The sequence below is a fragment of the Marmota flaviventris genome, chromosome 3 (genome assembly GCF_047511675.1).
Source record: "Marmota flaviventris isolate mMarFla1 chromosome 3, mMarFla1.hap1, whole genome shotgun sequence".
In the NCBI taxonomy this organism is placed as follows: Eukaryota; Metazoa; Chordata; class Mammalia; order Rodentia; family Sciuridae; genus Marmota; species Marmota flaviventris.
In genome coordinates this window covers 42,902,529-43,031,794 of record NC_092500.1, presented here as the reverse complement: position 1 = coordinate 43,031,794, position 129,266 = coordinate 42,902,529, and the positions used below count along the sequence as shown (strand labels likewise).

Genomic DNA, 129,266 nt, shown 5'->3' with positions numbered 1-129,266 from the left:
CATGGCCAGAAGGACTTTTTAGATTTGATTAAGAATTTTGAGATGGAGAGATTTTCTTCTACTATCTGGTGAGCTCAATGTGACCCCCTTCATGTCCTTATAAGGGTGGGGGGAGATTACAGTGAACAGAAATGTAAGGATGGAAGCATAGGTCAGAGAGGAGCCACAATGCTCTGTGGCTGGCTCTAGAACTAGCTCTAGGATGGAGGGAGAGGTCACAGACAGCTTCCAGAAGGCAGAAGAGACTAAGAATGGTTTGTCCCCTGAAGCCTCCAAAAGGAAACAGCTCTGTTGACCACAGTGGTTTTAGATCCTTTAGGCTCATTTTGTACTCTGACCTCAAGATGTGTAAAAGAATACATTTATGTTGCTTTGAGCGACTAGTCTGTGATATTTTTTTTTACAGTAGTAATAGCATACTGCTATATCTCTCTTATCCACACAATGAGACATATGTTTATTCAGTCATTTACCCATTTCCCAAAGCTTGGTGGATTTTCCTTGTGTCAGAGTAGGCTGATGAAAATATTTTTAGCAAACAGTATTCTTTACTTAATACAAAGAATCAAATAGAATGAATGATCCAATTAGTAACTATGTGGTAACTATGTTTTCAAAAGACCATTGAAAATAATCAACTTTCAAATACATACAAAATAAAATCAGATTAATATATCTGTCAACAAAATTGGGTGTATTTTAGTTTATAATTCATCTTTATATTACCAATTTAATTTAAGAATTCATTCATATTTCTTCTATCATTAGACTTGGATTTATTTTTATAGCAAACTATTTTTAGTTGGTTTTTTTAAAAGAAAGGTAGTATGGCATAGTGCCAGCTTGAGTTAGATAAATTGTATTAAAATCCTGAGTTTTGCTACTTTCACATAATTTAAGCTTGGATAAGAACTTAATTTCTAAGCCAACGTTCCTAATGTATAAAATAAATTTACAACTTACTCATTTGCATCTTTCTCATTTTGATGGAATAAAGTAACATTCAATAGATGAAAACTATGGTTATTATTAAAATTGTGCTTTTATTTCAGGCCCACTACATTCTTCTTACCTGAAATCTCAGTTCCTTTCTAACTCATCTGTGTGGTTTCCTTTCACCCCTAAAAAACTGTTGCCTTAAGCTTGAAATTCTACTCCTTTTTTTTCCTTTTTTTTTTTAGTTGTAGTTGGACACAATACCTTTATTTATTTATTTTTATTAGGTGCTGAGGATCAAACCCAGCGCCTTGAACATGCTAGGTGAGCACACTACCACAGAGCCACAACCCCCCTGTAATTCTACTCTTAAGAGTACAATAGATGAATGGATAAAGAAAATGTGGTATATATATATTCAATGGAATATTACTCAGCTTTAAAGAAGAATGAAATTATGGCATTTACCAGTAAATGGATGGAGTTGGAGAATATCATGCTAAGCAAAATAAGCCAATCCCAAAACAACAAAGGCCAAATATTTTCTCTAATATGAAGATGCTAATTCACAATAAGGGGGTGGGGAACACTAGAGAATAGAGTTACCTTAGATTAGGTAGAGGGAAGTGAAGGGAGGGGAGAGGAGGGGGTGTGAGGATAGGAAGGATAGTAGAACAAAACAGACATTATTACTTTATGTATATATAAGACTCCATGACCAATGTGATTCTACAACATGTGCACTCAGAAAAATGAGAAATTATATCCCATCTATATATGATATATCAAAGTACATAAATGCATTCTACTGTCATGTATAACTAGTTAAAACAAATAAATTTTTTTAAAAAAAAAAGTAAATTCAAGCTGGGCATCTTGGCTCAAGCCTGCAATCCCAGTGGCTCAGAAGACAGAAGCAGGAGGATCATAAGTTCAAGGTTAGCTTCAGCAACTTAGAGAATTCCTAAGCAACTTAGTGAGACATGCTCTCAAAATTAAAAGAAAATTAAAAAAGAAATGGGAGGGGGGTACTAGGGATGTAACTGAGTGGTAAAACACCCATGGGTTAAATTCCCAGAGGCCCCCCCCCCAAAAAAGAGTAAATTCAAAATTGATCAACCAAGAGTACACATATTCTAAAAATATCACAAATCATCTGATTATAGGAGTATTTTCTCCTATAATACTGCAAATGGCTTTCTTTTCAGAGTTATCTTTCAAAAAGAATCAACTTTTTAAAGTTGTTATTTGTTTGTGTTGTGTGGGTGCTCCCCACCCCCATGGGTAGTTTGTTTAATAGCATCACAAAAGTTATCCTATTTGCTACGATGATTACCAGCTAACAAATCCAAGTTGAGACTACACTGAGCAGTCAGCTAAGTGATTTTCTCCACTCTTTTTCTTATTTTTCTCCCAGCCTCTCAACTTTGTACCTTAATAATTATCACAGCCAGTTCAAATCACTATTGGTCATCTTAAATCGCTACAATTCATTTGCATAGTAATAAAACTGGAAAATTTAAACCTTCAAATATCCTGTTTCTCCTAGTCCCTGTGCTTCCCCAGGAACCACAGTCATCACTCTTCATTGTAATTAGCTTATTTCATTTCTCTAATAAACTGTCACGACCACAAAGTTTGATATCTCTTGCCCTTAGTATAACATAGGCACCTAACAAATATCTACTTAGTTAATAAATAAGTTAGTGCACCACCAAATACCTGTACATATTTTAAAGATATTCTTAGGTTAGTTGCACTTCTCTGAATCTAGTTATGACAATCATAATGCCAACATATAAATCCTGTCTTCAAGCAACTGGATAAGGTGTTTGAATGGAAGCAATTATTCATAGCAATTATTACTCAATATCGAACTGTAAGCCTCATAAAGGCAAGGACTACTACTGGTTTTATTTAACCTTATCTCAGGACCTAGCAGAAAGCCTAGAAAATAGTAAGAACTTGGTATTTGTTGAATAAGTTAATCCAGTCAATTCAGATACAAGTTAATTCAGAATTACATAACTTAAAAATAATTAATTCAGATACAGTTAAGAGTGTTCAAAAGGCAGTGCCATCACACATGGAACACTGGCATCTACAAAATTAGTGCGGTCAGGTCACCAACACCCTGGAGACTCTTAAGATTTGACCAGGGCTTCAAAGGTAAAACAGCCCAGCCTTCTGATTTTCAAAATGAGCAAACTGATACCTGGAAAAGTGAATCTTACTTTGCCAAATTGTTTGCCAGTTATCGCAGAGCCTGAATTCGTAAGAAGGTTTCAGACTTCTTCACAGTACTAAACTATGCTGGTACATACAGATACTAGTTGCATCAGAGAGGAATTTTGCTGCTGGGACTACAGAACACCAAAAACCTAAACTTGGGGACCCAAGAATCAGCATTTCAAACAAATGGCTGGGAATCCATCTTTGGAATGCATACTGAGGCAGATGGGTGGGGATTGAATAGGAGTTGGCAGGAAGAGGGAAGAGTACTTTTGAATGGCTTTGGTCCCCACTCAAATTGCTACAAGTTATAAGATGTTTTTGCTAGCATGTAATAAGTGTTGTTGACTAGTGTCTTTGATGCAGCCCAAAAGAATTGAACTCATCTCCCACTTCCCTCACTTTTAACAAGGATTATTTCCAATTCCAATTATCATCATTTCTCTCTTGGTTGCTGGTGGCTATTAAGTTGCATATGCAAAATCAGAACACAATATAAAGCAAAGAATAAACTGATCTACTCCAGGAGAGAAGGAAGAGATTCGTCAATACAATTCAGTATTTCAGCTCCAGGAGGGTAGAACTAAGTCTTTCTTGGATCCCAGGTGATAACTGACGCTGGTATCTGAAATTGAACCTGAGGTCATTGTTAATGTGAAACAAAGCACAGCAATCTTCCTTTCCCAAACATCACTGCCCTCTCCCCACAGTTAAATTATACTTCAGAGCACCTGCAGTGTACCATAAGAAATTCCTCATCCAGTTCCATCTGGGAATCATGAAGAGGCTAGGGCCACAGGGAACAGCCAGCCTGACTTGACCTAACAAGTTCAGTAATGCCCAGGTCCGGACCAGGAGGGCTGGAAAACGCATAAACTAGGGAGATTCCCCCAGAACCCATTCAGGCGGCGGTGTCGAACAGCACTGGCTGGAAGGGGCAGGTCCCTGGAGAGGCGACACAGCAGGCCAGCGTCTGCAGGTTGCCCGGCAACAGGCGCCTCCACTGGGGCCTCTTACTGTCGTCTTTCGCTTCCAAGCGGAAAGACGGTCAGCAGCCCGCCTCTTTAGCTCCTTGCATGCCAACTGTCACCCCCCAAATATGTCTGCGGTACCTTCGCCCCGCGGGCCTGCGCCCCGAAATTCCGCTGGGCAACCTTACCCCGCAGTACGAAGTGCACTGGCTGGAAATCTTCTTAGGCCCCGCCAGCGCCACACCAGGGACCGGCTCCGGGAGCCCTTAAACCCAGGCGGGGAGCTGGAACGGACTCACTCCCAGCGCTTCTCCCGCGCAGGGAGAGCGCCATAGCCCGGCATGGATCCGCCGCAGTTGTGCGATTAATTGAATAGAATTATATTTAATATATTTCTTAGGTAACTACATTTTATGCTTAGCGCCCAGATCTGCTGTCAAGGAGCTTGCAATTATTCAAAAAGACAATATTTCAGAATAACATTATAGAGAAATATAGATATTAAACAGATTTGGATATTAATTTAAATAAGTATGCACGTATGTACATTTACATTATCACATATATGTTGCATGTGTGTGTGTATATATATACATATATTCTATATAATATGTAAAATTGCATTTTAAAATGTTGGTGTAACCGAAAGGGTACAGGCCTAGAAATCAGGAAACCTCGTTTTATTTTTTACCGTACTAAAATTTTAGCCTCACTCTGTACACAATGTCTTTGAGCATCAACTCCTTACTCATAAGGTGAAAAACTGGTTTCATATATTATTAAGGTTCCACTCCAATATAATGTACGACAGCTTTCCTAAATTATACAGCCAAATGTCAGATACCCAAATTAGAATTAAGATGTTATGAAGCCTAATCTAATTCCCTTCGCACAAAATCATGTTGTTGTTGTTGTTTTGTAATCTTTAGTATCTTTTCAAAATTAGCACCCCTCAAAATATGTATCCAAATTTACAAATTGAAGGCATTTTTAGAGTAAAAATATACATATATTTTTAAAACATTAAAATAGTAAAATTGATGGATATAACATAATCACTCCATTTCTTCTCTACACTCCATAAAATTCATCCACCCATTATCCCGAAAGAAAGAAAAGCAAAAATCAACTGTTAAAAAATTAAACAGAAACAAAAAGCTAAACTTTTAAAAAATGACTGAAAAACTATAGTTGTCAAGTAATCTTAGTCATTCCACAAACCGATCAAGAAAACATCTTTAAGACACAACCTTGTCTATTCTTGGCACTTAGGCTTAGTACACCTCAATTGTTTCAGTATTTCTAAATATAATTCCCTAAACCACTAGAAACATGGTCTAAAATACCACACCTATAAAATTCAGACATTTTGTTAAGACATTTCTTTTTCTTTTTTTTTTTTTAATTGACTCAAAAATTTGTACATATTTATGGGGAAATTTGTTATGTTTTGATGCACATATACATTGTGTAGCATTCAAATCAGGATAAACAAATCTATGTCATGAAACACTTATCATTTCCCCACAATGAGAATATTACCAATCCCCTTTTCCATCTTCTCTATCACAATCTCTCGTCACCCTGCAATAGAACACCAGAACTTATTTCTATAACTAGAAGTCTCTAGGCAGTCTCTTTGGTAGGAAAAAAAAAAAAAGAAAGAGGAAAGAAGAAGAAGAAGAAGAAAGGGGGTAGGGCGGAAAGAGGAGGAGGAGGAAGAGGAAGAGGAGAAGACAGCAGCAAATCAAATGTTTAAATGTTTAGCAAGGTAATAACTTTGGATCACAGTATGACAGCGAGTTTACAAATCGCCTACTTTAATCCCGAGTCTCTGAGGAAGGGGGCAAAGTTCTGCAGTAGTTTATTTAAAACAATACGAATGCTATACACAGAAGCTGAGTCTGTAAAACTAATGCATAGGGTTTTCCACAGGGCATCCAATTGTCAGCATCCAATACACCTTGTTCTTTGTATAATGTGGTGCCGCCTCCATGTTGCAACTGTATTACAATCCAGGCAATGACTCAAGATGATCAGAGCCTCAGAAAGCACTTAGGATCCTGAGTCAAAACTCTGCAGTGCCGCGCTGCGCTGGGCAGACTTGGTGGGGGCGGATCCTGCCTCGAGCCCGCCCTGCCCCGAGGGCTTTGCCCAATGAGCGGGGCTTCCCCGCGCCGGCTCGAGCTCGTGCAGAGGATGGAGTCCGGCGAGAGCGTGGTTCCTGGGGCGGCAGAAATCCAGCTTCCCCAGCCGTTACTGGTTGGTGCTGTTGGGACACGGTGCTTGTCCCTCCATGGCTCTTAAAAATCTTATTAGTTTGTGGACCTTAAGTCTATGTGTAGCGGCCAGCAAACTTCCTCCAGTCCCGTCCATCACAGACCCACAATTTATAGACCAGTGCGTCCAAGCCCACAACGAATGGAGGGGCAACGTCAACCCCCCGGCGGCCGACATGAAACACATGGTGAGAAAAGAACCAGAACTGGTCTCCTATTCTTCTTGTTCATCCCAAGGTATCCGGGCCATACGTTTCGTGGACTTATCTCAATACAGCCAGGACTCCACTTGTGGTTTATAGAAAACTCACACCTTGGCTAGGCTGTCTCCTCTAGGGTTGTGATGGAGTGGAGGAGATGGGAGCTGTTCTTTCTGTTCCTTTTGCCTAGACATAAGCTCCCTGGGGGCAGTGGTAGGGGGGGAGCAGATGGTGTTTGGAAGTTGCATGGTCTTCACCTCTAAGGTTCGTCTGTATTTTGCAAGGGTGTTTTTGTTTGGTTCTTTTGTTTTTCTCTTCTATTGGATAGTGCCTCCCATCCTGCACATTCAAGATTCTACATATAAAAGATACATACAGTAGAGTGATGGGAATTCTCTCATAATTTTATATTTTAAAAACCCAAGTTTAAAACAACACAGTGGTGTAGTATTCATTTGAAAAATAAAATGTTCTACAAGGATGTGAAAATCAGCTCTTGAACAGTATCAGATGGTGATTTTCATGAAAAAAATAAATAAATTTGTGAAATTTAATCCCCCAAACATTGCACTGGTTGTATCTTTCTTAGACCTCCACAGTAGGGCCAACAAAGGGGAAAAGAGTTCTGTATGGAAGAAAAAGCAAAGAGAACATTATGTTATTAAAATAATCATAGATTTTACCCATTTTAAACAAATTCTTGACCATGTATTACTTGGAATTTCCTTTGCATTGTAACTTTTTCTTGCTTAATACCACCACAATGAACATAAATGTATAAATGTTGTTAGTATTAATCTCTCTTACCATGCTATGTAAATTGTAACTCAAATTTATTCCAGGGGTTTTGCTTTGTTGTTTTTTGGTACCAAGGACTGAACCCAGTGGTGTTCAACAAGTGAGCCACATACCCTGCCCTTCTGCCTCAATCTCCTCCTCAGCCACTAGGATTATGAGCATCCACCAAAATGTGCAGCCAGTTTTCTTTTTTTTCTATCTGGAAGAAAATAAAATTAAAATTTTTTCAAAAAAGAAAATACAATGGATGCTATTATAAAATCATAGCTCAAGCACTAAAGTTCAGAACTATAATGTTATACTATATAGGAGAGTGAGAGTTTTTTTTTTTTTTTTTTGAGTGAAGGAAATTTTAAATAGATTTTTGAAAGTCAGACAAAAACAAACTGACCACTTTAAGAATGCAAAATTTTTAAAGTATTTTCATGTATAATGTTTAATCTCCAACTGATTGGGGTAGTCAGGAGTATGTTATTTGCTTGTAGTATTTCCTCTATGTTTATTTAGACAACCCTCACTAAAAGACTATTTTTTTGCTATAAAAATGCTATGTGATTTATATTTGTGTAGGCAGAAGAGAGGAAAAGAAGGAATAAGGTGAAGAGACATGAATAAAACTTGAGTCTTCTTTAAATGTATCTTGTTTTATAATTTGACTCAGTAAACATGTAAAATTATTATGTCCTTTTTGTATTTTAAACAAAAGGAAAAGTATCCCTTAGACACAAACTTAAAAAAACTAATATATAAAATTGGCCTCCAATCTACACTTTTAAAAATTTTATAAGCATTTCTGCAATATATTATTTCAACTGTACATTTCTAGTACAATGAACTTTGAGGAAAAAAATAGCAACAAAAAAACCTGAATTCAGAAATGTTAATGCTTGTGTGATTTTTGTGAAGTCTTTTGAAAGAATTCTATTGCATATTGTATGATGAAGCAAAATTTTATAATTTATAGGAATTAAGACTTTCTGCATAAAAAAGTAGATACAAGAATATAGTCAAAGACATTAAAACACTGTAATCTTTAGAGTGAAAATCACAGCATGAATTCATGATTTCTTACTTAAATAGTTATACCTTAACCTTATCATCGAAGAAGTATACAAGCAATGATATCCATTAGCAATGAGAATTCATAGCAAAATATTTTCATAATAACGGATGATTTCCTTGGAAAAAATGGCTGAATGTAAGTGTGAGGCAGAAAACATGCAAGAAGAATCCGGAACACTAATAACTTATCAGAAAGAAAGGAAGACCCAAAGATTAATTGATTCATAGTAAAAAGACAAAGGACTCTTATTAGGATGAAGTTTACTAAGTACCATTAGTCTTACTATAACAATGAGGGAATACTACAGAAAGTAAAAGGGGAAAAATAAAAGTTATTATCTTTAACTGCATTGAAGAACTACGGATGCAAAATGATTCAATGAATTACCTTTAAGAGAAAGGTGGCCCTTACTAGAATACAGCACGTATCTTTGTTTTTGTCACTGGGAAAGTTATGGAGGCATGAGGCATTGGTAGGTAGAAAAACCAAACCTGCCATAAGCCAAGCAAGGTGGTGAAGTTAATGGAAAACTGGACATCTTGTAATGGCTGTGTGGCTATTATGGAGGACTGAAACCTAGAAGACACCCAACCACAATAATTCTTCAATTCTTTATGCCTTTTTTTTTGAGAGAGTGAGAAATAAGTGCCAGTATTAGAAAGCTGGATTTAGGCATCCAAAGCAGAGTGCTTTAACAAAGCCCTGCTACACTTAAAGCCCAAAAGGATGCATCTTACTGCACCTTCAAAATTCTTGAAATAAGAGCTTAACTAAAAGTAATGTTCAGTGCCAACTGAGAACAATCACACGTTAGACTAAGCAAATAAACTCCTAACCATAGCTACTCTTAACATGGGCAGACTAAAGGACAAAACTTTGAAAGGAAAATTATTAGTTTCTGGCATACAATCAAAATACAGAAAAAAATATTTAAAAGCCAGTAGATATAAATCATGCTAAACTACCAATTGAACTAGAACAAAAAATTACCCAGAATTTTTAATTAGTAGACAGAGTATGTTAAAGAACGTGTGTGTGTGTGTGTGTGTATATATATATATACACACACACAATTAAATAAATACACACACACACACACACACACAGTCCCTGAAAGGAAGTATTCATTGGGTGGGTTTACAAGAAGACTGGACATAGCATAAGAAATTATTGGTAAACTCAAAGATAAATTATTAGAAATTACCCACACTGAAACACAGAGGAAAAAAACAACCCAATAGCAACGGTAGAAATAACAGAATGCTGGAGACCTCTGGAACAAATTCAGATGATTTAACATACACATATTTGAAAGGGACAGAAGAAGTATTTGAAGAAATAATCAGCAACAATTTTCCAAAATTTATGGGAAGACATCAAGTCACAGATCCAGTGTCTCAAAACTCAATCATCTAAGCACAACAGCTAGTCACACGAGAGTCAAACTGGTGAAAATAAAAGACAGGAAATCTTGAAAGCAACCAGAATGGGATAAAATAAATATTTCATTTTGTAAAATTTAAATATAAGGCTGAATTCTCTTCCTGCAAAATTGAACTCAAAAGACAATAGAATTTTAGCCTATAAAGGTCAGAAGGGACTGAAAAAAAAAATAGAAGGCTAAAAACACTTTCAACATATGATTACTTGCCCACTGAAAGTATTCTTCAAAAACAAAAGCAGGTAACAGTGGCGCATACCTGTAATCCCAGTGGCTCCAGAGGCTGAGGTGGAAGGACTGCAAGTTCAAAGCCAGCCTCAGCAACTTAGGGAGGCACTAAACAACTCAGCTAGGCACTAAGCAACTCTAGCTGAGTTGTCAGCTAGACCCTGTCTCTAGATAAAAAAGGGGGGCTGGGGATGTGGTTCAGTGATTAATCCCCAGTACCAAAAAAAAAAAAAGTAAAATAAAGCTATTTACAGGCAAATAAAATACTGAATATGAAAATTCAATTCAAAAGCAGAACAGCACTGTAAGAAGTACTAGAGAAAGATTTTAAGCTTTTAGGAAAACAATCCCAAAAGGAAACCCAGACCTAACAGAAGAGTCCCAAACAGACTAGATGTGGGGTTAAATATTTTAAGTTTTCTTTATATTGCCTTCATATTGTTGACTACTTAAAGCCAATGTAAGAATTTCAAGATGCCTTAATAGAGGTACCCAGAACTCACTCATTCTTTCACAAAGAAAAACTGAAGCAAGAGGTATGTAGCTCCATTTTATGGTGCATGACCATGGGAGAATGCTGGAAATGAGTGAGAGAGAAACTTGAGCCTTATTAAGAGTCAGAGACCCACTAAAACAGCATAATAGGGGAAACAAAATACCCTGGCTCCAGAGCCTGCATGGAATGGGTCTTCATTCAGCAGGAGTGAGGGTGAAAGTCTCAGCCAGCCCAATCAGTATGTACGGTTGCTGGCAATCCTAGCTATTGGAAAGCTTCACAATCCCCACAGGCTTTCAGCCTCCTTAAGTAAATAACTTGAAATCTGCACAGAAGTCTGGCTTTGTAAAAAGATCTCCCATCATCTCCAGTAAATCCCCAAGATGCTGAAGCCAGGACCCATCTTGAGAAGGGACCTATTGTCTGAATTTGGACTGGACTAGGAGTCAGAAACCTCTGGTCATAGTTCCAGGACCCTAGAGATATTCCACTGCACTCTGTAGCTGCCTTCCAAACCAAATTTGGCCCACTCACAAGAAGGGCTCTGACCTAACCTGCCATGTGGCCTGCACAGTATGGAATCAACACATTGATTTGGAGGAGAAGGGAGCCACCCACAAGAACCAGGAGCTTCTGGAGCTTGCCCTCTGAGACTAGGGGCATGGCAGGTTACATTCAGATTCATACTGATGCCACAACTGAGTCACCTACCTGCTTCCTGCCACCCCTGCACAAGTACCAAACACAGGTACCTGTAATGAACAGGGTCGGGAAAGAGCTCTGTGGATTCACTGCTAGCATGCCAAGTTAAGGCAGCCTTGAGCAAAACCACAGCTTTAGTTATTACCCTGGTCCAGGACATATGACCAAAGGGGATCTGAAGAGAAACTTTGCCTGGCTCTGGCCATGTTCCACCCTAATTCACTCCTGTGAGCACTGCACCTGAAGGAATTGGAAGGAGAAAACTTATGGCCTACACAGCACCCAGAGGCAGGTGCCTCCTCACCAGAATACTAGCAAATCAAGTACAATAGCACGTAAAAAGATCATATACCAAGATGAAGTTTGTTTCAATCTAGGGATGCAAAGATGGTTTGCATCTTTTGCAACATACACAAGTCAGAATTTGAAATTCAGTAAATGTAAATCACATCAACAAATGAATGATAAAAAGTGTATGCTCACTCAATAGATGCAGAAATGAGCATATGATAAAATTCAACATCCCTTCATAAGAGTCCTCAAAATTAGTTATAGAAGGATCATACCTCAACATAATAAAGGCTGTACATGACAAATCCACAGCCAACATCATACTGAATTGTAATAAAATGAAAGCATTTCCTCTAAGCCTAGGTATAAGACAATGTTATCTACTTTCACTACTCTAATTCAATATAGTACTAGAAGCTTTAGCTAGAGCATTTAGGCAAGAGAAAGAAATGCAAGGTATATAGATAGTAAAAAGAAGGAAATCAAATTACTCCTGTTTGCAGATGATACTATTCTATACATAAAAAAAAAAAACACCTAAGGACTCCGCTGAAAAGCTATTAGAACTAATAATTAAACAAATGCATTAAAGTAGCAGGATTCAAGTCAACACAAAAAAAATCAGTAGATTTTTCTATACACCAATAACAAATTTGCTCAGTAATAAATTATGAAGGCGGTCCCATTTATAATAGCCACACATCCAAAAATTACTTAGCAAGAAACTTAACCAAGGAAGTAAAAGACCCCTACAATGAAAATTCTAAAATATTGGTGAAAGAAATTGAAGAACACACACACACACACACACACTAAAAAGAAAAGATCTTCCATGTTCATGGATTGGAAGAATTAATATTGTTAAAATGTCCGTCTACCCAAAGTGATCTACAGATTCAATGCAATCCCCACCAAAATAATGATAGCCAGGCGCAGTGGCACATGCCTGTAATCCCAGCAGCTCAGGAGGCTGAGGTAGGAGGATCACAAGTTCAAAACCAGCCTCAGCAATTTAGCAAGGCCCTAAGCAGCTTAGCAAGATCCTGTCTCAAAAATAAAATTTAAAAAGGGCTGGGGATGTGGCTAAGTGCCCCTGGGTTCAACCCTGGTACAACAAACAAACAAAAACCCATGACATTCCTCACAGAACTAGAAAAGCAATCATAAAATATATATGGAAGGACAAAAGACCCAACATAACCAAAGCAGTCTGAACTAAAAGGGCAAAGCTGGAGGCATCCCAATATTTGATTTTGATTTTAAAACATTCTACAGAGCCAAATCAGCATGGCATTGGCATAAAAAAAAAAAATAGATACAAAGGCCAATTGGGCAAAAATACAGAATCCAGAAATAAACCCACACATCTATTGCCAACTGTTTGTCAACAAAGGTACCAAAATCATACTTTGGAGGAAAGACACCTTTAATAAATGGTGCTGGGGAAAGTGGTTATTCACACGTAGAAGACTGAAGCTTGACCACTGTCTTCACTCTGCAAAATCAACTCAAAATGGACCACACATCTAAAATATAAGATCTTAAATTCTGAGCCTATTAGAAGACAATAGGGAAACATTTCAAGACTTTGGTACAGGCAGGAATTTTCTGATAGACCTCCAAATGCATAGGTACAACAACAAAAATGAATAGATAGGTTAAATTAAAATGTTCGTATCCATCTAAAGAAATCATCAACAAAGTCAAGAGACATTCTACAATATATGAGAAAATATTTACCAAGTAGAGGGTTAATAACCACAATATATAAAGAACTCAAAAAAAAAATAACTTAACAAAAATAGTCCAATTTAAAAATGGGCTAATGGTCTGAATAGACACTTCTCCAAAAAAAAAAAGAAGAAGAAAAAGAAAGAAATACAAATGGTCAGCAAACAAATGGGAAAAAAAAATCTCATTATCATTAGCCACCAGGAAAATGCAAATCAAAACTATAATGAGACACCATCTCACCCCAGTTAGAATTAGCATTATTTTTTTAAAAAAGGAGGACAAGAATGTGGAGAAAAGGAACACTTATACACTGATACACTGTTGGTAGAAATGTAAATCAGTCCAGTCATTATGGAGAACAATATGAAGTTTTCTCAGAAAACTAAAAGCAGATGTACTATATTATCCAGCTATCCCACTTCTGGGTATATATCCAAAGGAAATTAAATCAGCATATAAAAAAAACTGCATACCTGAGTTTATTGTGCTACTAGTCACAATAGCTAAGAAATAGAATCAGCCTAGGTACCCATCAACATATGAACAGATAAAGACAATGTGGGAGGTATACACAATGGAGTATTATTCAGTCATAAAGAAGAACAAAAGTTTGAAATACTCTGCAAAATGAATGGAACTGGAGATGTTAAGTGACAAGTGTTTGAAATACTCTGCAAAACGAATGGAACTGGAGATGTTCAGATAGACAAGTACCTCATATTCTGTATCATGTGGAAGATTGCAAAAAGCTGAATTTACAGTAGAATGTTATTTTTTTATTGGTTGCTCATGACAATACAATGATCTTGACATATCATACATTTGATTCAAATGGGGTATGAATTCTTATTTTTCCATGTGTACAGATTGCAGGATCACATTGGTTATACAGCCACGTAAATGCATACAGCAATACTAGTGTCTATTGTATTCTGCTGCAGAATATGTTACTAATTATTAGAAATTGAGAAATTGGGGGCAAGGGTAATAAAAGGGTGTTGGATTGTATCCATACTTGCTGTATACATGTATAGAAATATATTGAACCCCATTATCAAGTATAATTATTGTGTGTTAATAAAATAAAATGCAAATTCAAAAGAAGTTTGCAGGGTAGGGAAGAAAGACAAACCATATGCTAACTCTAAGAAGGACTTAGCAGGTATGGAAGGTGCTATGGAAGCAAGGTTTGGTAACTAGGGCCCTACACACTTCCACAGCTAACACTGAGGAAGGAAATCCCACCTAACATGTACAATTAATATGTGCGAATTTAAAAAATCATTAAGAAATTTATCCTTTACTCATAATAAATTTGCATAACCTTCTGAATTACTAAATTTTGAACTACAACTTATTTTAATCACATTCAGAATATTGGTTGAGTGTGTCTAAGTACCAGGCCATCCACTAGGTACCAGAAATACAAAGATAAACTGCCAGAGTGAGTATTAAGTGTGTATTTCTGAAGTAGATCTAAAAAGACGTGACCAACTTTAAACATAATAAGTACCAAAGAAAAACTATAGTTGTATTAAAGTAAACAAAATGTAATTGATTGCAAACAAAACAATTACGTAAAAGGTATGCAGAATTCAACTTACACCATTTTTGTTTTTCAGTTTTGGGATGAAAGCTTGGCAAAGCTGGCTAAAGAGTGGACAACCAAGTGCAAATTTGAACATAGAAGTTGTTTATCAAAACCATATGAATGCAATGAAGACTTTGAATTTGTTGGAGAAAACATTTGGTTAGGCGAATTTAGATACTTTTCACCAAAAGCTGCTATCACTGCTTGGTATAATGAAACTGCATTTTATGACTTTGATACTTTAGCATGTTCTAAAGTTTGTGGCCATTATACACAGGTAATATTTGGCAGCACTGACTAGTTCTTATTTATGTGTGTTACAATTGTCATAAAAAAATATTTTTTGTTTCAAGAAAATTCACCTTCATTTGGGACATATTTTAATTGGGTACAGACCTCTGTGTAGTAAGGTGTGTTTTTTTCCTAAACTTAAAAAAAAAAATCATACTTCACTGTCATTTTATTTGTATTGTTTCCAACAAAAAATCTACTATAATCCTCTTCTTCTGCATGTAAATGTCTGGCTGTCTGCTTTAAAATTTTTTGCTTTTATTATAAGTCTTGAGCAGCCAATAATAATGTACATAATTTTCTTTGTGTTTCCTCTGTTGTAGTTCAATGACCTTGGAGCGAGCTCTTGTCTATAGTTTGAACATATTTCTTGAAGACATTTCTCTGATTAATTTCAGATAGTTTTACTGCTGTCTTTAAATTTGCTAACCTTTTCTTCAACACTATTTATTCTCCAGTTAATTCCATTTAGCTTTTTTTTCAATCTTAGACATTTAAGTTTTTATCTCTAGAAGTGTGACTGTGGGTTTCTCATGAGTTCAATAAATATACCTACTGAATTTTATCTTTCAACTAGCTTTTTTAGCATATGAAGTATAGTTATAATTGTCATTTGATTGTTTCTCCTGATTCTTCTAGTATATACATATTAGCTGTATGTTAATATCCATGGATTGACTTTTTCCATTCATGATGGATCGATTTTCCTTTTGCTTATCACATTGTGTAGATACTATTATATTTAGAAAATTGCAAATTTCCCTTGTTGGTTATTGAATTTATTTGTATACCTGTACATACTCTTTTGGTATCTCCAGGGATACAGTGAAGTTACCTGAAATTTATTTGAAGCTGTTGGTTCCTACTTTTAAAATATACTAGGTAGAATGAAAGCAGTGTTTAGTCTAGGGCTGATATAATCTCAGTACTGCAGTATTCTTCTGAATACTCTACATAACACCCTGAGAATTATGACATTTTTCCAGTCTGGATAGTGAGGTGGATCCTGTTCCTGGCCCAGGGTAAACCTTGGTATTGTGTTTTTCTAGTTCTTACAGGTATTTATATATATATATATATATATATATATTTTTTTTTTTTTTTTTTTTTTTTTTTGCCAGGCTTAGAGCAACTTCCTGACATGCATGCTGTTTAGTATTCTGCTGAATAGATGATGAGGACCCTTCACAATCCACAACAGTGTGTCAATGTATAAATTCTCGTCTCTCCAATACTATATTCCCTAATCTCCTGCCTATTTGGTCTCGTTGGATTCTCACTTCAGACCTCCTCAAGAATCCTTCAAGCTTTTTCTGAGTCATGGTCTAGAAGCTCTCTCAAGGCAATAAGCTGGGACAACTGTATGGGTCACATTTTCTCCTGCAGACTCTCAGTGTATTACTTTTGTTGCCTAATGTCCAATGTCTTGAAAACCAATATTTAATATTTTCAATTACTTTGGAGGTTTGAGGTAGGTGTGCAAATCTTTTCCCTGTTACTTCTTTTTGATCAGAAGTGGGAAGCATTTTTGAGCCAAGCTTAATTTCTAGGTATAGTACTGACCTCCCGGGAAGACCTGTTCAAGCAATAGATAGAGCTAACTTTCATCTCTAAACTTACCTATCTGTATAGGTTGAATTAATATGTAGGGTTTTCAAGAAAATAATTTATCAGAGGTTCAGTGTACAAGGAAATTAGCAGTTTCCATGTTCCCCTTCTGTTTACTCTTTGTTCAACAACAGGATGTTCCTCTAAGTCTGGAAACCCTCCAGGACATCAGAACAGATGTTGCTGGTAAAGAATATGGTTTGGCTACTACTGGGAAAACTGAGAGAATGGTCAGGTTTCCTTATAACAAGTAAGATGTAATATCCCGAATATGGTATCAAAGATGGGTCATGATACATGATATATGGCCTGTATCAGTTCTTTGCCTTTTGTTGTAAGGAAAAGGGGAGCTGTTTTCAAACATTGCTTCTTCCTTAGCATTATTACATAAAAAATAGAAGCTAATTCTTCATTGGATGATTTACATATAGTTTAAATAATTAGGAATATATACATCCTTCTACTTGATTGAACCACTATATCTTGAGCAGTGTTCTAAACAAAATGTTTTGTATTTACCACTCACTAATATTCATATTGATGTTACATCTAATATATATATTAATGTTATATCTAGTCTATTTCATGAAAGCCATACATTTTTAAACTGAACAAAGCCAATATTTATTTTCACCCTTGCCAAAGCTAAAAAACAAAAAAAAAAAAATCACCATTTAAATCACAATTTAAATATATTAAGCCAATAAAATTTTATGGTGCAGTTTTCTGTGAAGCAAAATTGTAAACATGATTTCTTAAAAATTATGTACACTTTCAGTTGTATAGTTTATTAGCTTTTCATAATATTCAAAAGCATTTTTTGAATAATCTGCTCAATCTTATTAAGTAAGGCAATCTCAGATCAGTCACCTCCAGCTACACAATGAGAAGCATAATTCATCTCTTAATCCTCAGAGCACCTGACATTTTATGCCACTGTGATGTCCCAAAAATATAGAACCACTAAAATGTACTTTTCAAATTAAATTTTGATTATATGGCAGTCATAAAAAAGGTTGCTGATATATCATTTTATGAAATAGTAGTATTTTCTTAATGGAATTGTCAAAGTTGGAAAACTCACTTGTGTTGTCAAAAATTTTCCTGGAATTATTTTGCTTTGCAAGTGGAGTAAATTAAGCATTTCCTCCTTTTTCTCCACTTATAAAATGGAGACAATTCTACTCTCCCATTGTTAGAAACGATAATGATGTTCTTCACATTTTTTATTACTCTTCCATGGTTTGTTTTCCATAGATATCTTCTTATTTAGAAATGTTTGCTATTCCTTACAACTATATAAAAATGATTCACCACACATATGGCAAACTTTTTTAAAAAATAAGATCATGGCCGGGAGCAATGGTGCACACCTGTAATCCCAGCAGCTCGGGAGGCTGAGCCAGGGGGATCACAAGTTCAAAGCCAACCTCAGCAATGGCGAGGCACTAAGCCACTCAGTGGACCCTGTCTCTAAATAAAATACAAAATAGGGCTGGGGATATGGCTCAGTGGTCAAGTGCCCCTGAGTTCAATCCCTGGCACCAAAATAATTAATTATTAATTAAATGTTTTTAATCCATATAAAGAATATGCTTAAAACTGCAAAATTCTAAATGTACTAATAAGTACATTTTTCCTCAGAAAAGCAAAATAATCACTTAAAATATTAGAAAAAATATAGTCAAAATATATGCATGTATGTCTTTTCAGTAGCATAATAAAGATATGTCTACTCCCATAATACATTGTTTGAATAGAATTATTTTGAATATGTTACTTTATAATTCTTTTCCTTTCCTTATAGATAGTTTGGGCTAAATCACATAAAGTTGGTTGTGCAGTTTCAATATGTCCTAATCTTGGCGGACCTACAACTTCAATATTTGTGTGTAACTATGGACCTGCGTAAGTTATTTTTCTATATAAAATGTTTATATTGAAATAAATGTTAATAAGTGTTTACAAAAAGAGAATCTTATATTAGAAACAAGTATTTTTTATAAGTAAAGTCTCCCTCTAAAATACTAAGAAAACAAGGTAGGTGAAAATAAAAAGTAGTAGTAGAACATTCTCTTGTATAAAGTAGAACTGTGTTTGTTATGGAATGTTTAAGCTTGAGAGTGAATAATGGCAATTGTTTCTTAAGTAATATGAAATAAATTGCCCAGTAATATCTAAATGCTGGAATGCAAAATGGTTGGCAGATGATTCTCTAATATAATATTAACATAATTGGAATGAGAAAATGATTGAGAATAATGGCAAAAGCACATTTTTCTGAGAAAAGAGCAACATACTTTTTAATACCCTCCTGATAATAACTTACCTAAGAGGCACTATAACATAAACATAATGGGAAGCTCCAAAAATGAAATTAGACTTTAATCCCTATGGATCTGTATAAGGAATATAAAAAGTTAATAACAAAGTTCTTCAACAAACAAAACCTTTAAAGCAAAATGTACAAAAGGTAAAAGTGTAGACAAAGAATAAACATACAGGATTGGCAAAAAGGGAGTAGGATATGCCAAAAATACTATGGAAAGATTATGTTTCTCTCTTTTTGTATTTTCTTCTACTGCCTCCCACTTAGAAATAAAAGCAAGAATGATAAGTACATTGAGTTAAATTTGGGGGCAGAGAACAATTTTGTAGATATCAAAGAAATTAGAATTTTATAGATATCAAAGAAATTACAATTATCAATATTTTCTCTTAAGGAGACTAATCACTGAATTTGAAAGAAAAATATAAAAATAATAGGAGATTAATGCTCAGTATTTGATTTAAAAAAATAAAAAGCTAAGTAGCATAATGTTGCTTTGAACAAATTAAGTTTTGGGATCCAAACAAATATGTTCATAACAGATTTCTTATTGGTCTTGTGGTAATATTCGGAGGATGTTGTTACATTACTCCTGGCCAAGTAATAGAAACAACTATACTCTAACCCTGAAACAACAACAGACAAAATACATGAAGCGACAATTTTGAAGTCATTGCCTATCATACAACAAAAGATTGGCACATGGAGTGGGGGAAAGAGACAGAGGTTGTTAGATTCCAGTTGAAAAAACAGCTAAGAGTGCAGGGAAACTAATACTGCTAGAGTTCATGTATAAACATATTAGAGAAAAGAGAACACACACACTGAACACTCAACATATACTGATTAGCATATGTTTGTGAAGAAACTGATGAAGAACCCAGTAAAGAATTAGAGGGAACCATTCTGGCACTCATACAGGGAGCAAAGCAGACTGCTCCAATCTCCCTATCAATTCACAATAAAACCTGAAAAAATCCAAAAGTTCCCAATTAAGTGCACCCCAGAATAAAAAGATTGATGATTTATAGAAAACATGATATACAGGAACTAACACTTAACAGTGTGGGGCATCCAATTAAATATCACCAGGCATGCAAAGAAGCAGGAAAATTAGACTTAGTACAAGGAGGATAATCAGTGGAAATTGAAATTAACGCAGAACTAACAGAGATTTAGAGTAGAAAGAAGACAAAATTGTTATGATTGTATCCCTTATTTTCAAAAACTAAGCAGATAAGATACTAAAAACAGAAAACTACCATGTCTGAGTTGAAAAGACAAGGTTCTTTTCTACCCTAAAGTTCTAAAGTTAAATGGAATAATTTAACTTGACTATGAAAAGTAAAAGACATATACTATAAACCCTAAAGTCACCACAAAAACTAAAAAAAAAGAAAAAGAAAAGAAAAACAAAACAAAGAATAATAGCAGATAAGCCAACAAAGCAGTTAAAATGAAGTCTTACAAATATTTTGATTAAGGGCTGGGGCTGTAGCTCAGGGGCAGAGCGCTTGCCTAGCATGCATGAGGCAACGGGTTTGATCCTCAGCATCACATCTGTCCATCTACAACTACAAAAAAAAAAAAAAAAAATTTTTTTAAGTGTTTGATTAACACAAAGGAAGGCAGAAAAAGAGAATGGGAGAACAGAGAACATATGAGACAATAAAATAAGCAAGAAGGTAATAGACTTAAACCTAACTACCTCAACAATCACCTCAAATGTTAATGGTATAACTGCCCTAGTTAAAAAGCAGAAATTATACAATTGGTTAAATTTGTTTAAAATATTTGCTATTCAGAGACATTTGTTAAAAGAATGAAATGACAACCAACAGACTAACAGAAAGCTCATAAAACATGTGTCAAATAAGGACTTATATTTATAGCATAAAAAGCACTCCAATATTAAGAAAATTCAATTTTGAAAAATGAGCAAAAGACATGCAGGTGGTATATAAGTCACCTGCAAAATGCTCAACACTATTAATCGTTATGGAAAAGTAAAATCACAACGAATACTACGGTACAACTATTAGAATGGCTAGAGATGGGACATTCCAAGTACTGAGGAGGATATGAAGGACCCAGAATTCTCACACCTTTTTTATGGGTATTATATTTAAGGATTTGTGCATGAATGATTGAAATGTTCAAAGCAACTTTATTTGAAATAGCCACAAATTTGAACAACCCAAATGTCCATCAGTGGTTGAAAGGATAAATTGTGGCATATTCCTTAATGGAAAGTACTTATATTACTGTGTTTTTCTTTGTGTATTCTGGGTAAATAATACTTTTCAAAGTCTCCAAAGTACTCGAAGATTTTTTTAAAAAGACATTTGTTAAAATGCATTGGCTTATATTATCAAAAATCAGGCATAAAAGCTGTGAAGTCTTCTTGATAACATTAACAAGTAGAACTAGATGACTATGGTATTGTTTTACATATATATATGTATTTTAGTCATAGGTAAACAAAATGTCTTTATTTTACTTTACATGGTGCTGAGGATCAAACCCAGTGCCTCATGCACGCCAGATGAGTGCTCTACTTTTGAGCCACAACCCCAGCCCCCCACCATTGTACTTTTAAGTAAAGCCATATAGTGTGTTCTCATTTGCAATTTAAATTTATTCCATTTACAAAGGAAGAAGTAATCATGGTGACTATTAAAAAAATTGTGACTATAACATGCTGATAATTGGGTTCAATCCAATTTGTGTTTTATGTTAGGAATAACCTGTAAAGAACAGTTTTAATAGTTTCCTTTTATAAAAGAAATTAGCATAAAGTTGGGACAAAAGTTGGTTGCTATTTTTCCCTTTTCAACATTTATGATTTAGTGAGTGACCAGAACAACTTTTTCAAATGCACAAAATTTGAAAAATAATTGCCATTAGGGTAACAATTTTTTTTTCTCTTTTTCAGAGGAAATTTTGTAAATGTGGCCCCTTACACCAAAGGAGCACCCTGCTCCATGTGTGCTGAAGGAGAGAAATGCGTCAATAAGCTGTGCCGTAAGCATTAATAATAAAAATCATAATGTAACGTGGACCTGGGCAATTGGATGGGTCCTTTGCCTCATGAATTCAAGGAATGAGATCCAGGGATAAGCAAAGGGTAGAATAATAAGATTTATTTAAAACAGAAAAAGAGAAGGGCTCCCAAAGCATGGGAGAGGTTCCTAGGAAGCGTTCCACTGTCTTCTGTCTAGGGGTTTTTGTGGGCTTGATTTTTCCTCATAGTTGATTGGTAGGACAATACCTACAAATACAATTTAGAAAGGGGCCAATCAGCCAGGTGCTGTGCTGCAGGCTTATAGTCACAGTGGCTTGGGAGGCTGAGACAGGAGGATTGAAAGTTTAAAGCCAGCCTCTCCAATTTAGCAAGGCCCTAAGTAGCTTAGCCAGACTGTGTCTGAACTTTTTTTTTAAATTAAAAGGTAGCTCGGTGGTTAAACGACCCTGAGTTCAAAGAAAGAAAGGAAGAAGGAAGGGAGGAAGAAAGAGAGTAAAGAAGAAGTCAATAAACTCTCCCCTACCCTCTCCTCCCCTTCTCTTCCCTTCTCTTTTTTTCATCCTTAGCAAATCTGGAGAAGCTTTTCTAAGCATAATCAGCACAAGAAGAGGGGGAGGTCTTGTAAGAGGAAGTACTTTTTAGGGAATATTTTGTTGTTAGTTGTGGTTAGGGGTTATTAAGGGACCATCCTTGTGGATAGGACCATCTGGGGCCAGGTGCTTGATTTTTCAATCTTCTCTTTCTCCTTTTCTTTACCAAGACCCATTTCCTGGCTGCCTGGTGTGGTCTGTCGTCCTGTCTCAATCATATTCTATTTGAACACTAATGTTTCCAAAAATTCATTACATTTAAAAATGTCATCCTTACAATTTGTAATTTATGGATGAGATTTGATTGTTTCTATAAGGTAATAGAAATCAATCATCATAAAAAATTATATTTAAATTCTGATGATCCCTCCCTTCTTCACTGATTATTCTTCCTTTCAAGCTAATGGACAGAAAGAAATGAGTTACTACTGTGATCTGGTTTTCTACTGCACTCAAGTATTGGCTAAAACGTTTATTTGCATTTGCTTTCATACCCCTTCTCTAACTTATCAGAATAGTGACTCATTCAGAAGTAAACACTAATCAATGTCCTTAATTTTGACTTAAAAATCATGTGTTTCTCTTCCATTGTGAAGTTTTTGGTTCTCAAAACAAATATCCTTTTAAGGGTATATATGTAAGTTCTTGGTGGAGAAAGAGATAAATATAAAGATATATATATATTTAACATATATAAAGAGATTATATATAATATATAAAGACTATATATATTTAGAATATGTAAATATTCTACATATAAAACATAGATATGTAATATATAGATATTATATATAGTATCTTCTATATTTATATTTTATATATGTAATATATATTATGTGTATATATATATATATGAAAGAAGACAAACACAAGGAATGCATATTGTTCCATATGAAATCTAAAATCAGGCAAAATTAATCTATTTTAAAGTTGGTATAGTGGGTACATACACATTTGGAGAGGAAAGAATTAGTGATTAGAAGAGGACATCAAAAAGATTCCCTTGGACCTATGCTGTGGTTACCTAGGAAAGTGCACTTTTAATGATACATCAATCTTTCCTATCATAAGATATGAGGTTTTTTTACATTCAAATCATACTTCAATTAAAGAATGTACTAGAAGTGAGTTCCTTCTAATTTCAGATTTAATTGGAAGCCATTTTTAAAATAAATTGACTGTTTACTTCCTGTTTGCAAACTAATGCTTCCTAGTCGATGGAATATGGACTAGATACATGCATTTATTCACTCCCATTTCCTGCCCAGTATTCAAGTCACTGTTGTTTCTTGCTAAAACTAACGTAGTCACCCACTTCTTCCTTTACTACAAACTGTTTTATACAAAGAAAATCAAATCAAATTAGTTCTTGTCTTAAATCCCTCATTACAATGAAAGAAAAATCTAATTCTGTACCACATGACCAACAAGTCCAAGCATGATCTGGCCCGTGCCTCTTCTCTGCTCTTATATATTTTTTTTTATCTTCTCCTTGAAACAGACACTAAGCTCCATTATCACCACCCTCAAATATTCCAACTTGCTGGGAGCCACCCTGAACAGGATCTATGCACATACCTTTAAGTCTTGAGCAAGGAGGTACTGGAGTGGCATTCCATCTATTGCAATGCATGTGGACTTATCTCTGCTCAGAAAGGTGCCCTTCTGGAGTGGGCGTTACACACTGGAAGTGGGCTGCCTCCTTGTTCCTTTGTAATACTACCCTTCCGCCTAATTTGGACAGAATGTTCCATTGAATAGTTCCCCCCATAAAAGCCAAGCTTCAGGGCTTACTCCCTCTCTGGCACCAGCCTCCTGGGGAGGGGGGTTCTCTTGCCCCCCTCCCCTTGTGGGAGCTTGCGGCTGGGGGCAGGGAAGCCGTCCTGAACACCCACTGAAAGGTATTTTGTGTGTCTGCGTGGTCATTTCGTGTCACACCAAATTCACTGGAGTGACCCCGGTTCAGTAGCCAGTGCTGGACAGGGGGCTACACCAACTTCTATATAAAACTCCATTATCCAGATCACTGTAGATCTGTTTCTTATGGCCGGATTGTATGGTTTTCTCCTGGTGGCAAACTGTCTTTAGAGATGATTATCAATAATCCTTTACCTCCAAAGCAGAAACTTTTTTTTCTCCTCTGGAATAAGGACCTGTATCAGCTCTGAGCCTAGCCTTTAAGAGATCTGACAGATCTGGCTGTTCCTGCAATAGAAGCCCACCCCTTACTCTGTTTTATATAAAGAAAATCAAATCAAATTAGTTCTTGCATTAAATCACTCATTACAATGAAAGAAAAATCTACTTCTGTACCACATGATCTCCCCCACCCCACTCCCAAACATGTAAAGAAATGCGTGTTCTCTTGCTTGGAAAGGCAATTTTGAGAAAGGTCTTAGAGGAGGAGGGGCTATATTGCTGTTTCAACCCCAGCTGTGCTATATGTAAACACAGCCCCAATGTTGGCCCCTGATCATGCACAGCATAGCAAAAGAAATACCTAGCAGAGTGAACCAACCAATCCAAATGACTGTGAGAAACGATAATAAATTGTTCTGGTTCTAAGACATTAAGTTTTGGAGACATCTGTTTGACAAAAGTCGATAACAAACATTGTCCACACCTTGTGATTTGTTTTCATTAAGCATATAACACATGACAAAAATATAGAAGTTTCTACGTTTTTCTTTGCTGAGTAGACAAGATTCAGGGTTGTCTTGGTCCAAATGAAATTTAGTTACTGCCCAGTTAGAATTTATGGAAGGCTTGATTTAGACTGCCTCTGCTGTCCCTGCTCCAGGAGTGTAAACTTCCACTCATTTCTGACAACCAGCTGGTGGGTTTCACCCATGCTCCCTCTCCAGTGGGTTCTGGACTCTAATCCTATTGAAGGATTATAAGATTGCTGAAAACTCTGCTTTGCTTTCCAGACTCTTTCAGCCTCTTGCTCCTCACACCCTCCAAATTAAACAAATAAGTACAAATGGGTATCCCTTTGGCTCATTTCCCTCATCTCCTCTTCCCATCTGGCCCTTGACCCTTCAGTTCTCTGAGCTTTTATCTGTTTAGGCCTTCAAGCAGAAACCCAAAATACTGCTAGTTTCTCTGTTTCCAAAAATTGGCCTCCACCCACACAAAGTAAAGATTTTCAGCCTTAAACCTAGGCCCAGAATCAAGAGGGTCCCAAGGAGAAAGTTGCTTTCATCATACCATCTCATCTCTGTATAGATCTCCTACTCTGAAATTTCAGGCCTGTTGCTACAACAAATTTCTGATGCTCTTAAACCGTGTTTTGTGCTGAGGATCGAACCCGGTGCCTCATACTTGGGAGGCAAGTGCTCTGCCACTGAGCCAGGATCCCAGCCCCTGTATTTTCTTTTCCATTTTCTAGTTGCATTTGATGAGTACTTTTTATTAGTGCTTTATAGTTATACATAATAATGTGGTTCATTCTGACATAATCATGCCTGCAGGGAATATAATTTGCTCCATTTCAGGCCCTAGTAACTTTCTTTTTCCTTCTTCTCTTCCCTCTCCTGTTCCCCGTCCTCTACTCTGCTAGTCTTACTTCTATTTATTCATTGTTGCTGTTTTTTTTTTTTTAATTGATGCTCTATAGATATACGTACAGGAGAAATTCTCTGTGATATATTCATATATGTAGATAGCACAATTTGGTCAATTTCATTCTAAAGAACTTCCTTTTTCTGTCTTTCCTCCTTCCCCATTTCCTTTCTCTACTCCCCTGATCTACCTTCTATTTTCATGGGATCCATACACACCCCACCCCCACTTTTTTTGTCCCTTATTTTGCTTTAGCTTCTGTTTATGACAGAAAACTTTCAACCTTTGACTTAAGTCTGGCTTGATGAGAGCTTTTGTATCACAAAGTACTTTATCCGGGAGATGTCAGCCACCACTGATAACAGGCTCCAAGACATCACTTATAGTCTGCAAAGGCCAAGATAAGCTTTTTGATAACTGGTTGGGGGTGCTTTCACGGCATGTCTTTTTTCCAAATTATTCAGAAATCATTTGACTATACTTGACCCTTTGATGGTGCAAATTAATTTTAGGGAAAGCTATCAATTCTGAAGAACTGATTTTGATTAGAATTGCCTTAAACTTGTAGAAAAATTGGGGAGAAGTTATAGATAAATTTGAAAGAATAAACATCTTTACAACACTGATTATTTCCATTAAGAAAACTGGCTTATTTAGATTTTTTAAAATGTCTTTCAGTTAAGTTAGAAATTTTCTCAGATTTGCTATTAAAAATATTTTAAATTCCCTAATTTATTTTGAAATTTATAGAAACATAAATGTTTTTACATATTAGTCTACTCTCCAGGAATCTTACCAAACTCTCTTATTATTTCTAATAGCTTATTGATTCATTTGGATTAGCTATGACAGTCATACTATATGAAGGGAAAAAAGCAAGTTTTGTTCTTTCTTCTAATCTTTACATTCATTATTTATTTTACTACTAGTAATAGACATTGTCTTCTCCAGTGCAATGTTGAACATAAGCTATAATATTTTCTTGTTACTGGTCTTAAAAACAATGTTTGAACATTATGCAAATTTATTTTAGATTGCTTTTAATTTGGCTTCGTAGTTAGGTTATGGAAGTATTCTTTTTTTCCTAATTTTGCTAATGTATTTAAACTTATTTAAATTTAAATAAATGTTGAATTTTAACAATTTTAACAAGTTACCTGCATCCCTCAAAATGACCCTAATTTTTTCCCTTTAATGTCTTAATATTAAAACTGTATCAAATGATTTCTAACATAACACAGCAACACTAAAATCTTTAAAGATAGTAGGAGTACGGCAGTGGCCCACAAATCCAACTTTAAACCATTTTTTCCTTCCTGTTATAAATCCAATTTGAGCATGAGATTTCCTTTATAGATAGTTAGAATTTTGTAAAAATTCATTTAGAATTTTTGCATTTAATTTTAGAATTAAAATTGGCCTATAATTTCCCTTCTTTGTTTCTCCTTGTGTGATTTTCAACTTCATGGTCGTAGCAGCTGCAAAGGAAGTTGGAAGCTAGGAACATTATTTCTTTTAATAATTTGGTTATAGTTATACAACATTCTGATTATTTCACTTTTGGAAGTTTGGGAGACTTTCTCTGGAAAGCTACTTTATTTTGGAGTATGTGTGTGTGTTTATAAATTTTAATTACTCATTTAATGATTATATGATATCCAGGTATGGGGAAAAAACAAGCAAATTCTCTTATATTTTCATCTCTGCTATATCTATAGTTATGTTCCATTTAAGTCCTGTGTCTTTTGATTTGTGCTCTTTCTCTTTTTGTTGAACAGTGTTTATTTAAAAAAAAAAAAAATTAGCTTGATTGACTTCATTTTTTGAGAAACAAGAGTTATGGCAGAATGCTTAAATATAAAGGTCTTGGAGTCAGATGAAAGGTGATTAAAAGGATTAAATGTGATAAATCATACAAAGCAATTTGAGTCCCAAACAAGTTAAAATCTCCATATATTTAGCTATTGCCAGAGTGTGGTGGGGCACCATGTAATCCCTGCAACTGGGAGATTGAGGCAATAGGATCTCAAGTTTGAGGTCAGCTTTGGGAACCTAGCAAGACCAGGTCTCAAAATAAAGTAAAATTAAAAATGAGAAGGGCTAAGTATGTATCTCAGTGGTTAGAGTACCCTTAGTTTAATCTCTAGTAGCATAAAAGGAAAAAAATATTATAGTGATTATTATAATTAAATTCTTCATTATTTTCTATCATTTGACCCAGTTTATATTTTTCTTGCCACTTATTGTTACCGCTGTTTACCAGTGACAAGTCCTTGCTTCCCCAATGCTGAAGTATAACAAAAGAGAAACACTCCAAGGCATGTTTGGAGTGAGAAGGTAGAAGCTTTATTAAAGGACAGTAGAAAAGACTTCTCCAGGAAGGAAGAAGGGGACCCAAGAGGTGGAATCCATGGAAGGGGGAGGTCTTCTCTCTTTTATAGCTAAGGTCTACTTTCTGCTTTCCTGCATTCCTGTCACATTCCTATCCTTTGTTCTGTTATCTTACTGTGAAGGAATGTAGGTGGAAAGGCCCAAAGGGTGGGAGACAGGGGAGGCCAAAGGAGTAATCTGTGCAGGAAGGGCTTTTGGATTAGCATCTCCATGTTTGCTGGGAGCTGCTTCATTAACATATCCTTGGGATGGGCTCCATCTTCATCTTACTTGATATTAGACCCTATGTACCTAACTACACTAACTACCTATCTTTAAATCTGACTTCATTCCCCCCTGTAATTTTGGGAACTCCTTACTGCTGTAAGGAAAGGGGGCAATGACCATTCTGGCTTCTTCGAGCTGAAAGGGGTGGTGTTGAGAAAGCAGTTTTGGAGTCCCCCTTTTAAAAATCAGGTCTATCCAGTGGTCCATGATAGAAGTCCGATTGAGAAGTAACAGGTTGGAGGGCCATTTGAGTGATGGGCGGTCTATAAAAGAAACAAGAAGTTATTAGTACTGGAACTAGATTAACGCAACAATAAATGTCACAGCATAGGAATATCTTAACGAGTATGATGACAATGACAGAAACTAACAATGTTTTCCACCAGGAAGAACCAGGAGCTAAAATATTGTTCCCATGACAAGGTTGGCGAGGACATGGCTTCTATCTGTAAATCTTTAAGGATATTTGTCACATTGCCAGAATTGTCAGGGATGTAAACACAACATTCAATTTTAATAATGCCATAAGTAATGCCTTGAGCTGCAGTGAGGACATATAAAGCCATCCGGTTTTGTAAGATGGCCTTCCTCATAAGTGTTATTTCAGTGTTAAGGAGAGAGATAACTTTCCTCAACATCATGGAGGGCAGTTTGAGTATGATTTTTTAAAGTCTCGACATGCCACATTACATCTTTTAAACCAATTTGTGGGATAAATAGTGAAGCTAGATGATCATACCAACAAAACACAGATTGTCTCCATCTATGTTTGAGATTGGGGAGGTTTGCTGGCTGTTGAGCTGGTCCCTTCTTTTGTGTGACCACTCCTAGGGATGTTCCTCCTCTCTCAGTGACAAATAGGTTGAACTTTTGTTCAGTAGGCAAGCTAAGGGCAGGGGCTTGGAGTAAGGCCCCTATCGATGCCTTAAAGGCTTTAATCTGTTCTGGTTCCCATATCAGGGAAGTTGTTCCTTGGCATAGTGTCTCTTTGAGGAGGCTATAGAGAGGCTTAGTTAATTCCCCATATCCAGGGATCCAAAGCCTACAATATCCAGTTATCCCTAGGAAGCCTCTAAGTTGTCTTATGGTTTGAGGTAGAGGATACTGTCCTATAGGAGTTATTCTTTCTGGTCCTAGTTTGAGGGTTCCTTGAGACAGCTGTAATCCTAAATATTGAACTTGTTTTTGGCACAATTGAGCTTTTTTCTTTGATACTTAATAACCCTTATCAGCTAAGAAGTTTAAAAGTTCTTTAGTGGCTTCCTGACATTTCTTTTGAATGGAGGCACATAAAAGTATGTCATCTATATATTGTATGACAGTCAGAGATGTTTTATCTCTGATCTCTGTTAAATCCTTAGCTAGGGTTTGGCCAAACAAATGAGGGCTATCTCTGAACCCTTGGGGCAATACCGTCCAACTTAGTTGAGATCCGCTATCTGGTTCCTCAAAGGCAAACAGATATTGTGATTAGGAGTCTAAGTCCATACAGAAAAAGGCATCCTTTAAGTCTTACACAGTAAACCATGCAGCAGCTGCTGGAATCTCAGATAACAGAGTGTATAGATTAGGAACCATAGGGTGGAGAGGAACAACTGCTTTTATTCTCAGGTCCTGAACTAGTCGCCATTCCCCATTGGGTTTCTGAATTCCTAAAATGGGTGTGTTACATGGGCTGTTGCAGGGCACTAAAAGTTTCTGTCTTTTGAGGTTCTGAATGATCTTCAATAAGCCCTTTTTTGCCTCTGGGCGTAGGGGATATTGTCTCTGATGTGGAAAGACAGAAGAATCTTTTAAGACTATTTTGATTAGAACTGCACTTTTTGCCCGTCCAATTTTGCCTTCAGTAGCCCACACTTCAGGGTTTATATTACATTCTAATAAAGGCAAACATAATGGCCCTCACGGTCCCAAATTCATTGTAATGGATGTCTGAAGTTTTGAAAGTAAGTCTCTTCCTAATAAAGGAGTAGGACATTCCAGGACTATCAGAAATGCATGAGAAAACATCATCCAGTCCCACTCACAACTCAGTGGGGGAGTAAACTTTCTGGTAATAGGCCGTCCAGACTCTCCTTGTACTGTTATAGTATTAGAGGAAAGAGGTCCGGGGTAAGAGGTGAGCACAGAATAACTGGCACCAGTATCTAAGAGGAAGTTGACCTCTTTGCTCCCTACAGAAAAGCATACGTGATAGGAGTTACGTGAGGGAGCCAGAATTGAGCCTGGGCCCATCAGGCTTGTGTGGAGGAGTCTGGCCTCTAGGACCTTCACCCCTCAGGACAGTTGCTCTTCCAGTGATTGCCTTGACATTTAGGGCAGGGCCTTTGCAGTGGTCACTTGGCTACCGGGCAATCCCATTTGAAATGTCCTTCCTCTCCGCAATGGAAACAAGTCCCTTTTGTGGATTGAGGAGCATTTTGTCTTCCTTCTTTTTCACCCTGGGAGCTTACTCCTCTAAGAGCAAATACCAGTGTTTCAGTCCTTTTTCTGTCTCTGAGCTCTTTCTCCTTCTTTTCCTCTTGATCTCTATTATAAAAAACAGAAGTGGCAAGCTGGAGGATGTTATCTAAAGATTGATCAGGGCCATATGCCAATTTTTGTAACTTCCTCTGAATGTCTGACTGAGTGATAAATTTGTCCTTTAAAAGTAATTGGCCCTCTGTGGATTCAGGATCCACGGTGGTGTGTTTTCTTATTGCCTGAGTTTCTCCATGAAAATAGCAGGGCTTTCCTGGGGTCCCTGAATAATTTCTGAAACCTTAGAATAGTTAATGGGCTTTTGCTTGATTCTCCTGAGGGCCTCAAGGACCAACATTTGGAAACGTCTAATTTTCCAAGCATCCTGCTCATCATTTGAGTTCCACTCAGGATCATTTCTGGGAACTTCCTGTGCTCCAGATGGATGATTTGGTTTGCTCCTAGTCTGTTCTGCTGGGGCAAAAGCAAGGTGTAGGTCCATCTCCAAATTCCTCAGCTGCTCTTAGGGCTGCTTCCTTCTCATTGAAAGTCAAAGTCTGGTTGAGTAATAGCATAATATCTTTCCAGGTGAGGTCAAACACCTGGCATATGTTTTGAAATACCTCAATATATTTATCTGGGTGCTCCGAAAATCTCCCCAAGTCTGTTTTTATCTGCCTTAGGTCTTGAAGGGAGAAGGGAGTATGTACTTTGATTGGTCCAAATTCTCCTCCTGGCATCTCCTGGAGAGGTAATATATTTGATCTGTCTATTGGGGCAGATGCAGAGAGGCCAGGAAAAGGAGGACAGGATGTCTGCTGTTGCACAACAACAGCAGATGGAGATTTTGTGGGTCCTCATGATTCTTTCTCCTCAGTAGGTGAGTCCCCAAGATTTTCTCTCTTCATGGCAGATATCATAGCTAAGTCTACTTTACATTGTTGGCATAATTTGGGGTTTTCCCTTAGGGCAAAGAAAACCTGGACATATGGCACCTCGCAACATTTCCCTTCCCTTTTGCAAAATTTATCAAGCTGTAAAATTGCATTAAAATTGATACTTCCCTCTGGTGGCCAGGTTTCTCCATCAGGGAGTTTGTATTGAGGCCAGGCATGGCAGCAGAAGAAAATGAGGCACTTTTTCTTGAGCATCTGTGGGTCAAATTTATCCCAATTTTTCAATATGCAGGTAAGTGGTGTACCTAGCATATTGGAGAGAGAAGCTCCTATCTGAGTGAGAAGAAAAAAAAAAACAAAAAACAGGACTCAGGGGGCCGCGCCAGAGAAAACTGTTCTCATTAGGGACGTCTCCCTAAGTTTGAGCTTCCTTATGGTCCAGAAACCCCCTCTCTCACCTTGCTTTGCCAAGGGTGTTTCTGGTCCCCTTTGGCAAAGTGCTAGGGTCTCAGTTTGCCCTGTGCCAGAGACCCCGGGAGGATTCAGACTTAAGGGCCTTACTGCTTTCCTCCCTGCCACTAAAACCCACAGCAAAAGCGAATCGCCCACTCTTCTTGTTGCCTTTTGCTCCATTGACTAAAGGAATCTCCTGAGGGTAAGGGATATTTACTGGTTGTAAGGCATATAGTGCTTTCTATTGGAGAGACTACTGGAAGACTTGATTCTAAAAATGCCTTCCTCTGGCAGCTTAAAGAGAACACAGCACATTCTAAACATCGGAGTGGTAATGGAAGATTTTAAAACAGACTAGTGAAAGTTACCTATGTGCATAAGGGAACCTGGGCAACTTTTTACTAATTATCCCATGTCTTTCTCAGTCCTACAACCTGAATTGCTAGCGTTTCTGACCGGCAAAGAAAGGAGAGCATCCAGGAGGGGATGGATGCGGGGTCAGGAGTGTTACATGGAGGCAAATGTAATTGGGGCTTTCCCTCAGTGCCATTCATCTACTGATCACCCTAGATACCGCTTAGGGCTGTCGGGAGGGGGTTCAAGAGAAAGGAACCTTAGGAATACATCTGAGTGCAGCCCAGACCAGAATTCCACAGTTGTTCCAAACTCCTTTCTCCACCTCCATGCATCCAAGGCAGATCCGGATTAGGGACATCAGGATTAGGGACACTGTGTACTCACGCCAATTGCTCTCCAGGCCCAGATAGAAAAGTGGGAAGCGGCTTTGGCAGAACCCAACATGGCTGCTCTGTATGGAACAGGTGATTGAGAGCTGCCTAGGTCAGGAAACCTCTCACCCAAGTCTTGAAGAGTGGCGGCTGCACTAGTTGTATTTAAGTATTCCTCGGGTGCCCACATCACCTTCCAGAAAGAAAGAGAGAGAAAGATGCACCTCAGACAGACATGGGGTGCATGGAGAGGTGCTTACCTTGGTGTAGATCTTGGTGGGGAATCGCCAATCTGTTACCACCACTGTTTACCAGTGACTGATGAGTCCTTGCTTCCCCAATGCTGAAGTATAACACCAGAGAAGCATGCTGAGGCAGGTTTAGAGTGAGAAGGTAGGAGCTTTATTAAAGGACAGTAGAAAAGACTTCTCCAGGGAGGAAGAAGGGGACCCAAGAGGTGGAATCCATGGAAGGGGGGAGGTCTTCTCTCTTTTATAGCTAAGGTCTACTTTCACCTTTCCCACATTCCTGTCCTTTGTTCTGTTATCTTGCAGTGATGGAATATAGGTGAGAAGGCCCAAAGGGTGGGGGACAGCGGGGGCAAAGGAGTAATCTGGGCAGGAAGGGCTTTTGGATTAGCATCTCCATGTTTGCTGGGAGCTGCTTCATTAACATTTCCTTGGGATGGGCTCCATCTTCATTTTACTCAATATTAGACCCTATGTATCTAACTACACTAACTACCTATCTTTAAATCTGGCTTCATTATCATTTTCTGAAATAATCACTTATATTTATTTTATTGATATATTTCATTTTTAAATTAATGATAGATTTTACCACTCTTTATTGTCCTATAGTGAATGGGACTTTATTTTTTCTGATAACCATTATGTACAAAGCTCAAAAACATGCTCAATACATAGTAGAAAATGAAAGAATGTGAAGAAATCAATGAAAAAATAAAAGCAAATTAAATTGATGAATTACTAATAAATTAGCATCCTGTCAGAATGCTAAGCTGAGAAGAAAATTTTGATGTGCAAAGACATTGAGCAAACTTTGGGGCAAGGACCTCTATAGAAATGAAAGTGATGTTTAAAACTCAACACGAAGGAATTACATTTTGTCAGGGACTTAAAATGGATATATAGCAATGTCAAAAACAAAGTTACCTACTTTGTAGTTTTGTATATTTTTGATTTTTGAGTCTTCAACATAAGAGGCATTGTAGAAATATTTGTTGACATGACACTGTCAGCAGAAAGCACTGTAAAGATTTTTAAGCAGTGTTAGGGTAGAAACATTTTACTTTTTTTAAATTAAAAAGGTATTAATTTTCTACATTGATTACCTTATTCTAAAACTCAGAAGAAACTAAGTGAATTCTTTTCATTTTATTTTACTTTCCTCTATTTTAGGAAATCTAGATATTGTTGTACCTAACAGAATGTATCAAAATATTTCAGTGTTGATTCAATTATTTCTTGCCTTTGAAATTAATAAATCAAGCTTTTAATTTTTCTATTTCATTGACAGAAGATGCAAGTTTGCAGTCAAAAAAAGACACATCTCAGCGAACAACATGTAATACATTCAGCCTAAGTTTGGTTGTTTTGAAAACAGTTTGTCATTTATATGCATAAGAAATTTCCAAGTGTGACGATAAAGGAACATCTTCATTTAAATGTAACTCATCATCATTTTGATTCAGTATTAAACTTTCTGTACTCCTCTCTGGTATCCAAATTTAATGTGTGTTTTTAATTCAAAAGATATATTTATTATAGTATGGAAAATGGGGAAAAGTAAAAAGTGTGTGTGTGTGTGTGTGTGTTTGTGTATGTGTGTGTATGCATTAGGGTTCTCTAGATCAACAGAACCAACAGAACGAACCATATAAATATGATTGTAAAATGGGAATTTATTAGATTGGCTCACAGGACCAGAAGCTAAATAGTCCCACAGTGGCCATTTGCAGGCTGGAGAGCTGTGGAGGAATCAGTAGCTGCTCAGTCCAAGAATCTGGAGCCTCAGAACAAAAGGGATCAATGATGCAGCCCCAGTCTGGGGACCAAATACCTGGAAACCCCCTGGAGAGTCTCACCAGAGTCCACCTGGAAAAAGGAGCTGGAGTCTGATGTCCTCAGGCAATTGCAGGAATAGTCAAGCTTGTATCTGCTGCTTCTTCCTAGTTCTTCAAACTTTTTTTCCTATGGAAATGTCTAATCTATTGAACTATGCTGCCTACACTTAGGGTGGGTCTCCACCTCAGTTTGCTGTCTCAAATGCCAATCGTTCCTAAAACACCAACAAGCCTCTTAATTTTAGGCATCTCAAAATCCAATCAACTTGAGAATTCAGATTAATCATCACTATGTATTGAAAAAGTCCCTTTTCTTATTTTCTAATGGGAATGAATTGTAACTTAAGTTACAGTAGATATAAGGAATTAAATATATTTCACACATGGAACCAACCTGGGTGCCCTTAAATAGATGAATGGATAAAGAAAATGTGGTATATATATTAGATGGAATATTACTCAGCTTTAAAGAAGAATGAAATGATGGCATTTGCTGGTAAATGGATGGAGTTGGAGAATATCATGCTAAGAGAAATAAGCAATTCCAAAAAACCAAAGTCTGAATGCTTTCTCTGATATGAAGTTGCTAATTCGCAGGAAGGGTAAGGGTTGCAGGTGCTAGGGAAGAATAGGATTACTTTAGGTAGAAGAGAGTAAAGGGAGGGAGGGGATATGGGGACAGGAAGAATAGTACAATGAAATACATTATTACCTTATGTACATTTATGACTGCATGACCTATAATCACAATATGTACAATCAGAAAAATGAGAAATTATACCCCATTTATGTATGATATATCAAAGTCCACAAGGGCATTCTGTTATGCATAACTATTTAAAACAAATTAGAAAGATTAAAAATATATGAAATAGTTTCTTTATATTCCAGTACTTAATTATTTTAAAAATGTTAATGAGAAACGTTTCAGATAGCATATAATGTTATATATTATGGTCATTATTATTAGTGGCTGGGGAACAAGTCAATGGATTGAAACTCTTGATTTAATAAAAGTGATTAAATCAATGGATTAAATGCAAAAAGAAAAATTAACAAACTTTTAAGACTTCACAAAAAGGTATGGAAAGCTCAAAACTTCTAAATAACACGTCAAAGAAGAATTGTCGAGAGAAATTGCAATATTTTGAATTAAATACAAATGAAAACACAACTTACCAAAATATGTGGGATAGAGTAAAAGCAGTACCCAGAGGAACATTTATAGCACTGAATTGACATATTTAAAAAGAACAATCTAAAATCAGTCATCTAAGTTTTCACTTAGGAAACTGGGGGGGCGGGGAAGAGCAAACAAAATCCAAAGAAAATAATAAAAATCTGAGCAATCAAAAAATTAAACTCAGGGAATCAATTTAGAAAATAACTGAAAAAAAAAACAGAAAAGATCAATAAAATTCATATGTTATTACTTAAGGGGGGAAAGGGAGAAAGAACATAAATTACCAACACCAGAAATGAAAAGAGGGATGTTACTAAAATAATATCTCATGAACATGAAAAGGATAATTGAGGAAAACTATGAGCAACTCTACCACAAATATACTTAGATGAAATGGACCAATTCAATGAAAGACACAGTGTGCCAAAACTCACAAAAAAAGAAATAGACAATCTGCATAGGTATATAGCTATTAAATAAATTAAACCAATAATTAATAACCTTCCAAAAGAGAACACCAAGCCTGAATTAATTCACTGGTAAATTCTATTACCATTTGACAAAATCCAACACCCGTTCATGATAATAATTCCCAGTAAACTAAGAATAGTAGAGACACTCAGGGTCACTCCAGGGGAACTGGGCTGCATAAAATAACCATACAAGAGACAGAGATACCTTTTTCTTTGGGGGTCCAGTGATGGCTCCTCTGACCTTAAGGGTCTGCAGAAAGGAGAGCAAGTGTGTGCTGACCTCTTTTATTGAGGAAAAGCCATTCAAATGAGGCAAGGGGTCAGGTTTCAGGGGGCTGAGTCTAACTTCATGATGTCTGCTGTCAGCAGCTTGACTGACATCTAGGAAGGCCACACCCAAAGGCAGAGCAAGAGAAGGGGACACACAAAGGGTGTTTCCATGGAACATTCTATCCTAAACAGGGCAAGGGGATAATATCACAAAGGAACAGGTGAGCGTAGCTCAACCCATGGGGCTGCAGAAAGCCATACCTATGCATGAAGACACATTCTGCTACTTCCAGGATCAGGGCAGCTGTGTGGGGCCACTTTGAATGTGGCCAGATCACTGGAAGTGACTGACAGAGCCTCAACCGATCAGGGAAGGAAAATGCTGGTCACTCAGCATGACGGCCCCCCACAGAGGACTTCCTAAAGATATTGATAAATAATATCCACAAAAATCCTTAGAATTAACTTCACACTTAATGGTAAGAATCTTAAAGCTTTCCCACTAACGTCAAGAACAAGGTAGACCTCTCTCCCCACTGCTTTTTATCACCATATTGAAAGTTGTAGCTAATGCAATAATACTTGAAACTAAAAGGCATACAGATTGGAAATAAATATTTTCTTTGCAGATGACAATCATTTGTGTAGAAAATCCAAAAGAATCAACAACAAAAAAGAAAATTAACAAGAAAACAAAACAAAACAAAACTCCTGAAACTGTTACTAGGCAGAGGTTCCTTGGTTTTTGTCTTCTTGAAAGGATAACTTCACTCAAGAGACATAGAGAGAAAAAGCATAGACAATTACATAGTGAAAATAAATTCCAGGGAGAACATAGGGTAGGCCATCCCAAGGGAAGAAGTGGTCTTTTTTGCTTTGTGAGTTTTTATTATCTGCTTGGGATCTTCCCATTCCATGAACTATTTATTTGGGAGTAGTTACCACAGTTGCCTACCATGGCTTGGTGCCAGGAATTTTGTGGGTGCTCTAAAGTTGGAAAGTCCCTCAGGCTGGTTACACACTCATTTCTTAGTTTTAAGAAGGTAGTAATTGGCCATGAGAGGTGGTTTATTGGCAAGGTTTTTTTTGTCACTCAAGACCTTTTGTTCTTCAAGATGAAGTGAGCCCTATTCTCCCTTTCTCCACCCCCCTGCTCATATCTGTCAATCTACTCTAACAGATCAAATAAGTGATTATAGAAAGGTTGCAGGATTCAAGGTTAATATAAAAAGGTCGATTGCTTTTCTATGTACTAAAAATTCACTAGAATTGAAGTTAAAAACACAATATTGTCAGGCATGGTGGCACACACCTGTATTCCCACCAGCTCAGGAGGCAGGGGCAGGAGGATCACAAGTTCAAAGCCAGCCTCAGCAACTTAGGAAGGTCCTAAGCAACTCAATGAGATCCTGTCTCTAGATAAAATATGAAAAAGGGATGGGGATGTGGTTTAGTGGTTTTGAGCCTCTGGGTTCAATCCCTAGTGACAATATCCCCCCCTCCCTGCCCCGTTGTGGTGCGAACTGATCAATATAATCAATAAGTCACAGACATAGGTTCTAGATAAAAGAAATAAGATAACAAGGATAAGCAACAGTAAGACATAACTTCATAGATAAGTTCATCAGGAATAAGCCTAAGTAATAGTAATAAAATCATGTAACTGTAAGACACAGGATTTAAACCACAGGAAAAAGATATGGGACAGTAAAAGGTGACAAGTCAGTATGCCAGTATAGTTATAGATAAATATAGGCTGATAGGAGTTAATATAGATAAGGTTAATCAATATAATTGTGAACAATTGTATTAGCTTGATATCTATAAACTTATAGATATCAGTAGTAAAATGATGAGTAAATGAGATAACTGCAAGCATCAAATAAGATACTAGTACTGAGACAGTGGGAATGGCGTCACTGTCGCTATACAAACAAAAAGGTGTGGCCAGAGAGACTCCATTTTAGCTGTTCCAAACTCCATCTTAGTTTTTCTGTTATTGCTCCTGTGAAGAGAGATCTGCATGACCCATTTCTGAGAAACAGAAATTAAAGCTGTGTTCTTAAAAAAACAAACTGTTTTTCTGTACTTTGTTCCCCACAGAATATACCAAACTCAGGATATGGTGGTGGTCATGGTGAGCTACATCCTGAGTTTGAGTACATTTATGGGTCTACATGACTTTAAAATAGGTTATCGTCCCTGCTCAGCTGAAACTCAGGATACGGTTGTCTAACACTTGTTTGGACTGGAGATGTGATTAAGCTAACGTCTTTTTTTTTTTTTTCTTTTTTTTAGCTTTTTTACCTTGCTTTCTTGCATGACACTGAGAAAAGCAACTGAGTTGTGGGCTTTTTTTTTTAATCCTTAAATTCCCAAGACACAAGTGAGGAAATTGCTATTCTCCCAGAGTCTCAGTCTCTACAGGTGGGAGACAGTCCCTGGTAAGGTAAATAAAGCTGTTTTTTGTTTGAATTCGAACTTAGAGTGTTTTCTGAGGCAGGCTCCCCATAATATCCCCCCACAACAAACAAACAACAACAACCAACATAATACTATTTATGTTAGCACCCCCCCAAAAAAGAAGCATAAATCTAACAAAAATATATACAACATCTATGTGAGAAAAACCAAAGTTTTTTTTTTCAATTTTATTATTATTATTATTATTATTATTATTATTATTATTATTATTATTTGGTACTAGGGATTGAACTCAGGGACATTTCACCACTGAGCCACATCCCCAGCCCTTTTTTGCATTTTATTTAGAGACAGGGTCTCACTGAGTTGCTTAGTGCCTTGCTTTTTGCTGAGGCTGGCTTTGAACTCATGATCCTCCTGCCTCAGCCTCCTGAGTTGCTGGGATTACAGGTGTGTGCCACCATGCTCCACAAACCAAAGCATTTTGATAAAAGAAATCATAAAGTGAAAATACTCATGCTACAAATGTTTTCTATATATACCTATATGATGTGTTGTATGTAACCAGATTCCAGAATGAATTGGAGTCCCTGTAAAGAAAGCAAAAGGAGACAGAAGCAAGGTACAGAAACAACAGGTTACATTAGGTCACTGGCATCATTACTACATTACTATTCATGGTCTCGTTAGGCAAGTTACAGAGTTAGTAACATTATGCAGTTTATTAATCAGTTACAAATTATGTTGCAATGTGCAATGTTAGAAGCTTAGTGTAACTTTCAAGAAAGTCCATTGTTTAAAGTTATTGTTATGTGGATAGGCTTTAGGAGCAGCGGAACTGGGTGCAACATTGTAGTTGTCTAACAAGAAAGTTCCTTTATTCCCAGGAGCTGACTGTCTGAGATCAAGAGGCTGATAAGACTCTAGCACACAGCTTCCTCATGAAAGGCATTACCACAGCAGCTAGGCATTCTGCACTTTTGCAGAAACTTTCCAGGCACGGAGTATGTATTAGTTATCTTACTAGTTCCTGGGATAAACTGCAGAATGTTTCAGCAGTGGAAAACAACATGCCTATTATTCCCTGGGAGTTTGTTCATCAGAGGAAATTCGCTGTCTTGTATATTTCCACAGCTAAAACTCTTACAGGTCTCAGCACCTAAAATACAATTTGTCTCTTTCCAAAGTCAAGGCCATGAAATTGAGCATACTCTGGGAATGTTTATATAAAAATCTCACTCTTAAATATGTATTATTCCTGTATTTTGGGGATCAATATTTAGAATTGATGTAGGAACAGAGGAGGCTGGACACCCGAGGAATTTTCGGGACTGCAGCCAGCCAGTCCAGAGTGTGGCTTGTGCCTGAAAGATTCTCTGGACAGAGATTTTGGGAATTTTTTTGAACTTTATATCTAGTCTGTGTGTGGGGGGGAGGGTTGGAGCTTCACATGACAAGTGCTTTTCCTTCCATCCTCTAGACCAGGCACAGGTTCCACAAGTTTACCAAGAAAACAGAGATAATATCTTTTTGTACAACAAGCTTACAGACTATTCTCTATCAATCACACCTTTTGTGTGCAAACCTGGCATTTATAAGAAAGAGGAAGCTTCACAGCAAGTGCTTTCTGCAGATATCCTGCCTGCTGATATTCTTTGTAAAGATCTTTCTGACTAGGGAAGCTTAATTATAGCAAGAGATCTTCTGGGTGGGGGTCTGTGGCCTGCTTCAGTATAGTTATATGTATGAAATAACTCTTTATAATCTTAGCAAGGGACAGCATTGTCCAGCCTAGGTTAACAACTTTCAAACAACGTATTTATAAATTTGGATGCATTTATAAAAATATATTTAGATCTGCTAGTAGTTCATGAAATGAAAATTAACAGGAAATAGTTAAATAAATAAAAACAAACACTTGCAAGATAACTTTAGACAAATTATTTCTCTTTTTCTTAATTTTTCTGTTTGAGAAGGTATTAGTGATAATTATATCTTAAGGTTTTTATGATCTGAATGAGTTGATACTTGCTAACCATTTGAAATACTGAATCACACATAATAGTAAGAATATATGAAATGAATTTTAAATATTTACAAACCATATATGAAATGAATTTGAAATAATATTGACAAACCTATATTATAATTGCTTGAAAATTCATCTATAATCTTTACTTTTTTCCCCCACATTTTTGTATTGGTGCATTATAGTTGTACATATTGATAGGATTTGTTGTTACATATTTGTACATGCATGCAACATAACAATCTAATTTGACCAATATCACTCCCCAGCACTTTCCCACTCCCTCTTTACTTTCCACCCCTTGGTCCCTTTTATTTACTGATTTTCCTTTGATTTTTAGGAGAACCACCCTCACCTTTGTTTTCTTTTTTCCTCTCTAGCTTCTGTATATGAGATAAAACGTATGCCGCTTAACTGAGTTTGACTTACATTACTTAACATGATGGTCTCTAGTTCCACCCATTTTCCTGCAAATGTCATAATTTCATTTTTCTTTATGGTTGATTAAAACTCCATTGTGTATATATACCACATTTCTTTATCCATTCATCTGTTGATGGACAGTTTGGCTAGTGTGAACTGTGCTGCTATAAACATGGGTATGACTTTAATTCATTTATAAAACTGTATGACTATAATTGACTTATAAACATAAAGATGACTTTAATTTTTCAAGGTAAATACTGAAAAGTGGTATAGCTGGATCATATGGTGGTTCCATGCCTGTATTATCTTTAACCAAAAGTTTCCTATGGACAGACTCCATGTTTGTTAACTTTTGTAACTCTAGTTTCTAGAGTTGGCTCTGACACATAAGAGCTATTAAAGAAATATCTATTAAATTAGTGAGTGCCATGTCTCGTAATGAAATGAGTTGTCCAGGATACAGTGACTTCCCTGTTAATATAATTATTTGGCCAAAGGATGTGATGATCACCAATCACTGATGTATTAGAAAATATGTTTAATCATAGCACTAGTGAAATTGTCTAAAATTTCTTCCAAATCTAAAATTCTATTATTCTATTTACTGGAAAGTGAGGTTTGTATTTTGTCTACTGGTCTTTTTCAATTACCTAACATGCAGCCTGGTAATTTATGTTAAAAGAATAAAGACATGAACGAAACCATCTTTTGAAGGTCTGCTACTTTTCAATAGTGTGAACAGAAAATAATTTTCATTTTTAAAAATTATTGGGGATACCTGTGATTGAACCCAGGGGTTCTTTACCACTATGCTGCAACCCCAGCCCCGACCCACTTTTTAAATTTTTGAGACAGGATCTCCTTAAGTTACTTAGGGCCTCATTAAGTGGCTGAGGTTGGACTCCAACTTGGGATCCTTCTATCTGAGCTATCCCAGTTACTGGAGTTACAAGTGTTTACCACAGTGCTGGGGTATTTTTAAAAGTACTTTGCTTTTTTAGATATTTTTTAAGGCAACCAGTTACAATGTTTTCTTTGTGGGAAATTTATGTCCAACTGTCCCAGTGAAGCCAGAATTAGACAGGCAGTCAGTATAATTAGGTAAATGGAGTCAGGTTGGGTCAAAGAGGCCAATTTTGAGTGAGTCTGGGAAGTTGGAGACTGTCCCCTGAGGGATTGAAATGTTAATTCCTTCAGAGCCCTTCCTCCCCCTTATCAAGAACCTGCCCTTCCTCCTACTAGCCCAATGAGTTGCCCCTCCCTTCAGGGAGCTATCAGGTTGTTTGTTAATGTGTGCAGGGCTGCTCCATCCTGCCCTTCCCCCTTCAGCTCACCTGTTTCCCACCTTTGGGCCATCCCACCAAGCTCCTGGGCCTAGTCACATAAGCAGAAAGGAGAAAGATAAGGAGGAAAAGGCAGGAGAACAAAGGAAGCCTAGGACATAGGGAAAGGGCAGAACACCTCACCTCTTGGGATACCAGGATACCAGCTATGGCCCCCTTCTCCATCCTGGGAGAAGTCTAAATTATCTCTTTTTAAATAAACCCTGCTTCATATGCTTGCCTCTGCATGCTTCTCTAATGTTCAGACTTCAACATGTGGGGAAGCAGGACTCCTCACCGATAACTGGAGGTATCACCAGTGATATTTAATATCACCTTAATGTTGTTGAGTACAATATATACATACCCAAAACCAATGCATACTTTTATTTCACCCCTAGTATTTAAACTCTTCAGAGCAATTTTTTTTTTTTTTTTTGAGCAAAATGTTTGAACTAGACCAGGCCACTGCCAAGATTCTAGCTATTTTTATCTGAAATAAAGGAAACAAACAAAAAGTGAGTTCTTTCCTTCTATGAATGGGACAGCCAGTGGCAGAAGAGGAATACTGATATCCCATCCTCAATAGTACTGATGAGAGAACAGAAATATTCTCATTTAATAAGAGTTTTATAATCACTACCTCATCCTCAATCCTGAACTTTCAATTCTTCTATTTGTTTTGTAATTTCCCATAAAGAAGAGAGAAAAATCTCAAGGAAGAAGTCAGGCTTAAAGAGGATATTCTGTCCATAATAAGAATAAATAAATAAAAAGAGCACGCTACACCAAACTCCCAATTCAACAGTTAAAGATGAAAAGGAATTAATTTTTATCAGTATCATAGAAAGAATGGCCATTTCCCCTTGCACAATTACAAATTCCCTTGAACATGTTAATTATCAGCAACTGGCATTTACCATATCAACCGGTAGTTGGTCAATGAAAGATGACACATCATTCTGAGTCAGAAATCAACTCAGGATAATAATTTGCTACATTGCCTTGTGAACAGCCTCAAATCATTTCACTCAAGTATCCCTTCGATTAGTTCGCAGACATGTATTTTAAGCTTTGTCTGTCGCAAGGCTCTGGCTTTCCTGTCCCACCTCCTTTTTCCTCCTTAATGCTTTGCCAGGTTCTGCTCTCCTGCTTTCTGGAAGATAAGACTTGCTTGCGCAGCCCGGTAGATTGGCAGGTCACAGGGGCGGGCTGGCGCCTGCGCACTGTCCTATCTGTGTCGGGTGAAATATGGAGGCCACAAGGCCCTTCGCCTCAGGGTGGTGCGATCAGTCTTTCCCCCTGGCGCTACGGGGCGTTTTGAAGCTGTGGCTCTGCGAGCTGTGGCTTCTCTTGTTGGGTTCCGGTTTGAACGCGTACTTTTTGCCGCACGAAGAGGACGTAGACTTCATCAATGAGTACGTGACTCTCCACAATGACCTCCGGGGCAACGTTTACCCCAGAGGGTCTAACCTGCGCTTCATGGTGAGACTCCTGGGCGGTTTCCCAACCTCCCGGCGCTCTGGTCACCACGCACCCCTCCGCCTCCGGAAGTCTGGGCCACTGCCCTGAGGCTTTGGATTCCTGAGAACCACACTTACACCTTAGGTTTCAAACATAATGTGTAAAATCAATGGCCCTCTAAGACATGGTTATTAAGAGGATTTTGCATAGGACTGAGTCTAAGGCCAGTGTGGCACTCAGCTGAGGTGCATATTTTAAGAGGGCACCACTTCAAGAAGATACTTTAATGTAGTAGTTTTCTTTCTTTTTTTTTTTTTTAATTAAAAAGTCAATCAAACTTATTGACTTATAATCAAGAAAATATCAAAATTTTAAACAAAGACAAGAATCCTTGGAACTGAACTATAGAGAAGCAAGTAAAGCACTCTTAGGGCAGTGCAATTGCAAGGTTAGTCTGTTTTTATTTAAAATTTTGATTTTTTTTTTTTATCGTGGATGTTTTTCACATTAATTCCGACTTTAAAAAGTAGTGTTTGTCTTCATTACTGAGTGTACTCTCCACGTTTTGCTCCCAAGGTCTCCTCCCTAGTCAGCATTCCTTAGCTGCCCTGCTACCTCCCTCCCACTTTCGTCTCTTTCCACCTTTTTTCTTTTTTTTTTTTCTATTTTCATTTAATACCTCATCAACTATTCTCTCCTTGCTAGGAGAATTTCATAATGGTCATTAAAAAATGACCACAAAATCCAACAAGTAAAAGACTGTCCTCTTACTAGGCAATCAGGAGTTTATAATTTACAGTATAAATTATATTACAGGTACTACCTCCATATACATATTTTCTTCGTTCAGGAATAGTTCCTGGCCAAAAAAAAAAAAAAAATAGAAATGGGATAAATAAAAGCATTTGATTTTTAAACATTTGTTACATAGCAATTGCTCTTTTAAAGGCTGTGGCAAACAGCCTATAAGCAAATACCAGCTATATAGAAGTGTTGTTTTCCATATGGTCACTGGCATTTTCAATCATTTGCTGAATTAGTCAGAAAATGATACTTAGTTTTAATGTTAATTTTTAAAGTACGATATGGATTAGACATATTTTAGTTTTTTCTTGTTTATTTTCTTTAACTTTATTTTGCCAGCATTTTCTCATCAAATTATAGGTAGTTCCATTTGCTGAAGATAGTTTTGTCCAAGTCAGATTTTTATCTTTTTAATTTAATCATAGACTTTGGAGATATTTTAGAATTTTAACTACTTATTTTCTATCCATTTGGGATCACTTCTGTTCCTTCTAAAATTGGAATTATCCTTCCTCCTGAAAATTAATAAATTCACACTACTTTTTAATTCGACTTTTCATAGGTTTTTATATCTCTAAAAATTAAATTAGATATTTCAAATATAAAAAAGTAGTTTAAAGAATAATAAACCTGGAACTCACAATCCGTAATTTAACATATGAACATTTTTACAGAAATAATATTTTGGTTATAGCTTAAGACCCCACCCTAAATTTTTTCCTGTTTCTTCTAAAAGTTGGTGTATGTTTCCCAACTATTTCTAGGAAATAAATAATTAGTATAAATACTGTATTCTATCATAATAGTATGTTCTATTTAGAAGTTTTCTGTAATATATTAGGAGATCAGATGTTTTATTTTTTATTCTCTTACTAGTTATTCTTAGAATTTAAAAATATATACCCCATTTTACAAATTCCAAAGTTAATCAGATCACTGTCATCCGACATGGGTCAGAAGTAGGCTCTCCAAAGAGGAAAATGAAACCCCAAATCACCCTGATTGGATTCTTGACTTTTATTGCTGGAAAGAATTTCAGGATGCCTCCAAATCAAGGCACAAAGATTTATTTAAGGGCATCAAAGGTATACACACCCCAAAGGCAGGGTGTAGGTGCCCCTTACCTTTTAGAGAAAAGACAAGTGACAACTGCAGGGTTGAGTTCTCTGTTTATGTATATGATTTTCCTGGGAAGAAATGTGCAGGTTCTCAGGAAACCTCCTTTGAAAACAAATGCCATGACAGACATTTGATATTTGGGGTTCATTATTTTTTGGGAGGAGGGTTAAGGAGTCTAATCATAAATCACTTTGGGGCACACTATTTTCATTTTGAACCTGGTTACATTTAAATTGTTTGTGTTCTACTTGATCTGTTACAAGTATATGCTGGAGGTTTTGTCCATACAACTAAAGAAACAAGCATGACTGGTCATGCTCATAGATCCAGTCTTCATCTATTAAGGGCCTCTTTTTCCCCAAGAATCCACCTATGTTATTAACCTCCTTCCCAATATTAAAATTTTTTATAACACTTAAATTCTTTATATTGCTCTTCTATGTCCATGCTGTTGATGCCAAAGGGACTCTTGGGTTGCTTCCACCCTTTGGCTATTTTGCTTAATGTTACTGTGAATGTTAACAGACAAATATTTGCTCTAGTCCCTGCTTCTCTTCTAGGTATGCACTCAGACTAGAATTGCTGTATCATTTGATAATCTCATGTTGTTGTTTTTTTCTTTTTTCAAAGAACTAGCATTTTGTTTTCCATAGTGGCTGCCCAACTTTTGTTCATACTGGGAATGCACAAGGATCCTAGTTTCTTCATATCTTTGTCAAATCTTGTTATTTTCAGGTGTTTTTTGTATAATAAATGTCTAATGGGTATGAAATGATAGCTCATTGTGATTTCATGATTAATGACTTTGAGCATCTTTTCATGTGCTTTTGGCTACTTGTTTTTCTTCTTTGGAGAAAGGTCTATTTACACAGAATCTCCCAGACTAATGGAATAGAATATAGGATCCAGAAACAAATCACTATACACACACACACACACACACACACACACACACATGGACAAATGATATGCTGTTGAACTCATTTTTAAAGTTTTATTGGGGACTTTTACATTAATATTCTTAAAAGATATTCATCTTTAGTTTTATTTTGTTTTAGTATCTTTGACTTTGGTATCAGGATAATGCTGTACTCATAGAATTAAGAAGTGCTTCCTCTGTTGGTGTTAAGTCATGTTTAAGTCTTTGGTAGAATTCACCAATGAAGCCATCTAGCTGAAGGACTTCCTTTATTGGCAGATTTGAATTACAGATTTAATCTCTTTACAAATTATGAATTCGTTAGATTTTGTATTTCTTCATGATTTAGTCTTGATGTATGTTTCTAAGAATCTGTCAACTTCATCTAGGTCATTCATTTAATTGACCTACATATGTTAATAGCACTAGTGGTCTTATAATACTTTTTATTTATTAAGATCAGTAGTATTGTCCTCTCTTTCACTTCTGATTTTAGTTATTTGAGGGTTTACATTTCCAGTTTTCCCAGTGCCATTTGTTGAAGAGGCTATCTTTTCTCCAATATATGTATTGACACTTTTGTCTGGTATGAGGTAACTGTATTTTTGTGGGTTTATTTCTGTGTTTTATATACTGCTACATTTGTCTCCATGTCTGTTTTGGTGCCCATACAATGCTTTTTTGTTATTATAGATTTATAGTATAATTTTGGTATTATACTAAATACTAAATATTTATGAAATATTGTGATGCCTCCTCCTGCTGCTGCTGCTTCTTCTTCTTCTTCTTTTTTTTTTTTTTTTTCCATTAAGGATTGCTTTGGCTGTTCTGGGCCTCTTAGTTTTCCAAATATCAGGAGCAATTTTCTATTTCCACGAAGAACATCATTTGAATTTTGTTGGGAATTGCATTGAATCTGCATAGCACTTGTGGTAGTATACCCATTTTGACAATATTAATTCTGCCTATCCAAGAACATGGGAGGTCTTTTCATCTTCTAAGGTCTTCCTCAATTTCTTTCTTTAGTGTTCTGTATTTTTTATTGTAGAGGTCTTTCACCTTTTTTCTTAAATTGATTCTCAAGTGTTTTGTTTTTCTTTGAAGCTACTGTGAATGGGATGGTTTTCCTAATTTTTCTTTCAGCTGATTAATCATTGGTGTGTAGGAACACAATTGATTAATAAAGTTTAATTTTATATCCTGCTGCTTTGCTGAATTCATTTATGAATTCTAAAAGTTTGTTTTTTTTTTGGTGGAGTTTTTTTTTTTGGAGGGGGGTGGTCTTCTATATATAGGATCCTGTTGTGGGCAGACAGGTCTTGTTTGAGCTCCTTTTTCTTATTAGTATTTCTTTTATTTCATTCTTTTGCTTACTTGATCTGGCTGAAGATTCTAGCACTATGTTGAATAGAACTGGTGGAGATGGGCATTCCTGTTTTGTTCCAGTATTTAGAGGGAATGCTTTCAGTTTTTCTCCATTTAGAATGAGTTGGCATTTGGTTTATCATATGTAGTTTTTACAATGTTGAAATATAGTCTTTTTATTTCTTTTTTTTTAGTGTTTGGATCACGAATGGATGCTGAATTTTGTCAAATGCTTTTTCTGCATCTATTGAGATTATCATGTGATTCTTGTCTTTTAAATCTATTGATGTGGTGAAATACATTTATTGATTTCTTTATGTTGAACCTATCTTGCATCTTTGGGATGAAACCCACCTGATCATGGTGCACTATCATTTTAGTGTGTTTTTGTATGCAATTTGCTAGTATTTTATGGAGAATTTTTGCATCTATGTTCATCAAGGATATTGGTCTGGAGTTTTCTTTGCTTGATGTGTCTTTGTCTGGTTTTGGATTTCAGGGTGATATTGGCTTTGTAGAATTGGCTTTGGAAGTTTGTTCTAGTTCATGGAATAATTTGAGGAGTATTGGAATTATTTATTCTTTAAAGATTTAGTAGAAATTTTCTGAGAATCCACCTTGTTGGCAGGCTTGATGACTTCTTCAACCTCATAAAATTAACCTGTTTAAATTTTCTATATCTTCCTTGTTCAATTTGGGTAGGTTATATGTCTCTAGAAATTTATCAATTTCTTCAAGGTTTTCATGGGCTGAAAATGGATTTTAGTAATTCATTGGATTTTAATAATCTGCGTTTTTTCTCTCTTTCTCTTGGTTAGCTTGGCTAAGGATTTGTCAATTTTGTTTATTTTTTTCAAAGAACCAACTTTTTGATTGATTTATTTTTTGAATTGTCTTTTTTAAAATCTTGATTTCATTGATTTCAGCTCTGATTTTCCTGTCTTCTGCTGATTTGGTTTGGTGTTGGTTTGTTTTCTTTTTCTAGAGCTTTAATATGTAATGTTAGATTATTTATTTGGTATCTTTTCATTCTCTTAATGTATGAGCTGAATGCTATGAACTTTTCTCTTAGAACTGCCTTTATAGTGTCCCAGAGATTTTGATATGTTATGTCATTATTCTCATTACCTCTAAGTATAATTTTTACTTCATTTTTGTTTTCTTCTGTTATACATTCATCATTCAGTAGTGAATTATTTAGTCTCCAGGTATTAGAGTAATTTTTATTTTTCTCTTGTCATTGATTTCTAATTTCATTACATTATGATCTGATAGAATGCAAGGTATTATCTCTTTTTTTATTTGATAACAGTTGCTTTGTGTCCTAAAATATTATCCATTTTGGAAAATGTTCAATGTGCAGCTTATAAGAAAATGAATTCAGTCACTGATGGATGAAATATTCTACATATGTCTGTTAAGTCTAAGTTACTAATTGTAATTTTAGTTCTGTAGCTTCTTTATTTTGTTTTTGTTTGAATATTATATCTTTAACATAAGAGAGAGTTATGTTAAAGTCACTCAGAATTATTGTGTTGTGGTGTGTTTGAATCTTGATATTGAGAAAGGTTTGTTTGATGTACATAGTTGCTCCATTGTTTGAGGCATAGATATTTATGACTATTATTTCTTTCTGTTTTATGAATCCCTTAAGAGGTATGAAATGGCCTTCTATATCTCTTCTGATTAACTTTGGTTTGAAGTCCACTTTTTCAAATATGAGAATAGAAACCTATGCTTGTTTATGAGATCCATGTGCATGATAGTTGTTGTTGTTGTTGTTTTTCCCCCTCTCCTTTTACCTTCAGTCTATGGATATCTTTGCCTATGAGGTGAGTCTCTTGGAGATAGCATATTGCTGGGTCTTTTTTAATCCAATCAAAGAATCTGTGTTCTTTGATCTATAAGTTGAGTCGATTAACATTGAGTGTTACTATTAAGATGATTTTATTTCCTGTCATTTTTATTTATTTTTAGTTTTTTAGTTGAGTTATATTCTCCTTTGATACACTATTATTCTAGTTTAGTTTCACCCTCTCCTATTTTTTATTTGTATTCTTCATTTCGCCTTCATGTAATATTTTACTGAGTATGTTTTATAGTTCTGGCTTTCTAGTTGTGGATTCTTTTAACTTTTGTTTATCATGGAAGGTTTTTACCTCATATTAAAATATGAAGCTTAATTTTTCTGCATATAGTATTCTCGGTTGGCATCCATTTTCTTTCAGAGCTTGGTATATATTATCCCAAGATTCCCTAGCTTTTAGGATCTGAGTTGAAAAATCAGCTGAGATTCAGATTGGGTTGTCTCTAAATGTGACCAGTTGTTTTTCCTCTATTAGCTTTTAAATTTCTATTCTTATTTTGTTTGTTTGGCATTTTCATAATAATTTACTTAGGAGTGCCTCTGTTGTAATTTTGTATATTTAGAGTCCTGTATGTTTGCTATATTTGATTTTCCATTTCCTTCTTAAGATTTGGGAAATTTTCTGTTACTACTTTATTGAAAAGATTGTGCATTCCTTTGGTTTGTAGCTCTGAGCCTTCAACTACCCCTCTGAATCTTAGGTTTGGTCTTTTAATAATATCCCATAGTTTTTGAAAATCCTATTCATGGTCTCTTAACCCTTTTTCCATGATTAACTTTATTTTAAAGATTATGTACTTTGTCTTCGTTGCTTTAAACTATGTATTCTAAATGGTCTATTCTATTGGTGATGCTTTCCATTGAATTTTTAGTTTGGTTTATTGATGCCTTCATTTTGAGAATTTCCTTTTGATTTTTCTTCAGAATTTCTATTTCCTTATTGAAGTGATCTTTCAATTCTTGTATCTTGTCTCTGATTTCACTCCTTACAGTATATTTTATCTCATAGATTAGTTTAGCTATAAGCTTTGTAAATTTCTACTCTGATATTTCCTTCACTGTGGTGTCAGTGGAGTCTGCTATTGAGTCATTCTGGTTTGTTTGGGTTGGTTTTTTTCCTGCTTTTTCATATATATATATATATTTGTGTGTGTGTGTCTACCCATCTATCCAAATGGATCTGAAGCAGCAGGGCTTGTTTTCTATGTGCTTTTGGTGATCCTGTCAGTTTCCTGTGCCTCACGATTAAGGGGGAGCCAAATAATTGCACCCAACTATGAATACAGTAGATTACATCAAATTAAGTACTAAATTCCTATTTAACACTTACAAAGTTAATTGACACCAGAGAGAGCTATGGTAGGCTCAGCAATTTATAGTAAAAGCAGTAAGTAATCATGAATTATATCTAGCATAAAATCAAACAATAGGTGTTTTCTATGACTACTATTGTATTTATTGTTTCTATAGCATTAGTTATGGGGTCTAGCCTTTTTAAAACCAATTAGTGTTAGGAGTTAGAGTTCTTTAAGAGGAAAGAAGAAAAGATGAGGGGTAGAAAAGGGTTTGTAGATTCAACAGGTGAATAGGGCAAATACAAAGGCGACATAAGCTATGTTTTTTTATGAGGGGGGAGAAGAAAAATAGAAGTAAAAGAATTAAAGGAAGAGTGAAAGAGCAGTAGAGTTTGGTTGCTAGCAAGAGAAAAGAGAGAAATAGAAATAAAGGGAAACAGAGTTGTGAAACAGACAACACAAAAATGAATCCAAAATATACTAATATAAAACCCCAACCCTCAAAAAACAGAGTAAGGAAAAATGACTACCTTCAAGATATGCTAGAAATGAGGAAGCAGAAACAAACATGTGTATGTACAAATGTATAAATGTCCATCATGTATCAATCAGTACAAATTCAAACAATCAAACAAAGAAACAAAAAAACAGCAAAATAGTCAATGAGAGTGTATGCTTGCTGTCTGTGCCAAAACGTTTTTCCCTTTTTCAGCTTCCTTTCTCAGCAGGATGGTGTGGGGACCTGTAGAAGATGCTTTCAACTTCACCTCCAGGGTATAGTTACCGTTGGGTTCTATTTGCTGACTTTCTGGAAGCAAAGCTCCCTGGGGAAGGGATTAGGTCTAGTATTGGTCCAAGTGTTATATTATGTGGTATTGGTCCAAGTGTTATATTGTGTGGAGAGTTATCGGCTGTAAATGAATCAATGTACTTCTAGGAGTGTACCCTACTCCTCTCCCCAGGGTTCCACTCATTGGAAAGGGCAGTCAGTCCTTTGCTGGTTCTGTTGTTAGGGAATACTGCCCTTTTTGGCTTCTCAAGGACTGCCTCTGAGCTCTGAGTTTAATCCACTCCACCAGTTCAGATCCTCTGTCTGCCACCTGCCACTGGTCCTGGGTACTGCCAAGTTCAAGAGATTGGGGAAGGGTGAGCTTTCTCCACCCTCTCTGTCCTGTATTATCCCCAGGCAAAATGGTCTCCATGCCACAAATTCTTTGTGCCAGAGATTCTCCTGATTTTCTAGGCTCAGTTTAGATCTTGTAGTTGGTATCTGCTAGATTTCTATGTTGGACTCAGATCCAAACGCACAGATCTAAGTTCCCAGTCTAAGTTGATGAGCTGAATAGCCTCTGGGTCAGCCCAGGGCAGGCTGCCCCTCCGATCCTGGGATTTTCCATGCCAAGACTTTCCCAGCACTGTTTAGTCTTTTCCGATCTTGTGTATTAATTTCCCCCATTCCTGCCAGGAGCTTAGCCCCAATTCTGTTCCTTATCCTTATCTGATGTACTCCAAATTTCCCAGTCTTCAAGGCTCCCTGTTCAATACTGAGTATCAGTGGAGTGCTTTTTTTAGACTCACCTCACAGAGAAGTTTTCTGGTGGTTTGAGTCCCATGTTCCGGAGCTGTGAGAAAAGCCATTTCCGGCTAATCTGCCATCTTATCCTCTCACTCAGCTGGTTCTTAATGAATAAAAGACAACTAATTGAAAAATGGATTTATAGTTAAAAGGTCTTTTCTTGACCACAAAGAGAACTGACAGAGATTTTCTTCTTGAGCAAACTTTAGTAAGACTTCTCTGAGCCTTCTTTAAGTAGGCTTCAGCCTTTGTCCCTGTCTTGAGGCCTCTATTATCTAGTTTTAACAACAATCCCACCTAGCCCAGTTTAGGGAGAATCCCTTACCTTTGGTATTTGATTATTCAATATCTGATCAAATTCTTCATCCTTCTTTCTTGGTCTGTGATCACCCTGGCCTTCCCTCTGCAAGAGTCCTGTTAGGTCAATTGAGCAAGAATCACTTTGATTTATCCTTTTAGTAAATTTCCATTCTCTGACCCCCTTATTTGCTCCAGTGCCCAAAATTTCCACTTATCCTTGTGTTTGAAGTTGAGCCTCATCCCTCTTTCTTATAATATCTTATCACAATATCTTCTAAATCTTACTGTGTTAGCAAGTATCATGGGTAATTTTTTCTTCAATTGGTTCAGTTTTTCAGGTCTGACCTTATATTCATCAATTTATCTGTAGAAATATTTCTGTTATTCAGTATATGAATAAATAAATGAATGTGCAAAGGCACAAAGGGAATATTAAAAAGATGGAGAAAATAGAATGCAACATTCCCAAATCTAATAGATATTGTGGAAATGAAAACAGAATAAAGGGGAGAAATTAAGAAAAAATAGAGGCAAATTTCCCAGAGATGAAGAAAGATATGGATTTTCAGATAAAAGAGATATTAGGAAAAATTGTGAAAACCTGAACATTGGGTGCCCTGTTTATTTTATTGACACCAGTTATATTTTTCATAATTGTCTTTGAGCTAGGCTATTTACAATTGTGAAATCCATACAATACTGGTGATATGCAATAGAAATGCTAAATTGCTGTGTCTGGTGAACTGTAACTGATTATTAGCCTATGGATAAGGCCCAGTTTTTACACTTACTTGTGAATTGATTTCCTGCACATAAAATTGAGAATTCTTTGTATTTTCCTTGAAAAAGTTATAACTTCCTAGAAGATCTCTTACCAATTAATGAGTTAAATGAAATCATCAATCCATATATAATAGTTATGATGATACTTTTTATATTATTATTATTTTTTAATTTTAATATTTATTTTTTAGTTTTTCGACAGCCATAACATCTTTGTTTGTATGTGTTGCTGAGGATCGAACCTGGGCCGCATGCATGCCAGGCGAGCGCGCTACCACTTGAGCCACATCCCCAGCCCCCTTTATATTATTTTTTAAAGAAACAAAAAATATTTTTTAATGGAAACACCAAATGCTAAGACAAATTAGTGAGAAAAGATTTATACCTAGACATATTCTAGGGAAACATTGAAAAAATTAAAATTTTCATGTTGCCTCCAATGAAGCATGAATTAGAATATGGATTCAATTTTTCTACGTAAAGGCTAGAGGCTAATAAAATTCTTTACTTTCTCACATTTCTCATTAATTACTCATCAGCCACTTTTTGAAACTTTAGCCTTTATCTCCAACTACAATTTGATTCATGGTTGAATAAAGGAATTTGAAACTATCCTAATTTATTTATACATAATCATGGGAAGCAGTTAACTGAAATGCTTACAAACATGGAGTTGAAAATTATGTTTCCTGGGCTTAACTACAATCTTTATATAGATTACTATGAGTCATTAAGTGATCTACTTAATTTCTTTCTATTTTAGTTACTTCCTCTCTGAAACAGAAATACAGGTTGCATGTATGATGGTATATACCACATAGTCTAAATGTATAGTAGGCTATACCATCTAGTTTTATGTAAATATGTTTTATGATATTCATACAAAAATGAAACTGCCTGATGTATTCTTCAGAATGTATCTCCATGGTTAAGTGTATACATGCCTATAGTAATAATAATGCATATTACTACTTATAGTAATACATTCATTACTTATAGGGTTATTATAAAAATTAAATGAGATGTTACATTAAAGAAAACTTAAAATAGTGATTGGCACATGGTGAGGTTGTAAACTATGTTCAAAGTAAGGCAGAAGAAGGATAGGTAAGACGAATTGTTTGCAAAGGGAAATAAAAGAAGCTATTAATATGGAATTAATTGTAGGGTATATATACTATAGAATGCTATGCAGAGTTTGTACAAATTAAGCAGATCTGTCATATTAATGTGGAACAATTTCTCTATGATAAGTATTAGTTGTAAACCAATAGTATTGTATACGGAATGATGTGTTAGCTTTTCATTATTGTGACTAAAAAGCTGAGAAAAACAACTTAAAGGAAAAAAATATTTATTTTGGCTCACAATTTTAGAGGATTTAGTCTCTAGTTATTTGGTCCCATTGCTATGGGTGAGGCAGAGTATGGTGGTAGGGAGCACACAGCAGTGCAGAGTTGTTTTCCTCATGGTGGTTGGGAATCAGAGAGACTGCTAGGGCCCAGGGACAAAATATATATTTCAGGGGCACACCCTCATTCCTCAAACTAGGCCTCACCTTTTAAAGTTTTCACCACCTCCCAATACCACCATCAGCTGAGGGACCAAGCCTTTCGCACATGGTCTCTGGTAGACATTTTAGATTCAAGCCCTGTCATTCCAACCCTGGACCTCAAGGTTTCATGTCCATCTCATAATGCAAATTGCCTTCAGTCCATCTCCAAAAATTCAGTAGTTCCAACATGACTCAAAAGACCAAATCCTAGATTTCCTGATTCTAGAAAATCTCTTAGCTGTGAGCCCCTGTAAAAGAAAATTACATACTTTCAATGTAATATGGTGGACAGAATACAAGTTCCCATTCCAAAAGGGAGGAATAGGAAAAATTCCAAGGAGGTATTGGAGCAAAGCAAGACTGAAATCCCACCAGGCAAATATTAAACCCTGCAATTCCATGTTCAGCCTCCGGGACATATGTTGGTATGGTACAAGCTCCAAAGAGCTTGGGCCAGTCCCTCCCCTATAGCCTTGCCTGCCAGTTATTGTCCACATGGCCACTATCTTGGGGCTGGCTCTACTCATTGCCTACAACTTTCCTTAACAGACATCCCATGTTTTTGGCATCTCCAACTTCCAGGGTTCTCCATTATAGCTTTGACTTTGCTCTTTCAACTTCATGTATCACACTCTCAGACACTACCCATAGGGATTCTAATCCTGCCACACACTGCCCAGCCTCCCAGGCCTTCTTTTAAAATCTAATTGGAATTCTCTGTGACCCTACAACTCTTTCACACTGGATACCTACAAAACCAGCATCATATGGATGTGCCAAAGTCTACAGCTAACTCAAGCAGTATCTGGCTCTACTTGAACCATGGCTGCAGCAGCCTGCATAGCTGAGTGCCTGCATAGATGAGCATGGTAAAATGATTTCTAAGCCGGTTGCCCTGGTGCTCTCTTCTCAAAGCATTTCAAACAAGTTATAGCTTTGATCGCTTGAGCCTGTGAGGGAGACTGACCAATTTCACAGATAACCTCCAGGCCTTTTTCTATTGTCCCTGTATAAAAGTATTTGGTTTCCTTTAATTAGCACTAATCTCTTCAGCAACCACATCTTCTTTGGCTCCAATTTTGTACAGTGTTTTCACATCTTTTGCCCTGGTTTTTACTGCTGATTCTTGTTACTAATCTATATAAATTAGTCAGCAATACTCATACCAGAGCCTGAATGCTATGCTGGAAATTTCCTCTGCCAAATTAATTATCTTTCATCTTTATAGTCAATTTCACATAGTCTCAGAATCTGGAGAAATGTTGACAAATTCTTTGCCAGAATCGAATGTGGCCTCTAGTCCAATTCCCAAAAGAGTCCTTAGTCTCGTCTGAAACCTCATGGGCATAGTCTTTACTGTCTGCATTCCTATCAGCATTCTGGTCTTTGAGGTGTAATCAGAACTGCCCATAGAGCTCTGCTTACAGCAATCTAAGCTTTCCCTGGGCTGTCTCTCAAAACATTTCCAAACTTCTCCCAGAAACAGTTCTAAAGGCTTATGACCACACATGGTCAGGTATAGTCATATCAGTGATCCTATAACCGTGGTCCACTTTATGCTTTGAATATAGCCATTGATGCTCTGCAACTGTGAATTATTTTTTTAAAAAGAACTATTTATTTCTCTTCCTCTCTCCCTGTTTCTCCCTAATCTTTCCTGCTCCCCATTCTTGGGAAACAGGATTGCTTTCTTCCCCATTCTAAGCAGAGTTATCTATCCATTAGCCACAAACCCACTACAGGAATGAAGTAATTCAGAAGACCTCAGAAATGACTGTCTCCCAAATTAACAAGTGAATTACAACTCCAGACAGAACACGTGCAATATAGCCTTTGCATCACCTTTTCTAAAAGCCACCGGCTCCCCTTGATGGAGTTCTGTCTCATAGCTTCTGAGACAGAACTCTCAGTGCTTCTCCTTTGCTAGCAAAGTAATAACCTTCTTTTTCCTTTTTCTTGAAACCATGTTCTTGTTATTGAATTGGCATCAGGGACAAGGACTGAGCTTTTGGTAACAATTACACTTTTCATCAGTTTTTTGAGTTAGTCAGCTTCTAATACTGTGACAAAATACCAGAGGAAAAAAAAAAAACAGAGGAAAGGTTTATTTGGGCTCTTAATTTCAGAGGTATCAGTCCATGTTCAACGGATTCTGTTGCTATAGACCTGTGGTCAGGCAGAACACAAGGCACAGAGGATGTGGTAGAGTAAAGCTGTTTACCTCATGGCAACCAGAAAACAGAAAGATATCCAGGAACCAGGGACAAAATATACTCTTCAAAGACACATCACAGTGACCTAATTCCTTGAAGTAGGTCCCACCTCCTCAGGTTTCCACTACCTCTCAATAATGCCATCAGATGGGGACCAAGTATTTAGCATATGGCCTTTGGGAAACAACCATAATTTGTAATCACAATAGTACAAAGAAAAACCAATAACAAAATGCCCATTTAAAACAACCAAACACATATTTGAATGCATGTGTATATGTGTGTACATACAGAGAGAAATGTGTGAATAGGTAGTCTTTTGAACAGTGGTTACCTTTGTGGAGGGAAGTAGTAAAGAAATATTCTAAAGGGCTGATTTGTTTATTTTCTCTAATGAATTTATGTACAATCTGTGAAATTAACTAAGAAACCTAAAGCTATCTTAATGTTTTTCAGAAATGTTTACTGTAACATACATACTTAGTATTTTGGTGTAATGATTATTCTGTTGATTTTCATAGTATGTTTTTATTGTTGTTAAGTAAAGAACAAACCTAGTTATTTGTTAAATGATAAAAGCATACATCTCTGTATATTTACAAATGGTAAGGGAGCAACAACATCATGTGGTATCTTGTGACATTTCTGGACTTGCATAAAAGTGTTTATGTATCTTTTTTATAAAGTTAACACATGCATTAAAGATTTTTATGTATGTGTATAAACATTTTATCTATATACACATATGTGTGTGTTATCCTAACAATAAGCAACTTGAATACAAAATTTATGCTGACTTCTCATTTTAATGCTGATAGCACAATATTTGGTATATAATGAAGGCCCAATAAATAGTTATTAGATGAATTCTATTTAAAATTGTTTTGTTACTAAGTTCAAAAAACATGGGATTAAAATATATGTTCTAAACAGACTATACTTAAGAATGTTATAATTTGCACTACTTCAGTTACAAATATATGAATGGTCCTTTGTCCAAGGATATAATCATTTCATTTACAATTATAAAAAAAAAATATTTCCTCATAGAAATTACACAAACAAAACTCCTAAGTACAAAATTAGAATTCTTAAACTAGAGAATTCCTAGAAAATAATCAAGAGCACAAAAATCCCTATTTATTATTGTTCTGTTTTCTCTGCTTTTTTTTTTTGTGTGTGTGTGTTTGTTGTTGTTGTTGTTTTGTTTTGTTTTGTTTTCTCCTTACAGACTTGGGATGTAGCTTTATCACGAACTGCTAGAGCCTGGGGGAAAAAGTGTGTGTTTAAGCCTAATATTCATTTAGAAGAAATACATATGGCCCATCCTACATTTAATGGTATTGGTGAAAATATGTGGGTTGGCCCTGAGAATGAATTTACTGCAACTGTTGCTATCAAAAGTTGGTATGCAGAGAAGAAATATTTTAATTTTGAAAACGGAACTTGCTCTAAAAACTGTTCTAATTATATGCAGGTATCTAATTTTTATATTGCTATTAATTCAGTAGACTTCTTAATTGCTTTATTAACTAGTTTTATGTTTTAAATTTATAAGTAAACACAAATGGTAAAATTATTACTTCTAATAAAATTCGAATTCTATTCGGTCCTATCTTCAAATGTCCATAGTCCCATACATATGTAAATCATACAATCAAAATATTCTTTGAGCGCCAGGGTGTAGCTCAGTGTTAGAATGCTTTCCCAACATGCATGAAGCCTGGTGTTTCATCCCCAATACCACAAAAAAGGGACATTTTTTAAAAAATATAATAAACCTAACCTTGATACCCAAAGATAAAAGGCAATTTTCTAAAATAGTACACACTGGAAAAGGAAGTAAGAATCTAGTAAATAAAAACTATTTACAAATCATTGAGAATAAAAACAAAAGATGATATGTTTTGCATATATCAGTATATATATTATATTATAGCTGACTGATTAAAGCAGTAATATAGTAGTATTCAATGGAAATTAATAATATTATTTTACTAATATCCAAAAATCCATCCTCATACTTTATACTTCAAGAATATTGAACCAATTTTTATTTATTCATTATTTCACATACCACATTGTTTAATAATCATCTAAGTATATGTCTGATAATACACTGAGGGTGGAGAACTTGTTTCTCATTCACCATATTGTGAACATAAAAATATGACATTATTTAGGTCTTCAATAAATATTTGTATCAGAAATCAAGAAGATATTGAACTCCCAAGTTTATTTAAAACATGGTTATTTTTCAGTCAATATTTCCTGGTGTCATGATTTATATAAAGCTCAAAACTTTGGAATTTATTCACATTGATCTCATCTTTACTCTTCCATCAAATGAATCATTCTCCAAAATTTTTTTGATGAACTTTTTTTTTTATTTCAATTTTTTCTTTTTAGTTGTAGATGGACACAATACCTTTATTTTATTTGTTTTTATTTTTATGTGGTTCCAGGGATCGAACCCAGTGCCTCAAGCATGCAAGGCAAGCTCTCTGCCACTGAGCTAAACCCCAGCCCCTTGATTAACTCTTTTTTGTTAGCTCCTTCTTCTTCTAGAAAGTTATAGTTGTTCTCCATTGTCTTACTCATATCAAAGTTAGACCCATTAATATGTCTTTAATACCTTCAGTAAACTAATCAAATCTACTCCCTGACCTGCTACTATACTCAGTATTTTCTGCTTCTTAATGCCAGTTCCTAGAAATTCTTTTGTCCTGAATTTGGCCTGCTTGACTCCATTTCAATTCTTACTGTATATTTTCTCGGCTTTTTTGTTTGTTTGTTTGTTTGTTTTTGTTTTTTTGTTTTGTTTTGTTTTTTTTTTTTGGTACTGAGGATTTAACTCAGGAGCACTCAACCACTGAGCCACATCCCCTATTTTGTGTTTTATTTAGAGACAAGGTCTCACTGAGTTGCTTAGCACCTCTATTTTTGCTAAGTCTGGCTTTGAACTTATGATCCTCCTGTCTCAACCTCCTGAGCCATTGGGATTACAATGCGCCACCATACGTGGTCCTATTTTCTGTTCTTTTAATGAATAATTCTGTTCTTTTAATGAATAATTTCTCTAAGAAACAAACTTTTAAAAGTACTAAGATTAGATGGGCTGGGGTTGTGGCTTAGTGATAGAGCACTTTCCTAGCCTGTGTGAGGCACTGGGTTCAATCCTCAGTACCACATATAAATAAATAAATGAAATAAAGGTCCATCAACAAATATATATATATATATATATATATATATATATATATATATATATATATATATATCACTAAGATTAGAGATAAATAAAAAATTAAAATGGAAATGGTTCCTCTTTCGCAGAGGTTAACAAAACAAAATGAGTACTTTTTCTTTACTCCAGGTGTTAGAAATATTAGAGTTGTACAGAGAATTTTTGGAATCTTTCATTATTCCCATCTTTTTTACTCAAATTCAAAATCTTTATTTTTTCTGAATGAAAAGTCCACATTGTGTATCCTCTTTTCGTACTCGGATTGAACCCAGGAGCACTTAACCATTGAGCCACATCCCCAACCCTTTTTTTTTTTTTTTTTTTTTTAATTTTATTTAGAGACACGGTCTTGCTGAGTTTCTTAGGACCTCCCCAAGTAGCTAAGGCTGTCTTTAAACTCATGGTCCTCCTGCCTCAGCCTTTCAAGCCACTGGGATTAGGAGAAGCATGCAACACCACACCTGGCACCACACTTTGTATCTTATAATGTAATTTCCTCAACAAAAGGAGAGAGAAATGCTAATTTCAGTCAACTATTCTTTACTCTTTTTATCTCTTTGGTTTCCCTTTTGTAATCTTATTGTCTCTCTTTTTCTCCTTTTTATTCACAATTTCCATTTTTGCATAAAGTTTTCTCTCCTTTTTCTCTGCCAGTGACCTAGAACTTTCAAATTCAAATGGGTTGAAAATTAATTTATCATGTATGGATTCCTTTGGCTCTGAAGTAATATTCTGGATCAGGGTGGTCAAACTGCTTCTCCTAATACACTATTAGTAGAACCTGTTAAAATGTGTCTCTTAATGTAGTTTTGGAAATGCTGTCCTACATTCACAATAACTTTTAACTGTGTCTAAATTAAAATACTTCATAGTCCTTGAATTTCTTGGCTATCGATTCTGTGTTGATGGAATATATTATTGTTTAGAAGATAAAATATTAATGTTTAGAATTATATTATGTTTTCTTTAAAAATTTCATTGTAGATTGTTTGGGATAACTCTTACAAAGTTGGTTGTGCTGTTACTCCATGTAGAAGAATTCAAAATATTAGACATGCAGCACTTTTTATATGCAATTACGCACCAGGGTAAGTTACTTTAAGATAATAAAAACATAAAAATATGTTTTCTTAACTTTAATATATTATTCTAAGTATTTTATGAACTATAAAAAAGTTAGGTATAAAGTATTAATTAAAAATTTATGTTGAAATATTTTAAATTCCATAGTGAAATAAGCCATAACTTGTACATATTGGTTTTTATTTATACGCTACCCTTGTGTTACATGCTAGAATACTAACTTTAGTATATTTCCAATATCTAGCCTAACTAGTTTAGAATTTAAATTATTTTTCAAAAAATTTATCCCTATATTTATGATAAAAGTTAAAAGAAAACAAAATTAAACATGTTAAAATTTATGTAGTAAGGGTTGTTTTACATATACATCAATTTGTAATATGAAAGACATTCAAGTGATCACCCAGTGTGGATTGCATTAATTAGGACTGGTCTCTTATATGTAAGGAGCCATAATATCTCTAAGACAGAAGAAAATTTTCAAAGCCTCCTAATCAAGCTATCCATATTAAATTTGAACTCTTTATACTTATCATGTGATTATTTAGCTTGTATGTGAATATCTGCCATTTATGGGACTAATTACCCTTCATAATAACATCCATCTCTGGGCAGCTCTGTTGGAAATTTCCAAGATTTCTTACAGGCCATTATGACACTATAAATAATATTATAACTTCTAAATAAGTGAGAAGATATTCTAACCAATGTCTTCAATAAAAAACTAAAAATTGGCTTCTTAATAGGATTGAGAAGGAAGTGCTGCTGAATATAATGTTTTGGAACTAAAGCATAAAGAAAACGAAAAAAGTATTGATTATTGATGGTATTCCAGTATATGGAGAAAACAGTAGAACATAACAGTGAATTAAATTCAGAAAACCCTTTCCTGATAAAGAGATGACCACATTTAGTTTATATTCTTGCAAGGTGGAGATAAACCCTTGTTAAAATTTAAACACATAAATAAATCATATTTTAACTACATAATAAAGTGTAACATAAAAAAGCAGGATATGCAAATAAGGAATGGTTGGTATGGAAGAGAGAGTAGTCACAAAAGGAGGTGGCAAATGAAAAGGAAATAGCAAAATAATATTCTAAGTGTAAGGAAGAAAATGCATAAAATCTCTGAGGTTGTATGAGTTTGGTATGTTTGAAGAATGAATAATTCTGGTTAGAAGTAGGAGATGTGGTTGAAAGTTAGATGAGAGAACAAATAGAATAACATAGGCCATATTGAATATTTTCTCATTTATTCTAAATAATGACAAAGTCTTTGGGAAGTCTTAAGCCAGTGAGTAGCAATCACGTTTAGGCTTTGGAAAAAATGATTATGAAAAAGATACTCTGGAAATTAGAAAATGTGGGAAGTAAAATATCATTTCAATAAAGAGATGGAGATTCTGAAAAACAACCAAACAGAAATTCTGAAAATGAAAGACTGAGCAAACCAAATTAAAATTTCAATGGAAAGCATCACCAATAGATTAGAACACTTTGAAGATAGATTTTTCAGGCATTGAGGACAAAATATATAATCTTGAAAATGAAGTTGATCATAAAGAAAAGATGTTAAACTTGGATTCAAGCTGGCAGGCTAGAGAAAGGCTTTATTCCTAGTTGCTCTGTGACTTTGGATTCAAGCAGCAGTAGTACTGCTTTTCTGGGAGGTGAGTGAAAGAGGAATTTCACTAAAGCTTAATATTGGACAGTCAGAGTGTTTTGGAGACTCAGAAAGTTGGGAATATTAAACAAAGAAAGACTACATTGAAGCCAAGCCATTTTTGGCTGCAGCAGTAGCAGTGCTGGTCAGCACAGAGGAAGGGAAAACACAGAGGAACACAATGGACAGATTTAGTAGAGAAAACCCTGAAATCAGAAAAGCAGACTGCTATAAATTCTAGCCAGAGAAATTAAGCAAGAGAAGAATATGAAAGGGATAAAAATAGGAAAGGAAGAAGTCAAATTATCACTGTGTGCAAATGATATGATCCTATACCAAGAAGATAAAACAAAACAAATCCACCAAAGACTGCTGAAGCTAATAAATTTGGCAAAGTAACAGGTTATAAAATCAACATGCAAACATCAATAGCTTTCTTATATACCAAAAACAATCTGCTGAGAAAGAAATTAGGAAAACAATTCTATTCACAATGGCCTCAAAAACAAACAAAGAATAAATCTAATCAAGGAGGTGAAAGACCTCTACAATGAAAACTAGAAAACAAAAGAACATTGAAGAAAGACATTGAGGAAGACCTCAAGATGGAAAGACCTCACATGATCATGGATAGGCAGAATTAATACTCTTAAAATGGCCATACTATCAAAAGCAATATACATAATTAGTGCAGTCCCTATCAAAATACCAATGACATTTTTTACAGAACTAGAAAAAAAATAGTCCTAAAATTTATTTGGAATAATAAAGACCAAAAATAGCCAAAGTAATTTTAAGCCAAAAAAGCAATGCTGGAGGCTTCATAATACCTGACTTCGAACTATACTACAGAGCTATAGTAATAAAAGCTGCATGGAACTGTCATAAAAACAGACATATAGACCAATGGTAAAGATTAGAAGACAAAGACAAACTCACACAGATAAGTCTTTTGATCCTTGACAAAGGTACCAAAAACATACATTAGAGAAAACATAGCCTTTTTAACAAATGGTGCTGGGACAACTGGTTATCCATATGTAGAAGAATGAAACTAGACCTTTATCTCTCACTCTGTGCAAAAATCAATTCAAAATGGATCAAACACCTCACAATTAGACTAGAAACTATGCAACTACTAGAAGAAAACATAGGGTCAACACTCCAGCTCAGGCACAGGCAATGACATTCTCAATAGGACCCCTAAAACTCAGGAAATAATGCCAAGAGTTAATAAATGGGACAGCATTGAATTAAAAAGCTTCTGCACAGCAAAGGAAACAATTAGGAATGTAAAGAGAGAACCCACAGAATGGGATAAAACTTTTGGTAGCTGCTCTTTGGAGAGTGGATTAATTTCTAGAACATATAAAGATCTCAAAAGCCTTACACCAAAAAATCAAATAACCCAAGTAATAAGTGGGCAAATGAGCTAAACAGACACATCTAAAAAGAAGAAACACAAATGGCCAACAAATACATGAAAAAATGCTCAACATCATTAACAATTCAGGAAAATGAATATATGGTATGTATATACAATGGAGTTTTATTCAGTAATAAAGAAAAAACAAATTGTAACATTTGCAGAGAAATGGTCGAACTAGAGACAATTATGTTAAGCAAAATAAATTAATTTCAGAAGGTTAAGGGTTGTATGTTTTCTCTCATGTGGAAGCTAGTGAGAAAGAAGGAAAGCAAAGTTGCTAGGATCTCCTAAAAATCACAGGGAGATCATTAGAGAAAAGGGGCCAATGAATGGGAGATATGAAAGGAGTGGGGGAAATGCTGGGGATTGATATTGACCAAATTAGATTGTTAGATTGCGTGCATGTACAAATATGTAGCAACAAATCCCCTCATATGTACAACTATAATGCATCAATGGGGGAAAATAGTGAAAGAAAGGATAAAAATGAAAGAAAGAAAAGATGTTAAGAGACCATGAACTGAATATTCAAAAAATCTGGGATAACATTGCAAGACCAAATTTAAGAATTACTAGGGTACATGAAGGTTCTGAAATACAAAGAAAAAGAATGCACAATGTTTTTAATAAAATAATATTCTAAAAATTTCTTATGAAAGACATGGAAAAATGTTTTATGAAAGACATGGAAATTTAAATACAGGAAGCACATAGAATTCCACATAGGCAGGATCAAAAAAGATCTCCAAGACACATTACAATAAAAATTCCTAATATTCAAAGTAAGGATAAAGTTTTAAAAGCTGCAAGAGAAAGTGGCAGGTCACAATTAGAGGTGAACCAATTCAAATTTCAACTGAATTTTCAACCAAAACCCTAAAATACAGGAGGCTTGGAATAATATACACCAAGCTTTGAAAGAAAAAGGGTACCAACAAAATTACTATATCCAGCAAGATTATTCAGAATTGAAGATGAAATAAAAATCTTTGATTATATGCAGAAACTACAAGAATTCATAATCATCAGCCTGCACTACGAAACATACTCAATAAAATATTTTATTTGGAAGAAATGAAAAATAAAAACGAAAACCAGCATAGGGATGAATTGCAGTAGAAGAATGAATTAAAGGAAAATGAAGTCTGACTTAAACATTAGAAAATAAACATTACAAATAAATCAAAGTGACAGGAAATAAAAATAATCTCTATAATAAGTTGAATATAAATAGACAAAACTCTTCAACCAAAAGACATAGATTGGCAGATTGGATTAAGTAAATACCCCAACAGTATGCTATTTGCAAGAAATACAAAGACATCTACAGTCTGAAGGTGAAAGGATGGGAAAAGATGTACCATGCAAATTGTAGCTGAAAGTAAGCATGGGTAGATATTCTCATATCCGACAAAGTGGACTTCAGCTGCAATGCTGGAATTTTTTTCTTATTTTACTATCTCTAACCTTCTGAGTCTCTGATCTGCTTTGAATATCCAGTTTTAAATTCCAGTAAAGCTTTTTTTGTTCACTCACCTTGCTGAGAAGCTGCCTGTCTGCTTTTATAGCTAAAAAACTATTAATCAAATGGATTTAATAGATGGATAAAAATATTTCATCCGCAATGACTAAATTCACTTTCTTCTCAGCAGTATATGAAACATTTTCTAAAATAGATATTTTAGCTCACAAAACAAATCTTAGCAAATACAAAAAAGTAGAGATAATTTCTTACATCATTTTACATCATGATGGAATTAAGTTTCAAATCATTGACAAGATAAAAACAGAAACTATTTAACACCACCTGGAGCTTAAAAAATACGCTTTTGAACAGTGAATAGATAGCAGAAGAAGTCAAGGAAGAAATTTAAAAATTCTTAGGAAAAAACCATAATAGTGATACAACATATCAAAATCTCTGGGACAATAAGAAGGTAGTTCTGAGAAGAAAGGTTAAAGCACTGAGTCCATACATGTAAAACAGAAAGATACCAAATAAATAACCCAATATTATACCTTAAGGAAGACCCAAATGAACAAAATTTGTGATGCAAAAGGAAATATCATCACAAACACCCCTGAAATCCAGAGGATCACTAGAAACTATTTTGAAAATTTGTATTTCAATAAACTAGAAAAATTTTAAGATGTTGACAAATTTCCAGAGACATATGACATACCCAAATTGAACCATGAAGACAGAGAAAACTTAAACAGATCAATATCAAGTAATGAAATTAGAGCAGCTATTAAAACTTTGTGGTAAGATGCAAGATGTCAGGCCAAAGGGAGGGAGCATTCTATGTTGCACCATGACCTGGGACTCAAATAGAGAGAATACTGCTTCTCTGCAAGTGATATTCCTGCTCCTACACAGAGCCCATGAACAACTCCAGGCTTGAGTGTCAGAGTAGGTCTCCCAGCTACTCACCCACACAGGACTACCAGGTGCCCGAGCAGGACCATCAGCATCAGCACCCAAGCAGAACTTTCTGCCACCCACCCAAGCAGAAATACCAGATGCTGCTCCACACAGGACACCAGCAACTACCCATGTGCAAGAACTCCAGTCACCACTCCCATGTGGAACCCCATAAGGGCTCCTCCAGTCACCTCCATCTTGAGACTCTGCAGCAACAGAGATAGTCCCCTGTGTATGGTAGCATACCTGCACCTGGAAACTTCACACAGGCTCTCAAGACAGCCGACAGTCCCACACTGCATGCCACAGAGCTGACTTTGAGCACATCGCCCATATCCAATGCCATCTCCTGATTCCCCCACTCAAATCGACACACCATTGCTGAAAGCAGCTGCCTCCATGTTGGGTCACCTTCAACATCAGCTTTAGTGGGACAACTCCCAGTTTGAAACTCCAGATGGCTAGGTACCCAGTTTCTAACTCCTCCCCAGCAGTCACTAACCCAGCACAGTGACACCCTGGTTACCTTCACAATCCTTAGGACAGAAATACTAGCTAACAGCAGATGACCCCACCTATTGAGTGAGAAGGGAAGCAGAAAAGATACTGATTCCCAACCAAAGCAATCTTTATTTCTTCCTTTGAGCTTTTTTTCTTCTCCCTCTCTATTCTCCTGCCATCACATCCCCAACATATGTGAAACCAAGTACTTTGCATGAATTAGGATTTTGAGGATTGTGACATCTGAATAGTATATTACACATGTGTTGTATGTTCTTTTTTCTCCAATTTTTACTATTTTAACATTTTTTTAAATTTTTCTTAATATATGTGTGTTTATTTTATGTACTCTACTATCTTCCTGCTTACTTGTCTACCCAAAATTACTTCCTCTGTATTCTATTGCTATTAACCTTCTCTTTAGATTTCTCTTTCAAACTTTCTAAGGTATAATAACTCTATATCCTGACATCCTACTTCCTCAGCATATCATCCTACACCTCACCCCAGTTCTTTGTCCACTGTCAGAAACTGTAAAGCCTTTTACAAACCTATTGATTATATTGTAGATAATAATTGAATTCACCATTTCTATACATTGTGACCAAACTGTAAATGTCTTACCAACTATTTCTTTTTAGGTTGTATATTGTTTATATTGGGATCTGCTAACATTGTCTTTTCCCTCAAAGGAGAGGTATTGGAACCCTACAGGGGCACTATAAGCCTATAGGGTAAAAATGGTAATGCTTCAGATCCACAGTGCTAGAAGGGAAGACACACGAGCAACATGAAAAGGCAAGGAAGGAAAATGCCCCCCAAAAATAAAGATACCATATTATTAGAATCCATGGCTGGCACAGCAGAAGAAATTACAGAGAAGGAGTTCAAGTTGTACATAATTAAAATATTTTGTGAATAAAAGGGTGATATAAGACAGCAAATACAGGCAGCAAAAGATCATTTCAACAAAGAGCTACATAAACAAATACAAGAAGCAAAAGATTACTTCTGTAAGGAGATAGAGGTTCTAAGAAAAAAAACAAGTGGAAATCCTTGAAATGATATAAAAAATAAACTAAATTGAAAGCATCACCAACAGATTAGACCACTTGGAAGATAGGACCTCAGAAAATGAACACAAAATATATACTCTTGAAAAGAATGTAGATCACACAGTGAAAATGGTAAGAAATCATGAGCAGAACATTCAACAAATATGGGATAGCATTAAAAGACCAAACTTAAGAGTTGTTGGGATAGAAGAAGGCACAGTGTTTCAAACAGAAGGAATGAACAATATATTCAATGAAATAATATCAGAAAATTATCCAAACATGAAAAAAGAATGGAAAACCAAATTTAAGAGGCATACAGGATGCCAAATGTACAAAATCACAACAGATCCACACCAAGGCATATTATTATGAAAATTCCTAACATAAAGAATAAGGAGAGACTATTAAAAGCCACAAGAGAAAGGAAACATATAATATATATGAGGAAAACAATTAGGTTATATGCAGATTTTTCAAACCAGATCCTGAAAGACAGAAGATTCTGGAACAACATATGTTAAGCTCTGAATGAAAATGGATGCCAACTAAGAATCTGTATCCAGCAAAACTAAGCTTCAGATTTGAAGATGAAATAAAAACCTTCCACGATAAACAAAAGTTAAAAGAATTTACAGCTAGAAAACCTATACTACAGAAATCCTTGGCAAAATATTCCATAAAGAGGAAATGAAAAAGAGCAATGAAAATCAGCAAAGGGAGATATTACACTAAAGGAAAAACTAATTAAAGGAGAAACCAAGTCAAGTTAAATAACAAAAATTGCTGGGAATACAAATCATGTCTGAATAATAACCCTGAATATTAATGGCCTAAACTCACTAATCAAAAGACATAGTCTAGCAGAGTGGATCAAAAAAAAGACCCAACAATATGCTGCCTCCAGGAGACTCATCTCATAGGAAAAAAACATACAAAGACTGAAAGTGAAAGATTGGGGAAAATGATACCACTCACATGGACTGCGGAAGCAAGCAGAGGTTTTCATCCACGTATCAAATAAAGTAGACTTCAAGCCAAAGTTAATCAAAAGGGATAAAGAAGGACATCTCATACTGCTCAAGGGAACCATACATCAACAAGACCTAACAATTATAAATATATATGCCCCAAATAATGGAGCATCTGTGTTCATCAAACAAATTATTCTCAAGTTCAAGAGTCAAATTGACCACAATGCTATAATTTTGGGTGACTTTAACACACCTCTTTCACCACTGGATAGATCTTCCAAACAAAAGATGAACAAAAAAAAAATATAGAACTCAATACTACAATCAATAACTTAGACTTAACTGACAAATATAGAATAATTCATCCTTCAACAAGCAAATACACTTTCTTTTCAGCAGCACATGGATCCTTCTCTAAAATAGACCATATATTATGCCACAAAGCAACTCTTAGCAAATACAAAAAAGTAGAGATACTACCCTGCATTTTATCAGATCATAATGGATTGAAATTAGAGATCAATGATAAAATAAAAAATAAAAATTACTCCAACACCTGAAGACTAAAAAATATGCTATTGAATGATGCATGGATAACAGAAGACATCAGGGAGGAGAGGAAAAATTCTTAAAGTTAAATGAGAACTCTGATGCAACTTATCAAAATCTCTGGGACACTATGAAGTCAGTACTAAGAGGAAAGTTCATTTCATGGAGTTCATTCCTTAAAAGAAGAAAAAGTCAACAAATTAATGACTTAACATTACATCTCAAAGTCCTAGAAAAAGAACAAATCAACACCAAAAGCAGAATATAGGAAATAATTAAAATCAGAGATGAAATTGAAACAAAAGAAATAATTGAAAAAATTGACAAAACAAAAAGTTGGTTCTTTGAAAAAAAAATAAATAAAATTGACAGGCCCTTAGCCATGATAACAAAGAGAAGGAGAGAGAAAATTCAAATTACTAATGTCCATGATGAAAAAGGAAATATCACAACAGACATTACATAAGTACCAAAGATAATTAGAAATTACTTGGAAACTTTTACTTCAATAAATTATAAAATATTGAAGGCATTGGCAAATTTCTAGAGTCATATGTTTTGCCCATATTGAATCAGGATGATATACACAACTAAAACAGATCAATTTCAAGCAATGAAATAAAAGATGCCATCAGAAGCCTACCAACCAAGAAAAGCCCAGGACCGGACAGATATACAGCTGAGTTCTACAAGACCTATAAATAAGAACTAATACATATACTCTTCAAATTATTTCATGAAATAAAAAAAAAGAGGCAGCACTTTCATACTCATTCTATGAGGCCAGTATCACCCTGATTCCAAAACCAGACAAACATACATCAGAGAAAGCAAACTTCAGACCAATATCTCTAATAAATATAGATGCAAAAATTCTCAATAAAATTCTGAGAAATCAAATACAAAAACATATCAGAAAGATAGTGTACCACGATCAAGTGTGGTTTATCCCAGGAATGAAAGTTTGGTTCACCATACAGAAATAAATAAATGTAATTCATCACATCAATAGACTTAAAGAATCATATGATTACATCAATAGATGCAGAGAAAGCATTTGACAAAATACAGCACCCATTCATGTTCAAAACAGTAGAAAAAATAGGGATAACAGGATTATACCCCAAACATCATAAAAGCTATCTGTGCTAAGCCCCAGGCCAACATTCTATATGGACAAAAATTTAAAGCATTCTCTAAAAACTGGAACAAGACAAGGGATGCCCTCTTTTACCACTTCTATTTAACAGTTCTTGAAACACTGGCCAGAGCAATTAGATAGACAAAAAAAAAAAAAAAAAAAAAAAAATTAAAGGGATACAAATAGGAAAAGAAGAACTCAAATTAGCACTATTTGTAGACAATATGATTCTATACCTAGAAGACCCAAAAAATACCACCAGAAATCTTCTAGAACTAATGAATGAATTCAGCAAAGTAGCAGGACATAAAATCAACACCCATAAATCAAAGGCATTTATGTATATCAGTGACAAATCCTCTGAAAAGGAAACAGTGAAAACCACCACGTTTACAATAGCCTAAAAAAAAAAATACCTAACAAAAGAGGTGAAAGACCTCTACAATGAAAACTACAGCACACTAAAGAAAGAAATTGAAGAAGACCTTAGAAGATGAAAAGATCTACCTTGTTCTTGGATAGGCAGAATTAATATTATCAAAATGACCATACTATCAAAAGCATTATACAGATTTAAGCAATTCCAGTCAAAATCCCAATGACATTCCTCATAGAAATAGAAAAAGCAGTTATGAAATTCATGTGGAAAAATAAGGATAGCCAAAGCAATCCTTAGCAAGAAGAGTGAAACTGGTGGCATTACTATTCCAGATCTTAAACTATACTACAGAGGAATAGTGACAAAAACAGCATGGTATTGGCACCAAAATAGATTGGTAGGCTAGGTACAGAATAGAGGACACAGATACTAACCCACATAATTACAGTTATCTGATATTAGACAAAGGCACCAAAAACATATATTGGAGAAAAGATAGCCTCTTCACCAAATCATGCTGGGAAAACTGGAAATCCATATGCAACAAAATGAAACTAAACCCCTATCTCTCACCATGCACAAAACTCAACTTAAAGTGGATCAAGAACCTAGGAATTAAAACAGAGAACCTGCATCTAAAAGAATAAAAAGTAGGCCCAAATCTGTATCATGTTGGATTAGTCTCTGACTTCCTTAATAAGACTCCTATAGTGCAAGAATTAAAATAATAAATCAATAAATGAAATGGATTCAAACTAAAAAGTTTTTTCTCAGCAAAAGAAACAGTCAGTGAGGTGAATAAAGAGCCTACATCTTGGAAGCAAATTTTTACCACTCGTATGTCAGATGGAGCACTAATCTCTAGAGCATATAAAGAACTCAAAAAGCTAAACAACAAAAAACAAATAACCCAATCAATAAATGGGCCAAGGAACTGGACAAACACTTTTCAGAAGATGATATACAATCAATCAACAAATATATGAAAAAATGTTCAACATCTCTAGCAATTAGAGAGATGCAAATCAAAACTACTCTAAGATTTCATTTAACTACAGTCAGAATGGCAGCTATTAAGAAGACAAACACCAGTAATGTTGTTGAGGATGTGGGGGGAAAGGCACACTTATACATTGCTGGTGAGACTGCAAAATGGTGCAGCCAAACTGGAAAGCAGTATGGAGATTCTTTGGAAAGCTGGGAATGGAACCACTTTTTGACCCAGCTATTCCATTCCTTGGTTTATACCCAAAGGACTTAAAAACAGCATACTATAGAAAAACACTCACATCAGTGTGTATAGCAGCACAATTCACAATAGCTTAACTGGGGAACCAACCTAGATGCCCTTCAGTAGATGAAAGGATAAAGAAAATGTGGTATATATACACAATGGAAGCATTAAAAGAGAATAAAACCATGGCGTTTGGAAGTAAATGATGGAATGCTAAGTGAAGTAAGCCAATCCTAAAAATCCAAAGGCTGAATGTTTTCTCTGATATGTGGATGCTGATCCATAATGGTGATCAGGGGGAGCATGGGAGAATTAGATGAATTCTAGATAGGGCAAAGGGGTGGGAGAGGAAGAGAGGGCACACGGGGATAGAAAAGATTGTAGAATAAGATGGACATAATTACCTTAAGTACATGTATGAAGATACAAATGGTGTGAATATACTTCATATACAACCAGAGATATGAAAAATTGTGCTCTATTTGTGTAATATGAGTTGTAATGCATTCTGTTGTCATATATAACAAATTAGAATAAAATAAATAGATTTTCATCCAAATTCTACCATACCTTTAAAGAACAACAAATGCCAATCCTCATCAAATTATTCTATGAAATATAAAAGGAGGGAACATTGGCAAATTCATTCTATGAAGCCAGTTTCACTCTAATACCACAACCAAAGACATGAAGTAAAGAAAACTTCAATCCAATATCCTTGATGAACGAAGATGCAAACTTCTTAATAAAATTTTGACAAAGTGCATTCAAAAACACATTAGGAAGAGAGTGCAACATGATCAAGTGGGGTTTATGCCAGGGATTCATAAGCTAATAGAATTAATGGAATTTAGGACAAATTAATAGAATTAAGGACAAGAATTACATAATTATCACAATAAATGCAGAAAAAAACATTTGACAAAGTCCAGTGCCCATTTGTGTTTAAAACACTGGAGAAACTAAGATAGAAGGAAATTACCTCAATATTGTAAAAGCCACGTATGACAAACTGAAGATCGACATCATACTGAATGGAGCAAAACTGAAAACATTTCCTCTAACAACAGGAACAAGACAAATGTTGCAACTCCTGTTCAACATAGTCCTTGAAAATCTAGCCAGAGGAATTAGGCATGAAATGGAGATTAAAGGGATACAATTAGGAAAAAAATAAAACAAACAAACAAAAACTAAAGTCTCTCTGTTTGCTGGCGACTTGATATTATATTTAGATGACCCCAAAAACTCCACCAGAGGACTTCTAGAGCTAATAAACAAATATAGTAAAGTAGCAGATACAAGATCAACATACATAAATCAATTGCTTTCCTGTACTCCAACAACAAATCTGTTGAAAAAGAAATTAGGAAAACTATCCCATTCACAATAACTTCAAAAAATAAAATACTTGAGAATTAGTCTAACAAAGGAGGTAAAGGAACTCTACAACGAAAACCATAGAATTCTGGAAAAGAACTTGAAGAAGACCTTAGAAGATAGAAATAGCTCATATTGGTGGGTAGGCATTTACTATTGTCAAAATTGCTATACTACCAAAAGTAGTATATAGATTCAGTACAATCCCATCAAAATACTAATGATATTCTTCACAGTAGTAGAAAAAACAGTTGTAAAATTCATTTGCAAAAGTGAGACCCAGAATACCTAGAACAATCCTGTGCAAAATGAGCAATGCTAGAGGCATCACAACACCAGACTTCATATTATTCTATAGAGCTATAGTTAACAAAATAGCACGGTACTGGCACTAAAACAGACACGAAGACCAATTGAATAGAATAGAAGACACAGAGACAAACCCACATGGATACTGTCATCTGACACTAGACAAAGATTCCACAGATATATATGGGAGAAAAGATAGCCTTTTGAACAAATGGTGCTGGAAAAACTGGAAATCTATAAGTAGAATAATGATACTTGAGCCCTATGTGTCAACTAGCACAAAACTGAACTCTAAGTGTATCAGATACCTAGGAATTAGGTCAGAAACTCTGCAACTACTAGAAAAAAATATAGACCAAACAAACACTCCAACATGTTGGCACAGAATCTGACTTTCTTTTTAATTTTTTATTGTGGGTTGTTCAAAACATTACAAATTTCCTGACATATCATATTCCACACTTTGATTCAAGTGGGTTATGAACTCCCACCTTCACCCCATACACAGATTGCAGAATCACATCAGTTACACATCCATTGATTTACAAATTGCCATACTAGTGTCTGTTGTGCTCCGCTGCCTTTCCCATCCTCCCCCCTCCCCCCCCCTCCCCTCCTCTCTCTCTACCTCCTCCACTGTATAACCCTGAGGGTCTCCTTCCATTGCCATGCAATTTCCCTTCTCTCTCCCTTTCCCTCCCACCTCTCATCCCTGTTAAATGTTAATCTTCTTCTCCTGCTCTTCGTCCCTACACTGTTCTTAGTTACTCTCCTTATATCAAAGAAGACATTTGGCATTTGTTTTTTAGGGATTGGCTAGCTTCACTTAGCATAATCTGCTCTAATGCCATCCATTTCCCTGTAAATTCTATGATTTTGTCATTTTTTAATGCAGAGTAATACTCCATTGTGTATAAATGCCACATTTTTTTTATCCATTCGTCTATTGAAGGGCATCTAGGTTGGTTCCACAGTCTTGCTATTGTGAACTGTGCTGCTATGAACATCGATGTAGCAGTGTCCCTGTAGCATGCTCTTTTTAGGTCTTTAGGGAATAGTCCAAGAAGGGGAATAGCTGGGTCAAATGGTGGCTCCATTCCCAGCTTTCCAAGAAATCTCCATACTGCTTTCCAAATTGGCTGCACCAATCTGCAGTCCCACCAGCAATGTACAAGTGTACCCTTTTCCCCACATCCTCGCCAGCACTTGTTGTTGTTTGACTTCATAATGGCTGCCAATCTTACTGGAGTGAGATGGTATCTTAGGGTGGTTTTGATTTGCATTTCTCTGACAGCTAGAGATGTTGAGCATTTTTTCATGTACTTGTTGATTGACTGTATGTCCTCCTCTGAGAAGTGTCTGTTCAGGTCCTTGGCCCATTTGTTGATTGGGTTGTTTGTTCTCTTATTGTCTAATTTTTTGAGTTCTTTGTATACTCTGGATATTAGGGCTCTATCTGAAGTGTGAGGAGTAAAGATTTGTTCCCAGGGTGTAGGCTCCCTATTTACCTCTCTTATTGTTTCTTTTGCTGAGAAAAAACTTTTTAGTTTGAGTAAGTCCCATTTGTTGATTCTAGTTATTAACTTTTGTGCTATGGGTGTCCTATTGAGGAATTTGGAGCCCGACCCCACCGACTGTAGATCGTAGCCAACTTTTTCTTCTATCAGACGGCGCGTCTCTGATTTGATATCAAGCTCCTTGATCCATTTTGAATTCACTTTTGTGCATGGCGAGAGAAAGGGATTCAGTTTCATTTTGTTGCATATGGATTTCCAGTTTTCCCAGCACCATTTGTTGAAGATTCTATCCTTCCTCCATTGCATGCTTTTAGCCCTTTTATCAAATATAAGATAGTTGTAGTTTTGTGGATTGGTTTCTGTGTCCTCTATTCTGTACCATTGGTCCACCCGCCTGTTTTGGTACCAGTACCATGCTGTTTTTGTTACTATTGCTCTGTAGTATAGTTTGAAGTCTGGTATCGCTATACCGCCTGATTCACACTTCCTGCTTAGCATTGTTTTTGCTATTCGAATCTGACTTTCTTAACAAGACTCCAAAATAAGTACAAGAAACAAAACCAAAAATCAATAAGTGGGGATGGGGTTGTAGCTCAATGGTAGAGCACTTACTTAGCCACATGTCAGGGACTGGGTTCAATCCTCAGAACCACATAGAAATAAATAAATAAGGTGTTGTGTCCATCTATGATTGAAAAAAAATAAAATAAGTGGGATGGCATCAAATGAAAAACTTTTGCACAGCAAAAGAAATAAGAGCATGAAAAGAGAGCCTATGGAATGGGAGAAAATCATTGTCACCTGATCTTCAGGAGAAGTGTATTTCTAGAACTCAAAACACTTAACACCAAAAAATTTAAAAAACAAAAAATGGGCAAAAGAACTAAACACATATTTCTGTAAAGAAGAAATACAAATGATGAATAAAATATGAAAAAAATTTTAACATCTCTAGCAATCCAGGAACTGCAAATCAAAACTACATTGAGATTTCATCTCATTATAGTCAGAAAGATAATTAGCAAGAATATGAATAATACATATTGCTGAGGATGTGGGGAAAAGGAACACTCATACATTGTTGATGGAGTATGGAGATTCTTCTAAATATTAGTATTGGAACCACCATGTGACCCAGCTATCCTGCTCCTTGGTATATATCCAAACTATCTAAAACCATCATACTGTAAATATACAGCTACAGAAATGTTTGTAGCAGTACAATTCATAATAGCCAAGTTATGGAACCAACCAAGGTGCCCTTCAAAACATTAATAGATAAAGAAAATGTGGTATATTTACATAATGGAGTATTACTTAACCATAAAGATGAAGGAAATTATGGCATTTGCTGATGGAGACCATCATGCTAAGTTAAATAAACCAGACCCAGAAAATCAGTTTGAATATTTTCTCTTATATGTAGAAGCTAATCCAAAATAAGGTAGGCAAGAAAAGAAAATGGTGGGGGAGTTCCATCAAAATAGAAGAAAGTGGAAAAGTGAAAAGGGATTTCAGGGAAGGAGGATGGACAGGATAAGGGGAAAACATGGAATGAATCTGACATCATTTTCCTAAGATACATATGAATATGCCACAGTAAATCTCACCTTTATGTATATTCATAAGACATTAATTTAAAAAAAAATACTCTAAGAGCAGAAAGGTTAATAGAGGGAAGGGAACAGGGGGAAGGGAAAAGAAAGGAGGAGTACTAGGGACTGAATTAGAACAAATTATATTCCATATTTTATAATTATGTCAAAATGATTCCTAATGCTATGTATAACTAAATAGAATTAATTAAAAGATAGTGCTTCACAAATTACATTGCGAAACAGTTTCACAGAATTCTCCAAAGTAAAATGTTTAAAAATATGCAATTGTTTAATTAGAATAAAATGCTTTGTGATTTTTTTTCACTAAATTAATAAAGAAGTAAACTCTAATCATCTAATGCAAATACTGAAATTAAAATCACAGATATCTGAACATAAAACAATATTTATTTGATTTTCTAAGAAATTAGGAGATATTACATGAACATTCAACAAAAATACCCATTAGAAAACTGACATCTTCATTGTTGCCGCCATTGTCATCATCATCATCATCATCATCATCATGCCATTGAACATTATACTAATTAATGCCTCAAATAAAAAATGTTCTGAATAAAAAAGATTATTCTGATTGTTGTATAAAGAATGAAGTATAGGGAAACAAGGATACAAAAAGCACAATTAGGAGGCTCTTTCTATAGTACAGGACAAATACTGCTATAGCTTAGATTAGGGTTCCAGCATGTGGATTGATTTTCTATTATTGCATATTGGATTACCACAAATACAGTGTTTAAAACAGCATTCACTTATAATTACAGTTCTGTAGGTCATACATGCAGACACAGTGTACCTGAATTCTCTACTTCATACTTCAAAGGCCAAAATCAGTGTGTCAGCTGAACTCCAAGTTGGAGGGTATCATGAAAAAATTCTGCTTCCAAGCTCTGTTAGTAGAATTCAATTTTATGTGGTTATGTGATACTATTCCCATTTCCTTGCTGTCTCTCAGCCAGGCCTTGCACTCATCTTTTAAAGGCAATCTTTATTCCATGACACATTTTCAACTCAACAAAAGCATTCTGTTTTGTTTTTTTTTTTTTATACTTCAAAGACATGTTTTCCCTTCTATGACCAGCCAAAGTAAACTCTCAGCTTTTAATAAAACCAACTGGGGAATAGGGGAGGTTGCTTTCTCTGCTGCTCCATGGTGTGAAACCAAGAAAACAGATAGGCAGCTTCTCAGCAAGGTGGATGAAAAAAAGGGAGAAGACTTTACAGAGATTTAATACTGGATACTCAAAGCAGATCTGGAACTCAGGAAATTGGATATAATAAAATAAGGAAGAAATCCCGAGCAGTACTGCTGCTGCTGCTGCTGCCAGAGTCACCAACCAGAGCAAAGTGGAGAGATAAGGGAACCTGTCTTTTTAGAAGGACTTAGGCATGTCTGGTTACCAAGAAATCAGAAACCAAAGACGTTGCCCAACTAAACTGAAAGGAATGCTGCACAATATCCTTGTGTGGAAAGAAGCTACATCTCTGCCTGCTTCCTGCAGAGGACAGAGGAAGTAACCATTTTGCAGCTACAGAATTGGGGCTGGCAGCTAGAGGAGCCATTTCCTGGCAAACCTTAGTTTGGCTCAAAATACAGGCCTATCAAACCTACACTGCAAGACACAGAGTGTGCCTAAATGACCAGGAGAAATGTGGAGAGGAGTTTACAAAAAGCAATGGTGGTCATGGAAAACCATCTGGCTCTCCTCTTCACACTCCAATCTGGCCACTTGCAGGACCAGCTGGGAGTGTTATGTAAATCGTACTCAGCAAGAGACTAAGCACCACTTACTTGGAAGGTCGGAGAATTCAGTATTATTTATGCAATTGGACCCAGATGAGATAGTGTTCTAAACTTCTGGGCCCCAAGCTGAGGTCACATGGGGTTTTTATAGGAAATGACATGATTTTTTAACCATTACAACATTGATGGGATTAAATTTTTGGCCTACATGACCAAAGACCATGTATAGAAATATTACAATAAGTAGTTCACAGGTGCAGAACAAAGTCAGTAAAACAATTGTGAGTGTTATCATGAAGTGGCCTTTACCATGATCAACAGTAACTCAAGATAACTTGATTTTATCCCCCTAAATAAAATTCTAAAAACTAAGCCTATAAGGCTATAGTTTAGACAGCAGTTAATTGGCCTAGCAATTAATTAAGTAGCTACATTCCTACAGAGTTCAGAAAGTTACAAAGTATTAGAAGAAGTGACTCCTTTTACAGGCATCTGGTGAATATCTGGCCTTGAAAGCCTGGAACAGGCGTGTTTCCATTTAAAGAAGGAGTAGTTGGAATCCTAGTGACAGTTATTTATAGTTCAATTGATAGGGACTCACAGGCTTCCCATAGAAAGGCTGGCAGAAGGGGAGGGGTATCAATCCTTTTCCCAAGTGTTGGTTCTTCATCATAACACTCTTATCATTTCATTGTATAGTCAGGTCTGATTTTTCTATCATAAGAGAGACCCTCCCTGCCGCAGTCTGGCTGGGCACAAATGCCGCAGTCTGGCTGGGCACACAATCACGAGCCACCACACAGCTTGTAGATTCAAACAGCAACTCTTTATTCCCGAACTCACACCAGCCATCTACAATCACGTTCTGCGGAAATCCACGTTCTCTGCCCAAATCCACGCCCACTGGGCTTCTATCTCCCAAAAATTACTGTCTGAATCCCGTGAGAACTCAAGGGGAACTCAGGCAGCAGGATACGCCCTATTCCCAGCAGGAATAATCTTAAACCTGGAACGCCCTAAACCTGATTATCCTAAACCGGGAACACCCTAATCCGCCCTGGTCCTTGAGCAAGGTCACCTACATTCAATGTCACTGCAAAATATCAGCAACATGGGGTACGCTGGCAAGGAAATTGTCATACCTACTTGGCTAATGGCTCCCAGCACCTCCCAGCTGGTAAGGTATTTGAAAGAGTGGGGGTGGAAGAGATTGAGTTTAGAGACTAAACCCAGGAGACAGGAAATGTGGAGTCCACAGGTGACAGAGCAGACAAAGAATTGGCTCCTCCTCTACACAAGTGGAACCCAGGGGAGATCCCTAGAGTACAGTCTTCCTGCATGGACTGGCAACTGCAGGGCCCTGGAGGTGGGCTGATTTAAAATCTCCAGACCAATTACCATTCAACAAAGAACCTGGAGCCTACCCAAGCGTAAACCTCCAGGAGTTCTGCCTACAGGATTTCCTCTCTCACTCAAGCAACTCCACCCTGAGGTTGGGACAGGCATCAAACTCCAGATCATCCTACCTAACACTGCTGAGAAGGGAAGCTGAGAATCTTTTGAACTCCAAAGGCAACAATTCTTTAACTTTTCATCAAAATCTTTTTTTCTTTTAATTTTTCTTTTTGTTTTCTTTCTTTTTCTTGTCTTTTTTCTCTTTTTTCTTGTTTAATTATAACCTAAATCATTCATGGACACTTATACATATTCATATTTGTTTTTTCTCATTTCCAGCACTTTTGAAGCTAGCTATTTTTCATGGATCATAGTTCAATAGATAGGGACTCACAAATATTCACAAACAGAATATTTGATTCGTATTTTTCAGTTTTGTTTTGTATGCTTTTTAATTTTATTTTTAATTTTTCAATTTTTAAAATTTTTACTTGATATATTTTTCTTTCACTTATCTGTTTCCCTTGATTCTCTCTCTTTTCTCTGCTAATAGCCAGTCTCTGTTGTTCTCTCTTATACTCTTATGTTAACTTTTTACTTCTATTTTCTCTTCTTTCTTATGAGCAAAGACATGATTAAGATGAGTATCTTTTCCTAGATTAAGCAGGTGAGCAATAAATGCCATCACATGTATCTTTATAAAAGAGAGAGAGAGGGAGATTTAGCACTAGACAACCAGAAGAGGAGGAGACAATGTCAGCAGGAAAAAATTCAAGAGGAAAAGATTGGTGTCAGGGATCCATAAGCAAAGAAGGTCCAAAAGCCATTGGAAGTTGGAAAGTCAAGGCACAGATTCTTCTGTAGAGACTTTGGAGGGAGCACAATCCTGCTAACACCTTGATTTTGGACTTTAGTTCTCCAAAACTACAAGAGCATGAATTTCTGTTGTTTTAAATCACCCAGTGATATTTTAAAGTAGCCAGAAAATTAATACAGAATGGAAAAATAAAACCTATTCAACCATACAGAAAATATGAGTCAAAGATACTTGAAAAATTCCTTTATAACACAAAGAGGAAGGAAATAAGTCAAAATAGATTTGAAAAAAAGAAATATGTAGGGGTGGTAAATCTAAATTTTGCATTCTTAACAAAGAACAAATGAAAGAAATCACTTTTAAAAGTACACCATTCTATTTACTTCCTGAGAACATACCTAAAATATATTTTCTATAGGGCCAAACAGTGAGTTTTGGCTCAACAGAATCTAGACCATTTTCCATGCCTGGCCTTTAGAAACTTTCTACTTGATCTTTCATTCTCTTGGTCTTTCCTCATCTGCTGGCTGGATGCAGCAGATCTGATAGAGAATTCAGATATTCTAGAGGGTAACAAAGCCATAAGATGAAAACAACCCCATGCCTCAGAATGAAACCACATAGCAGACACTCTATATAGCAGACATATCTACCATCTGACACCAATTCTGTACTATGACATTAATTCTACTTACCTAGCATGAAAATGGTGAGGAAAGATCAGATTCAGAATATTCTTTAAATATGGAATTAATATACTTCCTGGTGAATTTGATTTGGGGGCTGAGTGAAATAGAATATTCAAGGATGGCACTTATGCCATTAGTCTTAGCAACTGGATGAATGGTGATGCCATTAACTACGAGAGGGAATACTTTCAGAAGACCAAAGTTTGAAGGAAGACCAAGTATTCTGTTTCTGACCCATTACATGGAGAAATAAATGCAAGAAATGTAAATTAGTCATGAGAAGGAAATAGACATATGAATTCTGGGACAGTTTACTAAGTAAAGAGTACTACAGGTACAAAGACCCTGAGTTGGAAATGTTTCTCAGTTATGAGAAAGTAAGAAAAATAAAACAGAAGAGACTTAAGAACTAGCCCTACATGACTACAATATCTCAACCTCAGTTAGAGGCACCAGCAAAGGTGTATGAGGAGAGGCTATTGTGGTAAGAGAGAAACCAGGACTATATGAGCAGAGTTTTTAATAACATTTAGACTCACTTTCTTGTCAGTCCCTTTTATGATATATAGGCTGTTCTGTTTCCATGCTCTTCTGCACAGACAATTTATGATTCAATGCATATCATTTATATATTTTCAACAGTAGTTCAAATATAAATAAATTGAAAATAATTCATATTGCCCATTTAAAAAGGGGCTATGTGAAGAACTATGACAGCGATATCTATATCACATTCATTGTCCAGTCAATTGTAATTTGAAGACATGATAACTTTAAATATGAAAAGATGTTCATCTGAAACTTAAAAAACACAGTAGATAAATGAAAAAATAAAAGATTTATGAAACAATCCTTATTATGTGTGATAAAACAAATTATATGAAATAATACTTTATTCATGGCTAAGTACAATATTCTAATCTCTTTTGTATTTTAAATTAATGTTTTTGTGAAACACTAGATTTGATTTATGACCTACTTGAATTTGAAAAAAAAAATTGGCCAATTTAGAACATTCTATGTTGTTTGCCAGGAGAGGAGAAAGAAAAGAAGTATGTATAAGAGTTGAGTAAAAGCTATTTTGTTGGTTGCTAATGCACATTTTAAACTAAAGAAAGCCATTGATATATTGAGAGAGGGGATAGAATTAAAAGAGCAAGTTCTATCTGAAAAGAGGCAGGAAAGAATTATACAAAATGAAAATGTGGAAAAATTCTTAATAATGAATATTTTTCATCTCTTCTTAAAATAGGGCTCATGAAGATTTAACCTATTTTATTGATCTTTAAGAATAAGATATTTTGGAATGTATTCAGCATTCCTTATTCTTTTGTTTAAGTTTTATTATTTTGACCTATTCAGCCTTTCCAATGGTTTTCTTGGAGAGGTATGTGTGTGAAGAGGCTGTTATATGTTGCTGTTTTTAAAAGATATACAGCATTCTTTAATTATTGAATATATTTAAAGATTCATGTTTTCCTCCAACTACAATTTTTTGCTGGACTTTAGGATCTCATACAGTATGGCCTCTTTCTCATTGCTTTATGTGGATTATAATTTTCAGTCATTTTAATAAAATATGTCTAATATAAGATATATATTTATGAGGGAAAGTTCAAAGGTATCAAGAAAGAAGTAACATTCCCATTCTGTCTTCTGTTACCCTCCCCAGTATTTCATCCTAAAAGGTATATTCTGTCTGTATATGCCAAATCATATCTGTCTCTGTGTGTGCTTTTCAGTAATTCAAACAGGAATACACTACACTTACTCTGAGGTTACTTAATTTTTTGAAGATATCCTTTGGAAGTTTTGTCATTTGAGTGCAAAATGTTTCTGAATTCTTTTTAATATTTGCATAGTGTTTTTTTAATGTATGTACAAAAATGTATTTAAGCAATATTTTCCTTTTAAAAGGAACAATTAGGCTGTTTTATTATTTTTATTACAAAAGATGTTTCTGCAATTATCCAGATAGATATGTAATTCTCAGCAAAGTATTTGTAATTCACAGTCACGGAATTGCTAGGTCAAAAACAAAATTTTCAATTTTGATAAATATTACTAAATAGCTATTCATTATTGTTACACCATTTTTGTATTATAATACTTCTTATATTTCATGTAAGAAAGGACTTATTTCTCAACTCCCTTGTTAAGATAATGCATTCTCACACATTCAGCTATGTACAATTAGGAAGTCAGTATACTTTTGAGGGGTAGGTTCCTGAAGATTGAACCCAAGGGTACTTTACCACTGAACTATAATCCCCAGCCCTTTTTTTAATCTCAAACTTGAGATCCTTTTGCCTTAGCCTCCCAAGTCACTGGGATTCCAGACATGCTCCACCATGCCTGGCTCATTATATTTCTAATTATCATCTCTATGAAGGTTCTCTACCACTTGTATGAATCCAGTGAGACCGAACTGTCACACAAGAAGTCAAGCAAAGAAAAGGTATTACTTACAGATAGGCAGGAGGTAAAAACAGAAGTCTAGGATCCAAGTAAGGTGGTCTCCCAAGACTCAGGAAAGTCACTTAGGGAGGATGGTATCTTATCTGTGAATGCCTCATGTCACACCACAGCTGAACACTCTGTCCGGTTTATACTAAGGACACATCTTGACTCACTGAACTCAAGCATTGCAAAATAACCTATTCTAGCTTGGGCTGTTTCAAATGGTTCCTCTTTATCTGGGAACACTACCTTGTCTGCACATTCTGCAGTTATTCTGAGAACCAAAAGTGGGAAAGAAAGTTGAGTTGGCTAGGCCCTCTGAGGACCTGTCCTCTCACAATCTTTATTTCAGGGGAGTTCAGTTATTATTTTGTGCATTTCAAAAAAAATGGATTTCATTTACCAAGACCTGACTGTTCCTGTACAATCAATACTTTTATGTGAAGGTTTCCAATACTTTTAAATTATAGGAGTGTTTTATAGGTCAATAAAATTACCTCTTTTGTAGTAAATTTATGAATATTTTACCAGTATAATGCTTAACATTTGACTTTATGATGCAATTTATTTTGTCAAATAGAATAATTTTACTGTAGATAAAAATATGTCAATACTTTTCTTGGGTTTTGAGATTTGTCATTCTTAGATGTACTTTCACAAAATATTTTTACTCTTTTTAATCACATTAGATTTTCTTCTAGAAATTAATTTTTATCTTTTAAATATGTGACCCATTTTTTTCTGAATATTTTTTAAGCTGGCATAAAAATCAGTATTCTGCTTAAAATAACCCATAAAGACTGGAGAAAACATAAAACAACTGTTTTCAGGCATTAGAAAACAACCAATATAGGACTAGAATATTTACAAATAGATAATAACTCAGTGGGAACCCCATATTTGCTCTGTTTTTTCTCCCTAAGAATTTACCTTACCTTTAACCAAAGAGATATATTTCAAGCAAAAAATATATATTTTTCTGAGTAAAAGAAACACCAGTGTCTTTGATGCCTGGATATTTAGACTCAGGATACCAAAAAGAAAAGGGCTACAAAGAAGAAACCTTGAAGTCTCTGTAAAATTTCTCTGTGGGCCAAATACTAACCTACACATCCCAAGGTAATATTCTGGAAGGATTATTAGGGAACAGATATTCAGAGGCTGAATACCCACACAGATTGCAGAGGCTGAACAGTGCTGAGAAACAAGAGTTGCGATTGAGACCAGGTAAAATGGAGAGATCTTGGCTAAAACTCTGAACATTTATTTCAGAAAAACCATGCCCTAGGATTAAGAACCATTGCCTAAAAGTAAGGACCATGGTAGGAATAAGGTAAACACTGATGTAGAACTATCTAGTCCTAAAACCAGGCCTCAACTGAATTAAGGTTAATTGCCAGTAATTCAACTGCCAAAGTAAAATTCGCCATTTTTTTAAAAAAGCTGATGAGATCATTAATTTTATATATCAACTAAATTAGGATATGATGCCCAGTGTTTGTCCAAACTAGTCTAGATATAGCTGTAAAGGTATACTTTAGATGTGATTAATATTTAAATCAGTAGACTTTAAATAAACCAGATTATCATTTATAATATGGGTGACCCTCGTATGTTCAATTTAAACTCTGAGTTTATTTAAAGTTCAATATAAACTTTTTCATATTGGCTTATGAAAGAAAAATCTGAGAATGAAAATTGCCTCCAGATGTTCCCCTTCAGACTCAAGACTACAACATCAGTACTTGTCTCCTGCCACTGGCCTGCCCTTCTGATTTTGGACTTGTCAGCCCCTACAATTGTGGAAGCCAAATCCTTAAAATTCTCTCCCCCGCACCCCTCTCTCTCTCATGTGTGTAATCTATTAATTATGTTTCTCTGGAGGATCCTAATGCATATTTGGGTACTAGCAATGGGTTTGAACCCACAAGTATCTATTAGGCCTGCTGGAATATGTAGACCAAGTAGCAGAGCAACTTGCATGGCAGCCCAGACCTGTTATAGATCTTTTCTTGTTCTAAGCCACTCAAAACTAGCAGCTTTTAATGCCATTCAGTAAATGGACTGCAGTAGCATATTTTGCTAAGATGAATGAGGGAGTTTAACAGAAATGTGTGTAAAGTAAAATAGCTTTACATATGCATGGATAATTTGAAGCAGAAAACAACAAAATTCATACTTTCTTTACTTTGAATAGAGACCTGGATTACCTGCTTGATGAACAAGGTAGTAGCAGATATGGTTCTAGTAAAGGCAAAGAAAGTTTCCACCACCCCTAGACTGCATCTTTCCAGAAGACTATGTATCTATTAAAACGTTTTAAACAGTGGTCTTCCAATGGACTTGGGGTCAGAAATAGGATTAGTCATTTGTTAGGCCACCTAAGCCCATGTTCCTATAGGCAGCAAAGTACTGAAGCTAGAAGGCTAGTAAAAGTTCCAGTGGGCTATGTTCAGCATCTGGACTTGCTTTCTATGACCCATTGGCTGCTTCTTTAAAAATGGCAAATGCCCAAAGACAAAATATTTTATATTTCTTACAGCACTGTTAAGGCAACTATGAAACTTCAATGGACTTTGCTAGATTCAGATACTTAGATCTGTCTATAGTTTCCTCCTAATCCAGTCCAGCCATTCCAATTGTAGATGAGAGTTGTATAGTATATTCAGACTTGAATTGATTTAGGTGAAACTTTTTTGAATGTCAGAACTAGAGGGAGATTGACATAGAAGAATATTAGCCTGACATATACTTAAATAATGATTATGAAAATTGAACTTTAAAAAAGAGGTCTAGCCCAGTGGCTTGGGAGGCTGAGGCAGGAGGATTGCGAGTTCAAAGCCACAAAAGTGAGGCAATAATCAACTTGGTGAGACCCTGTCTCTAAATAAAATATGAAATAGGGCTGGGGAGGTGTCTCAGTGGTTGAGTGCCCCTGAGTCAATCCCTGGTACCTCCCCCCAAAAAGTAAAAAATAAGAAAGAGGACTAGTATTATTGAGTAGTGTGTATATACTGACTAGAATTTTTCATAGGTACAAAGGCAGAGGTCCCCCATCCCAGAGGTCTTGGGGAGGATGAGCTTTGCTGTTATGTTGGAGGCATCTGCTTCAGTGAGAAAGAATTAGAGCAATAAAACTAGAATAAGGTGTAGTGAAGTTGACTAGATTAATTCTTCAGTTTCTGGAAGACTGGTGCTCTAGGTAGGTTCTAAATAAAATATATATTCTCCTTGAATAGAACAGTGAAATTATAGAAGTGATATAAGGTCTGCAAGTAATCACAAACCTCTGGATGTCCTTGATGGAACAGTTGCAATTTTTAGGTATCAGATATCTTACTGGGTATAAGCAAAACCATCTTGATTAAATAAGATATGGTTCTGAGATTTGATATTCAGATTTCTAAATATGTGTTTGTTGTGTTTGGCTATCCTTCTAGATGACCTATAGTGCCTAACCAGGAACCTATATGCCTAATGTTTATTTTTATAACTTCCAATTGCCTTCTAGGTATATATGCAATCTTGTTTAAATGGCAAGATCTTGTTTAAATGGTACTAGTGACCCATCCCTGCCACTCAGAGTTATCTTTCACCTATATAGTTTTTCTTTTGTATCCTAGGATTTTATGTACACTTCCCTTTTCCTTCTTTAATTCTAGGTAATTGATGTAACCATTCTTACTTGGCTCTTTAGCTCAAACAATGGATTAATTCAACTTTGTAAAATACCACTTAAATTCATTTGCTTATTTATTTTATGTCTATGTATTTTTCACATGGATTCCAAAGTAATACATGCAGCTGGATCTTTGGGACAACAGGCATTTCAGGATTTTAAAAAACTCTTCATGTAATCAACATATCATTTCTATAGAATTTTATATACATTTTTACCAACCAAAAAGTAATTAATCGTAAAATATTCTATAGCATCCATTTGGAAAGGATGTATTTTGCTACAAAAATAAAAGAAACTTTAACATCCTTATTTTTGAACTCTTATATTTAAATTAGGATACTCTGTTGCAGGCAAATGGGATTTCATTTCAAAAGAGACTGTGTGTGGGGTTGGAAAAATGGGAAGATTGCATCTCTAATCTAAGTACTTCTTTAAGTCCACTTTCTTAATCAAATAACTGCTTAAGACTAATTAAAATTGGTAACTATAGTATTTAAATAACATGTAAAAATTGAGTCTTTTCCTAACAATTTTCTGCTTTTTTGTAGAGGAGCTCTATCAAGAAGGCCTTATGAACCAGGAGTATTTTGTAGTCGTTGTGGCAACCGTGACAAATGCACAGATTTTCTATGCAGTAAGATAAAGAAAATAACTTAAAAATGAAAAGAAAAACATCCATAATGCTTAGGACAAGTAAAGTGAAGTGACTGCACACTAGTTTTTTTGTGAAGTTAATATTATTCTTATTATTCTAATGCTATTATCATATTATCAAAGGAGGATTGAAACAGTATCTTTAGATTTTTCTAAACTATAGAGCCTTTTCTTCAGAGCTTTGCTTCTATTTCTTCCCCTAAGAACATATCAGAATGTTAGGAATAAGGACTGATAAATAAAAGCTAAACCTTGAAAATGCTTCACAGTTTGACAATGACTATGTTAAACAAAAGAATATCCCAAAATATTTGTCAAGATAAAAAAAGTAAAGTAATAAATATTTAATAGATTTTTCTCATTGTCCCACCCCCCAAAAAAACCTAGAATTCCAAAAATGTTCAGAGAATAAAAAGTAGAAAATGTATTTGATTATACTTTTATTGTTTTTTTCAAACATAAAAGCATATATTCTGATGGTATATTTATAGTTAGATTATACAAGGCTTAAAATAAAGTGGTAGGGGATAAATTCAGAGCATATTATGCTTTTGTGCAAAAAAAAAAAAAAGCAAAAACAAAGAGAAACTAGAGGGCAGTTTTAATGTAACAACACTGTCACTATTGGGACAAGCACACTCAAATATTTCTGCCTTTGCTTTACTTGAATCAAGATGGAAAATCTTGCTCTTCCTCTTCATCACCAATAAAATGCAATGAAATTAAAGCAGTAATAAAAAGCCTTCTAACAAAGAAAACCTAAAGAATTCTCAGTTAGATTTTACTAGACCACTAAAGGAGAACTAATGTCAATTCTCCTCAAATTATTCTATAATGGGGCTGGGGATGTGGCTCAAGTGATAGCGCGCTCGCCTGGCATGCATGCGGCCCGGGTTCTATCCTCAGCACCACATACAAACAAAGATGTTGTGTCTGCCGAAAACTAAAAAATAAATATTAAAAAAAAAAGTTCTCTCTCTCTCTCTTTAAAAAAAAAAATTCTATAAAATAGAAAAGAGGAAAAGACTACCAAATTCATTCAATGAAACTAGTCTCACCATGATACCAAAAGCAGATAAGGATACCTTAAGGAAAGAAAACTACCAATCAGTATCTCTGAAGAACATAGATGTTTTTTCATTGCAAAATTCCTCAGTAAAATGTTAGCAGTTCATATTTTAAAACACATTAAGAAAAATGTACATCATTATCAATTGATTTCATCCCATGAATGCAAGAATAGTTCAACATGAAAAATAAGAAATGTTGTTCACCACAAAAATAGAAGGAAAAACAGAAAACATATGATCATCTCATTTGATGCAAAAAAATGTAAATGTAAAAATAGAAGCTAACTGATGTATGGCTGCACATTGGGTATATTGAGTGCTGTAATATTGATCTCTCCCTTAAAAGTGAGGTATTAGTAACCTGTAGGGACACTATAAGACAATAGGTAGAAGCTGGAATACCTCCGATCTATACTGCAAGAGAGGAAGACACATAGACATCATGAAAAAACAAGGGAGGAATGTGCCCGAAACAAACCAAGATACTATAACAATAGAAGCTGTAGGTAGCACAGTAGGTGAAATGTCAGAGAAGGAGTTCAGAATGTACATAACTAAAATGATTTGGGAATTAAATAATGACCTAAGTGAGCAGATATAGGCAAAAATCCATCACTCCAACAAGAGATAAGAGAACAAATACAGGCGACCATCAATCACACCAACAAAGAGATAAGAGAGCAAATACAGGTTGCAAGATATTACTTAAAGAAAGAGAGATACTGGAAAAAAAAACAGAAATCCTTGCAATGAAAGAAACAATAAGCCAATTAAAAACTCAATAGATAGAATCACCAACAGATTAGATCACTTGGAAGACAGGACCTTAGACAATGAAGACAAAATATACAATCTTGAAGATACCATGAACAGAATATACAAGAATTATGGGATACCATCAAAAATCCAAATTTAAGATTTATTGGGATAGATGAAGGTTCAGAGATTCAAGCCAAATGAATGCACAATCTCTTCAATGAAATAATATCAGAAAATTTCCCAAGCATAAAAAATGAATTTGAAAATCAAATACATGAGGCCTATAGGACACCAATTGTACAAAATTACAACAGATCAACACCAAGACATATTTATAATGAAAATGCCTAGCATACAGAATAAGGATAGAATTTTAAAAGCTGCAAGAGAGAAACATCAGATTACCTATAAGGGAAGACTAATTCAGATCTCAGATTTTTTCAACCCAGACTCTCAAAGCAAGGAGATCCTGGAACAACATATACCAATCTCTAAATGATAATGGATGCCTACCAACAGTTTTATATCCAGAAAATTTAAGGTTCAAATTTGATGATGAACTAAAGACCTTCCATAATAAACAAAAGCTAAAAGAATTTACAGCAAGAAAGCCTACACTACAGAATATTCTTGGCAAAATATTCCATAAGAATGAAATGAAAAACAACAATGAAAATCTGCAAAGGGAAGAACTACAATAAAGGAAAAGACAACCAAAGGAGAAACTAAGTCAAGCTAAATACCAAAATAAACAAAAATGACCAGTAATATAGATCATGTATCAACAATAACCCTGAATGTTAATGGCCTAAACTCACCAATCGAAAAATTTAGGCTGGTAGATTGGATTTTTAAAAAAGACTGCTGCCTTCAAGAGACTCATTTCATTTGGAAAAGATGCCCACAGACTGAAGGTGAAAGGTTGGGATAAAATATACCATTCACATGGGCTACGTAAACAAGTGGGGGTTTCCATCCTCATATCAAATAAAGTAGACTTCAGGCCAGAGTTAATCAAAATGGATAAAGATGGACATTTTATGCTGCTTAAAGGAATTATACATCAACAAGACATAACAATTATAAATTTATGTGCCCCAAACAATGAAGCATCTACTTTCATCAGTCAAACTCTTCTCAAATTCAAGAGTCAAGTAGACCACAACACAATAATTCTGGGTGAATTTAACACACCTCTTTCACCACGGGATAGATCTTCCAAACAAAAGCTAAGCAAAGAAACTAGAGAACTCAATACTATAATTAATAAATTAGACTTAACTGACATATATAGAGTATATTATCCATCAATGAGCGAATACACTTTCTTCTCAACAGCACATGGATCCTTTTCCAAAATAGACCATCTATTAGGCCACAAAGCTACTATTAGCAAATACAAAGAAGTAGAGATACTACCCTGCATTTTATCAGATCATAATGGAATAAAATTAGAAATCAATGACAAAATAAAAATAAAAATTACTCCTACACCTGGAGACTAATAATATGCTATTGAATGAACAATGGGTTGCAAAAGACATCAAGGAGGAGATTAAAAAATTCTTAGAAAGAGAAACTAGGAAAACCACCCCATTTATAATAGCTTCAAAAAAAATAAAATACTTTGGAATAAACTTAACAAAAGAGGTAAAAGACCTCTACAATGAAAACTACAGCATGCTAAAGAAAGAAATTTAAGAAGACCTTACAAGATGTAAAGATCTACCTTGTTCTTAGATAGGCAGAATTAATTTTGTCAAAGTAACCATACCACCAAAAGCACTATACAGATTCAATGCAATCCCAATCAAAATCCCAATGACATTCCTCACAGAAATAGAAAAAGCAGTTATGAAATTCATGTGGGAAAATAAGACATCCAGAATAGCCAAAACAATCTTTAGCAAGAAGAGTGAAGGTGGTAGCATTACTATTGCAGACCTTAAACTATACTACAGAGCAATAGTAACAAAAACAGATGGTATTGACACCAAAATAGAGGAGAGGGTAGGGGAAACCAATGGTACAGAATAGAGGACACAGAGACTAACCCACATAACTACAATTATCTTATATTAGACAAAAGTGCCAAAAATGTACATTGGAGAAAAGATAGCCTCTTCAACAAATGGTGCTGGGAAACTGGAAATCCACATCTAATAAAATGAAATTAAACCTCTATCTCTCACCATGCACAAAAATCAACTCAAAGTGTATCAAGGACCTAGGAATTAAACCAGAGACCTTGCACCTAATGGAAGAAAAAGTAGGCTCAAATCTCCATCCTGTCATATTAGGCCCCAACTTCCTTAATAAGACTCCTATAGCACAAGAATTAAAACAAAGAATCAATAAATGGGATGGATTCAAACTAAGAAGCTTTTTATCAGCAAAAGAAACAATCTGTGAGGTGAATAGAGAGCCTACAGAATGGGAACAACTCTTTACCACAAGCACATCAGATAGAGCACAAATCTCTAGGATATATAAAGCATTCAAAAACTTTAACACCAAAAAAAAAAACAAATAACCCAATCAATAAATGGGCCAAGGAACTGCACAGACACTTCTCAGAAGAGTATATACAATCAGTCAACAAACATGAAAAAAATGTTTAACATCTCTAACAATTAGAGAAATGCAAATCAAAACTAAGATTTCATCTCATTCCAGTCAGAATGGCAGCAATCAAGAATACAAACAACAATAAGTTTTGGCGATGATGTGGGTGGAAAGGCACACTCATACCTTGCTGATGGGACTGCAAATTTGTGCAGCCTAACTGGAAAGCAGTATGGAGATTCTTTGGAAAGCTGGGAATGGAACCACCTTTTGACCCAGCTATCCCACTCCTTGGTTTATACCCAAAGGATTTAAAAACAGCATATTACAGGGTCACAGCTACATCAATGTTTATAACAGCACAAATTACAATAGCTAAATTGTGGAACCAACGTAGATGCCCTTCAGTATATGAATGGACCCGGAAACTTTATTATATATTCACAATGGAATATTATTCAGCATTAAAAGATAATAAAATCATAGGCATTTGCAGGTAAATGGATGGAGTTGGAGAATATAATGCTAAGTGAAGTAAGCCAATCCCCAAAACCAAAGGCTAAATATTTTCTTTGCTATGAGAATGCTGACTCATAATGGTGATGGGGGGCGGGGAGCATGGGAGGAATGGAGGAACTTTAGATAGGGCAAAGGGGAGGGAAGAGAAAGGAGGGGGCAAGGGAGTAGAATGACGGTGGAATGAGTATGAAGATACGAATGGTGTGAAAATACTTTGTGTACAACCAGTGACTTGAAAAATTGTGCTGTATATGTGTAATATGAAATGAATTGCATTCTGCCATCATGTATAACAAATTAGAATAAATAAATAATTTAATAAAAATTTAATAAAAGGTGTAACAGTAATGGAGAGGATGGGGACTAGGGGGAGGACAGAGAAGAGGATAAGGGGAAGTATAAAAGAATGAATTAGACAAATTTATACTCTGTACAGGTATGAATATATTACAGTGAAGCTTATGAGTATGTGTAATTTTAATTCACATTATGATTCAGATATTAATGATGAGAAATGAAATAAGATGCAAAGAGGAAATGTACTATTACTTTATTGTCATACTAAAGTATCAATAAATATTAATACACAGAATAAAGAAAAAATACAGATCATATGGTGAAAAACGCTTCTTAGAAAGAAATCAATGTAAAAACCATTACATAAAATATGAAGTAAGATCAAGTACAATATGCTAAAATATTTCAAAGATCCTACATAAAGTCAGTTTATCTCTAAGGTACTTAAAAAATAAATTCTAAATTTTCCCCAAGGGGTAGAGATGAAGCTCTGGTTGATATCATTGATTTTGAACTTTTGTTTTTTGATTGGGTCTTGCTAAATTGCTGAGGCTGACTTGAAACTTGCAATTCTCCTGCCTCAGCCCCCCAAGTCACTGTATTACAGACATGTACCACCATGTCCAGTTGACATTGGGTTTTTTGTATGTATGAACTCATTTATCTTTCCATTTTTTCCTAGTGGAATTCAGGAATAATTGTTTGACTCTCTCTGCTGAGGTGAGCAGACAAAAAGAATTTATTTCCTGATAACATTATGATCTAGTGAGGTAGATAGGTTCAAAAGAAAGGGAGAAAGCAGGAGAGAGAGAGGAAAAAGAAGAAGGCCAGTATGTAGAGTGGTGTTGACTTTGCCTTCTCAGAAATGAAGAACAACTGAAAGTGTCTGAAAGTAAGAACTAAGTGATAAAAATGAGTAAATTCATAGAAGGAACCTATATAAGGTGAAACAATGATTTAGAGTTAACACTAGAATTCATTTCTCGTCACTCATGTATTTCTATACTCTCTACCAGAACAGGGTGACTTTTAGTAAATGAGAATATTGGTGATTTATGATTGGCTATTGGTTGGAAAGGGAACAACAAGAATGATGACATGTTGCCTGAAAACTAAGAGAATGGTAGCACTATTATTGAAGAAATTCTTACATTATAGAGAAAGAAAAATTTTATGTAATTCTTTATAGACTTTCTTTTTCTTTCTAGGTAATGCAGATCGGGACCGAGCTATATGTATGTATTTTTGTTCTTTACTTCTTTGAACAATTCAACTATTTTACTTGAAACACAGCTTTCAATTGCTTCTCTATTTACAGATTACCAATTCTGGTATCCAAGTTGGGAAGTGCCCCGGCCAATTATATGTGATCCACTCTGCATATTTGTTTTATTACTGAGACTGCTGTTTTTTATTATGTGTGTCATAATTGTTTTGATAGTGCAGCCTTATTTTCCAAATATTTTATTGGAACAACAGATGGTATTTACTCCTGAATTATCTATAATAGAGAGAGGAAAAGGGGGAAGAAAGGCAGAGAAAGAAGAAGATAAAATGAAATATGAAGATGAAAAAGAAGAGGAAGAAGAAAAGGAAGAAGAGGAGGAAGAGGGAGATGAATTATAATTAACATAAGCCAAAACTATAACATTTTAAAAAGCAAAAAAGAAAATTTAAAACCCTGAGATTTAAAAAGAAAGAAAATATACAAGCCACTATTGCTATATTTTTTATGCTATTCAACAAATTTAAATTTGAAAAACAACAACAAAAAAGCAACCCCAAAACATGTATTGTACAGAAAGTATTAAGACAAGCTCTTAGATACTATGAACAGATAAATATGTGATAATAGGAACTAAGAAGAGATTTGATTAACCTGATTAATCTTAAGATTTCACTACAGTGTCCTGTTAAAGGAGGGAATTTATGTTTTCTAAATATGTCTCTATCTCTGTTTTAAATATTGTTTTACATGGGTTAATAAATTTCTCAAGTATTATACAAGATTTAATAAGGTTCTCAGGACCCTTCTAAATTCAGAACAGCCATTTAATAAATATTTGCTTGTTTGTTTTAATTATTACTATCATAGTTGTTATTGGTGGTAGTGTTATTCTCCATGTGGTATTAAGGCATCAAACATTTATCTTTGTGATGTATCTTTTTGGAATGACTTAAGTAGTACCTGTACAACCTGTTAGGAGATAAATTTATTATTTCTACTTCATGTTTAACATTTCATTGAAGACTTGCTGTAATTTTTGTCACCAAAGACTAAAAAAACCCAATATTTTAATTAGTTGTGATTGAGCAATATTACTGCTTCCAAATTTATATGATAAAATAAATACATTTAAACTGTTTACTTCTATCTATTCAGTATGTTTAACAAAAGTTCATAAATTTATGAACTAAAATAAGTTAACTACTTACCACTGGAAATGCTAATAAATTTGAGAGCTTCTGGGCTTTTTTTTTTTTTTTTTGTCACATTTACATTGCTTGTTTTTCAAGAGCTCTGCATTTTAGAATAATTTTGTTTCTGTAAAGTCACCTCTTTTCATATACTGCATCCTGAGAAAAAGTCCTAGGTTCTTAGATAGAGAAATGGGGCTAGTTCTCTATCATGTTTGTATTTATTATTATTGTCATTATTATTTATTATTTGTATTCAACTTAATAGCTTCCAAAATGCTTTCACATGACTATTTAATATTCAGAACCATTCTGCATAGCTGTTATCTCCTCCATTTTTAAAATGAGAAATCTTGGGTTCATGAAATTATTTAACCCAAGACCAATAACAAATTAATTTAAAACATTTTGATCCATTTTATAAGTATAAATTTTTATGACACCATGTTTAATTCACACATATGGCCAATATGTTATATATCTATCTAAATTTTTTTTAAATGAGGAAAGAGGGGGCTTAATTTGTTTTTTTTTTTAAGAGAGAGAGAGAGAGAATTTTACTATTTTATTTTTTTTTTTTTAGTTTTCGGTGGACACAACAACTTTGTTTGTATGTGGTGCTGAGGATCAAACCTGGGCTGCATGCATGCCAGGCGAGCGCGCTACCGCTTGAGCCATATCCCCAGCCCTATCTATCTAAATTTAAACCTTCTATATCTAATTTTCTACTTATTCTTCAGGTAACTTTGTAGAGTACAACCCTTAGCTATAGGTCAATAGTTCTTAACTGGCAACAACTCCTGACATTTGTCAATAACTGAAAATGTTTATATTATCACGACCAGGGAGGTGTTGCAGGTAACTACTGGGTAAAAACTAGGAATGCTGCTAAACATCCTGAAATGCACAGGACCCACCCCACAATGAAGAATTGGTCAGTCCAAAATATCAGTAGTGCTGAGTTAACAGTTCTGTTACAGTCTTATTTACATCCTGAAGATGTGTAAATTACATATACTTTGGTTATAGTGTCACATTTCCTTAAACTTCAGAAAATTGTTCCATCCTATTTCACATTCCCTTTCCTTCTCCATCCCATTCTCGTATGGTTTCCATGCATACAATCATCCTGTTGTTGTGATTGCTTTTTCCTAGTTCTGGAATGGTTCACTGACCACAGTTGAGGTCAATTATTGTCTTTAGGGATACAGGCAGACATTCAAGGCAGGTCTTCGTTGGTAGCTGAAGTTTTAATATGTAAGTTTCTGAGGCTATTTAGCATGACACATGGAAAAAAGAATAAAATACAAATAGAGAGTAGCAGTGAAAGGTTGTTGTCCTAAGACCTAGTTTTATAACTTTTCACACTATTTTGTTTTCAACAATACACTAATAGGTTAATCATCCAGTAAATTTTCCTTTTTCCTTAATTATTTTGAGTTGGATTTCTATAACTGACTCAAATGATGGGCCATTCTTAATATATAGTTATTTTCATGAATTTTTTTATTATTCTGAAATAACATGAAAAATAATGGCACTAAAACTCCAATTTATGGATATCCTTCATGTCACCACATGGTTAAAGGAACAGAGTGTCCTCTTAGGTTTTGTTTCCCAAGTTGGTGTTCTGATAATATATGTAGATCTTTCTAAACCCACATGCCCATGAACTTAGAACTTTAGTTTGTAATTTTTATTTTCATTATAAAAGTTATTCATTGACCCCCTTCAGTGAGCCTAAGAGATTATTAATATGAATCTCAGAGAGTTTGGGGAAATTACCCTTATTCTGCTTCCATAGCATTAAATTCAGGAACATACATTGATCAGGTTATTCTGGCCCAGATAGTATGGTATAGTGGATGAGCATTTGGTTCATGCCTTAAAGTAATATCTATTCTAGTTTGCATTGTAGAACTCTTGAGATTTTCGAGGTACTCCTGGACCAGGTGATGTCAACTCTAGCAAGAGTCTATACTAAATTATGGGCAAAAAAGTTCTAGTATATGATTAGGCCTAGAGAAAGACAGCATGCTTCTAGTCATTCTTTCATTTATACTTTCACATCTACAACCACATGTCTGCTGGTGAGGTTTAGTACTACCATTTAGTACTCCTGTTTGTGCACTCATGGTCTTGGATAATGTTGCTGATTTGTCTATGTCCTAAAGTTCTTTTGTGTCCTTTGCATAAGTAAAGCCTATCTGATGTTCTGGAGTATTAGTGCCTTGTCTATTTATATTGTCAAGATGGTGGTAGTACAGAGTGGCAGAAAATGGAAATGGTACAAGGACTCCATATTAAATATGGATAAATGTTTATGGGGGAGAACTTGGGTATAATAAAGGGTACAGAGATGATATTAGGTTACCATGTTAGTTTGCTGCTGGCCTTTGATTTAGCTATGGGCTTAAACAAGTATACCAATTAATATTGACAAAATATTAGTGATCCAATGATGTTTTCAATCTTCCATTTAAATAGTCAAGTATGAGCCAAGTGCAGTGGTTCATGCCTGTAATCTCAGTGACTTGGGAGGCGAAGGCAGGAAGATTGCAATTTCAAGGACTGCCTCAGCAACTTATTGAGACCTTGTCTTAAAAAATAAAAAGGACTCTGCATATAGCTCAATGGCAGAGCACCCTGGTTTCAATCTCCAGCACCAAAAAAAAAAAAAATGTAATTTCTTTTTTCAATTGTTTCTTTTGTTTCAATTTTATTGATTTCAGCTCTGATTTTAATTATTTTTTGCCTTCTGCTGCATTTGCTGCTGATTTGTTTTTCTTTTTCTAGTGCTTTGAGATGCAGTGTGAGGTCATTTATTTGTTGGCTTTTTCTTCTTTTAAGGGATGAACTCCATGAAATGAATTTTCCTCTTACTACTGCTTTCATAGTGTCCCAGAGATTTTGATATGTTGTGTCTGAGTTTTCATTTACCTCTAAGAATTTTTTAATTTCCTCTTTGATGTCATCTGTAACCCATTGTTCATTCAGTAACATATTGTACATTCTCTATGTGATGTAGGAATTTTTCTTCCTTATTTTTTTATTGATTTCCAATTTCATTCCATTATGATCAGATAAAATGCATCCATTGTATTTGCTAAGAGTTTCCCTCTGACATAATGTATGGTCTATTTTTGAGAAGGATCCATGTGCTGCACAGAAAAAAAATGTATCCGCTTGATATTGGGTGGTATATTCTATATATGTCAATTAAGTCTAAGTTATTAATTGTATTATTGAAGTCTGTAGTTTCTTTATTCAAATTTTGTTTGGAAGATCTGTCCAGTGGTGAGAGAGGTGTGCTAAAATCTCCCATGATTATTGTGTTGTGGTCTATTTGACTCTTGAACTTGAGAAGAGTTTGTTTGATGAATGTAGCTACACCATTGTTTGGGGCATATATATTAATGATTGTTATGTCTTGTTGGTGTATGGTTCCCTTGAGCAGTATGTAGTGTCCTTCTTTATCCCTTTTGATTAACTTTGGCTTGAAGTCTATTTTATTTGATATGAGTATGGACACCCCTGCTTGCTTCCAAGGTCCATGTGAGTGGTATGATTTTTCCCAACCTTTCACCTTCAGTCTGTGTATGTCTTTTCCTATCAGATGAGTCTCCTGTAGGCAGCATATTGTTGGATATTTTTTTTTAATCCAATTTACTAGCCTATGTCTTTTGATTGGTGAGTTTAAGCCATTAACATTTAGGGTTACTATTTAGATATGGTTTGTACTTCCAGCCATATTTGTTTATTTTTGTTATTTAACATGATTTGTTTTTCCTCTTTGATTAGTTTTTCCTTTACTGTACTACCTCCCACTGTTGATTTTCATTATTATTTCTCATTTCCTCTTCATGTAATGTTTTTCCAAAGATGTTTTGAAGTGCTGGTTTTCTAGCTGCAAATTCTTTTAACTTTTGTTTATTGTGGAAGATTTTTATTTCATCTTCAATCCTGAAGCTTAATTTTGCTGGATACAAGATTCTTGGTTGGAACCCAATATCTTTCAGTGTTTGAAATATGTTGTTCCAGGATCTTCTAGCTTTCAGAGTCTGTGTTGAAAGATCAGCCATTAACCTGATTGGTTTACCCCTAAATGTAATCTGCTTCCTTTCTCTTGTGACTTTTAAAATTCTCTCCTTATTTTGTATGTTGGGCATCTTCTTGTCTTGGTGTGGATCTCTTGTAATTTTGCACATTTGGCATCCTATAGGCTTCTAGGATTTGGATTTCTGTTTCATTCTTCAAGTCTGGGATGTTTTCTAATATTGTTTCATTGAACAGTTGCTCTTTCCTTTGGTTTAGACCTCTATACTTTCCTGTATCCCAATAACTCTTAAGTTTGGTCTCTATGTTATCCCACATTTTTTGGATGTTCTGCTCATGGTTTCTTATCAGTCTCACTGAGCTGTCTACATTCTTTTCAAGTTGATATACTTTGTCTTCATTGTCTGATGTTCTATCTTCTAAGTGTTCTACTCTGCTGGTAATACTCTCATTTGAGTTTTTAATTTGGTTTATTATTTCCTTCATTTCCAGGATTTCTGTTTGGTTTTTTTGTATAACCTCTTTCTCCCTGAAGAGTTGATCTTTTCCTTCTTGGATTTGTTTATGTAATTCATTGTCAAAGTGATCTTTCATTGTCTGAATTTGCTATATAATGTCTTCCTTGAGACTCCAGATCATCTGAAGCATGTATATCCTGAACTCTTTATCTGACATTTCATCTGCTGTAGATATTACCTCTTCTAATGTTGAATTGACATGCATTGTTTGTGGTCCTTTCTTTCCTTGTCTTTTCATTCTGCTCACATTTCTTTCCAGCTTTGTGAAACTGTTGTGTTAATGATTTTCCCCCTATGTATTTATATTGCTCTTGTATAGTCCCAAAATCTCTCTTTTGTGGAGAAAGACAATGTTAACAGTTCCCAATATCAATAGTACATCATCTAAGCACAAGTTTTCATTACTAACACATTTATAGTTAGACTCTATGTCTACAGATGTTGACTTCAATTATTATTTAAAAATATAGTTATTAGTTTCATAAGAAGCATACCATTTCTGGTGGCATATAGAGAACTGAATTTTTGACCTAGGATGAAAGGAGTGAGGGTATGAGGTTAATCTAACTTAGCAAATTTGGAAGAGAACTCTAACCAATAGACGGGAAATTTATAGAAGAAATGTATAAATTCAAACTCCTATCTGTATTTAGAAAATTACCCTATATATAAATAGTAAAAGTTAGGGGGTTGAAAGGGTATAGAGGGAGTAAGAAGGGAAAAATATAAAAAGGAAAGAAAGAGAAAAAAGAGAGAGGGAAAAAGAAAATAAGAAAAAAAGGGGGGAGGTGGGGCATATGCAATTCCTCCATATTATATTATTCTGGTGATTCAGTTGTTAAAGTCCTATTTCATGCAACGTTCTTGGTTTCACATATGTTGAGGTTGTGAGGACCAGAGGGGGAAGGGTAGAGGAGAATGGATGAATGGATGAGAAGAGAGAGAGAAGAAAAAAAAGCAAAAAAAAAAAAAAAAAAAAGTCTCTCAGAACTCTGTTTTCTTTTCTTCCAGTAGGTGGCGTTGTCTATTCCTAGCTTGAGTCTCAGCGTTCAGGGTGGTGGATATAGCCAGTGTGAGAGGACTTGAGCTTCCACCTGTAGCCTCCCTACTCTTAGTCTCTGAGATGGAAACCAGGTGCCTGTACAGTTATTGTTTTGCATTGATAGCTACACCCCCCAAAAGCTTGTGGGAAAAATTTTGAGTTATCACAGCTAAGGATGGTGGATTTGGAAACCGGGTACTGGATCAGCTGCAGAACCATGCTGGTAGCCACGCCCACCGGTTGATGGGTTTTAAGGGTTGATGGGTTTTTCCAAGATGGGTTCCGTCTGTTTCCCTCGTAGGGTGTTTGGTGAGGTCGGGGGTGCTGGGAAGACCTTGTGTTTGTCCAGAGCTCGATCTGGTGACCCGCAAGCAAAGCCTCTGCGTTCTGTGCCTCCTCTGGTCTGCACCAGAGCGGCTGGCGCCGGCTCCTCCTCCGATCTCAATTTCTTAAAATCACATAAAGGTGAAGCTTGTTTGGTTTGCTGTGGGACCTCAATTTTCCACAAAAATTAGCAAGAGTGCTGAGTTATAATGGAAACTACACAGCAGAAGGCCAGGGAAGAATAGGCATAAGTACAGAATGTTCATATGGAATAGGCCAAAGAAAATGGGGAGAAACTGTATTCATTGAGCACACCCATGAACCTCTTCTGATGACCATTATGTTGTCATTCGACATAATGTTTCAGAAAAACCAAGGTGATCTGCGGAGGCACATTGCGGAGTTGTGGAGATGGGGACACTGAATAGTACCTTTTCCTTTCCTTCCATGGCAGAAATCAAATTTGTCCTGAAAAAGGGAATTTACAGGACCACAAGCCCACTAACAAACTGAAAATGGCAACTGGCTGGGAATTCGGGAAGTATTAGAATGTCTAAAAAAAAAAAAAGAAATTAAATCTAAGAAGTATTAATGTTATAACTCTTTACTAAGCAGACTTGATAGACCACATAAATAGAATCAATAGAGGAAACCATAATCACTAACCTGTCTCACACAAGTTGGAACAGTGCAGCATTGGTGACTAATTTCCTTAGATTAGCATTAACCAGTACAGAAAGATATGTTTTATGTATAATATGTATATATATATATATATATATACATATTATATACTTAATATCTAGCTATAACTTATAGTTTAAAGAAACTCTTACTATGTCTCTATGTCTTCTGGCAAGAATATGCTACTTTGGGGAGCAGAACCACAATGCCTGCAGAGTAGGTGGTCAGTGGGAATGATGGTAATCAGGCCACTCTTGCTTCAAACCCTCCGTTCCTACTCTCATATATTGTTCCTGTTGAAGACATATCATAAGGATATTGCGTTTAGTCTGCAATTTTAACTGCCCCTCAAGAAACTGCCCCAAAGCTTTATCAGGCCAGGAATCTCTACATGGTATTATGTGTAATAAAACTGGTGGATTCCACAGCCAGGCTCTTCTCCTGAAATGCCTTTACTGTGAAGTGAAATGTCTGATTGGATGCTAGTGTGTGGTCTTCTGCGCCTCTGGATCAGACCCTGAGTCTGAGAGCAGAAAAGTCAAATTCCATACTCAGAATAGGTGTCTATACCAATAAAAAAGAAGCATTGACTTTTCTCAGATGCAAAGGACTCAATGTACTAAATTTGCCAACAAATGCCAGTTAGCGTCCTCAAAGAATAGTGCTATTTTGGGAACGCAGCATTCTTCTCCATTGTTGACAGGCTGTACATGCACAGGTACCTAGTTCAGCCTTGATAACCAGGAGTCCATGCAAATGGGCCTGTAGTTAATTTTCATGCATTTCATATGCCCATCACACAAATTCTGAGTGACCAAAGGATAAAGACTGGTCTAGTGTCAACTGGTTGTGTCATTTTGACTACTTAATTGTTCAGTGTTTCTATTGGGTACTGTTTTAATTAGCTTTTCATCTCTGCGACAAAAATACCCTACAAGAACAAATTGAAGGAGGAAAAGTTTATTTGGTATTCATGGTTTTAAAGGCCAACCCCATTGCTCTGGCACCAAGGTGAGACAGCACATCATAGGGAAAGGGCCCAGTGGAGGAAAAGTTGCTTCAGCTCATGGTGGGATTAGCAAGCAGAGGAGGGAAAAGGGGGCCTCAGGAAATATGCATCCTTCCAAGGGCACACACACCCCAGTAACTTACCTCCTTCAGCCTTGTCCCACCTGTCTATAGTCACCATTCAAATAAGGATGGGACGATCCTCACAATCCAATTATTTCACACTCCTTTGTTAATGCAGGATCTTTGAAGGGGTACCTCATATCCAAATCATAATATTCTGCCCCAGTTCCCCAAAAGCTCATGTCTATATCACAAAGCAAAATGCATTTAGTTCATCTCCAAGAGTACCATAGTCTTAAATAGTTTTATCATTGCCCAAGTTCAAAGTTTCCTCTGAGACCCAAGGCAAACTCTTAACCATGAACCCCTTTAAAAATCAAAAGCAAGTTACATATATCCAATATACAGTGGCACAGAATAAACATTTCCATTCCAAAAGGGAGGAGCAGAGGCAGAGAAAGAAGGGATGGGGACAAAGCAAGTCCAAACCCCAGTCAGGCAGACTGGTCCCTTAGCTCCAACTGTAACTTTGTACAGCATCCAGGACATATGGTGGTGAAATTTTATTTCCAAAGGGTTTGAGCAGCCCTAACATTTTGCCCTTACTGGTTTCAGCATGGATAAGCTTGCTTTTAATCTGGCTTTCTCCACAGGCAGCAGCTTTTCATGACAGACAGTTCATATTACTCTCTTAATTCCTAGGGTCTCCATTCCAGTCTTGGCTTCTTCTGCAAAGCATCATGCATCAGCCTCTCAGGGGAAGCCTGTGTGGACTCTTGCACTACTATACTTTGCCTGACCTCACAGGCCTTACTTTCAAATTTCAGTGGAAAACTCCATGACCACTGAACTCCAACACCCTTCATTCCTGCAAGACTGGCATCATGTGTATGGTACCAAGGTCTTCTACAAGCTCATGCAATACCTGGGCCCTCTAGAATCATGGCTGCAATAGCTTCAAAGTGCCTACATAGCTCAGCATGGTGAAACAACTTCCTAGGCACAGCCCCCCACACTGGGTGAGCAGGGGCCCCCAGGACCTCTTCTCAAAGAGATCTTTTAGGCTGTAGTGAGTATGTTCTTGCAAATGCCTGAGATGCCTTCAAGGCATTTCCTATTGTGTCTTTGTAAAGTACTTAATATCTCTTTAAGGTTTATAATCCAAGCATACTGTCCTTGGCCTCAGAATTAAATGTAATTTTTTGGCCAACTGAAAATTCTTAAATCCTTTAGCTCTACTTTTTGCTCCAGTTTTCACAGTAAGCCTGTCCAAAAGCTGCTAACAATATCCGTGCCACTGACTGAATACTCTGCTGCCTTGAAATTTCCTCCACCATTTTAATTAGTCCATCACTTTTAAATTCAGCCTCACAGGGGGCAACCTATGGGGACTCATGCATTTTGACATGGCCAAAATGCAATCAAGTGCTTTGCCAGAATATAACATGAATAACCTCTAGTCCAATTCCCAACAGAGTTCTCAATTTCCTCTGAAACCTCATGAGCACAGTCCACATTCCTATCATCATTGTGATCTTCTGAGCTTCCACAATAGCATCCATTAAACTCTACCTACAACATTTCAAGGCTTTTCCAGCCTGAATTTTTAAGCTTTTCTAAATTCCTCTTGAAAACCATTTCCAAAAGCTTCTGAACCACATGATCAGGTTAGTCTCAACAGCCCCAACCAGCACCAATTTCTGTTTTTATTAGCTTTTCATTGCTGTGACCAACATACCTAAAAAGAACAACTTAAAGGAAAAAAAGTTTATTTGGGGCTCACAGTTTTAGAAGTCTCTAAATCAGACTTCTAAAACTGTTTACAGATAAACAACACCATTGCTCTGTGCCCAAGCTGAGGCAGCATGTCATGAGGAAAGGCCCAGTGGAAGAAAAACTGCTCAACTCACGGAAGGGTACAGAACTGGGGGAGAGGGAATGGAGAACAGGGAAGATGCACTTTTCCAGGTCATGCTACCATGAACCCACCTCCTTCACCATGCCCCACTTGCCCACTGTTGCCACCCAGTCCATTTGAACAAGAATAGACTGATTAGCTTATAGCTTTCACAATTTAATAAGTTTCACATTTCTGCATTAATATAAGAGCCTTTGAAAGACACCTCATCTAAATTATAACATGCACTAACCTATAAAAATACATCATCCCCACTCACATATCTCCATCCATATGCCATTGTTTTAGACCCTCTTGATTCTGATCTTCCAATCCTTTTATTTATAAATCTCTGATGTCTTTTCTGACATGGCAGGCTGTCTTTTCTGATATGGCAAACATTTATAAAGAAAGGTACAGATGGGAAAAAGGTTAGTGGTGACAGAATCAGGCAACTACATTTTATCCCTAAATAGTAGAGAACATGAGAATGTGTTTTTAGCATTCTTATTCCATATGTCTGCATCTTCTTTAGGAAGAAGGATCTAGAAGACTCCAGCAATGATTCAACGGTAGCATGGTTTATTGCTGTGGACTAGGATAAGAGGCTATCCTATATGGAGAATAATGAATAAGCATTGTGAATTTAATCAGTTCCAAATGGTATATCTGCAATTTAGAAATAAAAGTGGGAATTGTAGGTTATATAATCAATATTTTGATTCCCTCCCCAACTAAGAACTCAAGGGAAAAAAGTTTGCTGACAAAACAGCCAGGCATAAATGCAAGAAACTTGACATGGTTTGGAAGTTATCAAAGAACTGAAATGTATAACAAGGTCCTATACACCATGGAAAGACTCTGAAAGCATTTTGCTCTATTACTACATTTTCAGCCTAGGCAAATGGCCTGGCTTTTGCAGAGGGTTTCTAATCCTATATGATAACTATGATCTTGTCAAAACAAAGTGTAATGTTCATTGATCTAGGAAACATAAGAAAAGATCAAAAAGAAACTGATCAAAGACATAATTAAGAAAAAGCAGCGAAATGAGAGCCTATGAAGAGTTTCTGGTTTTGTATCTTGGCCAAGGGTGGGAGGATGCAGTGTTGTGAACTAAACTTGGAAAATCTAAACCTGAACATTTTTAGTCAATCGACCTACAGAACTAATCCCTGTGGCTAGCTAGAAATATTGCTAATACTGGGGAAAATGTAATCAAATGTTCATAATTAGGCACTATCTAATAAACTGGGAACCCTAACAGAACCAAAACGCAGAGGAAGGTCCATTCTTTCTCTCCGGGTGCTGGGACACCTTCTTTTCCTGTGCTAGGACATTAGAACTCCAGGTTCCCTAGCTGTTGCACTCCAGAACTTGTACCAGCAGCCCTTCCATTTCTCAGATCTTCAGCCCTGGACTGAAAATCACACCATCAGATTGGCTGGTTCTGAGGCCCTTAGACTTGGGCTTAGCTAGGCTCTCAGCTTTCCCGGCTCTCCAACTTGCAAACTGTTTATCAAGGGACTTCTCAGTATCCATTATCACATGAACTGATTCTCCTAATAAATCCTTTATCTATCCATCAATGTCCTGTTGGTTCTGTCTTTCTGGAGAACTATGACTAGTGTACTCCACCTCTTTTTGGTTTTATCTGTGACTGGCTACTCTCTCCTTAAGCTGAGTGTCTATATTCAGCCTAGTGTTTATACCATGCCATAGGCAGGATAGGCAAGAACCTAGGGCCCATAAACACTTTAGGGACCCATGAAAATGCTTTAATTTCTTTTAAAATAAGAAATAAGAGTATATAATAATAAACACAATCATGAATTCATCATGGTTTATATTCATTTTTTAACTTTCAGTTATATAATTTTCAAATATTTTTATAGCAGAAGGAATCTACAAAGGTAAAAATGCCTAAGGACCAGCCCTGCTTAGATATGACACATTTGTTCTTGTTTTTTGTCTTTAACTAAATTTTTGCCTTTTGTGCTTTCAAATGAGCAATTTTGTGATTCCACTTTCTCTCTTTTCTTAGCATATACATTATACATATTCTTACTTTTTTACTGGTTGCCCTAGAGTTTGAAATATACATTTGCCACTAATCCAAGTCCATTTTCAATAATTCTACATTGCTTCATAGGTAATGATTACCTTATTATAAAATAATCCTAATTTTTGTCTCCCACACCTTCGATCATTATTGTCATTCATTTCACTCACATATAAGCATATGTAATATGTGTACATAAGAAATATATATATATATAAGCATACATAACCAAATACATTAATGAGGGGTTTTTTTCTTTGTGAAGAACTGAAAAGTATTTTATGGTTTTGTTTTGTTTTGTAGTGGTGGGGATTGAGCCCAGGGCCTCATGCATGTTGGGAAAACACTCCACCCCTGAGCCACATGCACAAAACAGACCTGAGATTTTTACCTATATTATTTTCCTTCTCTCTGAAGAGCTTTAAACATTTTTTGCAAGGCATGTCTATTTTTAACAAATGCTTATTTCTCTAATCAAGACTTTTTCTCCTCCACTTTTCAATTAGCAATAATCGCGCCTCGGATAAACCTCATTGGCTACGATACTGCCACTGCGCAAAGCTCTCCTCCACTTTTGAAAACAAAATTTTACAAGGTACAGAATCTAGGCTAGTGTTTTTCCTCCTGATATTTTACTCTACTCTCTTCTTGCTTGCATGGTTTCTGAGAAGTCAGATAATATTTGTATCTTTTCTCCTTCATAGAGGAAATGCTTTTTATAAGGGTTTCTTTTAGGATTTGTGTTTTATCTATGATTTTCTTTAGTGTGGAATGATATGCCTAGATCTAGTTACTTTAGTAGTTTTCTGTTTTGTTTTAGTGGCATTTATCCTACTTGGAATTTTGTGAGTTTCCTGTGAGAGACTCAGGGACCACCATAGGGACAGGAACCACCACAGGGACAAAGGGTAGGTACACTCCTGATATGTTGAATCATGACCTATTACCAATTCAAAGTACCATAAAAGCTGGATTAGCCCAAGCCCCCAATTATAACAGGGGCTTAGAGAAGTTGCCTTTACTACAAAGCACAGCCTCTTCACTTGAGTCTGCAGATACTCAACTGGGGTAACTAAAAGCGGGATAAAAGCTTGGCATCTCTGCCTTCCTTTTGTATCTGTTGCCTTTATTACCTTAAACCTTGGGTCAGTTTACTGCTCAGCTCTGTATTTAGGCATGTTAATCATTTAAAGAGTGTTCAGCTAAAACACATTAATACTGAGAAACTGATGTGACTCCATTTTTGAGAAACCAGCCTCTACCTCAGAGCAAAGCCTGTCCAAGGAAGGGGGTGTGACCCTTGTCCTTCGAAAAACCCACAGAACACTCCTAGGCACATACCACCCTGCTGAGTTGTTTGTCTGCAAATAACAGGAGAGATCTGCAGTGTCACATGTCCCTGACGCAGCTAGGCTAGGTGAGGACCCATAGCAACCCCCTAGCAACCACAATCAGCATGGGACAGGGAAAATACCTGGGATGCCAGATGACCCCCCAGTAGTTTATGGTGGTTGATAACATGTTGGGAAACCATAGTAGTTTAGCACTACACCCCTCATGGATTAAACCAATCAGTTCAAACAAATCCCCCTCTTGTACTAACCAATCACCCTTACCCAACTAGTTCCCGCCAGTGAATGTGCTAATCAATGTTAAAAGTTGTTGTTTGACTTTCTCATGGTGTGAAATGATTTCTTGTGTGATGTTGTGACACAGAGAGTATCCCCAAAAACCTGTAAAATCTCGCTGAACAAAGGACTAGGACTCACTCCCTGGGACCACTGCGTCAGAAACCGTTGTGAGTCCAGACTCGAGCTTGCAATAAAGACTCTTGTGTGATTGCATCGGATTCGGCTCCTGGAGGTCTGTTAGGGTCCCACGAATCTGGCATTACAATACAAGGTTTATTAGCCTTCAATATACCTAACCTAACTCATCCCCCTAGAGACTGAGGACACTAAATGAGTACAATGAGGTATTTTTCAAGATTTGCAGGACATTTCCAGGGACTGCTGCTTTTATAGAGTCCTGCTCCAGAGCCCTGGGAGCCACCCCTGGAAGCCTTCAGTCATTGGCCTTCAGCTTCCAGATACAGGGGAGGCTGCAGGCAGATCATCCCTTGATGAGATTGCTCAGCAGTTACCCTCTGACAGGAACTAAGGTTGCTGGCCTAGGCAAAAGCAATCAGCTCCTGGGAACCAGATTACCCCCTTGAGCAATAAGGACTTCTTTATAGCCATCAGGCAAAATCAAAATCAGGAGATAATGATCAACTAGATCCTAGCCCACCCCAAAAACCTGCTAAAAGGTTTGTCCCCTTTCATGTCCAGGAGCAGTCTGATCTCCCTCTCCCTCAGTGCAGTCTCCCCTCTCGTTAAGGTAGAACTTCCCAATTTAAGGCTTTCCTTTTCCTTTGCTAAATCCTTGGCCTAGTCTTCTTCTTTTTTTTTTTTTTTTTTTTTTTTTTTGGTCACCTGGTCAGAAATCCCCATCTCCTCTATGACTTTGCTCTGTGGTGTGATGTCTAACATTAATTTGGAGGAAATTTTCAGTCATTATTATTTCAAATATTTTTTTTTCTGTTTATCTTTTTCTTCTCCTCCTGGTATTCTTCCACATATTTGTAACTTTTGCAGTTATCCTATGGTCCTTGGATAGTCTATTCTGTTCTCTACAGTCTTTGTTCTCTTTAGAGATTTCTGTTGGATATACCCTCAAGGTTACTGATACTTTCTTTCCTCAGCTGTGACCCAGTCTCCTAGTAAGTCAAGCCAAGGCATTCTTCATATATGCAACAGTTTTTTCATCTCTAGCTTTTCCTTTTGGCTCCTTTTTATAGATTTCTATCTCTCTGATTCCATTTCTCATCTGTCTTACATGCTGTCTATTCTTTAGTGCTTTTAGCACATTAATCCCTACATCCCTTCCATACCTGGTTCTAATCTTGTTCTGCCTCTTCAAATTGTGTGTGTGTGTGTGTGTGTAGCGCCTGTGTGTGTTGTTTGTTTACCTATTAGTATGCCTTGCAATTTTTTTTTTCTGATAGCCAGACATAACTTTAAGTACTGGGTAAAAGGAAAGCCTATAAATAGGCCATTAGTAATGGGGTAATAAGGTGACAATGGAAGGGAATTGTTCTGTCATCTGATTAGGTCTCAGTCTTTCAGTCAGTACTGTGAGTTTCCCAGGCATCTTTGGGTTCTGCTCCCCTCTCATGGGGGAAGGAATGGCTAGAGTGAGCTCAAATTGGGTATTCTCCTTCTCCCAGGTCAGCAGGGATGTGATAAAACTACTGGAGGCGAGGCTTTGGTTAAATAGTCTCTGCTGAGGGCAGACCTTACTAAGAAAACCTGAGTGCTCTGGGATATTTTAAAACGGTTGTTTTACTCCACCCCCTGCCAGAAACATGAGGAGGAAAACCTCAGGTATTTACCGTGAGGACCTGGTAGATCTCCTGGAGGTAAAACTCAGAAAAACACCTCCAGGGACTCCAGGGACTGGGCTTTCCCTGAAGGTTTTAACTTGGATTTGTTCACAATGAGCCTCCAGCAATTTATCAATTACAGTCAGGTTTTCCTACCCTGGCACTGGTTCCTGCAGCAGCTTCTCTTCATGATTCTCTGCACAAGTGAGTTCAGTCCCTTTATTCGCCTGTCTCTTCCACCTGGGGGGAGAAAGATTACTCTGTGTCCTCTCCTCTTGTGCGGATCCAAAAAAAGCTGCTGATTTTTCAGTCTGTTCAGCTATTTCCTTGTTATTAGGATGGAGTGGCAACTTCCACACTCCTTACATGCAGAACCACAAGCCAGAAGTTTCCCTGTTCACATTTTAAATTAGCCCTGTTGTTACAGGTATTGTACTTTCACAAAAACTGACACTTCTTAATGTGATTTTCCAATTCAGGAAACTGGCTTTATATTTTTCAATTTATTTATGGACTGTCGCTTTTCTTTCTTTCTTTTCTTTTCTTTTTTTTTTTTTTTGGTGTGTGTGTGTGTGTGTATCAAACCCAGGCCCTTGAGCATGCTAGCAAGCAGTCTACTGCTGAGCGACACCCTCAGCTTAATTGCTTTCCTCTGTGGGACCCTATTTTTTCTCTGCCTCTCAGCTTCTTTTCATCCACTGCTTTACCTTTTATTCCTGGAGGCCTTCTCCCCTACTTTCCTGTTCTTGCCCCTCCCCCCCCTTGTCAGGACACATTCCTGTACTCTAACCACGCAGCACGTACATATGTATACATTTGATTCCAGCTTAATTTTATTTATATAGAATTATTAGGACTTAAATAATAAATATTTAATGGTATCGACAATAGGTTATTTAATGTTAAAGGGGGTCTTTGCATAAAAGGTATACTCTCTGCATCTATTTTAAAACTAAATTTATTGTTTATACTTAAAACGATAAAAATCAATTTTCTTAAGCATGTAACATTTATTAAATAATTTTAAAAGTAGTTTATAATTCCAGCTTTAATATGACACAACCTATGATTGCATAACTTAAAAGCAAAAAAAATAGTATTTTTATAAATACAATGAAGAAAACACTTAATCTTTTTTTTTAAACCTCTATGCTTGGGTGTACTATTTCTACTCTGATTCCTTGAGAGTGATAGTAATGTTTATTTTGCTAACTTCCCAAGATGACATCCAAGGAAAAAGAGATTCTGTTCTGTTGCTGTCCTCTAAACTTACAGCACTGAGGAATTAACACCCCAAATACCGGGCTAGATACTGTGTTCGTTTTCTAGGGTTACTGAGAGCAAAGGAACATAAATTGAGTGGCTAAAAACAAGTTTATTCTCTCCCATTTCTGGAGGCTAGAACTTCAATATTAAGATCTTTGCTGAACTATGTTCATTAAGAGGAATGCATCTCAAATCTTCCAGCTCCTGGTAGCCCCAGGAATTCCTTGGCCTAAGGAAGCATAACTCCAACCTCTGCCTCCACTCTCCTGCTAAGGACTCCATGTCTTCACACAGCATTCTCTTCTCTGTATCTGGACTCCTGTTTTTATAAGGGCACTAGTCAAACTGGGCAAAGTCCATTGTAATGACCATGTGTTCACCTGATTACATCTACACTTGATTATTATATCTGCAAGGGCCCCATTTCCAAACAATGGGTTAGGGTTTTAACATACCTTTTGGAGGAAAACAGTTCAATCTATAATATATCCCTTGGCCTAATATCCTAATATCTCTCTGAAAAACTTTTTCTGAAATGACTCCATTTTTTTACCTACTACATGAAGCTATCCCCAATGTATCCTCACTCAAATATAAGAAACGTGCCTTTCTTCCTCCTTTATGTCTGAAGTGTGGATGTGAAAACATAGATGAAACTGCTGTCTTCTGACCATGAGGTAAAAACCGTGAGTGTGAAGGCCACATTCTAATGATAATGCAGCAAGAATAGTGAGAGAGCTTGAAATACAGATAACATCAGAAATTGTTGCTTCACTGGTCTGGGTTCCTTTTGCTATGTTTGAAACTATCTTTAGAATAGCTATTCCTCATTGTGATTAAATCACTGTAGATAAGTTTTTGTGCAACTAACCTACCTTCTCTCTCTCTCTCTCTCTCTCTCTCTCTCTCTCTCTCTCTCTCTCTTTATCTCTCTCTCTGAAAACAACCTCAAAACTGTGAAACTGAAAATGAAATAGCTTATGGTTCAAGACTGTCTTCCTTGTTTCAAGTTTCTTTCTAGGCTTCACTGCTATACAAGCCTATGTCAATCATGTTTATTAGTGATTTAGTATCGGCATATCCTAAAAGCTCAATAGAAACAGCATCCTTTTAAAAAACGTAATAAGTAGTATATATTTTAGGTCAATTTTTTTCCTGATATTTATATTTTAAATCAAAATGTGACTTGCACACCTCTATATCTGTTAGTAAAGTTATAAGTTATAGTCTCCTTGGTGACAAGTATCAGGAACAACTTACTTGTTTACAATGTGTCATTATGTCTTTTGTCTTGATTGACTTTGATTTTATGTCTCAAATGACCTTGGATGCTGCTGAAAAACCAGCCTCTACCTCAGAGCAAAGCCTGTCCAAGGAAGGGGGCCTGATCCTTGTCCTGGAAAGACCCACAGAGGACTCCTAGGCACATACCCACCCTGCTGAGTTATTTATCTACAAATAACAGGAGAGATCTGCTGACTCAGTCAGGCTAGGTAGGGACCCATAGCAACCCTCCTAGCAGCCACCACTCAGACAGGGAAATACCTGGGATGCCAGATGACCCTCCCAGTAGTTTATGGTGGCTGATAACATGTTGGGAAACCATGTAGTTCAGCACGTACTCCCCTCATGGCTTAAACCAATCAGTTCGAATGAATCCCCCTCTTTTACTAGCCAATCACCCCTACCCAACTTGTTCCCGCCAGTGAATGTGCTAATCATATTTTAGAGTTGTTTTATGATTTTCCCGCGGTGTGTGATTTGCTAAGAGATGCTATGATGTATGTGAAGTCCCTGTCTTCCCCAAAGAGTGTATAAAACTGCTGCAAACCCTGGGCTTGGGGCCTCTCAGTGTCACCAGTTGCTGTGTGCATGCGGAGGACAGAGCTAGCTCGCAATAGACACCTCTTTGCTGCTTACATCGATCTTGGTCTCTGGTGGTCTTTTGGGGGTCCCGGATTTGAGTATAACACTGTTCATTGGTAAATTTCCTGTTTGTTTTCTGATCTGGCTCTTTCCCCTCTTCAGCTTTCTCAAACTGACTAAGAACTAAAGGTTTAAACATCCTTGTAACTAGCAATCCCAAAGAATCCTGACTGAGCCTACCTACACTGGGGTAATAAAGGTAATAGCTCACTTTTATTAAATTGATCCAAAAAGAGAGGGTGGGAGTGGCAGTGGAAACCAGAACTAATTACTACTAATAAGAGAGAGAGAGAGAAAGAGAGAGGGAGGGAGGGAGGGAGAAAAAGAGAAAGAGAGAGAAAAAAAACTGAATACTAGAGAGAGAGAGAGAGAGAGAGAGAGAGAGAGAGAGAGAGAGAGAAGAAATAAAAAGTTACCAATATCAGGAATATAATAAGGACCTCACTAGAGGTCTTGGAGAAATTAAAAGAATTAATGAATGTAATCAATAACTTTTTTTTCTGTAGATTCAAAAAGGTAGATGAACTAGTCATATTATTGAATCTAAAACCAGCCTGAGAGGAAAGGAAATAAATTTGAAGAGTCTCATTTCAAGAATTCTGAAAGATCTTAGATTTTTATCCTACTTGCAGGCCACAGTTTCAAGAGTACTGAAAGACAAGACAGAACTTTTAGGTCATTGACAAAGAATTTTACTTCGTAAATTAATTACAGCTTCTTAAAACACCTTTTTTAAAATTTTTATTTTTATTCAAGATACACTGTGTAATTTAATATACCAAATAATTCTAAAAGTCCTTTGAGACACAGATTATGATATGCTTAAGATAAAAAATAAACACAAGAAGAAAACAAAACAAAGCCATTAAGAATTACAATGTTAAAAGGAAATAGAAACATTGTCGTGGAAACCACAATTTCCTTTGTGAGGAGAAGGTACAGAATGTGTTCCTTCTCTAAAAATCAACTAAGCTAAAACTATGTATCTCCTCGAATAATGTAAACATTAATTCAATGCTATTAGAGTGTATTGGCCATACTATCTCTTTGACCATTTGTATCTTATATTCTTTCCTGTAATATAAACATTCAAATACTCACAAGTTGAGAAATCTATCAAGTTTAACTCATGAATTACCAAATCTAGCAACACTACCAATATCCTAGAGGTAGGCCATAAACACAAGAATTAATCTATTAGTTAATTTTATTCATTTCTGCATATTTATTTACAAAGTATATTTATCTAAGTTAAATTTATAGTGACTAAAATTGAGCCATCAAAATTATCTTCAGATAATTAATATCAGAAGCAACCATTTAAAGCAAGTATAGTTTTTAAATGGAGACCAGACGTTCAAAATACAAAATGGAAAAAATTATTTAAGTGAATTTTCTTTTGAAATATGAAAGTAAACATTTACAAATTGAGTTCATTTTTTCTCATATTTAACAAATACTTTACTGAGGTTTGCAACTATGGACTAATTCTTGGAAACCAAAAGGAATGAAATTATTTCTGCCTGAGGGAGTTGGCATGATTTTTTTTAGCAAAATGGCACGGTAACACAGAAGCTGCATATTTCATTTCACATTTGCTATTGAAAGTAAAAAGGTGGTTAAGAATTTATATACCAGAGGTCTTTATCACTTCTCTGAAGATCTCTTACAATCCTTTGACATTTGCATCATTTCATTTTATTAAAAAATAATGGAGTAATTATTTTGTTTTTCTTCAAGAGAATAACTGGTTTCATTCATGCCAGCTCTTTGTCCACAGCATGTTTTTTAATAACACACATTAATTCTATACAGTAATAGTGCACAGTGTGATAATTCCGTCCACGCACACAGCCTATAATAATCAAATACAACTGTCCTTTTCCCACCATTGCCCCCATCCTCAACCTTTCCTGACCCCTAGTATCACTTATCCTGCATTCATGTTGACTTTTCCTTTAGCTTCCACATAGGCTGTATGTTATCATGCCATTTTGCTAAAATATCATGCATATGACAGATATTCTGTATCTTTCCCTGTCTGGCTTATTTTACTAAATATATTTTTCCAGTTTCACCCCTTTTACTGAAAATGACAGGATTTCATTCTTCTTTATGACTGAATAATACTTCATTGTGTATACATACCACATTCTTTATTCATCCATCTGTCTATAAGCAGGTAGACTAATTCCACATTTTAGTTATTGTGAATGGTGCCAGAGTAAGTAGTACAAGCAGGTATCTCTTGAATATGCTGATTTCATTTCCTTTGGAAATATCCAAACATTGGATAGCTGGATCATATGATAGGTCTTTTTTTTTTTAGGAGCCTCATAACTGTTTCCCATAGTGGCTATACTTATTTACATTGTCACCAACAATATATTAATTCCTTTTCCTCCATATCCTCAACATCATTTGTTTTGTTTTTATAATAACCATTATAATTTGGGTGTGATGATATCTTATTGCAGTTTTGATTTGCATTTCCTTGATGACATTGAGCATTTTTTCATGTATTTTATAGCCACTTGTATTTCTTCTTTCGAGATATGTCTATTCAGTATCACTTGCCCATTTTTTAATTAGGTTACTTGTTTTCTAGTTTCATTCCATTGTAATCAGAAAAGATATAGGATATGATTTCAATTTTTTTGAAATGGTCCAGACTTGTTTTGTGGCCTCATAGTTTATACTAGAGAAGGTTAGGAATGCTGGTGAAAAGAATGTGTACTCTGCAACTTTTGGATGGAATGTTCTATAAATATTTGTTTAGCTCATTTGGTTTGTAGTGTAGTTTAATTCTGATATTTCTTTGGGTGTGCTGTCTGGCTTACCTGTCCATTAAAAGTGAGGTATTAACCAGGAATGGTGGCACATGCCTGTAATCCCAGCAGGTCAGGAGGCTGAGGCAGGAGGATTCCAAATTCAAGGCCAGCCTCAGCAACTTAGCAAGGCTCTAAGCAGCTTAAGGAAACCCTGTCTCAAAATAAAAAAGGGGGGAGGGTGTCTCAGTGGTTAAGGGCCTATGGGTTCAATTCCTGGAACAGAAAAGAAAGGAAGAAAGGAAGAAAAAAGGACAGGAAAGAAGGAAGGAAGGAAGGAAGGAAGGAAGGAAGGAAGGAAGGAAGGAAGGAAGGAAGGAAGGAAGGGAGGGAGGGAGGGAGGGAGGGAGGAAGGATAAAAAAAAAAGTGAGGTATTGAATTCCTCCACCATGGCTGGGCATGGTGACACATCCCTATAATTCTAGCAGTTCAGGAGGCTGAAACAGGAGGATTCCAAATTCAAGGCCAGCCTTAGCAACTTAGTGAAACCCTATCTCCAAATAAAAAATAAAAGGGACTGGGGGTGTACTCAGAGTTAAAGCACCCCTGGGTTTCATTCCCAGTGCAAACAACAAAAGAAATTCCCCACCATTCTCCTATGGAAGCCTTTGTGTGTGTGTGTGTGTGTGTGTGTGTGTGTGTTCTTCAAGTGAACTTTACATTTTCACAAGCTTTCCTTATTATCCTTCTTTCACTCAAATATAGTATTCCCTTAACATGTTTTATAAGGCTGGTCTGGTGGTCATGAACTCCCTCAGATTTGTTTTGTCTTGGAAGAACTTAATTTCTTCTTTGATTCTGAAGGATAGCTTTCCTGGATTAAGCTTTCTTGGATAGTTATTTTGTTGCAGAATTTGGACTAAATCATCCTGCTCCCTTCTAATGTGTGGGTTTCTGAGGGAGATCCACTGTTAGTTGAATGTGACTATCTTATGTGAATAACTTTCGATGTGACTTGCATTTTACTCATGCAAATTTTAGAAATTTTTGTGTAGTACTTTTGACAGTTTGGCTATGGGACACTGTGGTAATGATTTTTTCTAGTAATTTCTATTGGGGCTTCTATATGCCTTATGCACAAGAATGTCCATTTTTTCCAAGATTATAGAAGTTTTCTGTCATTATTTCACTAAGTAGGTTTACTAACACCCTTAACTTTTTTCTCCTTACCTTCAAGCATTCTAAAAATGTGGGGATTTGCTCATTTAATGTTTTCCCAAAGATTTTGAATATCCTCTTTAGTCTCTTTTAGATATTAGTTTTTGTCTGACATGATTATCTTTAATCACTTGTCTTCAAATTTATATATTCTTTTTCCCACTTATCAAGTTTGTTGAGGTTTCAACTATATATTTTTATTCATTGAACTCTTTATTTCTAAGATTTCTATTTGATTCATATTCCAAATCTCTCTTTGCTAAATTTTACATTCCTATCCTGTATTTTCTTCCTTTTTATTTAGCTATTTATTTTTATTCTCTTGGATCTCATTTAACTGTTTTATAGTTACTCTTTTAAATTCTTCAATAGGCATTTCATCTATACTGATTTCTAGTCCTACAGTTATTTTATTCTTTTGGAGGTGTTATGTTAACATATTTTTCCATAATTCTTATGCTTGTATGTTGAGATTTACACATGTGATGGATCACTAGAAAGGCTTTGCCACTTTCAAAGTATGGGCTTTTTACCAAGCAGATTTTTCTTGAAGATGCATCTTGGGTATCAATTTTTTGTGCAAACTTGGCTTTGATTCCAGCTAAGTCCTATGTAGTCTCCACATAGCTTCATTGGCTGATTAATGATTCTGGACATGGTGCCTATCATGGTGGAACCATGGTAAACCATGTTGTGTGATGCTTACTGTGTGGCCACTCCTACAATGGGTGTGGTGGCCCCTATCAGGCAAGGAGGTTTCTTGGGTACTGTCGATGCAAGCTTTGTTACTAGCAAGGGCCTTTGACCCTGGCAGACCTTTCAGGTGAGGGCCCTGAATCACTTATTCTCTGATCAATCAGTGGTATGGGCCCAGATGCTATATGGGGAGAGGCAGTGGTGGGAGCTGCGGCACCTGGTCTTTGGCACCCACACCCATTCCTGACAGCAGTTCATGGTCAGATGGCGGGGAAGGGGGAGGGCCAGAAATGTATAAGCAAAGTGGCAGCAGGAATCATGATGTTCCTCTCTGCTGCTTCAGGGGCAGTGGCCACCTGAGAATAGAACCTTGGACAGAGCTGGCCAGAGTTCCTCTTACAGACCCCTTTGGCTATGTATACTAGGACAGAGCAACTCTCAGGGCTTTTCCCTCCTGACTTCTTCCCCTAGAGTTCTATCTGCAGATATGCATATTTGCTCTAAGGTCCCCTCACCTTATTCCTGGAAGCTAATTAACTGCTGGAACCATGGAGTTGCTCAAGGCTCCTTCTCATGCCCCTTCTGGCAAGATAGCAGTAGCAGAAATCCTGATGTTCTCTCCTAACCCTGTCAGTAGCATGTGCCTGAGTGCTATGCAATGGGTGGGTGTGGTGGGAGCTGCCTGAGCATCTGCCTTTATCCTGGCAGTAGCATGAGTCCACATGCCACTGGCAACACCTTGGGTCTCAGAGGGAAAGCACTCGATCTCTCGGTTCTTAGGGACCACATCCTCTGTCATATTCCATGTTGTCACATCATCCTATGCAGGGCAGGGCACTCAGTGGACTTGGATCACAGTCACTTAGCTGGGCCACATTGGGTTCACGAGGCAGCTACCTTCAAAGTCAGTATATGTGGAATGTCTGTGGGGTCCCACAGATGGGAATATGCAGGAGTTTCTGTCTCCTAGACTAGGCCAACTTCAGATAATAGTCCCTTTTCAAAATGGCTCCTGGCTCCAAAAAACCTGGGGTTTTGCTGGGAGATGAGATCCATTACCAAAGTAACATTTTGTTCTGATTTAGGGTTTCTTATTATCTAAATGAGATGCAATTCTGTGAGGATTATGAAAGTTTCCTGTACCTAGGATTGCCAGCATCTGCATCAAGAGTTTTCTAAGACTCCCTCTTTCACTTTTACCACTGCAAAGGTAAAACTACCCCCACTGGATGTTGAGCCTAGTGGCAGATTCTGGGGTATTTTGTTTTTCCATGCTGTTGACCAGATCTCTGAATCTTTCAATGTTCTAGTCTCTTCTTGCTTATTTTCATATTTTCTCATAGTCACTCACCCCAAAGTGCAGCTATATACCTGTTACTTAGATTCTTCTTTGTGGAGAAAAAGCTGAGTACTATGCATGTTTATTCACCCATCTTGTCTTTCCTGTCTACAGCTTTTGAATAAATTCCTGAAATCCTGAATCTTTTGCAAGAATTGCAATATCACTTTGCAGTTAATTTTTCTTGAACTTTTGGATATTGACAAATATCCAAAATATTTTTTGCAATAGGCCTACAAAGATTCTGACTCTTCCTCCAAGGATAGTTGTACTTAATACAGGAACTAAATACAAAAGTTTGTTAGTGTGTGGATATATGTGCGTGTTCACATTTATACATGAACATACATGTTATGACTACTTTAGCTTCCCTATGTCACCTTGTAACTTTGGTGCCTTGAATGTGAATCCTTAGAAAATGAGGATGCCTGTGTTTTAATTGTTCTGCAAATATAGTTAGGACAGAAATTTATAGAATCTTCTGATAATGGGACACAGTGGCATTGTTACTATTTCTTCCTAATTTTAATCTCATATTGACTAGAAACTTGAACTTACTAGGTAGTTTGAAGTATTACAAAGAAAAAAAATTATAAGTATAGGTTTATACACAAAGTTCCAAGTTGAATTGTAAGGGTCCCGCGAAACGTCGGAGAAAGAGACCACCAAGTGACCACTCATGCAATTGGCAGAAGGGGGATTTATTGAACCAGCATGCTGGGGCTCCGTGCCCACTCAAGAAGGGAAAGCAGCCAGAGCCCCGAACAGGGGCTGAGCACTGCTTAAGTACACTTTTTGGGGAGGGCGGAGGGCTTTGTATACATCAGAACAAATCATCATGAGGCGCGGGAAAATTGAATAACAACTCCTAAACATGATTGGTTCATTCATTGGCGGGAACAGGTCAGGCTGGAGTGATAGGTCATTCCTAAGGAGGGGGTTACATTTAAACTGATTGGTCCAGGCCCTGCAATGCCTATGTGCGACCACACAGAGCCCTTATTAAACAACCAATAGTCAGGGGAAATATTTACTGGGCAGTTCCAAGCATTGTCTCAACAGCTACAGAAATTTCAGGTTTTGCAGGTAGCATAGAAACCTAACAATACCTAATCCTTTACATTTTAACTCAGACCTTGCAGCTTAGAAACTTTACAACACCCGGTCTTTTACCCTTTAACTTTTACGCTTTAACTTCAATTTCTTTTACCCTTACAGAATATATTCCTAAATTTTATCATTCTGTACTTTTTCATGTTAGTCACTATATCTTTAATGAACGTTATAGATTATTTATTAAAAGCAGCACTGTCTGATAGCAATATAATACAAGCCCAGGCTCCTTTTTTTTTTTTTGCAGGTACATAAGAAAAGTAAAAACAGGCAGGTGAAATTAATTTTAATAACATACATATATTATTTAATCCAACACATCAACACATCATTTCAACATGTAATCAATATGAAGACTATTAAGGAGATATTTTACATTCTTTGTTTCATAACAAGTTTTTTAAAACTGGTGTATACTTTTCACTTAAAGTACATTTGAATTTAGGCTAGCCATAGTTCATATGTTCAGAAACCCCATGTGATTAGAGGCTATGATATTAGGCAGCACAGCTTTAAGGACTGAGTTCTTGCAAGTACCTCAGCTTTAGAAAATATCTTTTCCAATATCTAAGTAATCTCCTTTTAACATGATTTGAGGTGGAAATTCTGAAATAAAGGGTATTGTGAACTGAATGTCTGTATCTCCTCAAAGTCATATGTTGAAATTCTAGCCCACAGAATGATCTTGGCAGGGGGTGGCGGGGTATCTCTGAGATGTAATTAGATTCAGATACAATCATAAGGATGGAACCCCACATGGGATTAGTGTCCATAAAGGAAGAGGAAGAGACCAGAACAGGCACATGCTTTCTCTTCTTCCTTTCTCCCTAACCCATGTGAAGATGTGATAAGAAGGTGGCCATCCACAATCCAGCAAGCCAGAAAGCAGATGCTATTGAAATGAACTGTCTCCTAGAACAGGTGTAGGACTACTTGCTTCCACAGCTGAGAAATAAATTCTATTGTTTAAACTACCTAGCCTAGGCTAAGACAGAGGGAAAGACAGTGTGAGGTGATGTGGTAATGAATACAGACTGCTTCTGCTTCACAGTTTAGTAGGAAAGGAAAGCAAGGATGAGAAGGAAATTAGAGAACAAGGAAAGGAGTGCTTAGGGAAGTCATATAATGCAACATAGAAGAGATAATATTCAAGTTGGGCTTTAAAGGATGAATAGGGATTTAGTAGAGGAAAAAAATTGAGATAATGATACTCCAGTCAAAAGGAACAGGAACACTGAGTCACAAATGAAGACCTTGACAACTGGTGCCTGGTGAAGTGTTTTTGTTTTTAAGAATTTAACCTTTATTTATTTGTTTTCATGTGGTATTACGGACTAAACCCAGGGCCTCAACCATCCTAGGCAAGTACTCTACCACTGAGCCACAACCCAGCCTCTGGTGAGATGTTTTATGAACTTAAACCACAGGAGACAGTTTACATGGTGGTTAGGTGGCCTGAGTGTTGCAAAAGGTTTGTAGCAAACTACTGCTCAAAAATTAAAATTAGATCTGATTTAAAATGTAGCTGAGCAACTACATAGTGATGATTCCCACCAGCATCACTTTTCTATTTTCTGTAGTTCCACTTAATAGAAGCTAAAACTTTCTTTCTTTTTTTTTTTTTCCTTTGTTAAGGGCTGGCTAAGTTAGCTCAGAGGGGGATCATAAGAGTGAGAGTGAGCTAATGATGCTGGTGTGAACACGTTTGTGATTGTGGGTTCCCGGGCCAGACAAAGAAACAACAAAGTGGCATTAGGGGTGATAAGCTAAAGAAAATCACGATAATATGGAGAGAAGATTTAGAAGCAGGAGCAGTGCAGAGTTTAAGCGGTAAGGTGGAGAATGCTGTGATCAAAGAGTAGGAATCTGTAATCAAAGACTACCATTCTAGTAGGAAAAGCCCAGGACATGTCTACATAAGTCTTTTGTTAAAATCACTGGAATAGAGTTGGTTAAGGAAGTTTTGGGAAAGAGTGTTAGAAATTCAAATGGAGATAAAGACTCCAGGGAAAGGCCCAAATCCTCAAGGGTTATAGAGGTCTTAGGATGATGATAGTAAGAATTTAGTATAAATGAATGTCATGTGTCTCAAATTTTACAGAGAGAATAATGTGTAGCACTGGTCTGGAAGCAGCAGTGGGAAGCTGGGAGAATTTTGGTGCCAATATCCCAAGATAGAGTGATGAGAGTGAATGAGGCCTTCAGCTTCAGTGCTTTGCCAAGGATGATGTCACTGGGGAAAAAAGAAATACCATGGTGTAAAATAGTGGTTCTCAAACTTTGACCATATCCCAGAAACACTAGGAAGAGCTGATTGGAATCACTAATGGACTACTGTGGTGTGCCTATTCTAATGTATATCAAAGGGTAAAAGTCATTGTTACCAAGAAGAGGGACAAACTGAGTTTAATTCACCTCTTTTACTTATTGAGTGAACTTGAGCAAATTATTTGACTCTGGCTCTCAGTTTCCTCATTAAAAATGTACTTCTAGAATGCATGTCTCAGGATCATAAGGAAGTAAACACTAACAGAATATGCTTTGCTGTACTATGTCATGAAAAGCATAAGCCTAGTGGTTATGGGTCATGATAAACTGGCAGAAGATAGCCGCCATTTTTAAGTCAGTGGAATAGTCCAGCAGCCACCTATTATCCTCCCCCACCCATCTCCATCAAGGCTGAAACTTAAGAGCAGAGGAGCAAGGTATGTTACCATGGTAACTCCACATTTGCTCTCATGGTCTCTCCACATGAGAGCTGATTTCCTGCACACAATTTGCAGTCTGTACAAAGGTCTTTGCTTAGCCACAGAGAAGCTGGTAGTACAACTGCTAAAACATATGAATTATTCTTTGAGGTCATCTGAGCAGAGGCACTGAAGAAACTTGACAGAGCACACAGTGAGAACTTGTCTCTTGCCTTACTCAAATTAGAATAGCATTACTCCACAGAGGGGAACAAAAAAGGGAACCTCAGGCAGGTGTTTATACTGAAACTTAGCTAAGTCATATTTCAACCTCAAAGCATTCTTACCAAACTAAGAAATGCTATAAGAGGATATGAACTTCCTTTAACTGTTTTGCTCTGAAACATATTAATGCTAAAAAAATGTTATAAAAGGCAGAGAAAGACAAGTATGGAAACGTTTAAGAGTTTAGAAATGCATGTTACTCAATTCTCATCTTAACATTATCCTTCAAATCCAGTTTTTAAAAGGTGACTAACCTGTTCAAGTATGAGCAGAAATGATCCCAGTGCTTGTAAATTTGGTTTGAGAGCTGGCTCTTTAATCATACATACAAGAAGTCAAAGGCAAACTGTGGAAGTTCCACTTTAGGGTCCTCTTTGGGAAAAAAAAAATGATACCTCAATATCAACAAAGAAGAGAGACAAACTAAGTTTAATTCACTTCTTTCCCTTATTGTGTGAATTTGAACAAAAGTTCGGAAATAATTAACTGAAATTTAGCATATTAAGGGAGACATTATAATTCAGACCTGGAATTTTCCCCCATAGCTCATGGGTTGAAGGCTTCATCCCTAATACAGCAATGTCCAGAAGTGGGCTTTGGAGAAGTGATTGGATCTTGAGGGCTGTGAGCTCATCAGTGAATTAATCCATTGATAGCTGGATGGACTGCTGGGAAGTGGTAGAAACATAGGAAATCGGTCACTGGGGTATGCCCTTCAGGACTGTATCTTGCACCTGCCTCCTGCCTCCCTCTCTCTCTCTCTGCTTCCTGGCTACCATGAGCCGAACAGCTTTCCTCTGCCATGCCCTACCACCATGATGTTCTGCCTCATCTCATGCCCAAAGCCAGGGAACCAGCTGACCGTGGACTGAAACCTCTGCAACCATGAGCCAAAATAAGAAGTATTTCTTCCTCTAAATTGTTTTTCTTCCTGGAATTTCTCACAATAAAAAAAAAAAAAAATTAACTAACAAAGTAGAGAAAAGAGGAAGTTCTTAAATATGCATATGGACGAGATGCTTTCTTTTACCTAACTAGTCAGGCTCCTGTAAGCCCTCTTCTCTACTGGCCCTTGACCTTGGCCCCTTTGCTAGATCTGCATAAACTAGTTTAAGCAAAATTCCTGTTGAACCAGTTTAGAAAAATCTCTCTCCTGCCCTCCTTAGCTGATCACCCTGGCCTGATTTCAGCAAAAATTCTGTTAAATTCATCTTAACAGGTATCCCCTGTCCCCTCAATGTCTCTTCTTACTAATTTTCTCTCATGGCTCCACTCTGTTCTTAGCTATAATTCCCCAAGTGTCCTCATCATAATTGGAAATGAGCCCAGTTCTATACTGAGATTTCCACCCCCCCCCCCTTTTTTTACAATGATTTCTGAATAAAATCTATCTTTACAATATTACCATGAGTATCTGGCTCTGAATCTCATTAACAGTATGCAAAACCAGGTATGTATATGGGTATACTTATTGTCCCAATGTTTAAGAAAATATATGGTTATAATATGTATATGCTGATGATAAAAATATAAATTATTATAAATTCTAAGAGTAATTGAACACTATTCCTTATATATAAATATAAGGTCCCTGCCTTATGTTGAATGGCCATCTTAAGTGGCAGCTGCCATTTTAAGGAAAAAATTTTACTTCCTCTGCCCAAGGGCATTTCTGAGAAAGGCTCACCACTCCCTCATACCAACCCAGCCCTTAACTGCCCACAGTAGGAGCTGCCCCCATAAAATTCCCAGAACTCAAGCCTGCTTTGCCTCTGTCTCCTATAGAGAAGTGGCCTTTATTTTTCAGCTCTGACAAATAAAGTCTCCTGTGTATCTCTGCCTGGTCTCCGTCTTTCATTTCTCACTTGCCCGTCTCTCCTTCCTTGCTTTCCCTTCAATAAAGATGTCAATCATTATTATTAATCGTATAGAGAAACTGAATGGAATCCAATATCCAACAATAATGTTATGTAAATTACAGTGCATTAATATGAGGAAACATTGTATATCCCTTGAAATGTTTATGAAGACTTATAATAATCCAAATTATAATTATGAATTGATGGTTAGGGAAAAAAGAAAGAAAAAATTATCATCTCAAAATTTTTCATGTCTTTTACATATTTTTAAAAATACATGAGTTTTTATAATATATGTGCATATATGTATCTACATGTGTGAGTGTGTGTGTGTGCACAAGACTGAAAGAAGCACACCAGTATGTTAAGAGAGAAACCTCTGGGGTATATTGACAGATTTTTTTCTTTCCTTTTCC

At 36.1% G+C, this 129,266-nt stretch overlaps 2 protein-coding genes, 1 long non-coding RNA gene and 1 pseudogene across 3 annotated transcripts; 2 read left to right on the top strand and 2 right to left on the bottom strand.

Moving 5' to 3' along the window:
- Positions 1–6,346: 6,346 nt before the first annotated feature.
- Positions 6,347–35,705, top strand: Glipr1l1 (GLIPR1 like 1). Its single transcript, XM_027927291.2, has 6 exons — positions 6,347–6,606; positions 14,994–15,239; positions 18,669–18,769; positions 22,126–22,214; positions 35,104–35,189; positions 35,496–35,705. The coding sequence occupies exons 1-6, from the start codon at positions 6,436–6,438 to the stop codon at positions 35,703–35,705; spliced, it is 903 nt and encodes a 300-aa protein (XP_027783092.2). The 5' UTR covers positions 6,347–6,435.
- LOC139705180 (uncharacterized) lies at positions 28,693–34,026 on the bottom strand. The gene is made up of 2 exons (XR_011707055.1): positions 33,825–34,026; positions 28,693–29,290 (listed from the first exon to the last, which is right to left on the bottom strand). It is a non-coding gene; the product is annotated as an uncharacterized lncRNA (long non-coding RNA).
- Positions 35,706–45,028: 9,323 nt separating the features above from the next.
- Positions 45,029–98,397, top strand: Glipr1l2 (GLIPR1 like 2). Its single transcript, XM_027927282.2, has 6 exons — positions 45,029–45,262; positions 60,269–60,514; positions 63,269–63,372; positions 90,881–90,966; positions 97,405–97,431; positions 97,515–98,397. The coding sequence occupies exons 1-6, from the start codon at positions 45,029–45,031 to the stop codon at positions 97,820–97,822; spliced, it is 1,005 nt and encodes a 334-aa protein (XP_027783083.2). The 3' UTR covers positions 97,823–98,397.
- Positions 98,398–110,674: 12,277 nt separating this feature from the next.
- LOC114093520 (U4 spliceosomal RNA) lies at positions 110,675–110,831 on the bottom strand (annotated as a pseudogene).
- Positions 110,832–129,266: the final 18,435 nt, after the last annotated feature.

Excerpts from the sequence above, each read along its gene's own strand:
- Glipr1l1 (XM_027927291.2), top strand. The coding sequence starts at position 6,436 with ATGGCTCTTAAAAATCTTATTAGTTTGTGGACCTTAAGTCTATGTGTA. Across the intron at positions 18,770-22,125 it reads GTGTGTAACTATGGACCTGC|AGGAAATTTTGTAAATGTGG; the intron begins GTAAGTTATTTT and ends TCTCTTTTTCAG. Across the intron at positions 35,190-35,495 it reads GTTTGGTTGTTTTGAAAACA|ATTGGCTCACAGGACCAGAA; the intron begins GTTTGTCATTTA and ends GGAATTTATTAG.
- Glipr1l2 (XM_027927282.2), top strand. The coding sequence starts at position 45,029 with ATGGAGGCCACAAGGCCCTTCGCCTCAGGGTGGTGCGATCAGTCTTTC. Across the intron at positions 45,263-60,268 it reads GGTCTAACCTGCGCTTCATG|ACTTGGGATGTAGCTTTATC; the intron begins GTGAGACTCCTG and ends TTCTCCTTACAG. Across the intron at positions 90,967-97,404 it reads ATGCACAGATTTTCTATGCA|GTAATGCAGATCGGGACCGA; the intron begins GTAAGATAAAGA and ends TTTTCTTTCTAG.